This window comes from Agelaius phoeniceus, chromosome 16, assembly GCF_051311805.1.
Source record: "Agelaius phoeniceus isolate bAgePho1 chromosome 16, bAgePho1.hap1, whole genome shotgun sequence".
Taxonomy (NCBI): domain Eukaryota; kingdom Metazoa; phylum Chordata; class Aves; order Passeriformes; family Icteridae; genus Agelaius; species Agelaius phoeniceus.
This window is the reverse complement of record NC_135280.1, coordinates 8,892,198-8,993,866: the sequence shown is the minus strand read 5'-3', so window position 1 is coordinate 8,993,866 and position 101,669 is coordinate 8,892,198. Positions and strand designations below refer to the sequence as shown.

Sequence of the window (101,669 nt, the reverse complement as noted above, 5' to 3'; positions counted from 1 at the left end):
TGAAAGAAATTTGCCATATTTGTAGTTCCTGAACAATTACCATCTTCAAGCTGGAAAAAGCCATTACAACTCAAAAGTGACTCATTAACTTTATTAATGTTCACATGACCTTATTTGCAACAATTTTAACATCTCAAAGGGAGACACACAGGAGGAACACCTGACATCCACCTGTTGGATTTACACCCCTTTCTCCACGTTTTCCTCTTTTAGCATGATAAATAGCACAGCTCCTTTTCAAAAGAAAGCCTACAGATGACCTTGCATGGAGAGCAGTAAGAGACACTGACTGCATCTGCAAACAACTCAATTGCAAAATCTGGGAAAAGCTTCAACCTCCATAATTTATGTTTCTTTAGTCCTCACTAAACCCCAGCTCTGTTCTGTCTCAATAATTAAATTTACCATGACACAGCAAGTTAAGTATTCTAGAGGTTGGTTTGTTTTTTGTTTGGTTTTTTCCCCCCCCCACATGTCTTGAGACAAGGACAAGAGTTATGCTTGCTTGAAAATTTTATTGACAACTGTTTGGTCCCAACACACAAAACAGCACTTGAGCCACAAAAGAAAGTGTCCAAACAAAGTAGACAGCTAAGAAAAGAAGTCTTTCTTCTCTCTCCCATTCCAAGGAAAAAATAGTGCATAAATTGAGGGCTTCAGTGACATTTTTTCTTTTAAACAAACATGAATCTGAAGTAGTACATTTATTTGCTAAATTAAAGAATTTCATGGTTGCAATGCTTTTAAATCTGTAAGTCACATCATTCATTTAACCCTTTGGATAAAAAAATATATTGCAATTCAATTAGCTATTTTGTTACACTATGAACACAACTTCTCAAAAGTATTATTCTATTACTTTCAAACAGCAATTTCAGCAGAATCACACATGAATCCAGATAAGATATGCTGACCTCCATATGTGGTATAACCACCACATTACTTGGATAAACACCATATTTTCCTCTGAAGCAAAAACCTGGTTTTCTTTAGTGCTCCAAATGACTTGTAGCTGCATCTCATGAAAATACCATTCCAGGCTGGTCTCTTCTCCAATGCATGCTCTCCTGAAACACAGATCTAGACTGACCACTGTCAACCTTATCAAAGTTAAGGTGAAAGCAGATTTTCTTGCATTTAACTCACTGAAAACACTCCAAGAAAACTTACTTCTGAATTTCTTCTTCTGTAGCAGTATGCCTGTAGAGGTTTACTGTGGACTCAAAATACTGTGCCATAATGCTCAGAAAAACTTCCCAGTGTTTCTTTGCACTTACGACGGCTATAAACTCACTACTGGTAATACTTGCCTAAATATAAAAGATTTTATAACAAAATCTGACTAGTAAAATTCTGTCCATAGCCATTGTTCAGTGGCATTTCCTGCTGCTGGCTGAAAAATTAGAGCCTGTGTTCCATCTCTTACATATTACAATAGAATCCATCTAAAAAAAAAAATACTCAGTTGGCCAGTGGAAAACTTCTAGTATAGGTTCTTTCAATACTACAAGCATTTATTTGCTGCCTGGCAAATACAACCCATTGTAAATGCCATGGTTACCCAGAAAGGGTAGAAAGTCTCACACACTGGACAGTTCTGCTAACTAGAGTTAAGGTCATCCACTGACTCAGCCTCTCTCCCAAAGCTGGCCCTTGCAAAAGCCAACACAAGATACCACGAATTCAAAAAGCTGCCAACACTAGGAGTAAGTCTTAGAATAAAAACAGACACAGCTAAAAGACAGCACATCAAAGGAGCTTCCCATTTACTGAACATGCTTAAAAAGAGAAAACAAGGTTAAGCAGAACAACCTTAGCATTTCCACATGTAGCTAGAACTTTCCTTACAGGTGGAAATAGCATCAATGCCTTCCATCACCAGCCATTTTAATAAGACCTGCTCCATTATCTGTAATTTATGCATTAGATGCATATTTCAGAATCTTCCTAACTTCATTTCTAGACACAATGAAAATGTGTGTGTCTGTATCTTACACTCATGACATCAAGACAGAATTTCTTTCCCTTAACCAAACCCATGCCACACAAACTAAATAAGAGGGAAGGGTAAAGCATCAGTGTCCTAGAAAGCTCCTAAATGGAACTGAAAGCTACAGCAAAAACACATTTAAAACAAGTTTTACACAAGACCCACAGCCTCCTACAGACATCTTTAGCCAAGCATTTCCAATGCAGCTACAAGTCATCTGAAAGGTCAGAGAACAAGTTTCCCCTCTGGAGGACAATCAGCTCCCCTCACTCTTGTCATCCCAGGTCAGTGAGTTAAAATTTCTCAACAGGCTTTTGAAAGACAAATCATGCAATTCATTAATACTGTCTGAAACAATACCAGTAAGCAACAGCCTATAGAATACAATATGCTACATGTATGATTACATCACCAACAAGGCTTAAAGAAAATAAAATCTGTTCCGTGTTTATTGAATTAATATTTTGCTTTTACTGAACACATTTATGAAAAACTGTAAAATTTAAGAATAATTTAACAAATGCCAGATTTTTTTTCAAAATAATAGAAAAAAATCTGCTCTGCTAACAGCTGTGTTCAGTGTAAAAGGAACAAAATTTTCACAGAATACATTAAATACAAATTAATTCCTCTAGGTTTTCCATTAAAATACACATGGGCTAGCAAACAGCTTTACTTTGTGCACAGTCCATAGGCATTTGTCCTTCACACTAAAAAGAAAGAGTTAAAGCTTAGTTACAGGTGCAAGTGAGAAGTTTGCTGCCAATTTGACCTTGTTTTTGTGTTGCTTTTTGGCTGGGCTGTCCGTTGCTTCTTTGTTTACTTGGGTTTCAGAGGACTGGCAGGGAGGCACTGAAGCATTCTCTGTGGTGTCAGACACCACAGAACCAGAGATCAGCTTTTCTTGAGCAGTGGTAACAATTGTCTGTTTTTCTTCTTCTGTTAAAATCATTATCTCTAAAAGAAGCAAGACAAATCAATTTACTGATGCTCTGTTTTTTTTTTAAAAAAAAATTCTCTGCTATTAGGCAATAAAATACTCAAAGAGAATTCATCAACCTGATTTGAAGCAACAAAGGGAAGCTTCAAATCAGCTTACCTGGGAGGGGTGCAGGGCGTTCCTCAAACTGAATGAGGTCTGCAGACTCAAGAACCACGGGGTCAGGTCTCAGCTGGGGAGATGGCAGGCAGGAAGGGACTGGCTCACACAGGAGATCAACAGGAGATGTGTTTGTGAGGCAAAGAAGTTCCTGCTCTGTTTGATTAGAAACTACAAAAATAAGGGAACATCTTTCAGAGCATCTGTAAGCTGTGAAGGTGTCACTACTGTCACAGGTCAAGTCTCCAGATGCAAACCTGAGAATTTCAGAACTATGCTAACACCAATCTAATTTAATTAACTCTAATTAATCTCAGATTCATTTGCTGCATCAAGAGCATCTAAGTGAATTCTCATCAGAATACATCAAACACTGCTAGAGAAGCTGCTGCTGACCCCCATCCCTCATTAGCTTCATGTCCATAGACTTAAATTTCCACCAAATCCCTGGGAAGCACTACCCAGAAGCTCTCTCCCTACACACACACATTTAGAGACCAGCAGCTCAAACACAAGCCTAACCACAAACTCAGAGAATTTCAACAAGCTTTCAAGCCAAAAATGCATATTTACACAAGTTCAGATTTACTAACTCACCTTTCCACAAGCTGCTTCAATTATTCTGCTTATTTCCCCTAAAACAATAAACTCCTTATATAAACCAACTTTGCATTACCATTGCTAGGCCCTCCTAGATTTAGTTCCATTGAGGAAGTGGATCCTTGGGTCTCCATAATATGTCCATTATTGTCAGCAGGTTGATTTCCATGATCATCTACATGATCAGCAGGGGGAAAACTAGGTGAGCTAAAACGAGCTACAAAAAGGCAATTTCATTTGGTTAGTTAACTCAAGCTGCCTCTTAAAACACATAAAAGAAGATTAAGATACTACTCAAAATTGAAATGGCTTACTTTTCATATCATTCTTCAGGACTACAATTCTCTTATGGCCATGTCCTTTAATCCAGACCACCTATTAAGGAAGGAAGCAGAGTTGAACATCAGCCCATGCTAAGCTCAAAGCATTTGCTCTCTGCCTTTCATCCAGCTTTGCACTGACATGATTTCCAACAGTAACCTAAAGCACATTGCTGATTGGTACTACCCTACTCAAGTAAAGGCTCAAAGCAAGTGATACCAAAAGCAAACTATAGTGCCAGAAATTACAGTAAATAAACATGAATGAAACTAAATGTTTAAACATAGAACTGAAAAACTCCTTTTTATCACTTTTCAGAAAGATTGGCTTACTTAAAGGAAATACTCAAACCACAAACTGTCACAGAATTATCCCAGAGCACTCAGGATATGTGGATGATAAGAACATGGCACTTGTGACAAGGTCCCAGAATTCACTACCAAACCCAATAATGCACTCTGATCAAAATGAAGGTTCAGTACTGTACAACCATTCACTCACACAGACAGAAAATCAATTCTCTTACTCAGAGATGCCAGGGATGTTTACAGCCTTACTAGGAACAGTTCTTAAGCAAAATTTCACCAAAACATGTGTGCTGGTTGATTTTCTTTTCCTGATTTCTCAGAAGTGTATTAAAAGTACAACTGGTATAAGCTTCTCTGAAGAAGGCAATTATTACTCCAACCAACAGAAACTGTGGTTGTGTAACTACTTTTAATCCTTACAGAAATCTCAATGTAATTGTGGAAAACCAAGTTCTTCACACCTGTGGAATTGCTCCCAAGAGCTCTTCTAAATTATTGCATCCATATGCTTTAGGCTGCAGCACTTCTCCTGTGTATTTGCTGTATGCTACTGGGAACTCATGAAGAAAAATTTGCTGATAATGGTAGGTGTGAAGTAAGGACCTCACATTCTTTGCAAAAACATACAGGTTTGTAAGCTTGACATATTCTTCTGCTGCACCATTGGTAAAAACCTAGCAGAAAAAGAAACAAAAAAAAAGGAGAAAGAATTAGAGCACACACTTCCAGAGCCTCTAGGCACAATGGCTTTTCAAACATAGCAGAAAGGCAAGAGCTTACACACCTCAACCAAGTAAGGCAGACTCTTCAGGAGTTCAGTTAAGGTCATAAATCCATATTCACATGGATTAAGTGAAGTATTGTGGACTGTTTCATAATGTTGCTTAAGCTGCTCAACAGAGAGCAAGGATGTTCCATCCCAGGACATCAGCAAGACCAGCAGCTGGGCAGTCAGAGTCCGCAGAGATTTTCTATTTATCAGCTGAATTTGCTTGCCAGATTCTGTGTCAACCACCTGGAAGAATTCATTGGGAAAGAAGTTAGGGACACAGAAGAGACCGAATTAAAAATGAGATGTATAGCTGGGGTTTATTTGAGCATAGCTGTATCTGATATTCCCCTAGCAAAAGACACACAAAATCAAGCACCCTATTCCATGTAAATATTTATTTTAAACACACACAACCTGTACAGCTGTGCAGCAGTTTCTGCCCACTGGCAGGTATGACTTTACTCTTTGTTACAAGCCAGCTGGTCCTGCCTGAGCTCCAGCCTAACACCAGCTGCTAAGCCAACAAAACTGGAGTAACTAAAGCAATGTGCCCACATCCATGTAACTGCAGCCTCTCTTTTCCACTGGCACAGAAGACCACCTATGTATTTATGTTCAGAGTCAAAGTCTCAAAGCACAGCTAAAAAAGAAAAAAGTAAAGGAATTGAAAGCAATTAGAAGACTGAAAACTACTACAGTTATCAGAAAACCTTTTCACAGGTAGAAATCAGGTGGGGGGGAAAAACAATTTGTACTGTTAAAATAAGTACTAGAATAGAATCTTTCACTTATCATTTGTTAAATAAACATGAGTATTCCCAGAGAATGCTGCAAGGTTACAAAGGAGCAAAGAGAACATCATAAGAATATAGAAACTACATTTAAAACCCTCCTGTAATTTCCCCTTCCTGACTTAATGCTGTACTCCAGAAACATTTCATTACAGGTACTGAGCCATGTCCTGTGAGACAGAGAACTCCTTAACACAACTGTGGTATTTGTAGGGGTCCCCAGGATGAGGTGAGAGATGAGTGAATCTGACTCCATGTTCTTAGAAGGCTAATTTATTATTTTATGATATTCTATTTAAGAATACTATACTAAAACTATACTAGAAAATACAGAAAGGATACATACAGAAGGCTTAACGAGAATGATAATGAAAAACTTGTGACTGACTCCTCAGAGTCTGACACAGCTGATGGTGATTGGTCATTAAGTAAAAACAATTCACATGAAACCAATCAAACAATAACCAGTTGGTAAACAATCTCCAGACCCCATTCCAAAGCAGCAAATGAGATAATATTGTTTTTTCTCTGAGGCTTCTCATCTTCCCAGGAGAAGGAATCCTGGCGAAGGGATTTCTCAGAAAACACGACAGTGACAACACAACCCCCCCTCCCAGGTTCCAGAGGGACAGCAGCCAGGGCCAGGGGGTACCTTCACAACGTGGCAGAGTTTCTGCATGAGGGCTGGCACGGAGCTGACGTCGAAGTCGTGCAGGCGCAGGGCGTAGCCGAAGGTGCGGCTGTACTCGGGCAGCAGCTCTGCCAGCAGCAGGGAATTGTCCTTCTGTGCCCGCAGCAGCTTCACCAGCTGGGCAGCCACTGCCTTCACCTGCTCCACCTCTGTCAGCGCCAGGATCTTCTCCTCCCCACACTCCAGCACCTACAGAACACAAGAGATGCTTTGTTCATCCACACTGCATCAATCACCTCAGCAATGTGCAAGCTGCAGGTCAAACTCAGGGCCTGCAGGATGTGCTGTGCATCAGGACTCAGCCACCTCAAAAGCTGTTTGTACAGCAAGCAAAACTGTTTATTGTCTGAAATATAACAAAACAAGCAGCGAAATTGTTTACTTTTTTAAAGCAAATTTAACACAATTATAATAAAACTTAGCTCCAATTTTGAGACACCGAATTTTGTTTGAATTTGGTAACAAACAGCCTCCTGAATGTGCTCAAAACCACCGACCATTTTACCAAAATAGCATTAAGATTTTCTTAAATACAGCTGTCTAAACATTACAGGTGCAGAGTTTATAACTCAACTAAAGTTTATGAGAAATATAATCCCTGCTGAAACAGTTGTATACATTCCAGAAAAATGCTTTAGTCCAGCTTATGATTTGGAACTTACAAGTAAGACATCTGGTATGGCTTCAAAGAGTTCAAGTAGTTTTGTAAACCCATAGTAAGCGAGCTTGCACTGGCGCCCAAAGTGGTGGTGGTAACATGGAATAAATTTATTGAAGGGCATTCGGAAATGGGGCTGGTGCCGCAGCAGATCCACCACCTCCTTGGAAAACTGCTTGGTTCTTTCAATTTCCTCCTGAGTACGCTCTAAAATTAAAAAATAAAGCGAGAGCTACATCCCAACATGCTTATGAAATGCAGCAGAATACAATAAACAAACAGTGGCTGGTTTTCAGCATGGTCATGTATTATACCAAGTCACTACCACTGAGACCTTTACTAGGCTTACATATTTAAAAGTCCAAAATAGTCAGGTTATCAGGTCTTTAGAAGGTTTTTAAATGGCCAAATATGTTGGTGCTTCTTCCTGTATGAAAACAATCCACTGTCTAATCATTCCACAGAAAGCACAATTACATGCAGAAGTAGTAACATTATTTTATGTTTTCTGCCACCTGTTTTCCTGCTCTATTTTAAGTGTTCAGAGAATGACATTCTTGATTTGCTAGAACTTTGCAACTTAGTTATAAAGGTAGAAACACAATTATAAAAAAAATCCAAGTCACTCCTACACATTTGAGTTACTAAAGCTTGTATCTATTTAGAAACAGCACAGAAACTTTCATGGACATACCTCTTTTAGGAATACAAATCACCATTTCATTGTCTTGCTGTGACAAACAGATGGTTGTATCTGGAATTTCTGATATAATATCAGCTAGTTCACACACTCCATACTCAGTAACATCCCAATCCTTAGAGAAACACCTGAAAGTTTCAAAATATTGTGTGCAATATAAGTATTAATGCATGCTGTGGAGGCAAAAAATACATTTTTTGGTGAGCTGAGAAAGTAAGCCTCAAATCCTAAAAAACATAAGGACAATTTCCATATTGGCAATACCATCCTGGGAAACAAAGGGAAACTAGAAATCCATTCTAGCCTGAGAAGTAAGATTCACTGTCATGTGAACAATCAGTGGAACAAAGAGCTGTACATATCAACCAGTGGTTTTAAGTGCTTAAGGAAACATGTAATTGTGCTGTGCATACAGCTCCAGCTGGCTACACTTCAACAGAGTATTCTCAATATTTGCTTAATAGTTACAGCCATAAAACATATCTCTTTTAAACAAGAATAGGTCTCAAGAGAAGGCAGAGACCATCTCCTGGAAAACATCATATTAAGCTTCCCAGTATTGTAATTGTGTATTTAAATATGTGTTTTACTCTTCCCACTTTTCCAACCAAAACCTCTCAGGAGCCAGAACACTTCACAAACATTCTTATTCAACAAGTGGCCAGTGCTGACTCTACATTAAGTAGATTTATAAAAAACCAATAATGTATTTTTGCCAAGAGTGGAAATGGCAAAATTTCCATGGCACATGATTTATAGCACACATGTGAAGGTAGATTCACAGGTAGCTCCAGGATGCCATGGTTTGTTTAAAGCACGTAAGTATTAAGTTCTATCTTCCTATTAAAGAAAACATCAATCTTGGTTGTTTAAAAAACCCAAATAAAACCCTACTTGTTAGGATGCTATCACAGAGGGCTCCAGACAGGTATCACTCCTAATTTTTGCCACTGCTAGATCCAGTTAAAGCAGTAAAAGTAACTCCAGGCAGTTAATCTATTCATTCTGTATTTCCTTCTGAAGAAAGCCTAAGCTAAGCTTTCCCTTTACTGTCCATGTTAATGTGCCATGACCTACTTGCTTAAATCCAATGGCTTCAAAGAAAACTAATGAAATACAATAACACCATTTCCAACCCCAATGAAGTTAAATGAACCTGAAGTACTAAGGGAAGGAATAAAATATGGCAGAGAGCTTTTAATTTTTGTTTTCATTGGAAGTGTGAGCTTCCATATTGCAATGAAAAGGCAATGTTATTGCCACAGTTTTATTTTGAGATTTTACATGCTGACTCCTCTTGCACTAGGTATTGAAATCACCATTAACAGACAGGCCCTGCACAGTTTCATTAGGGTAACTTACCAGTGATAAGCCTGCAAGAATTCCCTCACAATAACTTGCTTGCTGGCCTGGGACTTGAGCAGCTTCAGTAAATCTTGAGTGAAGCGCTTCACCTGAGCTCTGTGTGTCAGCGTTAGCAAGCGTTTGGAACCCATGCCCAGAATCTGAAAGAAAACCAGATTTGGTCACTCACATCCAGCACCCTCAGCATTTAAAAGCCAGCATTAGTATAGGTAGGATAGAAAAAGAATGTAATAAAGACAGCATCTGGAATGGAGCCTCATGAGGCCACTCACTTTCTGTAATAAGAACTATGCCCTTGAGAAATGCAAGACTTCATCCATGAGTGCTACTGCAACTTCTGCACATTTGTATTGGTTATTTAAAAATCCTACAACCAACTGCTGCTCAAAGTTGTAAGTGAATGTGACCACAGGAGTTTTGTAATAAGGTTACATGACTTATTTCTCACAGAAATCCCTTCAAGCCACAGGCAACACATCTCAGCCCAACTCATGAGCACTCAGCATTTGCAAGTGTTCTCATGCTGCACACAGCACAATTTTTTAATTAAAAACTTTTACCCAAGCACCAGCCATAGGCTAAAAGCAGCTTCAAACTTTATTCCGGAGGTTTCCCCAGAAGTTGTTTTGAAAGGGTGGGCACAGAAACAGCATCTCAAGAAAGAACACACCCAAAGCTGAGTCAACCAGCTCTTTCAAGGGGCACTAGGTATTGCCCAGCACCTCTTCTACAACAGCAGCCAGGAACTGAGATGGCTGCAGCCACAATTCCCCAGGCCAGAGTGGCCAGCAGCACAGCACCCACCTGCAGCACATGAGGCACTGCTTCCAGCAGCTCCATTAATTTGGAATAGCCATAGTCAGACACTCTGCATTGCTTGGCAAAGTGGTGATGGTAGGTTGGGATGAATTTGCTGACAGGGATGACACAGGATGGTTGGCTTTTGAGCAGATCTATCACTTCTCGACTGAACTGAATGAGCTGGGGATTACCTACAGGGCTCTTGGAACGCAGGAGCCAAGGATCTACATACAAAAAAAGTCATGTTATGGTACCTTCCACAAGTACTCTTCCACTAAACACTTTACTTATGGATTGAAGCTACAGCATAGGAGAAAAGTATGGACATTCAAGCTGAAAGTTTCTCCTCATAAAAAGTTTAAACAATTATACATGTTTATTTTATTAGCAGAACTTATTAGCCTAATTTTTGAGCATTAAAAAAATTAGTTAAGAGAAAGTTTTAAGCAGAAATATTTACCTGCAGTAGGAGGTGGTGGTTTGTTATGTATCCATTTGATAACTTTAATGCCATTTTGGGCAGTGGCAATGTTAACTCCAGGAACACAGGTAATCAGATGTTCTAAGGGAACACCACCTTGGCCTTCTGGCACCATTTCAAGATCATTGAACTCTGACATGTAACAATCAGGAAAACTGTGGAGGCAAAAAAAAGCTTCCATTATACACTAAAATATCACTATAATAATTGTCCTAAAACCAGTATTTTGAGACATTTCATGAGTAATATTTCAATACCTTACTGACACATTACAGAAATCTTCATAAAATATGTATTTTAAATAACTGTGCTGTTTTTGCTAAACAAGATTTTTAAAAGTGATCACTTCACAGTGTATTCATTTGCTCTAAAGGATACCATTTTATGTAAGAACTGAGTTTATATACAACAGGTAACTCCCAAAAAGTTTTAAATCTTCAACCTATCAGACCTTACTAAAAAGAGAAATTAAAATACTTTACCTTAGTAAAGGCACAGTACCCTCATGTGTCTGTAGAAGACTGTGAACTTGGGGAGCAAATGTCTTCAGAGACAAAACCACGAAAGGAATTCTATAAGAATCTGGATCAAACTCATGTTCACTGCAAAAATAAGAGGTTCAGGTTTTTATGCTTTAACATAATATCTGTGCTCACGTAGATATTAAGCATTATATTATATGCCCATAATATACTGCTACTAGTGACAATAGCACTTGTAGTACAGTACAACTTTCATAATTTTTTCCCAAAAAGAATACAGCTACAGCAAATTCCCAGAAGTAACATTTAGAAGATCATATTTTTATTACCTAATAAATCTTTTAAATTATATTTTAGCAGCACATACCAGGCAGTTAACAATAATCACCTAATAACTGCTCTACTAGCACAACCTGGCAGCTGTTGAATTAAACAAAAAACTTAATACATGGCTTCAAGAAACCTGCAACTCCTTATGAATCACTGACTAAATATAGCTGGAGGACAAAATCAGCAACAATTACATAATGAAATTCAGGTAATAGAAGTCTCTAGTATGTATAACCTTCCTACAAAACCAGAGGAATGCAGGGAACCTTCCAGCTTCCGTTAAAGAGGTGTTCAATCCTGGCAGCTGTGCTAGAACACAATCATCTTACCTGGACACACCAACCCATGAGAACTGTCTAGAAAATCCCCTGGCCCATCTCACTAATTTCTGCCTTATATTTGTAAACATTTGAGGAGTGATTAGAGCACACTATGAGAACACACACCTCGACTTTAATATACTGGCTCACTAGAAATACTGTTCAAATATTTGAAATATTTATAATATTTTATACACAGCTTACATAAAGTCTTTATTCAGGCAATGCTGCTTACAAACAGGCTCGTGATATTCCAACTCTTCAAATATTATTGGGCTACAGTTGGCTGAGGAGCCATCGTGCGACTGGGAGGATCCCAGGGGGCTCTGCCTGGCCTGGCTGCTGGGCAGGAGGCACACGAGCCGGCCACTGCCCTGGTCACGGATGGCCACAGTGTCCGTCAGTCTGTACAGGTCCGACACAACCAGCTTACGGCCAAACCTGACAGGGAGGCATTGAAATAAAGGCATTTATACAGGCAGCTAAGGCAGTGCTGTCATCTGCCTCTTAATAAACAGGAATATGCTAGAAACGATTAAATGCAGAATGTTAAGGTAACTAACCTGTTCAATCAGTGCAGAAGAATTGAGTAAAATACTGAAAGTAAACACCCCTAAAAAAAGGCCAGATTTGTAGGGGGATAGAATATAAGAAAATAGAGATAGTGTAGAAAGTAATCTCACCCCTAAGGAGTGGCAGCTGGGCCAATTATCAAAGATTAGGAACAGGCCTGGCTTTAACAGGCCACAGGCAATGAGAAGAAGATGCTATAAAAGAGTGGGATGGGCTGCTTGAGAAGGGAACTGGAATCAGTGGCTGCTTTGTGAAGAAGAAAGAGTCAGTGCTCTGAGGAGCTGCCCACGAGAAGCACCAAGAAGGTCTGGAAATTTTGTGATAAGGAGACAACAGTATGGAACCCCTGCAATAAGATGACAATACAGTTTTGCCATAATTGCCTCTAAGTACAAAGCATGCTGCAGCAACTAAGAACAAAGATCCATAATTCTCCACTCTGCTAATCTAAGTCACTGCAAACAATCATACATGATCAGATTCTTTTTTTTTTTTTAGAAGCACTGAAGAGGAAACCACCAGGAACTTACTTTTTTTCATAGATTTCTATGAATTTGAACACAGGCAAGCAACAAGCAGGTGCATCCTGCAGAATGGACATTGCTTCTGAGCTGTAAGAGAAGTTTTGCAGCATTAGCATGAAATTAATCTGCTGTTATTAGACTTAGCTTAAATTAGCAAGATATTTACAGAAGCAGTTCATGAACTATACATAAAACAGGACAAAGTGTGTTCCCTTCCATTCCAGCAGTACAAAAGTTGTCATTTTAGATCAGGGAGCACAAGTAGTAACATTTCTGCTAATTCACCAGATCATGTCTCTGAAGGAGTTGCAGCTTTCATAGGTGGTGCCAAAATCTGAGCATCTATAGAATGCAACAAAGCTGCAGCATTAGCAGTTAACAGCCTGGTTATTACATTACAAATTTTGAACAGGCAAGAATTAAATAAAGCTGCAAATTATACAATGACAAGTACTACATAATTGTAGAATAGTTTCATTCTGTGAATAAATGATGACAACTTCTTTCTTAATGCTTTCTTTCAGTAAGAAAAAAATAAATACTTGTATTCTCACTAGCATCAGCACTCTTAAGTTGTATCATGTTCCAGGTAGCAAAGGAAATGCTGGTGGTGTTTCCAACTGTGTACCCACCCTCAAAAACTAAATTCAGGCACACTTTCTTGGAATACAGAAGAAATAAAGATGCCCAGTGTAATCTTAACTCAGCTGCACAAATTAAGTTAAAGGTATCAGTATTATGCAAGAATAGCAGCACATCTATTAAACCCTCTTAAACAGAGATCTAGAGTCTTCAGATGGAGCTTAAAATACAAACACTGTAGAAATGCTAAACTAAAAACCAGCCTAGTTGTATTTAACACATTCATCAGGTCACACAACAGATTTTGCTTTACTTTCCTATTATCCCTTTAATCAGTATTTTAAATCCTCTCTCAACTAGTAATACATGCTAGGACAATTAAGAAGATGCCAAAGTGCTTATTACCTAAGCAGAGAGAGTGATTTACTAGCAGCTCCTGTTGCTAATGAGACCTGGATCCTCTTACTGCCAATTTTGTATCTGTGCAGACTGTTGACAGCACTGATGGCTTCTTGCAGATTCTCCATCTGAACCATAGCCTTCAGCTGGTAGTCTGTGTGGGGACTGAGCTCCACACTTTTTACCTGAGAGGAAGAAAACACCTCATACATTTACAGCAAAACATCAACCCAAGGCAAGTCACCACCAGAGCAGAGTCTTGCTATGGCCAAGAACCAACAAGAAAATGGAAGGGAGTGTGATGAACCACAGCCATCAGGGCAATGCAAACAAGAGCCAGGCACAGTGATCCTGGACTAAGGCAAGCCCATGGTATTTCATTAACACAAGGATCATCTTTCAATGTAAGGATTATGCCAGAAAAATGTCATCCACAGATCAGACAGAAATAGGACCACTGACCTCACCTTCCATAATTGCTTTTTACCAATTCACACTTCCCCTGCTTTTGATCGTTTCTGACTCAAAACAGTTTTTACTGTGATTTTTAAGCTGACATTAGGAATTCAGCTCTACAGCTTAAAAAGGTTATCCTGTTAAAACTTAAGTCTCATCCCTACATACTAATGAGCCACTTAGTAAGACTTTTATATAACAAACTTCAGAATACCAGATCTATGAAGACCACACACAAATTAAAATCCTAGTACAAGTGGTTATCTAGTCTTATTAATGAAAAAACCCCCACAATCCATCCATTTAACAAGGTTTAAAAGTCCTGCTCCAAAACCTTTCTCTTTCTGCTCACCTGAACCTAAAACCACACCCCTAAATACATATACAGGAACTATATAAAAACAGACTTAATAAAAGAATTTGAGCCTTTACCTTTCCATGTCTTGAGAAGATTTCTTGTAAATTTTGCTGCAACTCTTTTCTGGACAATCTGTAATCTATGTTGCTGATCTGAATGTCTGCACCATTTGCAAAGGGATCAGGGCAGTCTGTACCACTGGTATGATTCACTACATTGAATGTGAGTGGAGATGATCTATTTGAAAGGTTGGGAGACATACTCCTGGGTAAAATAAAAATATTTATGAGCTGAAGGAACTGCACAATTCCAATATATACATCTCAAAATCAGGTAATAGGCACAAGTGCTGTATTTATGCACTTGACCTAAGAGGGATTTTCCCAGTACACATGTGCAGGAAAAACAAATTCCAGCACAAGCAAATGAGCTGTAAATAATCAATGTATATACTGATGACATCTCATTCCCCTCCCAAGACAGACAGACAGACACTTACCGAGATGACCAGCAACTCTGAGACATGAGTAAAGGACTGAGCTGTCTTGAAGCCGTCAACTTACTGAAAGCAGAGGGATAGCTGACCTGAAATACAGTTTCATCTTTATCTTTTTTATCTACAGGGGAATTGGTAATGCTCCTGGAAGCAGAGGTCTCTTTTCTATTTACAAATATAAGAAAAAGAAGAAAGCATCAAGTTGCAGAATTTACATTAAAAAAATACGTTACTAACGTCTACATCTTTTTTATTCTTAAACATACTTCTGACTATTTTTGGAGGATGATTCTCCTGCTCCCATTTTTTTGGTTGCCAGAGACACGGAAACTGCTGCATTGGAGTTACTCTGAGGAGAAGGAATTTGTTCTCTTAAACGTTCTTGCTGGTTTTCAGTATTTCTACTGACATTCTTTGATTCGAGGCGGCACAGCTCCTATGTGAAACAGAAAAAAAAGGTCAGCATCAAAGCACCACTCATCCCTTGCCAGAGGCCTTCTTTCTGATGGAAGGCTAGATACCTGACCATTTTTTCTTTCTTTTCATTGGTATTTCATAACAAGGAATTTTTGATTTTCTGTGGCAGAAGACAGTAAAGTGCTAATTAGTTGAAATGTTTTGCTACACTGTAGGTCTAACCCCACCTCTCCTTAAAATAAGCAAAATGGATCACTTTAGATGTTACCCATCACTAGTGCAAATGTCAAAAGTGGCTAGAATTTGAGAGCAAGTACCAGCAGTATTTCCAAACTGACAAAAACGTGGCAGGGAGGGGGGACAACAACCACCCTCACATTAACTGCCTGTTTCCCAAGCAGATGAACACAGCTCTCATTCAGGAATGTCACCACACATTACAGTTGTTCATTTATTAGGACTGACAAGTTCAGCCAGTAACAGAAGCAATCCTCAGAACGCAAGGAAAAGCAAGAATAGGGAACAAGGCAGAACAACAATACCTGTAAACTTTTGACATTTGTGGGTTTGATGACAGATCCATGAACCTGGAATCCCCTCCCAGCAGAGCCTTTGGTACCAGCAGACTGATCATTTGAATCTTTGTTGAGGAGGCACAACTTCGTGCTCTTGTTAACTTTTTTGGGAGACTTGACCTTGTCAGTTCCCACAAAGCTGGAGCTTTTTGTTTCATTGAGTTCTTTGTTTTTGGGAGTGAAAGACACTACAATCCTGTTTCCAAAAACATCCTCATTTTCCATTCGCTTCCGCGCCCGTTCCGCGCTCTCCTGGTTCAGGAAGCGGAGAATTGCGCTGCTCCCAGAGATGCTCAGCACCTTCCCCCCGCAGTTGTCTGACAGACGCCGCAGGCGATTGCTGACACTTTTGCTGTCTCTGTTTGTTGGCAGATTATAGACATATAACAGTGTATGACAGGCCTGTCAAAAGGGAGGAAGGTTGAAATTCCATGATGCCAGAACACCCTCTGGTTCAAAAGCAATAGTTCTAACACCGGTTCTGGTGACTGTGCCCTCCTCCCACCACCCCCATCCCATCACCAAGTCATTCCTTTTGCAGCACTCAATTTGTTTGAAAAACTCTCATACCAAAGTAGATCCTCAAACTTCCATCTCCAATATAATTTAAAGTCAGAATAGACTACAGAGTCCCTGATCAATTCTCCAGATGAGAAAGTACCATTGTTAACTATCCAATAACCTATATATTCTGTACATGCATGTGAAAGCATAGGTCAGGAAGTTATTTCAAGAAAAAAAAAAAGTCATGAGTGCTGTACAAAGACACCACAACATATCCAGAGGGAATCACCAAGGAAGGCAAAAATCCAAGAACAGGCACAATCACCCAAAACTTAAGAATGCATCACTAAGATGTCTTAATGCACAACTAAGTTCTTACCCAAACTTTCTGCAAGGTAAAGAAAAGCAAGTAAGATACATTATCTGATAAAACAGTTATTAGTAAGAATGTGCCTTTACTATTTCACTTTATGGTTAGCTACTTTAACATTTAGTATTTCACTCTTCCTGCCTGAAAGCAGAAAGCAAACATTCACATGGTAGCAACTGACATACAGACAGTGGCCAAATCCACAGGAGACATTCCCCATCATAATTAACGCACACGTAATTTCAGCCTGCTCTCCTCCTAAATTACAACAAAACCTGCAATTTAACACTTGAAAACGTCTGCTGCATCAAGAATTAAAATCTTTACCGGCATTTTCAGTGGTAACCTTGGTGGCAAGTCTGAAATAAACTCTTCAAAACAAATAAGTTCATGGGCATGATGTAAGAGTGCTTCTGAAGCTTGGTTTTTATGTACCAAAATGATTCGGAAACCATGGCGATGTCTCAGGTCACTCAGTTCCAAAGCAAAGTTCACATCGGCTGGAGGGGGGAAAATGAAACAGGCAAGGAAACACTTGAAAAATCTAAAACATATGATTGAAGGAAAAACCCATAAATCTCACTCAACAGGTTCTATTTCTCATTGGAAATTTCCAATGAAAAAGCACCAACAGCTACAAGGCTTCTCAGCCATTATTTAAATCAGCAGTTCACATTCAGTCTCAAGACAAGGGCTTCCCTTGAACAGCAGCTTGTAGCAATTCATCAGCAGGGCACTGGACTGGTACTGGGTATTTCTATAGCAAACATTTGTTTAGCTTCAACAGCTGAACAGATTGCAGATTTAACTGATATATAATATAGAATATGCTTCTATGAGAATTAAAAACATACATTTTGCTCAGACCATATATACAACTCCATGAGTTTTAATTTATGAGCTTCCTGCTGAAGCTAACTTTAGACAGTAGTCACACACATACCTACTGACACTCAAAAAGGCAGCAAATCATAGCAGTGACTGAACTGAGCCAAGTTCTCATCTTACTGTCCCTGCTTTTCTTTTGCTGCCACTGACATTAGGAATTCTTCAACAGTTCAGTTAAAGCTGAAACACCACCCTTGGAAATCAAAATAGTGCCATATGTAAAAATACTATGGAAGAGAGGACCTGAAGCCAGCACTGTAGCTGAGTACCACAAACACTTACTTGACACAAGAACCACAGTGGCAGGTGCAGTGTGTGTATCAGCAAATCTCCTCAGACTCTGTCTGAGTTTGTCATCAGCAGCATTCTTGGCTGTAGCATTGATGTGTGCAACAGTCACCTGTGGAAATACATAAATACACTCTGAAGAAAAGCTTCAATGTGAATTGTGCTTACTTCAATGGAATTAAAAAAAAATAAAATACAAGTTCTTGCATGCACTGTTAATTTAGGTAAATTAATGCACACATGCACAGAATAGAATACATAGGGATGTGAGCACTAAACTTCAACCCTTGTTGTTCAGCAATGTCTTTGGGGTGACTTCTGCTGTTCTGCATTAAGGACTCATACACCTCAAAAACATTCCAAAAAACTGTCAACCTGTTAACATATCTGCAATTTAGAGGGTGGAAATTTCTGACATAGAAATCAGCACAAAAAGTTATTAAAAAATACCAAGAAACAGAAGGTATCAATGGAAAATATATGTAGTGTTAAAGGTACTCCAAACAATAGCACTGATCTACAGGTACCCTTACCAATCAGCACAGTATTCACCAACAAAGTAAAAAAAGTTAATTTCAAAGAATCATAGTTCTTTTAGGTTAAATCATTTGATCACAGATTTGAAGGATAAGAAAAACTCCACCATCACATTTTCCTGGATAAGATAAACACACTCTAGTGAAAACTAAAACTAAAGCTAAACCAGTTACCCACAGATAACAGACTGCAGATTCACTTTTAAAAACTCTCACAGCAGCAAAAATAAAAGAAATGAGTATTAGAGACCCCACCCATAAACTGAAGATACACTAAACCCACAGGAGCAAATAAAGCTTTAATGAATGTGAATCAATCTTGGCACATTCAAAGTACACAAACTCTCAAGCAAGAACACCAAACTGGTGCTGGTTGGATACCTGGCAGTTGTTTAGTTCCTCAATAACTTCTTTATTTTCTTTACTGATGTCACACACACAGATGAATTCTGCCTCTCTGTGACCTTTAAAAAACTTCTCCCGAATCCTCTGCACAACTGCCACAGCTGAACGGCCACTGGGAACTGAGCAGTTCTCAATATCCCAGAAGACTCCAATGGGGGGCAAATTTTCCAGAACTTGGCCTGTTACTGCAACTTCTGGGGACCCTGTGTAGGCATAAGAACACAGCTCATTTTTATCTCCAAATACTGAAAACATTAAACTTAGCATAGTATGATCTTTGCACATGGGAAGTTTTATGAACAACATTCCCAGGAATGCAAATTCAGTTTAACTTTCTTAAGGAATCCAACAAACAAAAATTTAGTCACTGTCAGATTAGGATAAAGATGCAAGACAACTCTGACTTTACTTTTAAGCTCTAAAACAATCAAGTAAGGTATTTAAAAAAAATACCAAATGCCACAAAAAAAGTCTGAAGTTGTTTTACACTTGGTGCTGTATCAGTAATAGAAGCAAAACATGGAAGCTGTTCAAATTTACATTGTGGATTAGATAAGAAATCTAAACAAAACTGGATGAGATGACCAGTACCATGATGGTGATTAGAGAAAATCAAGGCAACATTGAAATAATGAAGTATCCTACAGCTCAGGAGAGTGAGCTATAGAATTTTTGGTACTGCAGGCTAAGCTGGTGTTTCAGCACTCTGAAAATATATTTAAATTTGAGCTAACATTATATAACCATTCCATCCCCACAAAACAACTTGATAAGAAACATGAGAAACAACACAGAATCCTCATAGTTCAAAAACAAGCTACAAATTAATGTTAGCTGAGAATTTAAAACAAGGCACACCTGACAATCATATTTGTTTGTGAGTATGTTAGTTGGTTACCCAAAAGATTCACTGCAATGGCATTTGGTAAAAGACACTTGATTGATGTATCTCACCTTAAAATGGATGCAGTTTTAAAGTAACAGTAAAACTCTCAATTTCTTAATATTCTGTGACTTTAAAGTTTATAACTCTTATACTAGATACGATTTTGTAGTTGAAGCAGTACTAACATTGCAGAAAGACCAAGCAATTATTTCATACAGTATTTTTCTCTTAAGAACACTTGAGAATTATAAATGTTACAACTTTACTGCATATGGAGTGACAACAGACACTAGAGTATGAAAATGCTTTACAAATATGGCTAAAGATCATTTCTTTACACATCACCAGAACAAAATAGCTTCCAAGTTAGCAGAATTTCTTTTTCTAGTTCTTAAAACAGTAAAAACAATAATAGTAAAATTAAAACTCTATATAAACAATACAGTAAATTGGCTAAATAGTCAAAACATGTAAAACCAAGTAATGAATTTTCAAAACAGAGACAAGGTATTTTTTTACTGTTTAGTCTTCTATGACTTTATAGAAGTTTCCAGATAATAGTGCACTTTAAGAGCACTCTTGCTGTGTAACAGCATCTAAAAGGAGAACATCCACTAAATGGAAGTTTCAAACAAATGTGGTTTACCATATTTCTGTGGTGATTTGCCAAGGCTGCTTGCCAGTATCAAACTCTTCTCATTTCCTGCTCCTTTGGTTCCACAGCCATTACAGATTGGGATAGGAACAGGTGCAGTCTGTGCACTTGGAGGAGGAATATTTGGCCAGATTTTAGCAGCATCAGCTAGGCTGTTCCTGGTTGGCTGTTGGGACAATTTTTCAGAATACATGTTTATTTAGTATACAATGTTTACACATGCTATTCCACGCTACAAACACTTGGTTTCCTTTCTGCAACAAATGCCAGTTCAGATTTCCTTTGCAATGCTAATTAACAGGAGTATGATGGTATGAAGGAAGCTTCTATCCCAGCATATTCATCTTTAGATTTCCAAATGCAAGGAAAGATTTTACTAAACCCAACATATCAAGACATGCCACCTTTAAGTACTACTAATATGTATCCTTAAAAAAAAAAAAAACAAAAACAAAAATCAAAGACCTAGTATACAAAACCTGCATATGGAGAGTAGACAGTGTAATAATCCCATGTGATAATGCTGAATTGACCATTTAGTTCATTAAAATGAACTAAACATAACTCACTTTTATATTGGAAACTTAAACTTAGAAGTTTAATTAACAGATATTGCAAAGTTGAGTATATGATTTCACTAGAAATGCCTAGTAATATTCAAGCACACTTCTAACAAGGTCTGAATTTTACTAAATTGGTACTGAAGTATAAATTACAAATTTGGGAAGACTGAACTAAGATCTATCACACCAAACCAAGACTAGAATATCCTTGAGGCATAAGATGTATTGCCTGACTTACAAATGGCTCTTTATTGATCAGCTGCCCAAGGGTACATCTTAACTGCTGTTAGCCTTTTCCCAGAGTCCCTACCATGGAACAGTTTAATTGGAGCTGTAAAGAAGAGATGACTGGATTTGAAAGAAGTTAAAACTCCACTCAAGTACATTACAAGAACATTGTCATAGCTCTTTTGTCTTCCCATTGCACTGAATGTTACCTCAGGAAAGAGCTCAGCTCCAAAAAGGCTGTCTGCACATTTGGACCGTGCATCACCAACCAGGGGGATGCAAGCTGCACCCACAGCAGCCGGTGTTTTGCTCAAGCTACAATTTGGACACGAACCACGCAGCAGAGTAAGGAAGGAGAAAGGTGTGGTGTACAAACCTTGCTCAAGCAGTCAGTGCAGTAGTGAGAGCCCTTCAGACACACGGGGGGCACCACGTTTAGGTGCAGAGGGTTGGCGCACACGCGTGGCGGCAGCTCCGGCTGTGACCCGTGCTCGTCCAAGTGCCCCGCAGCCCCCGCGGTGAACTCGGGACAGGGGAAATAGCCAGAGGAGGATGGGCAGCTCGGCAGGGCTGGGAACTGATGCAGCTTGTGCACGTTACCGTGACACGGCTGGAAATGGAGTTTTCCACAACAGGCCAGATGCTGACAGGAAGATACACTGTTTTCTACACACATACCAGAGAACTCACTGGAAATTCCTGCCAAATTGCTTCTAGCTGGAGGGTTCTTCAGTGAAGATGCAGACTGATAAGCAAATCCCGACCCTACTTGACAAGTTATCGTCCCAGTGCTTTTTGAGTCTAATATTGTGCCAGGGTGAATCAGGTTCCCACCTCCACCACCACCACAATGCATTTGTGGAGTGCAAGAAGAGTCAGAGCCATGAGCACAGCAGCTTACTTTGGGGCCAGGAGAAAGCTGTAGTTGCTGTTGCTGAAGAGGATGAACATCGGGAAGCGGCACTGCTGGAAACAATTTAGAGCCGGCATGAGGAGATGGAGCATCCTTCAATTCTACAGCAGCTTTCTTGTTCTCCATGTAATCTTTCTGAAAAATGAAAGCTCAATTACATTCAGGTACATGAATAAAACAATTTTATAGGGTAAGAAGCAGGTATTTTTAGACTATTATGATTTTAAAGTGCTATCTTTATGACTACTATTACCTTACTGACTGAACATGTAAAATATTAAAGAGTACCATGCCAGTTACATGTGCCAGCCCTAGGTATACTGGTATCAGTGGACTTTGGAAGCAACAAACCTAGAGAGCTACAAACCAAACAGCAAGGAGTCCACAAAACAGAATCAGAAAAGCAGAAAACTGTTAGGTTAAAGCTGAGAGAACAGCTTCACAACTTGCAGATCCATAAGTCATTGTATTTTAGCTTGAACAAAGATGTAAAAATTTTATTAAAATTGTGAAAGTAATGTATTAAAAGAATACAACTTAAAAAAAATAGAAATTACATCAAGAAGGTAATAGAGCAGAGGAAGGCTAAAGTTTCACAATAACTAAGTGGTTTTTGTCTACTCTGATTTAAGACATCAAGATGCACAGACAAAAAGAGAGTTTTTTAAAATGCCAGCAGTGAAAACCAAGCAAGGTTAAAAGAAGCACAGAATAGCCAAGGTCAGCAGAGGTAACCTGGACAGAACATTGCTACAAAACTTCTGAACGACTTTTATTTTTCAAATTGAATTTAATGCATTTCCTTCTATACAGAATGAACAATTAATTACTCATTCCTCTCTACTTGATGCTACATCTCATGAAGATAAACTCTGCCAAAAATCTGTCTGGAACTGATTTATATCCTAAATTCCAGATTTTATGGCAGCTTCCTTCTAACCCTCAACACATGAAAACAGCAACATGCCCATCCATTTCTCTTATGTCTTTACTTCAATTAAATTTATGTGAAGAGTGTTCCTTCACAGTTGGAGCTCACTTGCTCAAGTACCTAATTGTGTTGTACTACTCCTTCTAATCCACAGCCCTTTGCACCTTAAATGCATAGAATTATGTACATTAAAGGAACACTTAAAGAAATGGAAACAAGAGAAAAGTAAGACCTTGTAAAGAACAGTATCCACAATTGCTGTAGCTACCACATAATAATAACTCAGAGAGCTTAATTTGCTTCCAAACTAAACAGATGATTTGGAAGCATGACCTCCACACTCCACTTCAGCAACAACTTGGCAGAGCTCCCCAGAAGCTCCTCACACACCTTCTGGGCAGCCAGCTGCATGATCCCCAACAGCTGTGGAGAGGAAAGCCTGACAAGCAAAGCAGCTTGCTCCTTCTCACCACCACTGCTGTGAGAGCTGTGAACACAAGCCAAGGCCCCAAACCCCCAGGCAGGTTTTGTACTCACCTTGGCAGCTGCTGCCTCCTCCTCATCCTTCCCTCCCCACCCCCTCAGTCAGTAACAGCCCTGGAGTCAGCCCCCAGCCCCTCTGCACTGGCAGCCCCAGCACCCCCTCAGGGCAGGCAGAAATTACCGTTTTTGCACTACAAGGCAAAGCCTTCTCAGCAGCAGAAAAGCAATCAGAAAGCTTCCAGAGCCATGGCTTAGCATCATTCTCTTGTCTCTGAAGCCATCCCAAGGATCTATTGCAGAGGTTCTCCGTCCTGTTTCCTTCCATCATACAGCCAAACAAAAAGGTTCAACATCCTTTCATCCCCCCTTCCTTTCATTCTTCCCACCTGCTAAGAGGAAAAAAACAAAAAGCATGCTTTAAATAACCTTTAAAGCAAGATAGAGAAAAACCAGGGTGGTCTTGAGAATTCCACTACTGCTCTGTCAGTGAAATTGCATTAATTGTGTTAAACTTAATTACGCCTATGGCCATGGCCTTAACTCCTTTTTAATACAGGAATGCTCCTCGTGACCCACAGCACAGAAGAACCAGTCTGAGAAACACCTTGAAGTCCATGGCATTAGCAGGAGTCACACAGGTGCTGACATAAAACAGTACCCCCAAACTTTCAGTGCACTCTCCTAGAAAGCAGATCCAGGGGGCAAGAACAGCTCAACTGTAAATACACAACAGGTGCAACTGAACTTGGCTACGACGAGTGAGCTGTATATTCACTGATTTTCCACTGGTTAACAAAACCTATACACAACTGCCCGGTATTAAGCACACGGTATTTAGCATTTAAACAGAACTTCAAATTATAAAAATAACGTACAAGCACTTCTGCTAATCCTCAAGCTGCCCTACTGCACATCAATTTAGCTTTACAGAACCAGAAAGCAATCTAAAGCTGAGTACTAGAAAAACAATGGTTAGCAATGAAGCATTTTACCCTCCAACTCCGTGCTGCATTCATTAGAGTACACTGCAGGTTCTTTTGTATTTAATGTTAAACACAATAACCATAGAACACATTACATGGCACTACATTTACCTCTGCATTGTTTTCAACCTCGAAAGAAGTTTTACTTTTTTCTTTAAGCAGAAATATTTATTCACGCGAATTCTAGCTATCCAAAATTTATGCTGCCCACAATACCAAGTTCATCAAGTTTTACAACTCCAAACTACGTTACTTTCGCATGTGTTTGATAGCAGCGGTTTATTCGGAATTGAAAAGATAACTGTAAACAGTAAGGGCGACATTATCTACACACGCCCGCACTTTGCCCTCCCTGTCCCGAGGCTCCCGGGGCGCTTCCAGCCCGACCCTTCCCTCCCCAGGCCGCCCCCCAGCCCCGGAGCGGTGCGGGGCTCCGGCCGTCCCGGGCCGAGACGGCCGCAGCTCCGGCCGCGGGACGGGCCGTGCCGCGCGGGGCCGGCCCTTGGCTGCCGCAGCAGCCCCGCGCTGCCGGGGGCCCGGCCGTGCCCCCCGGGCCGCCTCACCTGCGCCGGCCACGCCGCCCCGCGCCCGCCGCCGCCGCGGCCCCTCCGGCCCTTTGTTGTCCTCCCTCCTCCCGCTCCGCTCCTTCTGCCGTCAGGCACCGCCGCGCGCCGCAAAGCAGCGCGCTGCCGCAAAGCCGGCCGTCGTAACGCCCCGCGCCCGCCTCCTTTAAAGCAGCGGCCGTGAGGCGGGTCCGGAGAGCTGCGAGGGAGTGAAACACGCATAAAGTCGGGTAAAGTACACACAAACCGGGGTAAAACACGCGGAAACTCGGATAACACGCACACACAAACCAGGGTAAAACACGCAGGAACCCAGGTAAAACACGCATAAAGCCGGGTTAAACGTGCACAAACCCAGAAAGAACACGCACAGACCCGGGTAGGACACGCACGAAGCCGGGTAAGACACGCACGAAGCCGGGTAAGACACGCACGAAGCCGGGTAAGACACAGACTCGAGTAAAACACACAGAAAACCGAGTTAAACGCACACAAACTCGGGTAGAACACGCACAGACTCCCCCGTGAGCCACGCTGGAGTCGTGAGGTGAATGTGCGAAGGTCTGAGCAGGGAGGGCTCAGAGCAGGGACCGGGCTCTGCTCCCTGGCCCAGCAGTGGCACAGGAGGAACGGGCAGGAACTGATGCCCGGGAAGTTCCACCTGAGCACGAGGAAGAACTTCTTCCCTGAGAGTGCCCGAGCCCTGGGACTGATTGTCCAGACAGGCTGTGGAGTCTCCTTCACTGAAGATATTCCAGAAATCTGCTGTTTGCTTATTTTAACAGACGTGTCTGACCTCTCTGTGCTTTCTCTGGGTGCCTTGGGCATCATTAGCTATTCCCCAAGTCAGATGTACACAGCTTGAAAATACAGAGCAATAACTGGCTAACAAAAAAAAGAACAACCTTCTTAAGAACCCACTGGATTAACCTTCTAAGAACCCACTGGATTCGGCATTAGTGTGTCTCTACCCCTTGACAAAGCACCTGAAGTCTGCTGGCCAAAGAAGCATCAAGAAAGCTGTGGGCATCCACTCAGGGTCACTGCTCTGTTGGTGTGGTGGCACTGGCAACTCACTAGAGGTCACTGGGCTTTGCTCATTTCAGGATTGTGTAACTTTCCACTGTGGTATTTTTCCTCTTGAATCCTTGTGTTGCTAATAGTGCTTGTCTCAACAACCCTACCTCTATTTCTAATTTTCCTGTTGTCTTTCTACAGACGCGGCTCTGTCTCACGGTTTAACAGCTCCCTCCGAAGGCTGGGCCAAAGTGATGCAGCCAATCCTGGCATCCAGGCTGGGCTTTCTCCTCAGCTGGTGGCTGAGCTCCTCAAGGAGGGAGGTTAGTGACAGCACAGGGTGGGATCTGCTTTTTGGTGCCTCAGTGTCTTTTGATCATAATTGTGGTATTAGGCTAAGCTGGAATTTACTTGCACCTTGGCCTAAGAGACTGCAGGCAGCAGCAAGGAGAAGCCCTTGTGACAAAGCTCAGAGCCACAGCCAGGCTTGCCAGGGTCACTGGGAGTGTCACTGCTGTGTGCCAAGGCTGAGAGAACTGCTGTGTTCTGCTCTGCTTAATAAACCAGTGCTATTAATGAGCATTTGACAGTTTCATCAAAAACGTGTCAGTTTGAGATATCAGAAGGTTTTTAAAGTACTGAGAATCTGTTTCTTGCTTAAGTATGTGAAAATCTGATTCTGCATATACAGATTGCAGAGAATTATATAACATCTTTAAATAGGCAGAGAAAAAGGTTTTATTGTTGTTAAATATTTGTTCTTCAGTTAGAGCAATATTTCCATATGATATTCTAAAATGTTTGTCACATTTTATGGGTGTCAGTAATCCATTTGAACAAAATAAAAAAGCAGTTCAGTAGTTTGTAATGACAATTGGTGAGCAGTTTCTGTTCCATCCATAGGCTGGGTGGTGGGGTGAGTTATTTAATTCTCTAAGAAAAGCAAATATTTTTCCCAAGATAAGTTAATTGCCAAAAGACAAGGTGTTACAACCTTACCAGAACTTACAGTGGATAAATTTTTGTCCACTTAATTTTTATGGAAGAATCGTGTGGCCTTCTCATTAAAATAACCAGCACATGAATCCTAGCACCACAAAGATCTGCCAGTTATTAATTATTAATCAGCAAACTAAAAATAAATGCATAAAATAATTTCTCCTCCTCTGCTAATTTTGAAATAGACAAGTGTTCTCCTTCTTCTTGCAAACAAGGCACAGTGATTACAGTCACCTTTTTTAAGAATATTTATTGCTTTTGTACAGTAGTGCCTCTGGTAGCGCCTCTGAGCCCCTGGCATTTGTTAGGGTGCTGTTTCACTGTTTCAGAATTGGATGAGAGGTTCTCAGCTTCCTCTGAAATCCGAGAAATTTTGCTGTGTTTTACAAATACTTCTAGATGAGAAATTTTAAAAACCTCAGCTGTACCTTTGTCATAATCTGTATAGTCATACTATCCTCAAAAATTTGCTTCAAGTGTTGAAGTAAAATGTCCTTTGTCCCAAACTTGTGAACAATGTATAATTTGTTTTAATTACTGGCAACATACTACAATAGCATATGGTTTATTTTCTGCGACTTATCTGATAATGAAAACATTCTTGGGTAATGATAGAACTGCAAATGCTATTAACCCAATTTTTTAAATGCCTTATTTAGTTTTCTCTTCATAGTTTTATGATAGTTTGTCTCCATTTACTTCTACTGAACATCTGAACTGAAAATATAGTTATTTTGCTGAATGCCTGACAAGAAAGTAGAATAGTTTTTGCCACCCTTCTCAATTAAAGTTATCTGAGTTATGGACAGATTCCTTCTAGTGCAATATTTATAGAAAAGCATCCATCCTCTCAGTTAAAGTCTCAGCCTTACAGAGCCTTTGGGAGAGGTGTATTTCCAGTTTAGACAAGTCTTTTCAGAGCCAGGCCGTGCTCCAGGCCCGGTGTTACATCAGAGGTGAACGAAGCTGGGGCCGGGCCCCCGCACGTGGGTGCCCATCCCACTGCTCTCTGGGGCTGAGCTGCACCCGGTGACACTCGGTGACACCCGGTGACACTCGGTGACACGTGGCCCTGCCTGTGCGGGCCGCAGAGATACACGTGCGATCATTTGTGTTTTTGTTTTGGCTCCGCAAACAAATGAGCGAGTGTTTGTGTGCACGGGCGGCAGGAGCACACCTGGGGCGCTTGAGAAAGTCCCTCCTTGTCCCGGGTCCCTTCCTATCGATCCTGCCCAGGAGTTCCCGGGCTGCAGCCAGCTCTGCCCCATGCCGCAGTTTCCTGCAATGGTGACATCATGCCGGGATGGGGATGCGAGACGTGTCTAATATTTCATAGACTGCGACACAGAAACCTGTCCTTGGTCGGGAAAAGGGCACTTTGGGCTAAAGATGTTGTACTGGCGTTAAAAATAGATAGCGGCGCTGTCTCGCTGCTAGCTGTTGCAGCAGAGGGCTTTTGAATTGAGAAAAAAAAAAAAGGATTAATGTAAAGCTTTTCCTCTTTTTAGATAATTTTAAGGTCACTCACGCCTTTAAAATTACGGGGCGTGCTGGTTTACACGCTTAACATCTCAGAAGATGCGGAGCCTTGTGCGTGTGACTGTAGGGCACTCAACATGGACGGGGGGTGTTTAGCAAGGCAGACGGGGAACAGGAATGGGAACGGGAACAGGAATGGAAAGGAAATAAGAATGAGATCAGGAACGGCAATAAGAACCAGACCGGCACCGGCCGCGGCCGCCGCCCCCCGGCGCCTTTTGAAAGTCACCAAAGTTTCCGAAGCGCGTTCCGGCGGCGCTGATTGGCCGAGCGCTCCGCCGCACGTGACCGGCAGCCAATGGGGCTGCGGCGCCGGCCGGGCCGGGAGCGGCGGTGCGGGCTCGGCGGGAGCGCGGTGAGAGCCCGGCACGGCCCAGGGCAGTGGGACCGGGACGGGACCGGGGGAGACAGGGGACCCGGGACAAGGGACCCTGGCCGGCTGCAGCCCCGCGCGGACCTGAACCTCCTTCTGCTTCGGGACTTGCTCGTGCGGGCGCAGGTGGGGCGGGGAGCGGAGCGTGGGAGCCGTGCCCGCTGGTTTAGCCCCACCCGGGAATGGGACCGGGGAGCGCTGCCCCGCTGAACTCTTGGCTTGCAGCTGGAGCCACCAAGGTCAGGCGTTCCAGCGCAGAACAGTGTACGGTTTCCTCAGGAATCACTGGAAAGTTGGAAGTTTGGGAGCTGGGCTGGTTACTGAGGAGGGGAGGGCTTTGCTGAATTCAGCCTTTTGGTAGAGAAGCCCCGGAGAAGCCGATAACTCTTTTCTGTGCTGGCTGTGGGATTCTGTGGTAATCCTGGTGCTCCCGTGACCTCTCCCTTTTCTTTCTCTTTTGTGGTGATTTTCTTTTGTATGGCTTAAACAAAAGAAAACAGGCCCATGTGTTACAGGAGGACCCTTTCAAGGGGAATATTTTAAGCAAATCTGAATTTCAAAGGATGGGAAAGCTACTTTTCGGGAGCAAAGAGCTGGTTTGTTTTGGTTTACATTTAGGAAAATAACGTCTAATAGGAGGTTCATCATCTCTGTCATGGATAATTCAGTAGTATTTGTGGTACGGTTTCACTTTTTTATTACAATATGAATTTCCTTGACTTGGACCATTAGGCATTGCTACAAAAGTAGGCCAACATTGTTCACCGAACTAAATGTTTTGTGAAGAAAAAAGTTCAGTATCGGGGTCGTTTTGAGTTCTTTGTTCTAGGACTGAAACAATCTAAGTTGGGGCCCTCATGAGTTTGGGTGAATTCAGACTGATTCCCAAACTGAAGTTCTTTCGATAATTTTGTGTGTTGTTTTTCTTGATGCTTGCTTTTTCCTGAGGAATTTTGCAATTCTGCTCTCGCTGGTATAAAATTGTTTTCCGCAACGTTTATGCTGCCGTGTTTTATTGCAAAATTCCAGTCCCCACCCATGATCGCTTCCACTTCCTGCATGATGTGGAGCTTTGTAATGCCTGTGACCAGCGCTTGTGCTGCCTGCACCGGGCAGGAAGCCTGGCCAGATGTCTTTTCTGGCTTCATGTGTGCGAAAATAAGCAAGGTGCAGCCAGTGTGTGCCTCTTACAGACTCTGACTTTCTCTCCTCGTTTTTTTCACCTTTTCCAGTGTTTAAAAAAGCATCTCTAAAACTTCCTTTACCCCCCTTTGCTCTCCCTGCTTTTGTAGTGAGCCCAGACAACGAGGAGTTCCTGATTAATTTCTCTTCAGGCATTTTGCATGTTGTCTCCAAGCTGTTAAAAATCAAGGGGAGAAAGCAGCAGGGGAAAACCAGTCATAGCCCTACCCTTTCTAGGGCAGTTTAACAAGACTTACATGGCTTGTATTTGCACTCTTCTTAGACAAATTTCAGGAAAAAAAAGTTTAAAAAGCTTTAATACTTTGTCTCAAACTTGGAAGTTTTCTTTTCAGTTTCAGTTTGTATTTTTCATGTTTGGTTAGTTTGAAAATCCCAGCTTAGTTTGAGCTAAGATGTAGTGCAGGGAAGGAAAGTAACAGGTCTTCCTTGAATGTTGCAGCAAAAAACATGTGCCTGTGGCACAGGACATAGCAATGGCTGTAGAATAAGTACAGGTCTACTGTCCTTCCTTTTGAATTGAGGAAAAAAAAAAAGGATTAATGTAAAGCTTTTCCTCTTTTAGATAATTTTAAGGTCAAATCAGGTGTTTGCAGTTGAACAATTAATTTTAAATTATAAGTACTATTTAGTAATGTTGACCACGAAGCAGAGCGAGCTCTTAATGGATGAATCCTCATTGGGCCCACACCATAATCTCATGGTGACAAAGACATCCCTGGCACTGAGGGGTGCAGCCCCTTTGTGCTCTCTGAATGTTCACGGGGTTCTCTTGGATTGTGTGGATCAGTTAAGGAAAGTTATTCTCCTTGCAGCCCTACAATCTCAAAAAATGCCAATTACTACAGTTCTTCCAAAGTGTAATACAAAAACTCAGGAGCCAGATCTGAGCATATTGAAGATTTTGAAGGTGATGGAAGCTGTCTTTTGGTTCCAAAGGGTTTTTTGAAAGCTTTTCAGAACAAGATGTCTTGCAGTTCATCTTTATCTTTCCTGAATTATTTTTGGTTTTTTTTTTTTTTTTTTTTCAATTCAATTTCAATTATCTGTCCAAACACAGATATTTGATTTATTATAATGCTTGTGTCAGAAAAAATCCTTTTTGGATTTTTTTTCTTCACAAGTGTGCTGCAAGGATCAGTATGTGTGCTCACAGTGTACACAGTGCCTTGAGCAGAAGGACATGCTTATTAACATCAAAGGCACTTTCAGTTCACTTAAAAATAACAGAGGAGATGTGACATAAACTATCCTAGGTCAAGAATGTTAATTGTGCTTGGTCATGAGTTTCTTTTTAATGGGCAAGAGTACTATTTGGAAAATCACTCCTTACTCACACTCCTTTTCCTCTTTTTTTGCTCAGTGCATTCTTCAGCCTTGAGACCTTATGCTGGAAATGTATCAACACATTATACAGTGCTTTTGTTTGTTTGAAGGAACACACAGCTTTGGCTAAGGAACATTTTGTGTCAAACTCAGTTATAAAAGTTAAGGCTTAGTAACTTTTCTCCTGACCTGGCAACTCCCCTTTTAAAGAACACAGTAATTTCTGTGAGTGTGTTGCTGATACTGTGCACTGAGGTATGCAGGCACAGCCCCACTCAGCTGTGACGCTGCTTACTCCTTGCTCAATAATCTGGTAATTACTTGGGCTGTGAAGAGGAACTGGGCTTTGTGGCATTGCTTGGGTATGTAAGAATTGGGCTTTAGATTGCCAGACTGTTTTGAGTGCTTTTGTCCGTAGTAGAGGTAAGAGCTACTTGGGTTTGTCTCAGTAGTTACTAAGTAGGTGGCTGTTACTCAATCCTGTTTATACCAGATAATTTTTGGAGAGGAAAGTCTTGACAGAGGTTAAAGAGATTTTCTTTTGTGGAGTTCAATAGATGTGCAGTGTATGCACATTTTCTTTAGCTAAGACATGCTGCTCAGAGGGTCTACTCCAGCATTTTATGAGTATCATAAATAAGAGTAGAAGACAGGGCTGACATCTAAGTGATGTCTTCAGCCATCCCTTCTTCTTTGTTCCATCAGAATTACCTCTAGGAAATGTTTTGCTCAGCAGAACTGGAATTGAAATTTGGTAGAACTTTGGAACTTGGTGTTTCTTCAGTCATTAGATTTCCATGATGCAGTTTTGTGACAACTGTCACTGTCCTGAATTGTTCAATTCCACCTCTATTTGCTGTCCTTGATCTTATTTGGTTTCTTATTTGGTATCAATTTGGTTAAATTGATAATGTCTGAGTGGAATCTTTGCCTCACCCAGGGCTGGACATGGGCAGATTATGCAGAACATTAGGTTTGATGTTTCTCCATTGTCAAGACTAACTAGTATGAAATGATATTTGTTGCTGACCCGTTTAACAGAGTGTCATGCACATCACAGGGCATTTATTTTATTTAATTGTAGGGTTTAGATACTTAAGTCCTCAAGTGGGAGTGACCAGCTTAAGGGACTTGATTCCCCTGTGGCTCTTTAGTGTGTCATTCCCATTTGGGACTGTGTCCTGTGACTGGGTTTGTGCTGGCACAGGGACAACTGGATTGTCTGGATTGCTGATATCTTAACTGCATACCTATCCCAGCCAGTGGTATCCTGCTAATACCTCTGGGTAGCTTTTACCCTCCCTTCTCCCATGGCTCTCTGAGGTATCCAGATATCTTGTAGCTATACTTGGATTTTGAGAGTTCATGTTTAAAGTTGGGTAGCTTTGTCTGTGTTCACCTAGGAAGAAATTTTTCACCTGCCCAGCAGTTAAGTCCACAAAAAACTTATGTATTCCTTTAAATGTTAACTCAAGAAATCAGAGTCTTGAGTACCTAATCTGTGTCTCTTTGAAGTTTCTCTTTAATTTCATGGTTGCTGAATTGCAGTGTGTTGGGTGCTGAAGTTGTGCCTGAGTCTTCCTTCCCTTGTGTTCTCTGTGCACTGGCGCAGTTGCAGCTCAGGTTTGGGGTTTGTGTACATAGAGGTGCCAAAGGTGCTCACTGCTGGGAGTGTGGTGTAAGCCTGCAGCAGCTTTGGGAGAACTGGGGAGATTTAGCAGGAATTCTCTCACATTGATGGTCTGTCTGACAGAGTCCTATCGAGGCTGGGCTTTAGATTGGTCTCTAGGAGAGCAGTGACTGTGTGGGAGGAGGGGTGTTCTGCTCTGCAGCAAGGAGGGTGAGGCTGCTCACTGCCTGAGTTCTCACACTTGACCCTGTTCTATTTCAGGGGGGAAAATGAAACAGGAGTTTTAGACTTTGAGGACTCATTATGGAAGACTCAGAAGGACATCACTTCAGCTCAGTGGAAGAGGAAACCAAATACTGGAAGGAGTTGGCTATGAAATACAAGCAATGGTAAGGCAGTGGCTTCATTCCTCCAAGTGGTTGGATAAGGTGCACAACACTTAATGCAAAAACACAGCTCTTTCATTGCTGCTTGTTTAACTTGTTGGAGGATTGTTTCAATAGAATTGTTCAAGAAAATAAAACACTTCCTTTCATCTTTCTCTCTCTCCTTCACTTTTTGTTATTAATCAATAACAGCTTTCTTTATATTTCCAAATAAATAATAGAATTAAATAATGGAGTAAATAATAAATAAATAAAATGTGAGATGGCAGTGGACGATTGACAAACTAAAGAGATTCCACATATCCTCAACATCTAGAGTGTGAAAACAGATTCTGGGGTTTTTCTGTTTATTTGGACTTCTTTTATTTCTTTACCAGTTTGCTATGGGGTTCCCATGCATGGCAGGGAAACGTTTGCATGTTTCTCTCTTCCTGTTGAATACAGAGAAGGGCATATAGCCTTCTGTGCTCAAGAGCAATGTTGTTTTTACCTTCAGTGTACAAGAGGTGTTGTTTCCATTGTTCATGATGATGAGTTCTGCTGCTGGAATTTCTCTCCAGTGCTGAGAATACCCAGGAGGAGCTGCGTGAGTTCCAAGAGGGGAGCCGGGAGTACGAAGCTGAGCTGGAGGCTCAGCTGCAGCAAACAGAGTCCAGGAACAGAGACCTCCTGTCAGAAAACAACCGCCTGAGGATGGAGCTGGAGTCAGTGAAGGTCAGAGCTGCTGGCCCACGTGGGCTGCACATCCTCAGGGCAGGGGGGAGCAGGGCAGGTGTTTGCAGACTCTGCCCCGTGGTGTCACCTCAGCATTGCAGAAAAATGGATCAGAAGACTGCAGAAAGGAAAGCCTTGAAAAGTAAAGAAATGTCAGCCTGTTGTCTGCTCTGAGGATTCTGTGTTCCTTGGTAGTGTTCCTGGAGCCCTGTTCACAGGTTGTGGCTGTGTGTCAGGATAGATTTCAGATGGGAGAGAATTGTCCACAGTGGAGTGGAGACTGAGTGTGAACACAAGAGAGCTGCTGTTCTTTTCCTTCTTCCATCTATTTAGTGCTTTTGTTCATAGCTTTCTTGCTGTCTGCATCATGCAGTCACAGATAATATTGCAGAACAATCAAAGTACAAACACTGCAGCTGTGTTTTTGCATTACGTAAGGAAACTCAGTTTAAAACCCTTTTTACATAGTTGTGTATTTATTATCTGACATTTCAGATAAGCTGGGAAGCAGCAGCTGGTGGGTAACACATAGAATTGAGAGTCATAAAACAGTTTCAGTCCTGGTTTTGTTATTGAATCTCTCTGTCCTTAGGGAAAAATGAATTTTTCTTTTTGCACTTGGTTAGCATTCTGTGAAAATAAGAACCAGCAGAAAGGCATTAACTTCCAGAACTATAAAACATAAAGAATATGAACTTATTGAGATGGGGCTTCTAAACACAGTGGCTAAGGAACAATGAAGCTATCTAGAGTATGAAGAGTGATGAGATGGTGCTGTGCTGATTGACAGGTTCAGGAAATACTGGTAAGTTCTCTTAAACTTGGAAAAAAATCACTGAAATTGGTGTGACTTTTTAAAGTTTGAATTTTACCTTTTGTTTACAGATGAGTTACAGTCACCCAAGAAATACTACACTGTGTTTTGTAGGGCTAGCTCAATCTCTGTGGAAGCAGAGATTAATGTAATTACACTTCTTCTATTCAATTGGATGCAATAATAAGCTAATGGGAGTGAAGGTATTTGTATAAGTGATTAATCACTGGATGAATCCAGATTTGCAATGCCTTTTGTTTAAACTGTTGTCCAAATTACTGTCTTAAGGAAGTACTCTTCTGTTCCAGGCAGAAGTCCTGTCACTCTAGCACTAGCTTAGCCATTTCCTCCACTCCCTGCTTTTTGATAGCAAGACTTCCAAGACTTGTTTCATTGTATTTATGTTGCTTTAATCCTTGTTCTTGTTGTAGCACCTTAGAAATGTTAGATGTTCTGCATGTTGTATGCAGTATTGGTCTGCTGTTCCAGGTAGCCACATAAACCCATGGAAGCTGATGGGCTTAGGGAGAAGACAAAAATTTTAAAAATAAAACCCATAGTTCATTTAATAGAGGAGTGTGTAGATGATTTTCTTTCTCTAGAGTAGCTGGGATGAGAGGAAAGGCCAGTGAACCAGGCAAAACAGTGAGGAATGAAAATAGTAGGAAGCAATACAGAGCCTCAAAAAGTGGAGGGTAGCCATATTTTAGAAAATCTGAAATAATTCTTCACAGTAGATAACTTTCTTAAAATACATTCTGCTTGAAATAAACCATTCAACAATTGGCTATTCATGCAGCCTGAAAACTGCAGTAACAGCCTGCAGTGAAGGAACAGAGCCACCATTGAGGGCCAGATCAGCTGATAGTTTATTACAATTGGCTAAAAACAAAGACTCAGACCTTGCAGTTCTGGTCTTTTATCTGAATCAATTCAAGAGCAAAGCATTAATCTCATGAAGCTATTGAGGAGCAGTGTTAACTGAGCCCATCAAGGCTTGGGATCTGCATCTAGGTCAGCACCAGTGAACTTTGCCAGGCCCACACAGCTTGTGGCTCTGAGCTGACCAGCCCAGTGTGTGTGCCTGCTCCCCCTCAGAAATCAGAGCTCACACTACCTAAAACTGATGGGAATGGTGTTTTGCAGGGTTAGTTTAGAGAGTCCTGAGAAACTAACTGAAAGTCATCTGCCTTTTGGAGCTTAGAGGCTCTTAACTGTGTTTCAGAGGTTTGGAATTACAGCAGTGTCACCACACTGCAGTCAAATACGGATTTCTTAGTTCAGGATGGATATCTCTTTCCCTCTTCCTTGTCTATGCATTTCATGTGCTAAAATAGCTGTCTTCACATTATCATTCACACTAGACTACTTGCCATGGCTTTCAAATTCCAGTGCATGGATTTGTTTCCAGTGACTTCAAGTGTTTTGTACTTGAATTCTGTCTGGAGAGCACTTCAGGAATGTTGCTTACCCAGCAATCTTGGAATTTCCAAAAAAACCTCTGGCATGTTGAAGTGGTCTGGTAGCAAGGTGGTTGAGTATAAAGCAATTTAATAGTGTGCTCTGGAGCTTTCCTTGTCACATGGGAAAGCTTTCCCATGTCACATACTGTGGAACTAACTCCACATTTAGTGGCAGTGCAGGAGAGAGATCTGATGTGGCAGCTAAGATTTCCTCCCTGCCTATGTCTGTCTTAAATGTACCCTTGTATGTGTGGTGTAGAGGGAGGCAGAGTTTGGTTTAGGTTCCCAAAAGTGTACTTGTACCTGAAATGTTCTAGAATTCTGAACCTGCTTTGGCCTAATAAAGCCACATGGACAGTGCAGAATCTTGCTGATTCCACAGCAGCATGTAACAGGGTCACACTTGGAATTTTTTTTTATTCTTCTTACTTTGGCTCTTAAATATTGCCTGCCTTCATATTAGGGTTGAAAATAAGTGGCTTCTCTTGTGTGCTTTGTGTATTGCTTAGAAACTGTGCTGAGTTGGGCTGTCTGGGAGAGGCAAGGAATGGCCTTGTGCTGTGAATGTTGGGAGCTGTTTCCCAGCACTTTTGTTTGATAAGGAGTGGTGGGAAGAGCTCTTGCTGCTGGCAGCCCAGAAATGTGTGAGCAATTGAATTTTTTGGCATTTTACCATACATAAAATGGTGTTTCTCAAAAATTTTCAGTGTCTGTCTCTGCCTTTCAAGGAGCTCAGACAATGCTGCAAAAAGAGAACATGTTGCTAAGTACCTGATGTGCTGTTTGATTTGCCTTTGAGTAGGAAAAGATTGAAATGCAGCATTCAGAAGGATACAGGCAAATCTCTGCACTGGAAGATGACTTGGCACAGACAAGAGCTATTAAAGAACAGCTTCAGAAATACATTCGAGAACTTGAGCAAGAAAATGATGATTTGGAAAGAGCAAAAAGGTGATCTGCTTTTTTTTCCGCCTCTCTTCTGTCCTGCAAGCATGGTGATTTACTGTGCTGTTTGTGGCACTGCTTGTTAGCATTGCCATTTTGGACTGTCACTTGTCTAATGGTTGTGTTGAAGAGATTTGTTGCAGATGGGCAATGTGATAACTTTTTTTTACCTCTTCTACTCCCTGACTGCACTCTTTCATATATTACAAGCTAAAAAAAAAATAATGAAACAAGGCAAACCAAACAAAAATGCAAGTGTCCATTTTTTTGTGAGAGAGGGAGTCCTTCTATCTTGAGTCCTCTGGTGGTGACACCTAATGCACTCTTTTTCAGAGCCACTATAATGTCCCTGGAGGATTTTGAGCAGCGTTTAAACCAGGCTATTGAAAGAAATGCTTTTCTGGAGAGTGAGCTGGATGAGAAAGAAAACCTGCTGGAGTCTGTGCAGCGCCTGAAAGATGAAGCTAGAGGTTAGACAGAAGTTATTTGGATCTTTTCCTTTCTCTTCCACTGCCTTGTAGCTGTTCAGTCCTCTCCATCTGCCTTAGAGCTGGGCTTTTAACTTTGCTTCTTTAAAACTTGGTATCTGAAATGTAGAAACAAGTAAGGAAACTGAAGAACATTCTGCCCCCTCCTTGAACTCCTGACATGATTCCAGAGCACTCACAGAAACAAAAGTCTGTTCCAGCCTTCTCCTAATCAGGGCTTCAGGGAGTTGGGCCAGTCCAGCTGGGGCATGTGCTGGTGTGGCTTCCCACGAAGGTCAGCTTTAATACACATTAACCTCATTGTTTCCTGGGCTGTGGGAAATGGAGCCAGTGAAGCACTAGTGGGGAAGTAAAAAAGGAGGGCTGTGACTGACTTTTGGTTGCCCTGGAATGCACTGGCTTTTTGCTATCTGTCAACAAGGCTGGGTGAGAAGAGAGAGACCCTGGAGCTGGATGAACATCTGTTTTCAGATCTTGGATTCTGTGCCCTTGAGTGGTATCCATAAACTACAGCCAGGCTGTGGGACAGAAGTGCTCTGTCCCTTGGCTAGATAATGATGTGGCTTCAATCTGGCCTCAGCTCAAATTTCCTTCATGTGGAAACCAGGATAGAAAAGGGTACAACAGATAGGATCTCAACCTGCAGGGAGCCAGAATGTAGCCAAGGTGTGCCAAGTTCAGATATGCCTGGAGTAATGTTTTACAAGGATAAGTGACATTACCTCACTTCCATGAAGAGAAAAATCTTTTGACAAAAGATGACCTTTTTTGGTTTTTATCTTGGTGACTGCATACTCCAGCACTTGCTTTGTGTTGCTTACTTCACAGATCTACGACAAGAGCTTGCAGTGCAGCAGAAACAGGAGAAGCCCAAAACACCAATGAGAGCTCCCCTGGAAGCAGAAAGAACAGACACTGCAGTTCAGGCCTCCTTATCTGTGCCCTCAACACCCGCAATGCGCCGCACACCCATCAGCCTTCCCACCCCTGGGACCTTTAGGAGAGGTGACTGGCAGGGAACCAGCTCACAAATACCATTTGATGCTCTTAGTTGATGCCATTTGATGCTATAGTTTGCTCCCTTCTTTTCATTCCTGCTTTAGCCACAGAATCCAGTGTGTAGTGTAGTGTCACCTAATGGTGACCAAATCACCATGGTCTCAGTATTCACAGACTGGGATTTTTTTGGAGTTTATTAATAGTCTGTTCATTTCCAATTGACTTGAACTGTCTGGAAATAATGAGGGATAGGATGAGCATTTGGGACTTTTTATTATTTCAGAACTGTCCCAGAGATGTTGGTCTGATTAGGGGAAAGGCTTTAAAAACATGGGTAATCTTTAATCGTGTTCCTTGAATCATCTTCTCTAAAGACAGTAGGGTCAATTTTTTATTTTTATTTTTTTTTCCATGAGTAACATATCCTTCTTTAACCTGCCCTGCAGGTCTTGAGGACAGTTATGGTGCAACCCCTCTCACACCAGCTGCAAGAATATCTGCACTTAATATTGTGGGAGACTTGCTGCGAAAAGTGGGGGTGAGTGATTACCTGCCAGGCAATGCTTTTGGAAAGCTGGAGCTCCTGGAAACTGCAGCCAGCACTACTGTTCAGAGGAGACTGAAAAGAGTCTCTTGCCCCCAGGTTAGCTAAGTGTGGCCTTGGTCTTGGTCTGGACTTCAAATGTTTCTGCCCAACCCCTAAACAAAAGTGGACCATGCTTGTTTTTCTAAGTTCTAATCCAGATAGGGATAAGATCTCCCTCTGTGAATTTCTGGAAGTGCAGGTACAGAAAAAATAAGTCAGCATGAGTAAATTGAGAATGGATCTGTTCCTGTGAAAGGCAGAGAAGTTAGCAGGCTGATACCTGCTGTCCAAAAGGCTTCTGGTGAAGTTTGTCTTAAGTGTCCAGTGGTCTTTTGAGTGAGGCCTAATGTCCTGCTAAGCTGTAGTTTGACATTTAAGGTAATGCTGGTGTTGGGAAGGTTATCCCATGACTGGTGTTACCCTCCTTGTGCCTTGGTGCTGTGTTGTTGCAAACATTTGTATGGGGCTTTGATGGGCTGAGCTGCAGAACTGATATGGCCAGAAAGCAATTCAATAAAGGTGGAGTGATCTAGAATGGGAGCATGTGATGGAGAATAAGATATCTGTGGCTCATTCCCTCTGGTGTACCACCTAATACATGGGTAGGAATGTAGCTCATATGAATGTTTAGTAATCTAAAAATTTATGCCTGTAAGAAAGATGTAAAAATCTCTCTGAGGAAAGTGAAGATTTTGTGTTCCTGCTGGTGAAGAGCATCAGCTCGCTAGAGAAACAGAGATTCATCTTTAGAGAGATGACTGTTCATCTCTTCACAAATTCAGAGCTCATGTGGCACTGGGGTCTAGCAGGTTCCTCTACTGGACAGCTCCCTCTTAAAGAAAGAAAAATACCCCAAACCCACACACTTCAGTGCCATTTTGGTGTGGCACTGCCATCTTCTGAAAGAGAATGGTCAGCCTGACACTCACCTTGTCTGTTTACTTCAGGCTTTGGAGTCCAAGCTTGCATCCTGCCGAAACTTTGTGTATGACCAGTCTCCAAACAGACCTTCAGTGTCCATGTACATGAACAGAGATGTCCTGGAAACACGCCTGAGTCCTCATCAGCCTCTGTGTGACACAGGGTGAGTGCTGGGCTCTGCTGGTGTCTTAGTGAGGCTGTTGATGTTGGAACTTAGGGACTGATATTTATTTGTTTTGGTAGAGACATTTTCAAAGTATGTGAAATTCAGTTATTCAGGATTATGAATTGAATGTTTCGGGTCAGTTTAAAATTCAGAGTCACTAGCTGCTGAAATTCAAGGACTAGCTGCAATCAAGTTTTGAATATTTCAAATCTGGAGCAAGTGCAAGATGTATTTTATTATAAATCAGTGTTTAAATAGGACAAAGTACAACAGTTCTTGCTTATTGGTTCAATTTATTTTATGCTTTATGTTCTTGCACAAGAGATGTCTCAGGAGTGTTATGGCATGTAGGGAGACTTCCCTTATCATAATTAAGATTCTCACTTGTGGGAGAACTGGAAAAAACTCGAATAGTGGGTCAACTGAGACTGCTTTAGAGTTGCTAAGATGTAATTTTAAGTAGCTGCTGACAAGAAATTACCTTACTCAATGTACACATTTCTCTGAATGTTTGAACCAGTTGTCTTTTGTTAATCAAAAGAAGAAAAATCGGCAAGGTTATTGCAAATTGCCATTCAGTGTCTGCTTAAACTCTGCCAATCCTGCACTGCACATTCTTTAGGTTCTGTGTTTAGGTAAGTGAAGTCTCTATAGTACACTTGGTTTCAGACTTAGTTATTTAGCCAGACCCTTGTGCTGGTTTGTCCTGGTACCCAGTGCCCAGTGGTGTTGTTTAGAAGGAATGTTCCATGCTGTACTTGCTCTCCTAGCCTGGGGAAAAACCTCATGAAAGCTTCTGCAAGAAAGCCTCATATATTTACATATGCATGAGCTGATTATCTGTCTGCTGCTGCAATGCTAAACTGAAATTCTAGCACCTGTAAAAGATAGTGTTCATTCCTCAGAGGGAAATGGAGCCCTGTGTTACAGTGAAAGCTCAGCCCAGTTAAGGAATGAGTTGATGCAGTGCTCAGAGTGCTGTTCTCTCATCTCAGCTGAGTGGTTTGTTCTGGAGGTGAGCAGTTATTCTGAGCATGGTTACACTGAGAGAGAAATGCCCTGACTGCAGTTTTGCACTTGCAGGTTGGTGAAACGCCTGGAGTTTGGAACGCGGCCGTCACACGTTCCAGGACCCGTGAGCCATCCCTCACAAAGTGTTGTCAAGATGCTGCTATGAAAAGCCTGGCTGGCTTTGGGAAAGGAGAAGAAATGTGTATTTCAAACTTTAGTTTTAAAGAGAGTATCAATGAGCAAGAAGACAGCAGTGTCAGGGTAGGTGACAGCTGAACAAGCAGTCACAATTGGCAGTGGCTTCCAGCGTGGCCTCTGGGCAAGTTCTGTGGGTGACAAGGTGTGACAAAGCAATGCTGACTGTGTGAGTGCAGGACTGGGAATTCCTTCCTGCATCAGCTACTGTAAATAGCTCCTTGAAGGTTGCTTCTTTTGACACTACCAAAGCAATTGTCCTGCCTACAACACAGCAATATTCACTATGCAGCTCCTCAGCCTTTGGCTTTTGGTGTTAATACACCACCAGTTCTGGCTGGAACTCTGCTTTCTACCATGGGTGTTGTGTGCTGCAGTCACCCAAATTAAAGAGCTGTTTTTATGTGGTGAAAGGTGTATTTCTGCAGGGAAGCTGCTCAGCTCCCCATGGGATGTTTGCTGACCAGAATGTTGCTGCACAAAAACCTGCCTCTGTAGTGGCAAGATGTTTCTTTAAGCAATGATTTCTCATTCAGAACAGGTCATGGTTAAAGGTGAGATATGTCTAGTGCTGAGAGTGCTCAGGAGATCCCAGAGCTAATAGCATGCATACTTTTATTATTTTTTTTTAAACCCCATAGTGGCTTATAAAGCCTGGTGGTTGTAGGAGGCCAAACCTGATCAAGTTTCTAGTTCTAACATCTTGATAGGAGGGTTTTACTGCTTTACAAACCTCCCTTCACTAAGGTGCCTTGGGTGTTAGTGATTTTTTATTTTTCTATATGAGTATATCAGCTGTTACTAGTTTAGAAATGCTTTTTTAACCTGAAAAGCCCTTTATGCTAGAGAACTGTATATGGGGTTTTTAAAATAATTTTACCCCCTGTAGAATATTACTGCATTTATTTTTTAAATGGAGTAGATTCATTCCCAGTGTTAATGTATTTTATGGAAGCCTGTACTTGCAAAAGTAACCATGACTAAACAATTTTTATGGAATTTTTTTGTGGCAGGGGATGGAGAGAGCTTACTTGACAAAAGAATACATAAATGGGTTTGATGTTTTGGGTTTTTTTTTGTTTTGTTTGTTTGTTTTTTAAGGAAATGCTGTGAAAAGAGTCACTGAGGCATCTATTTCTCTAGAATATGTAAATCACAGATGATTTTCATTTCTCAGTCCACCTATGAAGTTGGTTAAACTGGGGAGTAGAATAAAGCTTATTTTGAATTTGAGTTGTTGATGCATTTTGAGTTTTTTGGCAAGTTATTGCTGTGGTTTATACATGTTCAATTTGCTGGTTCTGCTCCAAGCATTGGTGCTTAAGACCATTTAATATGAAGTCTGACTTGCTTGTCTTCTTGTTCCCACCCATGCAGGCTCACAGAGTGTGTTGACAACCAGCTCTTGAGCATCTTTACAGCTCTGTGCCTGATCAAGCAGTGATCAAGTCTTATCCAGTAACTCCTAACCCTCTCTGCTCAGCTTGTCATCTTTATTGCTCTAAATGGATTCTTCCTTTACTTTTTCATGAGGAGAGAGAATTCTCTGGGTGCTGGTTCTGCTGGCTGAATGGTGCCAAGTCTGAATCCCCAGTTCATGATCTCTGCACTTGTGAAACAATGCTAGATTTAGAAGATGATGGCTTTAGCTGTCAAGGTGGATGTTTGTGCATGATTTGCTCTCCCTGTAGTCACACTGCTTAAGGTTCACTTGCTGTTCAATCAAAGGCATCAAGTGAGTTCTCTGCACTGGATCTAGAGTGATTTTGTATCCTGCTTTGCTGTGCATGGCTCCCTACTGCCCCAGTGTGACCACAGAGCTGCTGCTCTCTGAAAGTGCTTGAGCTACAAGGGTTTGTGGTAGGTCCTGGTAGCTCCCAAGAGTAGGTTGTGGTCTTGCTGGAGTGCTCCAAAAATAAAAAGTAACTGCATGCTGATCTCTTAGTACAGAATATCTTGGCTTGGATCCCTGCATCACTGTCCCTGCTGCTGTTTCTAATGGTTTCAGCTTGCTCTGGAGGCTTGGCTGGAAATATTTCTGCATATAACACACGTCAGAGGATGGGTTCATTGCCCACAGACAGACAGGTAGGGCCCCCACTGCTTTCCAGCTCCTGCCCCTGAATGCTGTCAGTCTCTGCAGGTCCTGTGCTTGTCAACCATTGGATGCATCCCAGGGCACCTCAGCACTGTGTGTTCCTGAGGGAATCAAACCTGTTCCCTGTGGTTATGCCATTTTACTTCCGACTCAGACTTTTTTGTATCTCTTCAAAAGCATTACTTTGAAGAAAATCAGGGTTTTGTTCTAATGATTAACTAGATGAACTTTTGTAAGAAGTATTTTGGTTTTAGAGAAGCTCTGCTGCATCCCCCCTTCCCTTCAAATGACACCTGTACACCAGAATAGTGGAGTCATTTTTATAGCCTTTTATTAGTGTGTAAGCACATCCATGGTGCATATAAAACTGTAACAGTTGACTTAATTTGAACAAATGATATTTTTCAGTAAGTGATTAAAAAGGCACTTCCACCTTGTGAATTGTGCATCAGGGGTGTAGTAACCAGGAGAAAACCCTATATTAATTGAATACTCAAAACAAAATGAAAGTTTAAGAAAAGATTAACTGACCAATGCCTTTTTTTCCCCTGCAACAATCTCACAAATCCTCTGTAGACTGTTAAAAATCCCCACCTTTTCAAATATGCTTCATGGTACGAAAAGTTTTGGAGTACTTTTAGTGTCAATCTATACATTGGAGACAAGGCAGTTGTGCTTTTATCTGTCAGAGGAGTGGGTGTGTGTGACCTTGACACTAAGAGTAGACTTATACAGTGCTAAATATCGTCCTCCCTCCCTCCCCTTGCTGCAGTGCAATTTTTGAAGCGTGTTTATTCACTGGCTTTTGTTCCATTGAAATCTCCATCTCTTGCATCCATTTCGTCATCGCCTCCATCTGTTGCATTCTCAATTACTCTTCTGCCTCCAGATCTACGGGGTGGGGCAAAAGATGTTGGCTCATTTCCCCTCCTGCAGTAAGAGGGGAGAAAAATAGAGAAAAGAAAATCAGGTGCTAGATCATTTGGAATCCTCACAAATAAGTAGAGTTTTGTAACAGGACCTGTGGGGCTGATGGTTCTAAATGCAGAAAAGCCAAGAGCTGTGGGCCTCTAATTCCACTTTCTGTCCGGTAGCTTGTAATTTGTGAACAGGCTGAGACTCCCAATTGCTTGGAAATTAGATTGGTTTCCTGTTCTTGTGCTTCTGTCTTTGTCCTCCTCTAAACATCAGCCCCAAATCATCCCCACTCTTCCCCTCATTTCATTTTTTCCCCTAAGGGAACTGCAACTGAAGGTACTTGAAAGGAGTGAAAAAGGGACTGCTCACACACCACAGCAGAGGAGTGTCCCTCCTGTCCCTCTGGAGGAGCAAGCAGAGCAATTTGTACAGAATTTCTGCCCACCAGTTCCTGCAGGCCTGGGGCAGTGCTGTGGATGGCAGCAGACATTTCTGAGCCCACAGTGCATAGGCTGCACTGGTCAGAGCACCACAGGTGCTGTGACAGGTGTGACACCCAGGTTCTCAGTCACTCCAGTCTCTTTCCCAGCAGAGAGAGGAAAGAGTCATTGCTTTGGAACTGTTGTAACCCAGGGACTGATGTTTAGCAGTGCAAGTGTCCTACAGGAAATGCTTTTCCCACTTTATCCCCTTTTCCTCTCCCATCTCCCTCCCATCCCCATATATTTCACTGGCACATCCCAAGGCAGGGACACTTTGGTCCTCAAGGTTAATTTTTGGGGAGGTGTGAGCAAGTGAGACTGACAATGGGGTTTGTCCCATGGCCTCCATTGCTAATGTGCTGTAAAGCATTTCAGTTTTGTGACATGGCCTCTCACTTGCCCCTCATTAAGCAAACCTTTGTAAAGGCTTGAGACCACAGATATAAGCAATAAAATAAATTCATGATTACTGGATATTGTGCCAAAAATACTAATTTGGTGCTAAATAGATCCGAGACTGCACTTTTGGGTACAGCAATCATGCCTAAATATTTAAAGGCTTGTCTTGTCCTTGCAAAAGACTAAGCCAGTGCCCTTTCTGAAGCAGCTATTCAAGGCAGAAGTTCAGTCTTCCATGAGGGAAGAGAGAGGAACATTGGCTGGACTAACTTAGTTCAGAGGCACGAATCCGCATTTCCAAGATGGAAATGTGACATGTAGTCTGTTTTCCATAATTCTGCCCTTAAACTTACTTCAGTGTGAGCAGGCAATTAGCTAGCTAATAAAGCTTCATGTAAGACCTGCTGGCATTTCACCATGGTTGTGTTCTGGTGCTGATGGCATGTGTTGAACACAGGGGTGTGTCATTTCTGTCCTGGTGTGTGCTTGGCAGGGTCTAACAGCAGGGTCTCTTATTTTACAGCAGTAGAGATTTGTTATTATTTGGCAAATAAGTTCTAATTAGGTTAATAAATTTGTTAATTCTTGTTAACAAAGGAAGAGCTCTCCACCCCCTTGGACTTGTGTTGTCTGTAGACTTGGTTATCCACAAGTCATTTTTGCTTCAGTAATTCACTGAAGTGCTGTGAGAGAACATGGGACTGGAGGGAATAACAGCAAGACTCTCACCAAATTGTGCCCTACAGTTTTGGCTACAAAGTGAACTCCTTATCATACACTAACTACTTTTTAAACTGTTGCAGTATGCATAAACTTACCAGTTCTTTAAACTGGTATTGGCCCTGTGGATAAACCCTTTTGTTTCTATCTGTTCCTCTTCAAGAAGTTTATGTGTTTGATAACATTCAGGTGGTCGTTGGTATTAGTACCTTTAGAACAGTGTGTGTATCTGGGATGAGCCTTCAGCACCAGTGTTTGCTCAGCACCTCTGTATTTAGTCTGCCTTTGAACTGGTGCTACTGGAGTGTGCTTGAGTAACAGTCTGACTGGAAATATTAGGCTGACTAAAAGGCACATGCAAGGACAAGACATCATCTTTAAATATTTGTGTATTCACAGCAAAATCCAGCATATGTAAAATAGAAAGTATACAAATATTACAAGGCAATAGCTCTTAATTTTTTGCAGTGCACGTATTATTCCTGTGTCCAGAGAATGTGCTAATAAGTATAAAATAATGCTGTGCTAGGTTACAGTGTCAGCTTTAATGTCTGTGTCCGTGCTCTATGTTGTAATACAGTAAACAAGCAATTCAATGTCTGTAAAATAGCTCTAAAAGCCTCAGTAATAACTCTCTGTAAGCAATGCAGGCACAGAGTGCTATGTAATGAAAGGCAAGACTTTCTCTTTTGTCTGTGATTGTGTGGTGTGTGATAAATCACATGCAAGTAAGGTCTTCCCAAATCTCAGGTGCATTAGATGGGCTCTTACCTTAGGTCAGCATTACAGTAGGCACAAGAAATACTGTGAAATTCTAATGACATGCTGTGACACTCCATATTCATTAGTCCTTTTAATCAATTTTACTAATCAATGGTGTATTTTATTTGAAAAAAATTTAATTTTTGTAGCAGTGCACAAAGATGATGTGCAAAAAAATTCATGCAAAAAAAAAATCAGAGTACTTGCTTAGGTACTCTGGTGGTAGAGCTTGTGAGAATGCAACGTTGGTAAGTCTATGTCAGTACATAACCTACTTGTAAGACAGATGTATCACTGATGAACAGCTGATGGTAGCTAAATTATTGTAATATTTGTCTTTTTTGATAAAACAGATTAATGTCAAGATATCCAAGCCTTCACAGTTTGCAGAAACCTCACATAATTTTAACCAGGGCCAAAGAAAATGGAAATTTGTGCAATACAAGCTAGCTGCAAAGTTGAAGGCATGGTACCTGCTTAGTCATGCGAAGGTTCCTGTGTCCCTCTGAAACAGAGATAAAGAGTCCTGGGCAGTTAAACTAGGCACATGGTCATGATCAGAGGTAGGTAATTACTTTTAAATAATTAAACAAAGTACATTACAGCCAATTACATTACATTTAGATAAAACAAAAATAGCTATATAGTGTTCTGTGTAAAAGGGCTGGACAGAGCCACTGCTTCATAAAGCAGCCAGGAGCATGTAACTACCCAAGGTGGTGCTAGTGGAAAAGGCTGCTGCATCCATAACCCTTCACTTTGAAGGGAATCCACATCCAGGAATGCTGAAGCATGCTACTGGTAAGTAGTCTGGCAAACTACTTTGAGAACACAGGTAGACAGGTTCTTGTTTATCATCTGATGTACTGTTGTCTTAGGTAGAAGGCAAAATTTTGTGTAGTGATACAGATAGAGCAATTTCTTTATAACTCAAGTCAGCCTCTTTATTTCAGAGAGCTCATGTTTTCAAACCCAGTGAGTGCAGAACTCAGGGATGTAGCTGACTGATCACAGCTTTATCTTTTTCCCATGCAGTTTTAACAAGAAAATGCAAAGGGATGTTTTGATCTTTTCCTTGATCTGATGACATTGAATCCCATAGTGGTGAAGTCCAAAGAGACTTTGGAATAAGATTAATTTAATTTGCTTTGCTTTTTACTGCCTGTGATGTCCAAGACTGTTCACAGTCGTTATGTGTGAGTTGTGCATGTGTGAAAGTGTGAAAAGCACAAGCATTTCTATACTTTTGTGACTGCTTCTGTACAAATAGATACAGCCATTATATAAGGGGTGTTTTCAAGCCTAATTCTGTTCCAATTGAAGCCAGAAGGATTTTGATTAGAGAAGAGTAAGGCCTATGCCATGTTATCACAATTCGTCTCAGCTGAAATCCTGAGGCTGCTGCAGTCTATGAAATGCACTTCACTCCTGACTTGGGCCTTTTGTTCTGAGTGCCAAGCTAACACAAGGAGTGAGTAACTCGCAGCATTAGCAGTGCCTGTTCCTCACCTGACAGATTTTTTTCCACTTTTGTTGTTCAGCTCTAAATTTCAAGGTTGTCAGTGAGCGGGAAGGGCTATCCCAAACAAGGGTACTCTACCTGAGCTTGCTCTTTAGTGCTGCAACCTCCCTGCCCAGGGCTTCATTGCTCTCATTGGCTTCATCCAGCTCCCTCTGCAGCTTCCTGCGGTTGGCGTTGATGCGCTGGGACTCTTCCTCAGCCTCCTCCAGCTGCCTTTTCAGCTGCTTGAGCCGTACGTTGCCCTTCTCGGCCTAAAGGGAGATTTCAGAGTAATGCTTTAATTTGTAATACTTTATATTCCTTGTTTTTAATTTCATGTTTCCATTGGGAGTTGTACTGAAACATGGCCCAAATCAAAGATGGAAGGTTATAGCCTGAAAATAACTTGGCTTTGTGGGAATTCATTTTGCTGATAGCTACTGTATTCAGACATAAACTCTTGTTTCTTTTTCTGCATATTCCTCTCTCTGCTTTTGGCTTGCAGATGGATTTGCAGTAGATAAAGTTAAAATTTTAATGTAAAATCTGTTCAGCATCTCTATTCATGTTGCACCAAGGGTGTTGTGCACAGTCCTGTATATTGCTGTGCAGTCAGACTGTAGATTGTATCTGGCTGATTAACAAGGACTTGTGCTTTGGCACTTTATGTAGCATGGCGAATTATATTGTCCCATCTTTTAGTAATGGACTTTAGCTCTCTCAGCATAGAATCCGAGCATACAGTCTGCTTTCCAGAAGGGCATTTGCTTGAGGCACAACATGGAATCTTCCTTTCTTAGGACAAAACCTAAAACCTCCTGTGCCCTCAATTAAGACCCTTGTGACATGGTCTGTACCTGATCTTTGTACTGCTCTGCTTGCTTCCTCTCGTCCTCCACCTGCAGCAGTGCATCCTTCAGCTTCTTGTCCTTCTGGCGCAGCGTCTTGGCCGCTGCCTGCTTGTCTCTGCAATGACAGGGCAGTGTTTGGTGATGTGGAAGCTTTGTGCTCTCCACCTGCCTTGGGCTTGTGGTTCATGAAATCAGCACCAAGGACCCCTATGTTAAAGGTCTTACTGAATTTAACAGGTGAATTTGAATTCTAAGGAAAACTTTAATGCATATTCTTCTGAGCAAAACAGAACCAAATATTTGTCTTTGCTGTATGCTAGAAGTGCTCCAGATGTGTTCTGAAACACAAGGTGATTTCCTGAAGGAATAATCCAACAATGGCACAATGTGTTATGGCAATTAATCTAGCAGAGTCATAGGGCAGTTACTCTAAAATGTAGGGGAGCAGATCCTTGCCTATGGTACCAGTAGAACTTTTCAGCAATAAAAAATGGGTCTTAATCAGAAACTGTAGCAACTCCAGTTACTTGCCATATGTCTCAGAAATGTTAAGTGAGAGACTTTACCAAGTTTAGTGCACTGAGAGCCTGCTGACACAAATCCTGCTTGCCTTTGCTTATTTTCTGTCTCATTAACTGGAACAATAAATGGACAGTGGTGCCTTTGGGAGACCAGTACCTGGCTTCCTGTTCCAATTGCTCTTCGAGAGAAGCAATTTTGGCCTCCAGAGCAGCAATTGTGGCTTTGAATTTGTTCTTCACAGCTCCCTCCATCTCCTGCAGCTTGCTCTTTAGCTCTTTGTTCTGCCTCTCCAGTTGCTGCCGAGCGTTTTCGTTCTTCTGTGCAGTTGAGCGCTCTGTTGCCAGCTCATTGTTCAGCTGCTCTGCCTGCAAGGAGGGAAGGGATGCTCTCACAAGTGTTGCATGCTTTCAGACAAATGACAGGTGGCAATTTGGTAAGGCAATGCTCCAGATATTCAGAACCACAAGCTTTTGCTGGAATATGAACAGAAAGTGCCATGTGCTGGAATGAGCTGTACCTGCTGTACTGCTTTCCTCATGCGGTCACCCATTGCCTCTATGTTGCCTTGCTCCTCTTCCAGCTCTTCCTCCAGTTGAGCAATTCTTGCCTCCAGGCGCCGTTTCTCATCCTGAAGGCTTGTCCTGGAAATTTAAATTTGAAAAGTGAGTAGTTCTGGCTCTGACCATATGTTATGATTGTATTGTGAACTGCCAATAATTCAGAAAAGAACTAGATATTTCAATGGAAGTAGTCATATGTGTGCATGTTGTCTTGTCAAGGGCAGATGGCTGTTGGGAACAGAGCAAAACTTCTCTTGGCAGCATTAGCAGCACATTCAGAGCCTTGTGTGTAATTTGGTGTATTCCTACCTTCCAGAGGCAGCGCTTGCAAGTTCCTCTGCCATCTCATCTTTCTCCTGGTCTGCTTGTTTGCGAGCCCTTTCTGCAGCAGCCAGGTCCTAGAGAAATGGAAAAAGCAGCATAGTAAGGAAATGAGTAAATGTTCAAATAGTTATAGCATGATTCAGAGGACTGTAAATTTTCTAAAGCTGGTATGAGATGGGTTGTCTTGTTAACAGAATAAATTCTTGTCATGTCATAAATCCTAGGGAAGTACAATGAAATGCACTTTATCCAGCCTGTCAGCGGGTTTCTATTTTATTTGTTTTAGTCACAAGATGGCCATTTAATACAGGTAGGAATAATAGCACTAAGCCCTCAAGAATTTATTGCTATTGAAAACAATTTGTGTTGGATCATACAGTTCATTTCCCTTTAAGGCTGGCAATCTGTACCTTCTTCCACGGTGATTTTTTTCAGCTCAATCTGACTGTGCTCAGATGTAAATCCAACAGCTTTAGTGGAGTGTGTGGAAAACATGGAACTTGTTACAAGTTCAGTCCCTAAGACCTGTTAGACTTCACTGCCAGTTCTGTTTTGCTACTGAAAGCCATGTGTAATCTCCTTCATTCTGCTCTAGGTTTCCCACTTTACCTCCTGAAGCTGCAGGAGTTCTGCTTCCAGACTCTTTGCTTTCTTCTCATTTTCTCTGGCTGTAGAAAATATTTCTTCTCTGGCAGCCCGTGCATCATCCAGCTCTCGTTGGTAGTCCTTCATCTGAGCCTTGTTGAAAAGAATAACAAAGTTGTTACAATTTCAGTCGGAAGAAACGTGGATGGAACAGAACACATGCACAGTTACATTGTGATAATGCTGCTGAAGTTATATTTTCTGCAGAGATCTGGTAGCACATGTTGGAAAGATCTGAAATGCTATCCAAGGTGGGCAATGCTTCCACTTGAACCCTGCATCTTTTGTAATGCCTGTTGTCCTCTGAATATTTGAGTACATGTAGAGTCTTAATGTTTCTGATTAAGAAAATTTTTGTTGTTTAGTTGTTAGCATGTGACAGAACAGTTGATATGGAGGTTTAAAATATAAACAGGAACATGATAATTCAGAGACAACCTGATTTCTGAACAGTCTTTTTTGCTCAAGAGTCAAGTGTTAGAATCCAGATTGAAGCCCTGAAATAGATTTTATCTTATAGTCCTTTCTCTTCATGTGAATCTTTGTTTTCCTCCATATGGGTAAGTTAGAAGCATGAAATTTAAGATTTTAATCATTTGCTCTGTGAATTTTTCCACTGTCATTCAAACTGAGCATTCAAATACTGATATTTGAATGTGGCAGTCTAGTGAAAAATCCCCTTCTGACCAATCATTTGTAATGGGCATCAAGCTCACAGATGTCACCTAACTTCTGTATTGTGGCTGTATAAGACACATCAGTGGGAAAAACTGTCTTTTTGGGGTTACTTACCTGTAATTTGCGAAGCTGTTTGATGGCTTCTTCCCGGCCTTTGTTGGCAGAGTCAGCCTGGCTCTCCAGGTCTTTAACATCCATCTCCAGCTTCTTCTTGGCAGCAGCTGCCAGGGCACGTTGCTTCCGCTCATCTTCCAGTTCAGTTTCATATTCATGGAGCTAAACATTAAGGAAAACAAGTTCAGTTTAGCAAAGTCCTTGGGGACTCCTAAACACTAATGTCTAATAATGTATACAGACCCCATATCTCTGTTAACTGTGACTTCCCTGGCAGTTAAAACAGATTTCCATTTTGTCCCAAAATTAAAGGTTTTTGAAAGGACTCAGCAATTTGGGTCCTGTGTTCATGGAAATATGTGTGTTATACAAGATGATGACTACAGCAGTTGACCTTGCTGTCACAAACACTCTTGTACAAATAAGTTTTATTCTGTTTTCATCTCCAGTGCTTTGTATGCATTCAGTGTACCTTGGGAAGGCAGATCTATTAGAAATTGTCTTTTTTCACTTGCACTGAGAGTACAGGGAAGGTGGTTCTGACTGTCAGAAACAGCAATTCATATGTTTTATACTATATTGATTGTAGAGTGAAATAGCTACATTTGTTGGTAACTGTGCATCTGCCTTCTTTAGTACAATAACCCTTGTTTTTCTTCTTCTTTTTTTTTTTAATCACCATGTTCAAGACAATGTAATGCTTTTTTTTTCATTATAATTAGTGAGGTGCTTTAATAATGGCACTAGGTTGGGGCCTTTCAGCTGGCTTGTTAGATATTTACAAAGGCAGTAGTTGGGAATGGTACCTGTCTGAGGAGCTGTCTTTTCTTCTCCTCATTCTGTTCATCTCTGGCTTGTAAATCTCTTTCAAACTGGCCTTTCAGAGCCTGCATATTAACTTCCAACCTGAGTTTGGCATCTTCTGCAGCCTGTAGCTCATCCTCTAGCTCTTCTAATTGTGTCTTCATCTCTTCTACTTGCTGTTCAAGGGTCCGTTTAGATTTCTCCAATTCATGGACCTTTCAAGCAATGAGAATTTAATAGACTTGTTATGACAAATAAGAATAATTCTAATTATTCACAGTATACCTGCAGTGTAGGCCACATTTGAAACTATCAGGTGTGGACAATGAATCATCTAATTTACACTGAAAATGCTAAATTAGTTTTATTTTGTACTTGAAAAACTGTCTGAAAATTATAAGATTCTCTTTATTCCAATCTTTTGTTTTTCATCTAGTCAAATATCATAATTTAATTTATTTAGTATTAGAAGTAATATAATCATATATCTGTAATAAAAGAAGTGATTGACAATGCAGAAGTGGAAATTTGCTGTAGTTATATAAGTAAATATAAGCCAGGTGGCAAAGTCAAATATAACTAATAAAATAAGATTTGCAGAGTTTACCATTTCAAAGAAGTGTAATAAACTAATACATTATTTAGAAATCAGTTAGAATCTTCTTCATGCTTGAAGTTATGTTATAAATAAACATAGCCTACAGTTACTTTGCCAAGTCCCTTGAAAGTTTGGACACAAATGGAAAAACCTTTGAGTTTTTTATGAAATATCTGATCTTGCCGAATGGATTTGTGTGCTGCAGAGAATTTCCCACACTGGAAACAATTATATCTTCTTTTCACTGCTATTTTAAGTTATTGTTGTGGAGATTGTTCTAAGGCCAAAACTTACATTCTTGCCAACATCATCTTTGGAGCTAACAAGATCTTCCATTTCAGCTTTCAACATTTTGTTTGTTCTCTCCAGTTCTTCTTTGGCTTCCAAAGCCTCTTCAAGTGCTCGAGCCAAGGACAGAGCCTTTGTTTCCTTTTCTCTAGCTTCAGCTTCTGCTCTGTCCCTTTCATCTGCATATTTTGAGGAGATGTTCTTCTCTTCAGCCAGCATCTGTGAAAAGGTAGTGTCAATACAGGAGGTCATTAGTAACAGGCTTTTCTACTGCAGCTGTTTTGTCAGTTGTTAATGACAGAGAAGAATCTCTGCTTTTGATAAAGGTACATAAATACAAAATTAACCATTTCTTGTATAATTAAATTTTAGTTAATTTTTTTGTCCCTGTGTCCCAGTGGGACACACAGCAAGGGAGAATCTGAAGTCCATACCTGATCAAACTTCTTCTGTTTCTTCTCCAGGTTAGAGACCAGCTGACGCTGGTTGTCCAAGTCCACCACCAGGTCATCCAGCTCCTGCTGGAGTCTGTTCTTGGTTTTTTCCAGTTTGTCATAAGAAGCAGCCTTTTCCTCAAACTGTTGTGTGAGACTTTCAATTTCTTTCTGAAGTTTCTTTTTGCCTTCTTCCATGAACTCTACTGTGGTGGTAAATTCCTGTATCTTCTTCTTAGAGTCAGAGAGCTGAAATTTGAATTCAGAGGACAAATCTTTGTAGCTGTGACAACAAAACTTGGCAGAGAGACAAAAACTTGGCCAGAAGACAGCCAAGACCTGAAGCTTTTCTAATCTGACCTGTGTGAACTTGGTGACAGTTACCTATCACCCAGCCTTCATAAAATGAGGCAGAGCAGACTTAGGATGCTCATAGAGGCCTTATGTGCAAGACTATGTGGGGAGATCCTTCCATTTGTACCTGTCCTAGGGATGACATTTTAAAGGACAGGGGGACTGCTGCCTGCATCGTGGAGCACCACTGGTGCCATCTGGGCTAACAGCACAAATTCCCTGAAGGTCTGTGTGCTGTGCCAGGATAATTCTACAGATCCTCTGCAACTGCCAACACAGCTCTCAGTGATGGAGCTAATGATTTCATTATGGCACTGATACCTGTATTGTCAGTGTTGAAATATGTCTCTCCACATTTTGTTTTGCTTCTATTTCTTCATCCAACTGCTCCTGCAAGCTGTTCTTGTCATCCTCCAACTGGCGGAGCTTGGTGGACACATTGAGCTTCTGCCGCGTTTCCTCCTGAAGCAGCTCCTGCAGTCACCACATCAATTGGCAAGGCAGTCATTAGTTTAGGTCTTTTTATTGTGCAATTTGTGAATATTGTAGGTGAGCTGATCTTGGATGCAAGTTTACCTGTGTATCTTGTAGCTGAGATCCTAAGGCTGCAACATCTTTGGTCAATTTGATATTTTTGCTTTCTGCTTCATTGAGCAAACTGGTGACATTTTCAACCTCCACCTGTGAGATGCCACAGAGAATAAACTCAGTTATTTTGCAAAGCTTCAAAATCTTCCTTAAACTTTAGTTTCCTTGGGTTTGTCTGAAATCTTATCTAATGCCATTTTTGCCTAGTTTACCATAGTATTTATTATTCCATATCTAGTCATATTCATAAAGCAATAAAAGTATGTTCCTTGCAATGAATTGCAAAGGAGAATGGGGATTTTTGTTGGATTTTCCTTCCCGTTCCCAAGCTTGACAGAAGTTGATGCATTTGATTATATTTTCTTATTTATCCACCAGCTTAAAATAAAGCAAAGCTTACTGCAGCTATGAACAAGATGTAACAATAAGCTTGATTACTATATCTGGACAATCTACCAGAGAACCATTTAAAATGATCTTTAGTTATTTCTTAAACTGTAGCTAAGTGAGCATTCTCCTTTTGTTGTCATCTTTTCTGAGCACACGTGTTTAATTAGCTGTCTAACACATTTCCAAAAGCCACACACCTGTCAATCTTCCCCACCACCCAGAAATGAACAAGCAGAAAGAAACTGTCAGATCTGCATCATGGTCACTGGAACAGTGATGGCATTACAGACTGCAGCACACACAGAGGGGTGGTGAGACTAAAAGCTCCCAGTTCCATGAGATGGAGTGGTTGTAGTTGATTAATTGTGTGATAATTGAGGTAGGAGTTTAAGGTGACAAGAAATGAGCATTTCGGCTGCAGGGCCATAATTCTTCTAGATAAACTGGGCTTCTCAGTCCCACGGTGTCACAGCAAAGCATCAAACTCCTTCCTACCTGTAATTTATGGACTTTTTCATTGAGTTCTGTCCGAACACGCTCTCCCTCAGTGTATTTGGACTGTAAATCCTGCAGCTGTACTTCCAGCTTCTTCTTCTTGTGCTCCACATCTTGTTTGGCCTGATTCAGGCTCCTGACTTCATTAGCCAGATCAGCATTGTCTTTCTCCAGTGACTGTTTGGCCTTATCCAAGTTTGCTTTAGCCTACAAGCATGTGAAGAAGTGAATAAAGATGATTTACAAGAGGAAATTGTATTATCTAGGAGGGGGTTTTCAATGAGATGGGTTTCTGTTTACCCGTTTAAATTGTTCCAGCTGCTCTGTGAGCTCTTCCACAGCCTGAGTGTGTTTTTGCCTCATCTCCTGGACCTGGGCTTCATGGGTTCGAGTTTCCTCCTCCAGGGCTCTCTTCAGCACTGTGACCTCCTGCTCCCGCTTTGCTCTGGAAGGTGACACACATCAGTGGAGCAGCAGCAGCAAAGAGCATCCCAGCCCTACTGCAATGCCAGTGTACTGAGCTTGGGGACATTCCTTTATGCCCCTTGTGCTACATATCCATACCTGAGCTCCTGCTGCGTGGCTGTGGTATCCAAAGTATCCTCAAGCTCTGTCTTAAGAGCCTCCAGCTCTTCACCGAGGTCTCTCTTTTGCTTTTCTGCTTTGTTTCTTGCAGCTTTTTCAGACTCCAAGTCTTCCTGGAGATCAGAAATTACAGATTCCAATTCACGGATCTTCTTCAGGGCGTTGTTCTTCTGAGTAGTTTCATCTTCAAGCCTTTTTGAAAAAAGAACATTTCATTTTAGCAATTTAAAAAAGTAATAACTATTTCTCTTTGAAGAAGTCAGTATACACTGAAGATTTATAAGTTCTGTGCAAGAAAGTGCCAAAGAAAGGGAGACTGATGCAAAAAAAGATCAGACAGCTGTACTTTAGCTGGATGCAATGTCTGGAGATGCTAATCAGTTGGTTCAGCAAGTTTTGGTGGAGTGTTTTCCCTCTTAAATTTATAAAAAAAAAATCCACTGAGATTCTGGAGTGGTTCAAGATCAGGCTCTTAATTAATTTTTGCCTATTGCCTATGAAGTAGATTGTTACATTTCATCATACTTGACAGCACTGCCCTTGCCTATAGAAAGAGGAGTTTTCATTGATAGCTGAGGGTAATTTAATAAAATAGATTATTTGTCTGTGGACAAGCAATAGCATAATTACTTTTCACAAAAGGACATTTGGAAAATGGGGAAGCACAGGGAGGGGATGAACTGAGAGACGAGATTCATGGCTGGAGCTTCTCAGTGTCTGAGAAGGGGCAAGATAAGTTCCAGCCAAGGCTTTCCACCATGGGCAGACCCAGGAGTGAGTACCTGGCCAGAGCAGCCTGCAGCTCTTCCTCCTTCTTGGCCAGTTGTGCCTTCAGGTCAGCAATTTGTGCCTGGAGCTCTGCAATCTGCTCATGTAGATCATTTGCCTCCCCTTCCAGCTTCCTCTTAGCTTTGTCCAGTTCTTGTCTGCTCTTCTCTTCCTTCTTCAGGCGCACTGGAAAAGGAGGGATTTTGGTCACCAGACTGTGGTAGTGCCAGGAGTCCTTGGCACTACCACAGTCCTGATCTCAAACTCAGGCAACAAATGGTTCTGGTCTCCAGTGTGGCCATGCATTTAACTACAGGTCACTGTGTGTTTGGAGCAACATGTAATGCCTTATTTCTAGCCATCCTGAAGAATCATTTCTTTATCTTTCTCCAACATAAGCATTTTTTCCCCTCATTTTTCTCTCTACTATTTTATATATAAGGAATAAAAGATTTCTGTTGTTTGGCACTGTGGGGATTTGGTGATTATCACCAAACTGGGTTCAGCATAAAAAATTTGGAAATACCCCACACTTTTTAAAAAGTTGTCTCCAGATTGCTGAGGTTTTTTTGTTCTGTGCCAAGGAAAAAGAAGAAATTCTACAAAACCCCCAACGGACTATTGTTCATGTTACCTTCAAGTTCAGAAATCATGGATTCATGTTTGTTCTTGAGCTTTGTAAGATTTTTGGCTTTTTCTTCTTCTTCTGCAAGATTTGTTGTTAGATCACTTATTCTTTCCTCAAGTTGTTTTCTTTCCTTAAGAAAAATAAAATATTTCTGTTAACAAACATGTCTGTCATTGGTGATCAAAAATCAACTCTTTGCCAACCAAAAATGTCCAAGAGACTGTCCTATTATGCTGTATTTCTTGAGATTGTAGTGATACATTTCAATTTTTCAGTTACAGAGGAGCTATGGAGGGCTCTCTATGACTTCTATGTTCTCTAAGCTGCTGCTCTCAGAATCTTGTGCTCTCTCTGATGGCTGCTAAGTACAGAGCCCAGTTTACAGGAGCAATCCCTTTTAAAAAGTACTGGAAGACATTCTTACCTTCCAGTTTTAATCATGAAGTTTTGTTGAAATTAGTTGCAAACCAAGAGAATTATTTAGTCTGCTTTTGGATAAGAAGACACGTGTTTCACTGATTGTGCATGACTGCTGTAAATATTTTGCTTGAAAATATTGTTGCTACAGCAGGTCTCAGAGTAGTTTTACACAATTTTGGATTGTTTAAATGAGCACAGGAAAATTATCAGAAATGCATTTGGTACAGACAGGACTGATGGCCTGGTGTAACTGTGCATCCATGAGATTAGATAGTAAAGAGTGTTCCTAGTGTTCTAGTGGAAGAGAAGGTTTTCTCTCAACTTTCACTATTTTCAGAGTAAGAAAGTGGACCTAGAACTCACCTTGCTTAGCTTGTTATTCTGATCTTCCATTACCAGAATATCATCTTCCATTTTCTTTATCTTGCTATCTGCTGCTACTTTTTCAAGTTGCAGTTTCTGCCTTGCAGCTTCTTCTTCTTCCAGCTGTTCCTCAAGGTCCTTTAAGGGGGAAAGAGAAACCCACAAAACATGAATTCTAGAAATAAAATACTACTTCTACAGTTCTTAAGAAATGCTTAATGCTTATTACTGCATGTTGTAAACCTTGTTGTTTTTATAAAGAACTAGACAATCTGTAATACTTGACAACATAGAAGGAAAGATTTTTAATGTTTTAGAGAAAATATTGGGGTTGAGATAAGGAAGAGAACTCTGGAGGAAAGAGCATCAATTGATTGTCCTTCAGTAGCACAGATATATATCCTACAGCAAGCACTGTCCTAGGATCTGAGGTTTTCCTGTCTCTGTTGTGTCCCAGTGAGATCCAAGTTATTTGTCACTTATCTCTCCTTACCAGCATTTGTTGTTGCATCTTTTTCTTCTCTGCCTGCAGCTGCTGGCTGCGCTCCTCCTCCTCCTCAATTCTGGCTTCCATCTCATGCAGGACCTCTTCCAGCTCTTGTTTCTTAGCAGCTAAACGGACTCTCATCTCCTCAGCTTCAGCATACAGCTCAGTTTCTGCCTGAAGCTGCTCTGCCAGGAGGTTCTTCTCTTCAACAAGCTGAACAAATAAAATGGAGAGGAAGTTAAGCTTGGAGTGCAAGTTGGTTGTTTTCCTGGACACTCCTGGGGTACAGGCAGGCAGCTCCACCACACATTCTTGTGTGGAATTTGGGCCTTTACTGAAGGGATTGGGAGCTTGTCTGCACTGACCTTCTGCTCTGGACCATTGCTATGAAGACAATCATGAGTGCAAAGGAGAGAGACACCTTTATTATAACAGTTTCTAGACATGGTAAAAGAACAGCTAGTGTTTCCCAGCAGCTCAGGGCTGTAAATCACCTGTGCGTGTTTCTGTTCCAGCTCCTTCAATTCACTCTCTGCTTTTTGTTGTCTTTCCTTAGTTTTTTGTAGCTCTTCATCCTTGGCCTGCATTTCTTCCTCTTGGCGGGTGACTTGCAGCAGTGGTTTCACCTGGAAATGGAAAGGTTTTTAAAGCATGTTTCCTGTCAGTACTTGTGTTGTTGAGCATGGACTCAAGGGCTGACTGGCACTAATGGTAGTGCTGTCATTGCTCAAAACTGGACAGATACTGTCCAGCCAAGCTTGATGGGAACATCTTTAAATCCCCAAGCCTCAGCAGTGTTGCTCTTGGCTGTCTCTGTGTTAATTCCAGGGGCCTTGTGAGCATCTCTGCCTCTGATAGTGTCACTTTTGAAATGTGTCCAGGCTTATTTTCATCCCTTGATAAGGTACAAAAGTTACATCTGCATAGAAAGGCAATGTGCACACACAGCTGTGTGTTACTGCCTGTTTCTGGTTGCAGAGGAGATTGGTATCAATCCAAGTAGGAAAAGATTTCTGAATCCAAACTGAAGGCCATTCTTGAAACACCCAAGCCTCTTTAATAGGAAAATAGACTTAATTTGCATGGATTCCCAGCAGGAAGATGTCCAGTGTCCCAGTTAGGAATTCCCAAGCTATTTGGTTCCCCATAGATACATCACTCTGGATGTTTGGAAAATTCCATTTTACTCAGTGTTCTCATTATCCACCCCTGTGAAATTATTTCATGTTGTGGCAATTAAAAAAGTCTTTTTATGAATTTCTGCCTAACTAGATTGTTTTCTTCTCAAGTTAGAACCAACTTTAATGTTAGTGGTGTTGTAGAACTATCAGGGTATCTCTAACCCCAAATTTTGTGAAACTAATGAGGCTCTTGCCACCAGCTGCAATGGGCTTTGGAACAAGGAGTGTCCCTGAAAAGATGTACCTTGATATCATGTGCATTTCTTTTCTTTTGGAAAACTGAGGAGAGATTTACTGATAGCAGTCACTCACTTTAGTAAACAGTCTCCACCACTGCCAGTTCCTCAGCTTCAGGTAGGCAGCACAATTTCTTTGGATAACCTTCATTGCAGTCAGCTGTTGCTGTCTCTTGGCAAAGGCTCTGTGATTAAAAACACAAAGCAAATTGGTTCAGTCTGAGAATAGAAGGTGTTTGCAAGGTACACACATTAAGCAAAGAAACTCTGGCATGAGAGTCTGCTGATGAGCCACATGGTTTGGGGAGTTTGGCACAAATTCTTTTATTGCTTTAACAGTGCCTGTGCTTTCCTGAGGAAGGGTGATAACTCTGGTTAACTGTCTGGTTTTTTTTATTTTAGTTTTTGGCTATTTGCACTCCAGGGGCAGGCACAGATGTATAGATCTAGTTCTGGGTGTGAACACCTTTCCAGAGTACACAGGCACGCAGATCTTGCACTGATTATCATTCCTGAGACATATTTCTTTGTCTGGCAATTTGAAAGCCTTGATAGTATACAGAAAAAAAAAGGCATTATTGTTGATAGTTTTGTGGTGTACATTAACTGAGATCATGCTAGATGATCAGTGCTCCACACTGAAGCTGTGGAAGAAATGATTTTATGTTTTATAGATGCCAGGGGTGCTGCTACTTGTAGTGCATATGACTCCAGTAACAGCTTAGAATGCTCCTTTCCTGCTGGTATAAACACAGAGATGCTTAAATGATGGTCATTGTCTCAGCCTATTGTACAGAGGGGTGTGAGCAGCCTCACAGTGTAACTGCTTCCCTGTAATTACACTGTTCAGCCTTTTCTGGGCTGGAGGTGAAACCTTCATTGGCCACAAGTTCTAATGCAATATAACTAATAACAAAATGTCTCAGTATCTTCAGTTTGTTATATGGAACACTAAAGGCCCCTGCAGATACTTTGCTGCAGAAAACATTCTATTTGTCAGCACATTTCCTTACTTTCTTGCTAGGTAGCCTCGGGACATAGCCTGGAAGGTTATAATAACATCTGTGATCTTCAGGTCTCTCTCTTCTTCCAGGTGAGCCAGAACACCAGTTCTGAAGAAGATTTTACTCTGTCCAATTCTGTACAAGTTGGGATCAAGCTCTAGTGCTTTTATCTGGAGGAAAACAGGGATATTTTTTAACTCCAGTGCTGAGGTTTAGGGTACTAAAAATCACTTCTCATTTCTGTTCAGTCTCAACACTTTTGTATAAAAAGCATAGGCCTGATTATAATAGGATCAAAAATGCTTTCCTCACCATGAGTATGCAAGCCTGTTTCCCATCCATGAATCCTTTAGGAATGGCATTTGCAGCAAGAATTTCATATCTGCCAAAAGATGCTTATGTTAGGGAGCCTGAAACACACTGGGTGGTTTGGTACAGACAGACAGACAGACAGAGAGGAGTACAGCCCTGCTAAGGGCAGAGCCGGGGCTGAGGGCTCGTACCGCTGGCGGAACTCCTGGAAGACGATCCTGTTGGGGAATCCCTGGCGGCAGATGCGGATCCCTTCCAGGACACCATTGCAGCGCAGCTGCTCCAGCACTAAATGGGCATCAAGCTTGCCAGACTAAAAAGGGGACAGAAGGTATTTTTAACACAGATTTACAAAAATGTTACCATCCACTTGTCTGTGTTTGAAGACATTGTTCAGCTGTGCCACGTGCAGCGAGCAGCTCGACAGGAGTAATGTGGCAGGAGTCTGAAAACCGAGCATCTGAAACTTACCCTTTTTTCATGATTTGGAATGATGCAGCGGACAAAGTTGGGGTTGGTGTTCCTCAGGGTGGTCATCAGTTTGGTCAGCTGCTCCTTGTAGAGCTGTCCAACAGTACGGAACATGCCCTTCTTGGTTTTTGAGGCACTGGGGAGTGAGCTTTCACTACTCATCTTGGCCATTTGGTCCAGCCCAACAATACGGTCCACTGAAATAGAAAAAGAAGAATGGAACAGTTTAAATAAACTCTCCTTGCCTCACATCACACTCGTCACTGCCATGGTTACGCTGCAGATTGCCAAAGAGGACAGGTATATTTTTTATGCAATGGAAGCATTCTGACAAATGTACTAGAAGTCCTTCTGGGTAAATAGTCTACTGTCAAAGATGAAAATGTGGATTTTGTTAAGTAGTGACAGAATGGAGCAACTGAATACCTAGAATATATTTTATTATCTCCATGAATTAAATACAACTCCACAGAACTTACATGAAAGCCTTCATAAAACCTAACAAAATAACCTCTGCTAAGTGAGGTCTACAATTTTACACGTTCAGCAACATTTTAACAGTGTAGTGAATAATTTTTATTTTGTTGCTGAATAATATTAAGGAAATTTTTTGATAGTGCTTAAAACTCTCTAATGAATTTTTTCATTAATGATGTCTTTACAACACATTATTCTTATGTCTTAGCTCAGTCTCTTCTATGCCTATCACATTCACACTTGTGTGCTACCAGCAAGGGATGGCTGTCAAAAAGTTGTGGTAGGAGTTTCTCCCTTTAAACCCCATCAGTGATTTAGATTTGTGATTCATACCATCCTTCCAAAGGTCTGCTACAAATTTGTCTGAAGACTGGTTCAGCAGAGAAGTCACATTGTCGTTTAGTGGATCCATGTTCTTTGTCAGCCAGGCAGTTGCATTGTAGGTAACCTGCAGGGAACAGTGAGTGCTACATCAAAAATTTGTTCTTGATAAGAAATCTGGAGTGTCCAAGAACACAGGGCACTGTATTAACACAAAATCAGACAAATAATGTGCAAAGGTTTCTAGGGTTGAGGGCTGAGTATTTATTCTCACATGTACTGATGTCTTTAAAAAGTCTGCTTGCTAGAAAAGGTTCCAAATTACTTGGATTTTCAATAACCTCAGTAATGGTAATTTTTGTTTTCTTGTGAGCTTAGCACAACCATGATTTGCAAATCTTTTTTAATGTGTTGTGTAATTAAAACACTTAATAAGCACATTTCATAATTAAAGCCATGTCTCGTCAATGCAAGTACCAGAATGTTTCTCTTGATCCTTTGGGTATCAAAGAACCAAAGTTCCCTAAGTCAAAATAGCTCAATCTGTACCTTTCCTGCATAGTGCATTATACAGAATTCTGTTTTGTCCTTGAGTTGCTTGGGCTTCTGGAATTTGGGATGGTTGCCTTGTTCTTGAATTAGTTTCTCCACAAAGGACGTGTCAGTAGCCTTGGGGAACCAGCACTCTTCATCCAGCAGAGCCAGGACACCGGGAGGGTTGGTCTGCAATGGAAGCAGTATGGGATCAGAATCATCACAAGCAGAGGCACAGACAGAGCACCACCTTCCTCACCCCTGAGGTTACAGATCCTTCCAGGAAATAAAGGATCTCTTGTTGAACTGACACATAACTGATACCTCTGGAGTATCCCACCCACAGAGAGAGAATCTTACTGGTCTTTCGATCAGCTCAATGCAAGGTTGCAGGTCCAGGCCAAAGTCAATGAAATTCCATTCAATGCCCTCTCGCTGGTATTCCTCTTGCTCCAATATAAACATTGTGTGGTTGAAAAGCTGCTGAAGTTTCTCATTCGTGTAGTTGATGCACAGCTGCTCAAATGAATTGATCTGTGAAGAGGAAAGCAGTGAATTCGTAACATTAGAAAGAGACCTTCAAGACTGAACTTAAATGACAAGATGGTATTTGCTATTTTGTGTTTCTTTTGGCATATTAAAATAATTAAAATTTAAGGATCTATATGAGTTTAGTCAGCTTGTGTTCCACAGTACATACCTCAAAAATCTCAAATCCAGCAATGTCGAGGATCCCCAAGAAAGAAGCTCCTTGTCTTTTTGTTTTATCGAGAGCTTTGTTCACGCGAGCCAGGATCCAACGGAACAGACGCTCAAATTTTGCCTTGGCCAAAGCTTCTATGGCAAAGTCTGCCTAGAAAAGGTCAGAGGAGATTGTAAATGAAAGAAGAAACCCACATTACTGTTAATTTCTGTAGAAATGAGACAGAAAATTAATGTTTCCCTTTAGACAAGATGTAAGGAGAAATAGAAATGGGAAAAGGGAGAAGAGCTTCAGGAGGGCTGAGCAGAGAGCATGTGGTACCTGCTCTTTGGTCTGAGCTTTCTGGACAACATCTCGTCCAACCTTGATCCTTGGGGTCAGAATAGATCTTGTGAAATCTGTCACATTAATTCCCATCAGGTGGCACACTTTTTGTGCAGCTAGAATAAAAAAGTGAGATTTTATTTCAGACTGAATTGCATCTTAGCTGGTCAGTAAGTGTGAATATGAGTAGCTCAGCAGGTATGCAGAGTTATCTTCCTCTATTGTACATACAAGAGATGACACCATAAAAGGAAGATTTGTGATCCAAGCAACAAATTCACCATTCATCAATTTATGGATTCAAGATTACTAGAAAAGGTAATGATAACTGAGCTGATTTTAAGCATGGTTTATATTTTAAAGCCTGAGAGCTACACAGATAATAGCAATTATATAAAAATATTGATAAAGAGTTGCTGTTTTATTAATTTCTTAATGTTAACTAAATTTTGAAGTGGAAAATCATACCAGTATCGTCTGGCATAGAAGCTTGATCAGTGTTTCTCTCCTTCTTGAAGACAATATTACCCAGTTGTAGGACAGATGAAACAACTCTCAGAATAGCTGTAAGAGAAACAGAGAACATAAATGAGGAACAAATTGGCCATGTTTTGAAAACTCTGTCCTCTGCAATAACATTCTAATGCCTCTGATAGTCTGTACCTCTCTGGAAAGAGTAAGGCTTGTTTTAAAGGCCTGTGCCTTAAAACTGGAGGAGTTTGAGAAGTGATTGAGCAAAAATCTCCACAATCTGTGCAGTGGAGCAAATGGGCCAGTCTGGGAACACCAGCACCTCAAGCTAAGTTATGCTGGCTCCCCAGGCAGATCCCCACATCTCAGGAATTTCTCTCCCACTCACAGTGCCTGTAGTATCCTCCCTGCTCAGTCACTCAAGAGTCTTTGAAATAAAAAATAAAATCTGAATTACCAGCAGCTTCAAAAATGTGTGGCACTTCTGAATGTCCAGTTATTCAGGGACATGGGGATATTTAGTTGTGCAACTAGAATCAAATGTATGCATGTCTTTAAAAGGATTAATGTCAAAATCCAGAAAAGGTATTTATTAATGTTTGATAACTAAAATATACATAAATGTGATGCCACCTAATCTCAGGTAGTAAAATCTACTGATATGTTACAGATGAGGTTGTATTGATTTGAGGACTTCTATTTGTTTATCTGTAAATTTATCTAATTTATACAGTAGAAGAATATTGTCCTAATGGGCTTCTTTTTTAGAGCATGAAATCAGAGGGGTTCAGACAGCAAAAGGATGATTCCTGTTGCTGCAGTGGAGAATGCTGCTGTCCATGGCAGTACTGCCAGGAGAGCAGAGCAGGGTGCACCAGCACCATCATCCAGACTGAGCAAGGCTGGGGATTTGCTCAGCTGAGGGATCTGCCCTTCCCTTCTGCTGCTGCAGCTGCTGCAAGCTTCAGCAATGGGAGGACGCTGCTGCTTTTGCCACCAGGTGTCACTTGGGACATGGCAATTTGCATCTGACAGCCCTGCACACTGCCAGCAGCACTGAGAGGCAAAAGCTGTGCAGGTGGATCTCTCTGGCAGGCCCACATTTTCAAAACAGTTTAACTGTTGTTTCATCCCCTTTGGTTTTATTTCTCTTTTTTCTGAATCAGTGAGTACATATGAGCTATTTGAGCCTGTTCTGTTTCCTTCAAAAACAAATCAGATTATTTTGGAACTTTTTCATGCTAGTTGGAAAGTTCTGAACAATGGCTTTAAATGGTCATTACTGGCTGGCTTAGATAGTAATCTCTTTTTGGATATGTAGGGGGTTCCAATGAGAAATATTCCCTTTCATAAACACAAATTAGCTTTGCAGAGCTGGACAGAATTAACCTCTGCATTTGCATCTCTATGTGGTGTCACTTGCAGATGTAAATGTTGAATACAGTGTTGACAACAATTCTCACATGTCTGCTCCTCATCAGTAAAGCCCATAATTTTCATGGCTTCCAAGGTCTCCTGGAACATTTCATCATCTTGTTGAGAAGGAATAGGCACGTAGCCACTGGATAGAAAGGTGTAATTGTTGAAACCTTCCAGCAACAAATCATCTAAAAAGAAGAAGAAAAGCTTTATTTAAGAGCATTTACTTAATGCTCTTGGTTCATGAATTCTCCTAAGGAACAACAGAAAACAACCCCAAAATTATCACCAAAGGAAAAATCTGCTTGTATGAGGAGTTTAGTGTTTTGTCAAATATTTTCAAAATAACTATTTAGCAACTATTTTGATGGTATTAATTTTCTAGTTTTCATTAGTGACTGGAGAACATCTCTGCACTTTGGGACAATTTTGTTTCCTATGGACTCAAATCTGAGCCATTCTTCCCCAAATCCTTTTACTGAGTGCCATATGTAACATACTCAGATTTGTGCCTCTCCCTGTGGGGATTCATAGCCCATAATAATAAGAATGGAACAAGGTAACAACCAAAGTGGGCCAAACTAACAGACTGTTCAACCCTATTCTATGACCAACAGCAGATTCTTAGGTAAGGAACATAAAAGCCAGGGGAAATATGGAATAACCCATTGCTTTATACATTCTTTAGCAACAAATTATTTAGGGAAATATGTCATATTTGAACCATGATGTTGCCATACATCTGGAGCTGTGCCTTTCACAGTGTAATAACATACTGTGGCAAAGACATTCTCTTAATTTATTTTAGAACAATGAGCTGATATTCTTGTTGGAACCCCCAATCTCTTTTGTGAAAAGCAATTAATAACTCTTTCCAATTTATCTTCTTGATATTATTCAGGATGGGATCTGAATGGGTCTACATCTCCTGTAAATTAAAATATCTTGTAAACTACAAACAACCTGCCTCAAACAGGTGGACATGAATTGATGCTTCCTTCTAATTCACTTGAAAAAATTGTTTTCTCTAGCTAAAATACATAGCTATTTCTATTGCATTTATTTATAGTAAGGATTGAATGACATGTAATTACAGATATTAAGATAAATACTTAGGCAAGCCATTGCTTAGACTATTCAATGAGATGAGAGAATCATTAGTAAGGCACTTACTTCTCATCTGTTCAGAAGCTCCAGCAATCAAATAGTAAAAGATGTGAAATGTTCTTTCATCTTTAGCCTGACGAATTGCACGGGATTTTTCAAGCAAATCTGTTTGTAAAGTGTGTTAAAAAATCAATAACATGATTCAGTCCTTTCTTAATTGTGCCATCAGCCTCAGAACCATCAATAGCATTGTTGAAATATTTGCCATGTACTTGTCTAACATGAATATGTGTCTAATTCTGTGGCAGGAGCTCTGGTATTGGTATAATGCTTACCACAATAAGCAGATCAATCTCCTACTTGCTGTTGCAGGGTAAATGCTGGTAATCATGGCAGTAAGCAAAATAGACCAGAATTATTCTAAAATCCACGATCTGAAACTAATAGTCACAATATAACTCATACCACTTTGAAAATGAAGCAGCAATATAATTCTTTCAACATATGGTGGGGCTGCTAGAAAAAAAGAGTTCTTGAGGTGAGTACTGTAGGTATAAAAGCAATAAAATCAAGTTATATTTATGGACCATTTTTGTGACTATAAGCTAATAAAAATGAAGTTATCAATAATGTAAGTATTTCGATACCAGTCAGTGATTCACTCTTTATAAGCTAAAGTGCTGTAGAGAAAACTTCAGTTAAGATCAAAAATGTTAAAATGTTAATGATTTTTTCTGAAGATCAGTTGTTAAAATAAGAGCAGAATGATAAACTGTTTGTTGCTTGATGCTACACTCAGGGGATAAGGTACTTCTTTATAGCTGCATCATTTTTTCTCATTTATTGGAGCAAGAAGCTCTTTCTATATGCAAAGATGAGCAGTGCAACACTGAGGAAAGCACCTGCATATTAATATGTTCATTAAAATATACTAGCTGATAAACATACCAAGGGAACAGGCAACATACCTGACAAGTAAGGTCAGACTGAGCTGAATTTCTCAGTCCACTTTCCCTGAAAAAATACATCGAGGTTATTGATACACAGCTCACTGCTCTGGGTGTGTCATTTGACACAGCAGTTAGTATTTAGCATCCTGGACAAGTCCTCTGGACACAAAGATGTCCCTTGTCACTGCCTTAGGTATGGGGTGTCCAGTTCCTGAAGCTGTATTTGGGGAATAGCTCCCTTTCCTATAGCTGAGAAAACAGCCCTGGAAACAAAACTGAGAGCAGGTCAGAAGCCGATATCAGCACAAACGGGGCCACTTCGCTCCCTCTTTGTTTATAGCAGCCTCAGCAGTGTTTGCCTTTCTTAGACATGCAGTGAGCTTGTTTATGTGCCTTCCTCCCAGCCTGGTGCAGCTCACTGCAAAGGATACAAGTCTCTATGTTTGCTCCCACAATGTAGCCCGTCACGTCGAAGTTGATGCGGATGAATTTGCCCTGTGAATGAAAAGAAGATCTGAATTGCGCTGTTCTGTCAGGAAGTGCCAGGTTTTCCAATATTAGCCAGTATTTAGCCTGTTCCATAAGATGTGTACATCACCCTCCCTGGAATAACATGCTTGACTCCCTCCTGCTGGCGTGACCTGTGGAACAGCCTGCAAGGAAGTGACCTTCTCTGATATTCCCTCTGTACGGGTTCCCCTACATTTTGTTCAGGCACTTGGAGGGAAAGGGGTTCTCCCTGCTGGACTAGGCTTTGGAAGCAGGGGTTGGATAATATCTTTGTTCTACTTTGATTTCCACGAGGTCAGTGAGGGAATGGGGTTGGATCTGTGAAACTCTCTCTGCTAAAGTTGACCCACATGGACCCACAGACCGAACTGCATTTCTCCTACTTACAAATCTGGAGGAGTTGTCATTCTTCACAGTTTTGGCATTTCCAAAAGCTTCAAGAATAGGGTTTGCCTGGAGAAGCTGTTTTTCCAGCTCACCCTAAAATTCATTCAGAAGCAGTTAACACTAAAATTCGTAATTACTTAGTTGAAACTAACACTCAGAGAAAGGCAGAGAAAGGTGAAATCTAATTTAAGTCTCTTAATTTTTTTTTTTGCTGAATACTGCATTTCATGTGGATTTGTTTTCATTCTCTATTAAACTTTGTGTTTAAGTATTTGTGCAATTAACTGCTGCCCTGTATACATGACCCTTTTCCAGCCTTGTTGCCTGTGACAGATCAAACTCTATTAATCTGTTTAGCATCACGACTGGCCTTCTTTAAAAAAGGGCCATTCAGTGTCAATTATTTTTTCCAGTTTAATATAATTTTTAGAGGGATATTCTTAAAGGAACCTCTAACATGTCTTTTCCAAGTTAGTTTATTGAGACCCTTTGCTAGCAAATGACAATGTAATTAGAATAACTTGCTGAGAATAATTTTAATGTAATGCAGCACAAAGCTACAAAGCAGATTTTATCAGGTCTATTAATAATGATCCATGCAAGGCTATGTAGGTTAAATATGGAATTGCATTGATTTATTTCAAACTAGGATAATGAATTCTCATGCAAACACACAGTCTTCATATTACATTGTTAATTGTGGTTAGTAATTGCTAAGGAAACAAATCATGCAATGAAACAAGCATGCATTTAGTTCTATATATTTACCTAATCCTATTTCTAAGCAAACCAATGAAGTTGAAAAAATACTTTGCATAGGTATACAGCTTGTCAAAACTTTTCATTCAACTCTGTCCTATGAGATCACTTAGATTCACATTTACTTTGCCACACTATTCTTTGAGTACTACTCTGTAGTAATATGCATTATTTCAAATAACTCACCCTGAAAAGGAAAAAGTCCTTGATAGATAATAAGATATTATTTAAATAATTTTAAGTAGAAATTAAGGCAATATTTCATTTGAATCTATGGCATCTACAATAGAACCTTGTCTGTTAAAATGAGACAGACACCACCTGCTTCTACTGAGAACTGAACTATGCTATAGAGCTGGGGGTAAAACTTTGGCTCCAGCACTTTGTGCAGCTGTAATTCCACCAGACTCCACAGAGCTGCCCATGCCAACCATGAAATAATTTTTATTTTCAGAGAAATTGTCAAAGGAACTACTAAATTAACTAAGAGTCAACACTGTCACAGCTAAAGTCTGAGAGGCAGCAGTCAGAATGGGGCAAAAAAAGACTGCATGAAAGAAAATAAATCTCATTTGCTGGCACAAGAATGTGCCAGCAAACCTGCCTGTATTCCCAAAGCATTGCTATGTGTATGGCTCACAGAGAGGAAGGCCTGTAACACACCTGCAGACAGGTGCTGCAGTGGGAATTGCTCTGGTACACGCCACAGCAGCAAGCTGAGAACATGCTAACTCTTGTGGTGGTGAACAGTTCTCAACAGTTACATGGAAATGGAAAATTCCAAGCAATAACAAATGGAAAGCATGCAGCCAAACAAATCAAACACCGTGAGGTTTAGGAATTATTTCACAACAGTCCTAAAATCTTCAACCTGAAGCACAGAAAGCATTTGGGTATTTCATTCAGAAACTGCATTGTTAAATTTCAGGCTGAGTGGCTCTTCCAGGATTGTGGGAAATTTAATTCAAACTATGGCAATTTGAACACACACAGAGGTATAGAAGAGAGTGATATTTGAAAGATGACCCTGCCTGTGTCAGACCTCATTCTTTACCATGGGGCCTGACACAGTTAGGGTTGATTTGTGAGAGCATTTGGTGCTATTGTTGCTTTTAATCATATCATACAACATATTTCAACAAAATCTCTCTTAAATTTTTGGGGTGCAACAATAGCATGCAGATCTACACTCAGTGCCTTAAACACACATCAAACAGTCTAAGTTACTCACGTAGGCAAAAGATGGACCTTGCTGTGTTGAATAACATGGTATAAAACAAGTGTCAGTATAATTTCCATTAGACAGATATTTTTATTGTTTTTCCTGTATTAAAATAACCAGTACAGTTTCCATGCAAACAAACCAGGAATACAGATATGAACAATCTATTGCAGACATATCAAGGGTACAAATACCATTAACATACTTAGAGCATATTAACTGAAGAAAAGAAAAATCCTGAAGTAAAGAGATGGGATTTGGACCCAGTCCCAGGTTAGTCTCTAAGGACCAGACAAGGGCAAATATTTTTATGATAAATCTCTCATTCTTCTCTGGTGCATTTTGTTATTCATTATATTTTAATGACTGAAATTGCAGTAGTCCCAATCATTGAATTACTATTTGTCAGCATGATACAGAACAAATTAGACTTTTTCTCAGCTCCTCTCTGATGGATATTTGCCTTCAGGTCTGTCTCAGGGCAAATTTGGTCCTGAGACTTAGATAATTCCCCAGAGCAGTCTGCAGTTAGAGATGGCCTTGGCACCCCAAGCTCATTTCCCCCAGCTACTGAGCAGGGACTCAATAGGAAGAAATTACTTTTTTTGCATAAACATTAAATATTAAACATTAGTCTTGGACTGTTTCCACTAAATTAAATCACAGATTTCTAGAAAATATGACTCAAAAGGACACCTACTCCCTCCCCTACTCCCAATTAGAATCCACTGTACATAAAATCCCAGTTATCTGTGGTGGAAGAGGGAGGGCTGCACACCTTGTGCTCTGCTGACACATGGGCAGGGGCAGCTGTGAGAATTTTACATTATTTCCCACTTCCCTAATAATTACTTATCTTGTACCCAATCTTGTATTTGTGACACAATGAAATGTTCTCCTGAATTAAGCCTGTTTTGTGATGAAAGTGAATTGCTTCATTTTTTTTGCAGAAGTTTTGAGTTACAATCAAAAGGCTGGAAATGATGTAGGACCTGGAGTTGTATCACTGAGAAGAGCAAAGACAGCTGAAAGCCTCAGCCATGGTAATGATCTCCAGGAACTGGGCAGGTACATGATTCAAAGTAAGAAAATTAACTTTAGTCTCTCAGGCAAGACTATTACACATTTTGAAGGAACAAAGCACTTAGAAAAAATTGTGCCTTTCAGAATTGTTACCTCTGACAGAGCAGTAAAAAAAAAAGACAAGTTTTCTACTGGGACTCTTTGCTAGTTGCTAAGAAAACTTACTAACAAATCCAATCAAAACTTTGGAAGTTTAAATGCTGGCATACATTTTTGTGATGCAGTTGGACAATGTGTTAGTTACAGGCTTTCCCAAACTTCTCAGTTGGCAGAGGTCAAGGGTAAAACAAGGACCTGAGCCCTTGCAGACTTCAAGGCCTTCATGCTGGGATATAAATAGGTGCTATGCCTATGGAAAACTATGAATATTTCTGTTCTCCCTAAGTACATTCTGATTTGATGCCTAAGATGGTGTCAAACAAATTTTTTTCTTCCATAAACATAGGGCTGTGACATAATTGGGTACTCTTAATTTGCCAGTGCTTGACAAGCCCCAGTCCCTGAGCTGCAGAGTGACCTCAGCACAGCCCCAGAGGCCTGGGGAGAGCTGGGGATGGAGGAGCTCACTTACAGTGACACTGGTGTCCTTCTTGCCCTTGTGTGATGAGGCGACAACAGCCAGGTACTGAATGACCTTCTTGGTGTTCTCTGTCTTGCCAGCACCAGATTCACCTCTGAGGGGAAAGAAAATAACACAAAAGAAGGTAGGTAACCAGTGCAGTCCTTCTGCCATGTACATAGTGTATAAAAACAGGGCTGGAAACTGCCCAGCTCAGTTCTTCTTTACCCCAGAGCAGCACCGCCCAAATGTACCTGACTTCAGCCTGCCAAGAATGCATTATCAGAGTTATATCTCTGTCCTGGTAGTATTTTGAGTGCACATTGGGCCATTTAAGGGAATTCTAAAACATGATGCATTTTTGAACAGCAGTTCATCTTGCTTTGGCAGCATCTGAACACTTATGAGAAGTGGAGTTGGCAGGGAGTCTGCTTATATTTTAAGATCAAAAAATACAACATTAACTATGATGTGATACAGCAGTAAAAGAAAACATCAGCAGTAATACAATGGTTTTCACTTCTGAACCTCTGGCATTAAGTTTCTGACTTGATCCTGCCTCATCTGAATTTTGTATTCAGATGCTCCTTGAATTCAGTGGGACCAGGAATGGAACTGCCTGAGGTGTCCCTGCTCCCTGGGTAATAAGGGACATGGTGGGGATTTGTCTGACCAGCAGAACTGGCACCCCAGCTCTGCTCCATGCAGTGTCCCTTGGGAAGCAGGAAGGCAGTGGTAACTTTTTATCTCTTGGAAGACTTCCAGATTAAGTTTATTAACAATTCTTAAACCCTCTCTTAAAGTAAAGGAGTGGTTTTCAAACTACAGGTTGACAGAGTCTTTTCTCAGTACAAATTCTGGCCAATTTTCCTCTCTAATTGTTACATTACATCATCTTATGCCTTTCAGATACCCCTGGCTCTGATGATTATATGCACAAAAATATTATTATACTGTCCTGCTTAGCAGTCAAAGTGGATGTGGATGTAACAAATGAGGTCTTTCAACTGAGCTGGTGCTGTGAGGAGAGCAACCATCTAAGTTGGACCTCTTTTTCTTTGGATGTATAATAAAATGGATTTTAGAAAAATAAAAGAACAATACATTCAAAAATCCCAGAGATATTTATCAGCTTTTTTGAGTCTGAAAGTGTTTAGCTGAATTCACTGCAGTTCTGCTTCTTTTCCTAATTAGGAAATACAGGAATTAATTTTCCCTACCAAAGGACCAGTGATAAATGGACATAAAAATATGGAGAAGTGCTGGACAGAACTTTCAATACAGAATTACATTGATATAAACCTTAGGAGACCAGAACCAATTCCTGCCTGAGGTACAACATGATAAGAACTGTTTCTTCTGGCTTTTAGTGTTTGAACCACAAATAAGTGAGATTAATAGATTCCTTTTCACAAGACCTGAGTTAATTTGCACAGTTTAGAGATTGGATTCATCTCTGTCTGGGCTTCAGTGCTAAAACATTTCTATGTTTTATTGATAAAAATTAAGTGTCCTGGGAACAATTCCAAACCAAGCACACCAATTTGAAGACCTATGCATACAAACTTTTCAAATAAATCTACCTTACATCTTTGTTTCTTTGGAAAAAAAACAACCAAAACAACTTTCTTCAAACAAACCCTGGGCTTTGAACTATTCCATTTTATTAAGGGTTATTTGTAGTTCATCACATCATCATTGCATTTCCTTTCTCCCAGGGCAACAGTGCCCATCTTTTGGCTTTTCCCTGAATCCCTGTGAGTATTACCATATATGGCATCATTTTACTTGTAATTATCCCATCAAACTGTAATGCTCCTTAACTCTTTGCTTCTGCACAGGCTGAGGGCTTTCCTGTTTTCTGCAGACAGATTTTGAGGCTTTAGAAATAGACAATAAAAAAGTTCCTCAACGTGAAATAGAAAACACACAGAACCTCAACTGCTTTAGGTTAGATAGGAAGAAAGTCTCCAAGGTCAATAAGTAATGAAGAATAATGTCTCTAGCTGATATTTTCAACATATCAGATCAGTCACAAAAGTCCATGACAACAGGCATGTCTGACAAACAAGTGTCCATTTAACATTAGTAGCCCTGGTACTCTGAAGGATGTATCACAGCCATATGATGTCTGATTTCCCCTCAGTGATGAAATGCCATGTGTAAATGTACTAATGAGGAGGAATGGCTAGGTCAGGTCAATGCCTCTAAATAGCAAGAAGTTTACCCAGGGAGACCCAGGAGGAGGAGAGTATGTGAGAGTATCTTAGTTCACAGGTGGATGAAATTCTTCCCAGAGCTATTGAGTTGTAACAGAATTGGTCATCCAGAACAGGTTTTTCCTCTGCATCTGCCTTGAAATACTGTAATTTCTGAGGGAGCAGAAACAACTTCCATTGTGAGATGGTATGAGAAATCCTACCTGTTTTAAAATCTGCTTTCTCTCTTGATCTCAGTGACTGAATTCCTAAAGATGGGTCTTTTTTCCTGCAGCTCTTTGCACCCGGCTCAGATAGCCAATGCAAAAAACCAGATCAAAAGCAAGTTGCACAGTTCTGAGCAGCCCAACAGCAGCACTTCAGCTACTTCCTATGCAAGTTTTCCTCCTAAGAAACTCTTTGGCTTTCCCAGACCAAAGGGCTCCACTAGGCTAACAGGCTTGCTCTGTTAAAAATACCATTCTCACAACGTGGGGTATAACTTCAACTTATCCTTCCTTCATTGCCAGTCATTGTTTTAGGACCTCAACATAGGATTTAAAGCACATAAACTTACATATGTAGTGCTCAGCTCTAATAAATTTTTTGTACCTCTTGAGCTACAAAATCCTCCATGACTCCATTACCTTCACCTTAAATGAAAATTATCCCAGCTAGAATAGGTTTCCAAAGAAGAACAAGGTGACACTAGCAGGTTGGCCCCACTGTTGGGGTTGAGCCTGCAGTGTAACTAGGACTCTTGTACATTTGAGAACAACTGAGAAAAATGAGTTTTAAAAGTGTATTTTCTTTTGTTGTTGTTGTTGAAAATTTGAAAGCTTTCCATGTTAGTATTATGATATGAGACTTAGCTTAATTCCACTTTTGGAAACTTCTGAAAAGCAACAGCAGAATTTATTTTCAGCATTTGTTCAGTAAGCAATGAACCACAAGAATTGCCCGTTCACACATCCCTTAATCCCAATGTGCTGGCACTGTGGGAAGCCCCTGTGCTCAGGGCACTCAACGAGGTGCTCTAAATCACATTAGGGCTTGGCAGCCTTTGTCCTGCAGTATGAGATGTGCAAACATCATGAAAAGCTTTGTCCCAGACCAGCTGTACCCCACTGGAGACGTGTCTCAGAAGCCAGCCCACTGATCCTACGGGTTTACTTACAAAACAATTCCCCAAGGACTCGGAGCGGGGTCACCAGCTCTGCCTGGGCTGGAGCTCCACAGATATCTGTGTGGGACAGGGGCCAAGCAGCAGCCACTGCCAGCTCCAGCCTTGGAGATTTACTGAGCTGGGAAAGAGGAGTTCAGCTCTCTCGTGGAGGAGTCTCTTGATTAATGGGGCTTTGCAGTTTGGAGATGTTCTGGGTGATTTTTGTGCGTCAGGGAAGGAAATGGGCTGGAGTCCCATGGCTGGGTGAGGCTCTGGAGGGTTTGTCCAGAGAGAGAGAGAGAGGGGAAGAAGGGGAAAAGGGCAGGGCACTGCCCCACTCAATGTTTTGTCTCTTCCCATATCAAATTAAGTGGAAATATGACCCTGCTACTTTCCTGTTTTTATAGAAGCTGTTCAAACTGCATGCATGTTTTAAAAACCAGAAAGATAATGAAAAAGTACTTGATTATAGGTACAGGCGTTTCACAACTTGTTTGCATGGGCTTCACAATACCCCAAACACGCAGAACTTTGATCAGATTTTCTCTTTCATTTAAGGTAGCTTTTTTTAAAACTGAAATTTGTGCACAGTTCTCTAAGCCACATTTGTGCTCTAGAAATACTCTACCTGCTCTTTCCAGGTCTTTTGAGGCTGGCTGTAAAGGGCCAGAGAGCAACTGGCAGAGAATGACACCACAGGATGTTCAGTGATGCTACCCATGGGAAAGAGCTAACAGCAAAAGGATGTGTGTGCACAGAGGAGAGGAGGCCAAAGGCAGTATGAGTGTGGTTATTAATGAAATGGAGAGAAAATAATGAAAGCTGGAAAGACAGGGAATTCTGAGGAAGCACTGGAACCCATGAGCATTGAAGACAGATGGAGATTTTAAACATACCATGGTTAATCACACAAATGGTAGGGATTGTAAAAGAATGCAAACAGTACTTAACCACATGAGGATAGGTTTAATGAGGGTAAAGTCCCGAGAATGGGTATATTTATAGTCAGAAACACAGAATCAGGCTCAGTTCTCAGATCTGCTCCCCAGCCTGTGTCCCAGGAGCATTTCAGGGGATCCATCTGAATCCTTACAGCTATTCTTTTACAATTTAGGTACCAGGCCTTGGAAAGTTCACGCCTGTAGCTATTTCAAGAAAAAAATCCTGGCTGATCAGTGCCATGAAGTCTTCAGTTATTCTTACATATTTTAGGCCAGAAGATAATTTCTTATAATTTCTAACAATTCTATAAAATACTGCAAATTGCTTCCACTTGACAGTTGCCAAGCTGCAAGCCAAGTGAACTTTCTTCTTTCTGCACAAATAAGGCAAACAAGAATGTTAAATCAGTAGTGGTTAAAGTTGTGTACATTGGCTTTAGCTTGGCCAATCTTTTTCTTTAGAAGACTTGTGAGGACTGCTATAAGCTGTGGGTTATGATGCACATCCAACACACAGCAATTACTTCAAACATCTTGAGGAATCACTTGCTGTGCTGTTTTCAAAATGGGAAAGGCATTTCATTCTCTCTACTTTATATATTACTGGAGAGAAAAGCATTTAATTTTCTCTATTTTATGTATTACTGGTGTGAAACACTTTAGGTTTCCAGCAAGATGGCCAGGATTTCAAGAAATGGTACCTGCAAGAAGTGGATCCTTTAATGCATTTTCATGAACAAAGAGGCATAGATTTGCAAAAGAAAGTCCCTTTCTTGAAAGTACCAATTTTCCAAAGTTAAAAGAAGATTTACTAGTGGAAAAATAAACTAAAGTATAAAAATAGAAGGAGGAAATGCATATTGTAAATTAGTCTTAATAACCATGATATGTTTCATCCTGGGAAGAATGTGATGGTCAACTTTTACTTCATCATTGCAGGAATTTTAGATTTCTTTTTGTATTAATGCATTTGGGGGCAGATTTTTGATTGGTATATTTACAAATATTGAAGTCTTGTTGGAACAGAGGTTCAAGCTATGGTAGCCCTTATGGTACCAGATACAGGGTACAATTTTTATTTGGTGATAATTTTTTCCAGTCAGCAGTGGCAGTCAAAAGTAATGGCTGGTGATCAGCAGCAGTGCTTTTTTGAGGGTAAATATATATTCAGCCAGTAGCCACATTTTCTCAGATAACCTAAACCTGAACCTGCTATAAATAATGCACATGCCAGCTCTTCCAATGTATTAGCATTTACATAGAATCAAATCCAATCTTTTATCAAGAAAACTGGAAAATGCCAAATTTAACAAAGACAAAATTTTGTCAAAGGCATTCTTGATGACATTCAAGCAAATAAAACCAACTAAGCAACAGAAGGATGGAAAGAGAGTTAAAACTGAGGGTCAGGCAGGACATCCTTGTCCAGTTCAACATTTTGAGTGATTTTTCAAAACAGGCAGGAATGACAAACCAGTGGGATTTTGTGGAGCACTAACCACACTCCCCAGTAGTTCACTGTGAACTGTTAAATCTCTAAGTTTAGAAAGTCAATTAAAATAAATAATTTTATGCATTAAAAATTTCCTGTGACACTGATACCTGCTCTTTATCTTATGAACAGGTCTATCTAATGAAGTAGGTTTGGGACTGCAGCTCAAGCTTACTGAAGGTGAGGAGAATGTGTCCATTCCATCAGAATTTGAATCAATTTTGAATAAAGATATTGTGACATTGAGATGTACAAAAGTAGATGAGTTTACTTACGTGCACAGGATAGACTGGTCTTCTCTATCTGTGAATAAAGAAAAAAGAATCCATTAATTAGGGAGAATGGCTTTTCTGACAGAAGCACTTATATTTATAAGGATTTACATTGAACAGCCTAGACCTTCTAAAATCTGGCTGACCATGATTAGTAAAAAGTACTGGGTTCACATCTTATTTAATTTGCCCTTGAATTTAAATAACCATCTGTAATGGAAATATTTTGTACAAAAAATGAACAAAAGGTTAAGAGGTCAAAAATATTTTCTGTAAATTCCATTAGAGAGGAACTGTAATGAGGACAGCAAAAAGATCAGGCTCTCTGTAAGAAGATTATAACAAAATTTCAAACCTGAAACTCAAGTTTTTACTATGCTTATGAACTATGGCCAGCAGCCCACTCAAAGCAAAGTCTGGACAGATAAGGCATCAACAACTAAAATGTTTTAAGCTGGTCATGCAAAGCTTTGACTTTTGAAAGCAAAGCAGTTCAAATACCTGAATAATTTAGCCTGTATTTCATTTCAGACTGAGAGACAACATTTATCAAGAGAACAAGTAATTTCTTTGGGAGATCTTCCAAAGAATAAGATAAAACAAGATACTTTAGATTATACAAGATCATGTCAACAATATGTAAGTATTCTTCATGTTTTTTTTACTAAGAACAGACCATCAAACACATTTTAGATCAGGATTTATAAAAAGGAGGAGCAAAATTTCCATTTCTGCTAGGTGAGGCATGTGAGAGGTTTCAGCATACGAGTGTCCAGAGTTCTGTAATGCTGCAGGAAGGGTCAGGATTGCAGCCCACCTCCATGACCTGTTCTTGGAGCAATCCTCCCTGCTTATTCATTTGGAGTTGGAGCTTCTCTCTACCTTCAGAACTTTTACACAGATTTTTCTGCCAAAAGGCATGATGAGCATGTTTGCTGAGATCCATTCTAAAGTACAAATGTTTCCTTCACTTGTCAAACACCAGGGCAAGTTTCCCAGAGAGATGTGGTATTTCCAGCCCTGGAACTACTTGGAAGCAGACTTAAACAAGGCCCTGAGCAACCAGCCCCAGCCCTGAAGTTTGCCCTTCTTTGACTGAAACTGTCAGTTTGCCTTTATAGACTGTAAAAAAAATCTTCGGACTTAGGAAAATAATTCCCAGGCAGGTCAAATACATTTTTGAAAAATGTGCTCAGTTTACACATCTGATACTTGAGGCAGATAATTAGGCAGAATTCAGTGCTTCTGTATGGTCTGGCATTATTTATCCAAAGCAGAGCCAGCACCAAGCTTTGCTCAGAGGTTAAGACATGAGCTCCTTTTGCTCAGTGTGTGGGGTGACTTGCAGGAATACCTGTCTGGTTGCTCACCCCTATTGCTGACCCTGTATGTCATAAGTACCATGAGATTATTTAAACCTATTTAAACCAATTGATTAAGCTCTCAAGTTGTAACTGCTTCCTGGCCCACAGCCAGTCTAGGAAAAGCATTAGAGGATTCTGCAATGGCTTGGATTGATATTAAACAACTGTTTTACTCCCAGTTCCTCAATAGCTATAACATTAACTGCTTTATTGATCACCACACAACAAATGGTGCCACTTAACTGCTTTGTTTGGTAAATTGCTACAAAATTACTCATTCCTCATTTTTATTGGAGGTATTTGTCAGCAATCAGCACTGCAGGACTCTTCCACATAAACATTTGGGACGAGAGGAGCTGTGAGCCATGTTTGTTTTTCACTGCAGGGTATCAGCTAAACTTTCTTTCTTTTAAGTTAAAAAAGTGAAAGCATGGAAGAACTTCTGCTAAAAATACATTGTTGTGTAAATAGAAACCATGGGCATATATTGATATTGCATCACTAACCCATAAATATCATAAAGAAAATAAAAGTGACTCTTGATACTGAGTTGCCAGTGGAATTTCTGAGCTCAGGGAACATTAGAAAAAGCTGGTCTCCAAGCCAAGTATTTTCTCACTACTCTTTGCTGCCCATTGCTGCCCTTCTTTTGCTCCTCAGTAGGGGAAGGCTCCCAAAGGTGTCTCACAGACTGGCCCACACAGGGGTTTGTGCAAGGGCCGGTGCAGGGGCAGCCTGGGGATGTGTAAGAGCAGAGGAAGGATGAGGAAGGTCAGAAGTGGCACCAAATGTCCTCAGGGATAGGTTAATCATGGGAGAAACCCCATGCTGGCAAACTGTGCTGTGCACACTCACAGAGGGGGAATTCCAGATGTTATTCTGTTTCCTGCATCAGTTCTAACTGCACCTCTAAGGATGAAAGGTATCAGGAAGTCCAGTCCTATTCTGTTATGGCCTGAGCTGCAGATACTGGTTTCATTTACTTTCAAAGGCTCTCCCATTCAATTAATTCTATTTCTGTTCTGGAATGTTTCATTCTATATAGAAAAGACTGTGACCTATTTGTGAGTCTGCAACTTTATGTGGTCTATCTATCAGAAGAGAAAGAGCTGTATAAATAAAACTCCTTAAATATAATTCCTGGGGCTTTAAAAGCAACAGAATAGGTCTTCTAGATTCTAATATCTTTTTGGTTAATGCCTTTTAAGAAAATTTGACCCTACCTGGAAGAGCATCATCCACCTCCTATATGTCTATATTAGATGTTTAAACATTTATTTTTAATTTTCTCCTCCATTTTTTATAGAGACCTACACTTACATTATAAACCTCAGCAGCTTTCCTAAACATGCAGAAGAGTTGGTTTTTTTCATTCTAGAATCTGCTTACTTTTTCACCAAACACCTCCAGTTTGCCTGTAAGATTTCCTGCCCCTCTGTTCTTGATAGACCAGTTAGCTCTGCTTAATCACAAACAAAATCAGATGGTTTATCACAATGAAGCAGCAAGTTGGCAGCTTTACCATAAAAGGAAAAAAGCCAGACTGAAACCATGTTCCCCCACTCACTTACTGCTTCTTTACATTTGTTAATAACTGCACTGCCTAAAGGGGACATTTCTGTACAGTCCTGCTGAGGACACAGTAAACAGATGGCTTCTCACAGCAGCCTCCTTTTCTAAGACCTTGGGAACTGTGTTTCCCTCCCATACCTCTGAGTAACTACCAGGTTGTTTGTTTTTCCATTTTTAACTCAAGCTTGCATAAAAGTGGCTCCACAGAAAATAATCTCCTTGAATCTGTAGAAAGCTGTAATATATCTTCTCCATGATGATTTACTGCCAGAAAACTTAATAAAGGCCTAACCACCTACACAAAAACTTTGTTACTACTTCTACATAACATGACTTTTCACATTTGTATTGTCTACCATTTATTTTTTGTTTCTGCAAGGAAGATGACAGAAGGCAGCAGAATTACTCCTCCCTACAGAGCAGTGTCTCAGCTTTACCATCACTGGAAGCTGGCAGTGCTGCAGGAAGGGTCATCCAGCCACCTCCAGCTCCTCTTCCCTGGCCTGCAGTGCCTCTTCCTTGCTGCTGTGACCAGCATTCACAGACCACACTGTGCCCCAGGAGGGGGACCCACTTCAGCACAGCAAAACCCAGGGGTGCCTTTCACCTGGAGCAGTTTTGCATCATGGCTGCATGAAGAATCCTGCTGGCAGTGCAAGAGTTGGGATGGGGATCAAGCCCTCTGTATGGAGCTACTTCATCCCAAACACAGAGAGAGCACAGGGTGCAGGAGCAGGGGGAAATGTTTTATGATTGCAGTCTCCAAGTGTAGCAGTAATCATCCATAGCTAGTGTGTAAACACAGCCAGGAGGGCCCAGCTCAGTGTGGTAACTCCTGGAGACACACACAGAAATGCTCTTGTAGAATTCTCACCCTTTGAGATTAAAGAAAATTCAAGTTTATTCCCATTCTGGCTGGAAATGAGCATCCACAGCTGTGCCTGGGCATTGATCAAACTGCATTAGTGACATGGAAATCAGCAGATTCAACAAGACACCCAGCATTCCTGGCTGAGCATGAGACAGCATGACTGTGATTTGCAAAAGGGTTTTAGGTGCTCAGAACCACTTGAAACAAGTGGAAATTTTATCTTTGCCCAGCCAACATCTTTGATAATTCCTGTGTCCTGTGAGATGTCAGCTTTTCTGCATATTTGGAAGAAAGTCTGATTATCTGATTGCTGATAGCTGTGGCTAAGTGTTTTTATCAGAAGAGCTTTGATGGGAGTTAAACATCATCCCTAATGAATACATTAACCAAGTAAGTCTCTGAAGCAGAGCAGGAATGCAGTGTGCCCAGCTCATGTGTTCTGCTGGATGTTTGTGCCAACACAGGGGAGGGTGAGAATGCAGAGGGCTGTGATTCCCAGCTGATGAACCTGCAGTAGGACCAGGGATCTGCAGACACAGAGGCTTGGTTCACCAAGAGATAAAGGATCCCTGAGACATCTAAACAAGCTGATTGCTCTGGGCCAAGTGGCCCTGGTCATGAAATACCAGAATATAATTCCTCGGTCTCATGAATCCACGACGTATTTTACTTTGGCAAGCAGAAACTATGCAAGTTTCCAGATAAGAAGCAGTACTGACTTTTCACAGGGAAAACATTTAGTGCTCTGATCCATGTTTGTGGGTAAGAACTTTTGTTTATATTCCTTTAGGAAATATGCTCACAACCCCCTGAAGCTCTCTGTGCCTATATGTGCAGCAGGCTCGCTCAGAACCGTGCTGACGCCCACTTTCACCACCCCAACGTGAAGAGAATTTTGGCTGAATAACCAGAGTTATTTTGAGGGTTGGTTTAGTTTCATGCACAAAACACGAGTAGGTTTTTACAAACAAAAGCACAGCTTTAAAATCAACTGGGGCCCTCTTCAGAGATGGAGAGACTCCAAGATGACATGTGCAAGTAAAACGTGGGTGTCCTGGGCTTGTGCTGGGAGCTCTGCTGTGCCAGCTGTGCGTGGTTGGGGTGGGAAGCAGTGAAAAGACATCCTCTTAAAGGTTCAGCTGATCACTACTCCCTCCTTGTTCCTTTCTACTTGCTCTCCCCCTCCTCTCTGCTGCCAGGAAGAATTGCAGTGGGGGCACATGAATAATGAGGAGTAACTCCCCAAAAGCTCATAGGGCCAGGAAATCATTCTGAGCCCCAAAAGAAGTGAATTGATAAGAACCTGCACTCTCGCTGTCTCCTCCCTCCAGCAGCCATCCTGGGAGGCACAGCTGAACCCAGGCTGCTCTAAGTGCAGTTCATGGCCACAGTGAGGGCAAAGCAGCTCCAGTGGCTTCCCACTGCTCAGGAGAACATGCTAGGCAGGGACAGAGGACAGTCAGAGAGAGAGGGGGAGTGGGAGACATCCCTGTGCTGCTTGGATCAGGCTCATCTGGGCTGAATTAGTTTCACTTTAGGCAGAAAACTCATGTATTGTCAGGACAAGACAATTCTGTTTCAGCATAGGCTGAAGCCATACATTTTTTTTCCCTTTCCTACAGATAGCTTATATCCCTTTTGTATTTTTCCCCCACCTCATTTCTAGAGACAAGTACCCTGCACAACTGCTGATGGTCTGCAGGAGCCAGGAGCTTCTTCCAGATCTCCCCTCAAGGCTTGCTGCTTAAATAAAGGATCAGAGGGAGGAATGGCTTCAGGAGCCCTGGACAGTGCTGGATGCAGAGCACAGGGCTCAGGAGGGAAGCTGGAGCACAGATATGTGACTGTGGCTTAGTGGGATGACCTTCTGCCAAGTAAGTTTTTTATAACTATGATTATATCATATAGTGTGTAGGAAGGTCTGTTTTCAAGATATTTTTGTTGCTTTATTGGTCCTCCTCTGCTGCACTGTAGCTCTGCCTTCTGGGATCCACTTAAATAAAAGGATTGAAGTAGCTCCAGGAAAGAAATGTCATACAAGCCATAGGAAGGGAAAAAGGCCTAATCCTGGGAAGCCCTAAATTTTAGGGCTAAGCCTGTGAATCTTGCTGAGCCATAGTTGTCAGCCAGAATTTCTGTAGGGTCAGGGTCCTTATGAGGGCATATAAACTACAAAATATTTTGTAGAGCTCCTGGTTTCCTGTAGCACCCAAGGTCAATGTGAGATGGCACTGGTCATGCCCTATATTCTGGAGGTGTTGCAGCCTCCTATATCCATCACTTTAGCTTTTTCATCCCTAAATGATAGTTTTTCCTTAGGAGAAAATCCCCTCAGTCTGTCAGAAGTGACTGCAGGACGAGGAGAGCTCTGTGAATTTTGGGGGTTTGTTTGCACACTTTGGGGCACAACTGCTTTCCCACTGCCCATTGCTATCCCTGTTGGAAAACAGCACATCTCAACTCAGGGTCCAAGACATCAGGCTGTAGGGAAAGTAGCCCCAAAAGCCTGTTTGTATCTGCTTTGCAGCAATGCCGAGAGATCCAGCAGCGCTCACAGCTAACTTTGGAATAGTCTCCACTAGTGGAGAGGGAGCATTTTCCATGCCCGTATTTGCCAAAACTATTTGCTTGACTTTGAAACCTTCCCACATGCCTCGACACAGATGGGTGAAAGGATTGTTTTTCCTTTTTGAGTCACACAGCGTTTGTGGACTGCTGTTCCTGCCAAAAAATTCCTCTGAAACTTCTAGAAAGGCAGCTCTGCTCTCTGTGAGAGCTCTTTCCTGGCTGGCTGCTTGCAGGAGCCCACGTGGAGCTCCCAGGTGTTTGTGGCACCCAGGCAGGGCTGGCAGGGCTGTCCTACCTTGCAGCATGCTCCTGTAGGCTGTGTCAGCGATGGCATAGATGTGGGGGGGCATCTCGTGCCTCTTCTTGCCCTTGTACATGTCAATGATCTTCTCTGAGTAGATGGGCAGCTGCTTGTAGGGGTTGATCACAACGCAGAAGAGACCCGAGTAAGTCTGCAAGGGAATTCAAATAAAAGCTGGGTTTAACATCACCATGTGCCATGTCCAGGCTGGGAAACACAGGCATGAGCTGCAGGGAATTAGTGGGATTTCAGCAGCAGTGCTCCTTTGTGTTCTGCCCAGGGTAACAAAGGAAGCAGATTTTCTGAATGTATGTGCATGGGTGGTTTCTAAGTGCACAAATCATTATTGCTAAAAAGTGAGCTGCTGGAAAGTAGGTGAATTCAGTAATCTGTAGGAACACCGTGACCTGATGTTAGAGCTCCTTAACTTCAGTTATTTTCAGTACATAATCCATACCCTTATCACACATAAGAGTATGGTGATAACTGTAATAATTAATATTTATATGTGTATTTTTTAATCAAAATGATATAAATAACTGCTCAGGTAGGCACCAAATTTTGTAAACTGAAATTCTAGGTAAGAAGCTTGAAGGGTTTTTTTAGAAAAAGCTTCCATGAACACCACGTAATACTGATGATTGATGAGAGTCCTTAAATAAAATTTCTCAAGTTCCAAATAGATGCCTTGAGAGACTAACCATGCCTTCACTGCATGACTATTTCTGCAGGAAACATCAGGAAAAATGTAGTTTGTTTAAAATTTAATGGAGGTATTAATATAAAAATAAATACATAAACAGGATAGTGGCTGCCAGCTGATAGGTGTTCATCCATTCTGTCTTGGGTATTTATTTATTTATTTAAAAATTTCCTTTATTTCAAAATATTCCAGCTCTTGACCTGCACCAGAAGTAATACCATACGACACTAGATGAAGAGCCATATTTCACAAACAGTTGCTAAAAGAAATTTATAAGGGTATTTAATTTAATAAAATTTCAACCCCCAAAATAAAACAATAAAACAAAAAAACCAAAACCAACAAACACCCAAGTCATGAGAACATAATTCTCATATTAGGAGAGAGTATCTCACATAGGCAGGAGTATTGCAATATTTAAACTGGCCTATGGAAAAAAGAAATAATGAAACTGTGCTGTTTCTGATATAGTTAGAAGTGGTTTGTTTGGTTTTTAAAAAAATATTTATTGTTGTTAATTTGATTTTGTAGCCGTGTGTGAGAAGCAGAGCGCTGGGAGTGCCACGCTGAGCCTGGGGCTGTGTCCCAGCATGGCCGGAGCTGTCGCTGCTCCCCGGGTGCAGGGATTTCCCTGTCCTGACCATAATAGGGCACGGCCCGGCACGGCCCGGCACAGCCAGCACTTTATATGGTATCAGCACCAGGGCCCGGGCCTGGCACGGCACAGCCCGGTTGCAGGCTGCGACAGCTTGGCCTGGGCCTGTGGGAGCCCCGCCCAGGAAAACCCTGCTCAAATCCCCCACACCAGGTCTCTGCATCACCAGGCTGGCCCAAGAAAACCCGGCTCAAATCCCCCACGCCGGGTCTCTGCATCACCAAGCTGGCCCAAGAAAACCCCGCTCAAATCCCCCACGCCGGGTCTCTGCATCACCAGGCTGGCCCAGGAAAACCCAGCTCAAATCCCCCACGCTGGGTCTCTGCATCACCAGGCTGGCCCAGGAAAACCCAGCTCAGGGTCTCAGCATTGCCAGACTGAGCCCAGGAAAACCTAGCTCAGATCCCCTCTGGGTCTCAGCATAACCAGACTGGCCCAAGAAAACCCAGCTCAAATCCCTGCCAGGTCTCTGCATCACCAGGCTGGCCCAGGAAAACCCAGCTCAAGGTCTCAGCATTGCCAGGCTGAGCCCAAGAAAACCCAGCTCAAATCCCCTCTGGGTCTCAGTATCACCAGCCCAGCCCAGGAAAACCCAGCTCAAATCCCTGTTGGGTCTCAGCATCCCCAGCCCAGCCCAGGAAAACCCGGCTCAAATCCCCTCTGGGTCTCAGCATCCCCAGCCCAGCCCAGGAAAACCCAGCTCAAATCCTCTCTGGGTCTCTGCATCACCAGCCCAGCCCAGGAAAACCCAGCTCAAATCCCTGTTGGGTCTCAGAATCCCCAGGCTGAGCCCCTTGGTGGGGAATGGCTGGGCTGGATTTTCATTGGGATGTCAGAATGAAACCATGCTGCTCATGTCAAAATGAGTTTTAGTGTTGCCAGGGTAACACACCTGAAAAGTGACAGTTTATCCTAGAATGGCCAGCAAGGCCCTAATGAAAAGGACAGCAAGGCATTTTTTAGTAGTATAAATAGATTTACTGTACACACTCAACTAATCATCCCCATCCAAGTAAAAAATTAGGAGAGGAAATTAGGGAAATTATTTAGGCCTCCCTTCCCTGAGATTTTGAGGCATTTCCTGCCTTGCCACATGCAGGGCTGTTTGCACACCCAGGCACACAGTAACACAGCTTTAAAGAGCTAATTTTGAGGCGCAAGAAGCAGGCTGTTAAGGCAGAGCAAAAGCTGGAGCTGATGAAGTTCAAGAATCCTCATTTCTAACTGGACTGTGATCTCCTCAGGAGATTTAATGAAGCCCTCTTCATTAAATGAAGCCCTCTTCACCTCAGGAAATTTAATGAAGCCCTCTTATTTTGGCTGATTGTAGCTCTAGGTATATGCTTTGCAAGGATTTGGGGGAGCTGGATTAATATAGATGATATTTTGACATGGCCAAGTGTGTGATGGAAAGTGGGGACACTGAAGCTTCCATGCCTTAAATCCTTCTCTCTGGGCACAGCCTGTCTAGAGAGGGGCTGAATCTCTCCCCAGAGGGTCTGGAGGAAGAACATAATCTGAAATATCTTAGGGATACTTCCATGGGAGTGCTGAGCTTGGGTGTCCCTCAGATTGCTGCTGCTGGGTATTTACAAGAGACTGGCACAAACACACATCTGCATTGTAAATATCTAGGTTTGGGCAGAAGAGTCCAACTCAGTTCCAACATGCATATTTAGCTTTAGGTACCAAAGACAGCATTAACATTTCACTGTTAAGTGAAGACTGAATAAGTAGTGCCTATGAATGCAAGGAATTTGATTCTACTCTCAAATCCACTGAAGTTGCATTGCTGTGTTTTTCATGCCTATAGTATAATTTTTGGTGTAATTTGTGTGTGGATAAAGCAGATTCTTTTTGTTCTGAGCAATGTGAACCATGGATTAGTGGCTCATGTTTCTTCTTGCCCTTCTATCTTAATTATCTGTGATGAAGCAAAAGGCCAGGGTGTTCTTCTAGTGTGCAGTTACCCAGTGAACTTCTGCACTGAATCTTTTTATTTAACAATATTTAATGTAAATGCAAGGGGGAGATGATTTTTTTTTCCAGCTGGATTTATTATTTTTATTTAGCAGATTTGAGAATCCCCATTTGCATCAGTGATGCTCTGGAGAGAAAAATGCTGAGGTCATGTTTTCTTTGAATATGTGAGACTCCAAGGGATGCAGATTAGGCAACACATGGCAAAGTCAGGAGATGGTTGTTTACAGTTAGTTTTGCAAGTGGGTGAGACTCAAATTCTGTTTAGATGCCCCCTCTGTTTTTAAAAAGGTATGGCAGCATCTACTAGGGCAGCACTGTATAAAGCTGGGCAGTTTCAAGCAGGTTTTACATACTGAAAATACAAATAACTTGTTGCTGCACTACAAGTCAAATTAATGTCTTTGAAACTTTTACCATCTTAAAATTTAGTCTCTTGAGAAAGAAAACTTAATTTCAGGTACACTTCCATTTTTGCCTCCATGAAGAACTCTTTGATTTCTAATTGCATTATCCATTATTGGAAATTAATTTCCTCTTTCTGTAGAAAATGAAAATTCCAAAAAGTAAACATAATGGAAATCCTGGAACAGCTATGCAGAGTGTTGCTGAAAACAACAACAAATACCCAATCCTCCATTTTATCCCACTAACCTTCTCATTCTTTTAATTCTTGCAACAATGCAGAACACTTTCAGAAAAAGTCTATTTTAATCATTAAGGCTGCATGTTCTGATATAATAGCATGTGGGTCCACATGTTCACCTGCAAACCTAAAATCCGACAAATTCAAATAATGAAAAGATGGGAACTCTAGCTTCTTTCAGGAACTTGATAATGTGCATTTGAGTACATTCCTGAAGGAAAGATCTTGAGCTTAGCTCTTTGAAGTTACACATAACAAGTAAGCAGTTTCTTTGTTGTAGTCCATATAACTATCTTACTTTTTGCTTAATTCCCTGCTTTCTAATTTAGCATTTCTCATAATAAGACCTTGACTACTGTTTCTGCTTAAGCTCTGTACTTTCTTTCACTCATCGGTGGTCTGTCATGCAAATAAAATTTTCATAGACTGAAACTGTAGATAACTTCTGCAGCACAGCAGAGGGATCCTTCATGTAAAATCAAAGATAACACCTAAATTCCTTGGAAAAGTTTTAGGCTTTCTTACTGTGCTGTTTGCTAACTGTTGATGTAGATAGATTACAGGGTAATCAATATCAAAATATTGTTGTGTTAATGTACTTGTGAAGACTGAAAGACAGAATAATATAATTTGTCATAACTCACATGAACATAGACAAATTATAATTTGTCCAGGCTTGTCTGATCTGTAACTTGATCAACATGAGGGACAATAAGGTTTAGTGGATGCCTGACTTTGCTTCAGCGACACACTGGTACATGCAAGTACTCTTGCCTGAATTCCAGTGGTTTATCCCTTTATCTACACCTAAGGTTTAACTCCAGCACCACCAAACCAGAACTCTTCAGTTGCCTTTCAGTTTTGCCTGGGTTTTGCCTGAGTAAAACTGCATGATTTGCCTTTTCTGTGTGCTCTTTTTGCAAGTTACTGGAAAATTGTTTAGGTTTACATTGAATTAATTTAAAAGTCCCTCTCAATTATTTTCCCCAGGACTCAGATTTTCTTCCCCTATCAGAGAGTACTTTCCAAGCCAACTATATTCTTTCGGAATCCGTAAATTTTGTGGAAGAAACCTTCATATGTTTTAATTTAGTTAAGTAATGTAGCAATTATCAAAGAAGCAGGAGAATCATGGGGAATAAAGTGAATTTGGAACATTTTTGGGTTAGGATGCCATTGCTGGGGGTTAGTAATTGCATGGCAGTGTTACACAAGGCCTTTATCCCAGATAGGGGCTGGGATCCACCTCGCTGTCCATGGGATGTGGTCACATGCAATGGGAAATGCTCTGTGTGTGTTTGGGTCTACTCACATAAATTAGACCTGAGAAGTATCTCTCCCTTAGATTGTGCAGCACTGAAGCTTCATTGAGGCAAGTCAGCTCTGCCATGTCCTCCACTTTGGAGAACTTTGGAGGGTTCATCTTCTGGATGTCATCCTTGCTCAGTGTCACTTTCTTTCCATTTTCTGCCAGTTCAACTACCACCTCATCCCCTTTCTCTTCCTTGATACTTGCTGCTTCAAATCCATGTTTCTCTGATGGAATCCAAACCAGTTTCTTTGCTGACCAGTCAGCCTGGGCAAGTGGGTTGTTGATGAAGTTTTTGTCCACAAAGAGGAATTTCTCATCATCGCTGAGAGGTTTTTGAGCCATTTTGACTCAGCAGACACCTGTTGAGGAAGCAAAATATTCTGCTTTAAAGGGATAAAGGAAGGCAAATGTGGAACTGTTCCAGACAAAACACATTTGTCAAATCTGCCATGCAGTAGGTCCAAAGCACTATAGGTCCTGTGTCATATCTCATATTTCCACATGGATACTTAGTGCCTGTGCAATGAGACAGTCAGAACTGCACCAGGGCCACCAGATGAACTCCTTCCTGCAGCCTCAGCTCTTGCCCATCACAAAGTTAATTAAATTCAGACAAACACAAAATTTCCAATCAGCCAAATGCTGCTGGGTGCATACTGAAATATCAGTGCAATAATGAAATAAACAGTAGAAGGATGATCCCCAGGCTGTGTTCCAGCAAGGACAGAAATGAACCTTTCTTGCAAAGGACTATTTCCAATCACTTAATAATGTTTAATTTGGAGAAGAGTAAGATTAAGACAAGGTCAACAGAAAAAGCAGAAAAATGATGTTGTCAAAACTGCTGGTGAAGGAGAAGTAATTGAAGTAATTTAGAGTTAGCCCCTCCCCATGGGCCAGACAGTAGGAGCTGATCATTTCTGGAGGGTAAATGTCTATGACATGAGAGAGAGAAGAAAGGAAACAAGCCTGGAATTGCCTCAGCTAAAAGATACTCTGGACTCTGACTGCAAGGATGATGCAGCTCTGCCATGCAGTTGCACAGGGATAAAACAGCTGGATGTATCTGCCCCATAGGTGAGAGCCAGGGGGGAGTTCAGGCTGCTTTGCATGGTGCTGAGACAGCAGGGAGCTGCTCTCCTGCTCTGCCACTGAAGTTTGGATGTGGCTGCAAGATCAGTGCTGATAGTGCTGGAGCTTTGTAAGTGCTCTGCTCCATCCCGTGGGGGCACAGGTCTAAATGCAGCAAGGAGTACACAGAGGATTTGTGGTTTGCTCCAGGGCAGAAAGAGTGTGCTGGTTGGGAAACATGCTGTGCAGTGGAGCAGAGAGGAGAGCTGGGGAGGAGCTAAAATAGTGTGTGCCCAAGAAAAACATCTCTAGGAGACAGAGGCTGTTTCATTTCCTTATTGAGAATGAGTTTAATATTTACAGCATTCAAAAAAACATGAATCTGGAGGGAGCTTGGAGAACTGGCTGCTAAAGATGTCAGCAGTCAACCCATAAGCAGGACAATATTTGTAAGGACCAAGCTCTGTGGTATGTAGCCAAATGGACACACTGTGCTCTGGGAGTACCAGAGCTTGCTTTCCAAATATTTGTCCCTGAAGCCTTCCCACAGATTAAGGTTTTTATGCAAGGCCACACTGTATGAGGGGTCTGAGAAGGAAACATGGATCATGTGGAAGGTGACATAAAGCTTAAAAACAAAACTAGGATTTTTAGAGGTGCCTAAGAAGGTTAGGTAATATCCCACTGAAATCCAGTGGAAATTAGATGCCCCAGCTCTTTTAAACTCCTGCAACAATTGTCTTGTCTTAAAAAAAACCCAAAAAAACCCCAAAAACCAAAAAGGCAAAAAGCAAAATGTGCTTGCTCTAGAGCCTTGCCTGGAAATCCCAAAGAGGAAAATTTGCCCAGAAAATCCATGAAGGTGCAATGTGTGAGGGAGAGCCTGTGCACTGCCCTGGCCCCTGAGCAGTGCTCCCCGCTGTCGAGGCCCTGCCAGGGAGCATCTGTAGGATGTGTCCCTCTGCTCGCTCCCAGGAGATTCTTGGAAGAGAGAGCAAGAGGAAACTATTTGACCTCTGTGTGGATTAAGGCAGAAAATGCTCCCTGGCTGCCAAGAGGGCTGGTAGAGCTGCACAGTTCCAATAATGGAGATGGTATTCTCTCCTGCTGAGCTCTCCAGCTGGCGGCTGCAGGGGGAAGCTGCTCACAGGGGAGCCATGGAAGCTCTGCCCATCCCAGAGCTGCAGCTCACAGGGCTCAGGGAGCAGCAGGGGCTGCCCTGGCCTCTCCCACTGCTGTGGCAACAGGCAAGGCTTGTTCTCCACCCCACTGCCCCAGCAGCATGGCAGGAGCTGCTGCAGCAGTGGAGACAGGGATTTCAGCCCACCCTATGGCCAGAAGAGAGCTCCATGGCCATGCTGAAGCAGCAGAAAGGTTGGATAGTGCTGCCTGAGGCTAAATGCCAGGTGACAGCACTTTTATATCAATAGGAATTAGGTACTGCTCTCAGAAAAACCAAAGCTGAGCTTCATGGGGTGAAATCCTGCTGTTCTGAGGCTGCTCACAGAAAATGATGATGGAAATCAAACTGCCAAATCATCCTGACCATCCACCTCAAAAACCCAACCATAGCTAAGACTGTTGGCCTGTTACAAAGCATGTCACAGTGGGACATGCCAGAGGTTCGTCTGTCCTGTGGCCCAAGGACCAAGGAAAAGTTTGTTTCTTTGTTACAGGCTAAGTCAATAACACCTTCCACAGATTCTAGCATGAAACTCAGAGCTGGTCTGTCTGTATTTGACTATGTTCTCCTACTTCTTCTGTATGTACAGGTGCAGAAAGTTTTAAATTCAATCTTTTTCAAAGCAAGATCCATTTGGAAGGTATATAAGAGGAAAGAACTGCAGAACTTGGAAATACAGATTCTTGTTCCCTAGATCCAAACACTAGGAATAGTTTGAATATGGTAAGAATAGATCCCCTACAAGAACTGGTGAATAGACAGTCTGAACTTGATCCCAGAACTACTGTGAAACACAATGAGAAGAAAACATGGATTTATGTGAAAAGAACTTTTCATGACTGAACCTCTGGAATCTAAGGATAAAGTTTTAGCAGCTTCTGACTATCACTGCAGAAAAAAAGGAAATGCAGTTATGAAGTGTGGATTAATGGCTATTAATAATTGAATTTATTTATTAATGTGCACTATTCATTTTCATTATAAAGGAAGGTCTTCCATCTGAATGAAAAGGGTAGAATATAAGCTCCATAAACTCAACTAAATTTGTCCTAGTGAGGATAATGAGCTGCTAATGAGATGCTGAAGCTTTCTGATTAATAATTGGCACTATATCTTCTGGTCCATCTCTGATCAAGACTGCACTGATTGATAGTGGGAGTATGGGCCAAGGGGAGAGGCTCCTTTCAGCCTGCTGACATTCCCTAGGAAGGCACAATTGACCCTGTAGCCAGTTCCTGGGTTTCACCCACAGGCCTGGCTGAGAGAAATGGAGACCCCAGTCCATGTGCAAGAGGTGGCAGGAGGTTCTCAGCCATTTAGCCCAAATCATGTACAAGAGCATACACTTTATACCCAGAGGTGATTTATCCTGAGGGTGGGAGGAAGAAAAGCAATCACAAAAATACTATTGATGTGAAGTTTTGCCTTAGAATTGTGCTAAATTACACCTAAACTGATCCATTTGTTGTACTTGTCCAACACACAAACATACATGGGTACTTCTACAGCTGTTCCTCTGTCTGCTGTCCCACTATGGAGATATCTGCCTGACCTTCACTGTCCTTTCTCTTTCCATGTTAATGACAGAAGCTGAATGCTGTCTCTATAACTAGTTTATCCTGAGTATATTATTTCAAGAATGAAATATAAATATTCCCAGGAAGTTCACTTTAATTAAAAGGTTATTGGCCAAGCAGAATTGCCTCCTGAGTCAGAGCTTGGAGGGACTGCTTTTCCCCTAAGGAAAAGATAAAGGACACTTCTCTCTTCCTCTGCAGGATGTGCATGTCAATATAAAGCCTTATCACATCTGTACAGGGAATAATTATTGCAACAGAAGAACACAGAAACAATTATTAGAAACAATTATTTTAAAAAACCAAGTCCTGCTCTCAGGAGTAGTTTCTGATGGAGAAGTGTAGCAGTAATCTGCTCTTGACTCTGCATTTCTAGGCTACAGTAATTCTTGTCTATGATCTTTCCAGTTTCCTTATCTTTTACTTTCCCAGTACGTAACTGAATCATCCAACTGAGCACTGCTTGGAAAAAAAGATAATCAAAAGATAATCTAGGTGTGAATCCTAACCTTGTGACCTTCATTTAGGAATGGAATTCCCCAGCATTGGCAGCTTTATCACGAGCACTGCTATCAATCTCTCCTGGCCTTTCACCTTTTTTTGGTAATGCATTCTCCATATGCTTCAATCAAATTCTCTGTAAGTGCCTCATTTTATAATAAAGTCATCTCACCTTTTTAATGTGATTTACTACATAACTCTGACTAAACACTTGATTAATTTCCTAATTTTCAAAAGAAATTTGCCCTAGTTATTGCCAGTGTTATAAACTGTAAAAATCAGAAAAGAAGGGAAAAAAAGGGCTAGATTCCCTTTATCTGGAAAATACCAACTATTTCAAATTCTGATAATGTCATTCTATTAACTAAATAAAATTCTGTATATTGATTATAATTCACAAATAATCCATAATTTAACTGGATTTTGTACAAATTGGAAAGCTGTCTCTAGCTCTTGGCTTCTCCTGAAATTAACATACTTAAAAGCCATCAGATCTGCAGCTAATAAGTCTCTGTGATTTCCAAAGCATTGGGATCTCTGCATACATCCCCACGCTGCCTTTTATGGAGATGTTCTGCTCAATACTCCCCGTTCCACAAAAATGTAATGATAACAAATTCAAAACAAATACCTTTTAGGGACTAGTGTGTCAATTGCAAATGAGATAATAAAATTCATTGTTTACATCCAAGCGAACACGGCCAGGGCAGAACTGGGCACTAAACTGAATCAACTTAATCAGAGCTTTGCTCTTGGGGGGTTCATCAGCTCAGCCCTGCCTGAGAGGCTGGAGGGAAGGGGGGACTTGGGCAGTTCAGCCACTCAGTCCATCCAGACAATCCTGCTGCAAACTACCTGCCAGGGCAAAGCTGGGAGTGAAGGACAAGGTGGGCTTGTCTTTCAACAAGTGTAGTTTAGAAAAGGTTTGACTAATATGGATGTATTTGATAATGACAAGCCTTCTGATTTCTCTTATATTGAAAATATCTCATGAGGCTTTTAAATTATGCAAACATATATGCCTTTCACATCAATATCAGCATTTTTATAGGTGTGCATGCACACAGACACAGACACACACACATATAGGTAAGAGAAGCCCGTGAACTTGTGGGATGGTGCTGAAGCTGCTTTCTGCACTGCCATCTACTGTCGTTTTAATTTACTAATGGGATTTTCTTAGAAGTTTGTTGCTTTATTTTCCATTTTTAAAAAAGGCATGTCATCTTTGAAATTACTGTAGTTCAGTAAATTGTCAGATTATTTTTGCTTCAAATTCGTTCCCAGCATATTAAAAACATATGTATGTAATGCTGAGGCATTTATGTAAAAGTGATTCTAATTTTTAAGCATTTATCCTCTTTACAGAACAAGTTACTGATGAACTGATTATTTTATTTGGTTGCACTTTCTTTCAGCAGTCCTTTATTAGGAATGAGAGGTTAGGAACCTCAGCAGCTCAGGTTTTTCATTCCCAAATGCCCAAGTGATGGTTACCTGCAGCAGCTGCCAGGACCACCTGCACTGCCCTGCACCTTGTGGACTCCTTCCCTTTCTGGTGTCTTTCTGTTGTCTTTCAGGCCCGACCCAGCAACAGCAGTGTGAGCAGTGACCTGAAGCAAGCTAGAACACCTGTGCCCACTGTCAGCATGCACAGTCCCTATGCATTTTAAGCAGAACCCAAGCATTAACACAAACCAGGATGAATCGCCCTAGCACATCTGAGAGGTCTGTTCCCATCCCCAGGTTAATGCTCTGGATGTGTTTGCAGAGCAGAGTTAACTTGGCAGAGTCTCCCTCCCAGAGCCCCCAGCCCTGTCCCCAGCAGGGACCTGGCCCCCCTGGTACTCACAGGTGTCCAATGGGGGGAGCAGAGTGAGTTGCAGATACAGCCAGCAGTCGGGACAGCCCAGTCCTTGCTGCCTTTGCAGCCTCCCTATATAGAGGAGGAGAATCTTGTCAGTGGGGAGGGGCCCTGGAAACCACGTCCTGCTGGAAAATCCTTTTGGTACCTGGCTTAAAAAGCACAGCCTGAGCCAAGGAGCTCGCTCCCAGCAGGGCCTAACCCTGGGCTGTGGCCCCTGCCCTGAACCACTTTTTAGGGAAGCAAGCTGGTTCTGGCTTTCAAAAAGATGTATGAAAGGGGTGCCCCTAAATCACAAGGTCAGGGTTTCATCCTTTTTCCCTGCTGTTTGACAAAGCAGATGGACCTTTAACTCCTTCCTGCCCTGGCAGTCTCTCTGCCCCTCATGGCCCTGTGCCTAGAAGGGCAAAGGACAGGTCATGGCCCATGTGGCACAGGATGTTTCTTACCCACTGTCAGTGCATTTTGTTGGAGCTAAGTCTCTGAGTTCAGGGGTTGCTTGGGCAAAGAGGGTTATTCCTAACACAGCAAGACTGTGGCTCTGGGTCTCCCTGTGTTTATGTGACATTTGGAGCCTGGGGCTGGTTTAAGCCTCCTTTGCCCCTGGGAAACGAGAGGGTTGTTTGCCACCTTCCCAGTGGATTTGCAATCCAGTGTGCAGCTGTGTGCAGCTCAGTTCCTGAGAAAGGACTGTAAATACTTGTTCATATTTAAGAAATACCTAGAAATACCTCCCTGTGCCTGTAAATGTAAAAGAGAAGTGGTGAAGAGCTGGGGGGGCACACACAGAACAGGGAGCAGGCACCGTGTGCTGGCAGCGAGAGCAGGACAGGCTGCTGGGAGCCAGACCTGCAGGGGTTAGGGACTGCTCTGGTCCTCATCAAACCTTCCTCACACCCCCCAAACCTTCAGCCCCAGCTGTCCCCCCTCCTTCCTCCCCTAGTAGCCAACAGCCTTGTGCAGTAGGACCTGTGGATGGAGATATCCCAAAAAGGGAAAGCTAGGATCCTCTAGGAATTCCCATCAACGTGCCAAATACAAAATACCGAAACAACCCCCTCTCAGCAACAGACTAAATATGGTGTATACCCAAAGGATCAGAGCACAGGCCTGAGTGAAATTATTTCTCTTAACATCAACAGCTCTGTCTTCTCTGGAAAATAAACCCTCCTGGGGAAGATGGATAGCACTCATATTGGTCTCATCATCTTAAAAAAATACCTATGAGGGGAGGCTGGGCTGAAAACCTCTGCTGTCACTGGGTCAGGAACTTGCAGGTGTGATAGACCTGTCGCCCCTTCTTCTAGTTCTGGCCAGTGGTGAAAAAATTTGGACAAAGAGGAGAGAGGGAAAGAGCCCTGGGGTTTCTGCTCTGCAACATTTCAGAGGCAGGGCCAAGTTTGGGCCTCAGCTGGAGAAGACCAGATTTGCCAGGGCAGTGACACAGTCCCAGAGGTCACAGACTGTCCTGCCAGAGGAAGGGCTGGTGTCTGCAGAGGTGTGGGGCTGCCACAGACCATGCAGAGCCTTCCAGGACCCAGCAGCGCCATATCAGACCTGTGCATGTGTGACTTTGCTGGAGCAAAGCCAGGGAAATGATCACCATCACATAAATCCAAGAAACTTGTCCTTCTTAGCCGAATGTTCCTCACAGGGCAGGGTAGTTCTTCCTATCTTACTTTTTTCCCCTGCAGTTTCTTGATTGCAAACTTAGCTTTTAATTAGAAACACAATGAAATGCAAGGGAATCCTCTGAAAAGTATGATCATTTTAACATTCATCAAAGTTATTCTAAGAAGTTCCTTTTAAACACATGCAGCTGTTTCACAAAAGCAGACACATTATAATAGTAGCTTAAAAAGGAGTGGAAATTATTCTGGCTGGTCTGCAAACCCCTGCACACGCAGGCTTGCTGCCCGAGGAGGGAGTTGAACAGCAGCAGTGCTGGAGGGTGATATATGATGTGACATTAAACGGAGCTGGAAAGTCCAAAAAAATATTACTGCTTACTGCTGGGACTGAAAGAGTTTCACTCTCAAACCATGTGGGGTAGGAATTGATGAGTATAAGCATGGCTTCCACCCTTCACTTAAAAGCTAATGTAAGAATATACTAATCTGACAGCCTGCCTGGGGGTTCCTGAAAGTTGTGGTGATTGCTTTAAACCAAAGTTGCCTCAAAATTCAAGCTGTGGATTTCCAGACGATGATGAGTTTGTGACAAGAAAATAAGCTTTGTTTAAACCCCTTGATTTGTTGATTTATTTGTTTTAATTACTTTTCTAGAAAAAAAAATGAAGTATTAAGCAGCCTACCCTTAAATATCTCCTTACTGAATTTGCACTGTAAATATTATACTTGGGGGAAAGGAAAGAGGACCCAAGAAGGAAAGAAGGGAACTTTTAGCTGCTTTACCATGATGTAACCTGTACACAAGAGAGGGGAAAAAAGAAAAGCACAGATGGTGATGTTAGTTTGCTAAATAAAGCATCAGGTAAGCAATTTTTGTTTTGTTTAAAAACGTTTTTACTCAAGTTTTACCAACCATGTTTCTCTAAGATGACAAATGTAATTAGAACAGGTAATTGTACTGGTGGATTACCCCCTGTGTCAAGCTGTGCCCTTGCAACAGGAGGGACAGTTTGTGCCCAAGCCAGGACAATCCATCTTGAGAACAGCCTGATGAGGGAACACACTCACCAACTGCTTGGTGTTTGTGCTTCTCGCTGCTGCAGGTGTCAGGTGAAGTGTGTGAAGTGCACAGAGCAGGTCAGGATCAGCTGCTGCTGAAAGGGTGTGTTTGCAAGTGTGAACGAACCTTTTGGGGTTTCTTTTCCTAAAGGTGATTACCCAAGGCTAATCAGTCCTCCGGAAAACCGATCCAGTGACACCGAGATCGGGAGCCTGACATGAGGGTGCTCAGGAAGGAAAATGTAACTGACTCCTCAGGGGGAGCTGATAAAGCTTCAAAAAAATCTCCTCTGTGCAGGACAGAAACTAAAACCTCTGAAACAGCACGGCTGCCCTGCAGTCAAGAGACACAGTTTGCTCTCCTTCGAGGGGAGAGCAAAAATTTGGTCTTGAAGAATTTTTTATTTTCAAATCTTGTGGGTTAAGTTCTTCCAAAGTGCTTTCCAGATCTGATATCCACACCAGACTTCACTGGCTCCTTGTCACCTTCACTTGTGATAATGTGCTTAGACAACAAACAGCCTCTTTTAATGGCATTCCCTCCATAACGCTCTTGGTTAATGTTCAATCTCCAACAAAACTCACAAATGCATTTTGCTATTTAAAGACCCTAAACTTCTTTATGCTTGTATCTTTTTTTTTTCATTTTCTGTTGTCAGTAGAAAGAACAAGGGCAGTTAATACAAGACATCCCAGGCTGTAATTATGCAACTTCTGAAGTTAAGAAAATAATTTTTGTGTATGCTCACCTAGGTGGCAATTTCTTCTAAAACCTGAACCTGTGACTCTAGGACTGTGAAATATTTTGATCTAAATATTGATCTCACCTTAAAATTTTATGGAATGCTAAGTGCATCCGTGTGGGAAAGATTTTGCAATT

General features: G+C 41.4%; 3 protein-coding genes across 8 annotated transcripts; 1 reads left to right on the top strand and 2 right to left on the bottom strand.

Moving 5' to 3' along the window:
• Positions 1-465: 465 nt before the first annotated feature.
• MARF1 (meiosis regulator and mRNA stability factor 1) lies at positions 466-25,393 on the bottom strand. Of its 2 annotated transcripts, none has more exons than XM_054643322.2 (27): positions 25,286-25,393; positions 23,921-24,125; positions 21,789-22,460; positions 20,613-20,787; positions 19,057-19,283; positions 18,134-18,251; positions 17,291-17,463; positions 16,057-16,491; positions 15,364-15,533; positions 15,101-15,262; positions 14,676-14,865; positions 13,794-13,972; positions 12,813-12,893; positions 11,914-12,150; positions 11,060-11,179; positions 10,557-10,732; positions 10,100-10,320; positions 9,293-9,435; positions 7,925-8,058; positions 7,235-7,437; positions 6,534-6,761; positions 5,103-5,333; positions 4,780-4,992; positions 4,004-4,064; positions 3,766-3,906; positions 3,090-3,260; positions 466-2,947 (listed from the first exon to the last, which is right to left on the bottom strand). In XM_054643322.2, the coding sequence occupies exons 2-27, from the start codon at positions 24,065-24,067 to the stop codon at positions 2,715-2,717; spliced, it is 5,241 nt and encodes a 1,746-aa protein (XP_054499297.2). In that variant the 5' UTR covers positions 24,068-24,125; positions 25,286-25,393; the 3' UTR covers positions 466-2,714. The 2 variants fall into 2 exon arrangements, with proteins under 2 accessions (XP_054499297.2, XP_054499295.2); XM_054643320.2 differs by having other exon boundaries at positions 23,921-24,128; positions 25,286-25,392.
• A 51-nt stretch (positions 25,394-25,444) lies between these two features.
• NDE1 (nudE neurodevelopment protein 1) lies at positions 25,445-43,290 on the top strand. 5 transcript variants are annotated; one of them, XM_054643568.2, is made up of 10 exons: positions 25,445-25,515; positions 26,504-26,625; positions 33,631-33,758; positions 34,316-34,469; positions 37,549-37,697; positions 38,025-38,161; positions 39,008-39,184; positions 39,625-39,716; positions 40,712-40,848; positions 41,935-43,290. In XM_054643568.2, exons 3-10 carry the CDS (start codon positions 33,673-33,675, stop codon positions 42,026-42,028), a joined length of 1,026 nt encoding a protein of 341 aa, XP_054499543.2. In that variant the 5' UTR covers positions 25,445-25,515; positions 26,504-26,625; positions 33,631-33,672; the 3' UTR covers positions 42,029-43,290. The 5 variants fall into 5 exon arrangements, with proteins under 5 accessions (XP_054499543.2, XP_077043096.1, XP_054499546.2 ...); XM_077186981.1 differs by lacking the exons at positions 25,445-25,515; positions 26,504-26,625 and adding an exon at positions 29,107-29,195; XM_054643571.2 differs by lacking the exons at positions 25,445-25,515; positions 26,504-26,625 and adding an exon at positions 29,202-29,339.
• A 1,179-nt stretch (positions 43,291-44,469) lies between these two features.
• MYH11 (myosin heavy chain 11) lies at positions 44,470-98,138 on the bottom strand. The gene is made up of 42 exons (XM_077186956.1): positions 98,088-98,138; positions 91,904-92,262; positions 86,602-86,758; positions 79,935-79,962; positions 73,876-73,978; positions 72,231-72,251; positions 70,241-70,333; positions 69,775-69,838; positions 68,460-68,558; positions 67,331-67,474; positions 65,865-65,960; positions 65,394-65,512; positions 65,070-65,222; positions 64,730-64,903; positions 64,385-64,558; positions 63,848-63,962; positions 63,038-63,234; positions 62,758-62,879; positions 62,567-62,636; positions 62,264-62,424; positions 61,327-61,435; positions 60,328-60,459; positions 59,840-60,046; positions 59,347-59,484; positions 58,570-58,693; positions 57,950-58,121; positions 57,147-57,359; positions 56,883-57,027; positions 56,583-56,789; positions 55,686-55,790; positions 55,431-55,583; positions 54,756-55,004; positions 54,328-54,540; positions 53,438-53,650; positions 52,632-52,793; positions 51,804-51,932; positions 51,180-51,268; positions 50,828-50,951; positions 50,467-50,675; positions 49,795-49,903; positions 49,037-49,209; positions 44,470-45,085 (listed from the first exon to the last, which is right to left on the bottom strand). The coding sequence occupies exons 2-42, from the start codon at positions 92,243-92,245 to the stop codon at positions 44,947-44,949; spliced, it is 5,946 nt and encodes a 1,981-aa protein (XP_077043071.1). The 5' UTR covers positions 92,246-92,262; positions 98,088-98,138; the 3' UTR covers positions 44,470-44,946.
• Between the last annotated feature and the right edge of the window lie 3,531 nt (positions 98,139-101,669).

What these genes read in the sequence shown, in the direction of transcription:
- MARF1 (XM_054643322.2), bottom strand. Translation starts at nt 24,067, where the DNA reads ATGATGGAAGGAAACAGGACGGAGAACCTCTGCAATAGATCCTTGGGA. An exon ending in TCTTCTCAAGACATGGAAAG is followed by an intron (nt 13,973 to 14,675) that starts GTAAAGGCTCAA and finishes TCTTCCTCTCAG; the next exon opens with GTAAAAAGTGTGGAGCTCAG. An exon ending in ACCACCACCTCCTACTGCAG is followed by an intron (nt 10,321 to 10,556) that starts GTAAATATTTCT and finishes TTTTGTATGTAG; the next exon opens with ATCCTTGGCTCCTGCGTTCC.
- NDE1 (XM_054643568.2), top strand. Translation starts at nt 33,673, where the DNA reads ATGGAAGACTCAGAAGGACATCACTTCAGCTCAGTGGAAGAGGAAACC. An exon ending in GCTATGAAATACAAGCAATG is followed by an intron (nt 33,759 to 34,315) that starts GTAAGGCAGTGG and finishes ATTTCTCTCCAG; the next exon opens with TGCTGAGAATACCCAGGAGG. An exon ending in CCTGAAAGATGAAGCTAGAG is followed by an intron (nt 38,162 to 39,007) that starts GTTAGACAGAAG and finishes CTTACTTCACAG; the next exon opens with ATCTACGACAAGAGCTTGCA.
- MYH11 (XM_077186956.1), bottom strand. Translation starts at nt 92,245, where the DNA reads ATGGCTCAAAAACCTCTCAGCGATGATGAGAAATTCCTCTTTGTGGAC. An exon ending in CGAGGCTACCTAGCAAGAAA is followed by an intron (nt 61,436 to 62,263) that starts GTAAGGAAATGT and finishes TTTTAATCACAG; the next exon opens with AGCCTTTGCCAAGAGACAGC. An exon ending in AAGATGATGTTGGCAAGAAT is followed by an intron (nt 53,651 to 54,327) that starts GTAAGTTTTGGC and finishes ATTGCTTGAAAG; the next exon opens with GTCCATGAATTGGAGAAATC.